The 144179-nt window shown below is 38.0% G+C and overlaps 13 protein-coding genes across 13 annotated transcripts in view; 8 read left to right on the top strand and 5 right to left on the bottom strand.

The window, feature by feature from the left end:
- Positions 1–4845: 4845 nt before the first annotated feature.
- ASCRUDRAFT_10606 (uncharacterized protein) lies at positions 4846–5278 on the top strand (the record flags this gene model as incomplete). The annotated part of the gene is made up of 2 exons (XM_020188637.1): positions 4846–4963; positions 5064–5278. The coding sequence occupies 2 exons, from the start codon at positions 4846–4848 to the stop codon at positions 5276–5278; spliced, it is 333 nt and encodes a 110-aa protein (XP_020044306.1).
- A 7323-nt stretch (positions 5279–12601) lies between these two features.
- Positions 12602–17603, top strand: ASCRUDRAFT_10607 (uncharacterized protein; the record flags this gene model as incomplete). The annotated part of the gene is made up of 2 exons (XM_020188638.1): positions 12602–12798; positions 17480–17603. 2 exons carry the CDS (start codon positions 12602–12604, stop codon positions 17601–17603), a joined length of 321 nt encoding a protein of 106 aa, XP_020044307.1.
- A 9457-nt stretch (positions 17604–27060) lies between these two features.
- ASCRUDRAFT_10608 (uncharacterized protein) lies at positions 27061–35859 on the bottom strand (the record flags this gene model as incomplete). Its single annotated transcript, XM_020188639.1, has 2 exons — positions 27061–27101; positions 35622–35859. 2 exons carry the CDS (start codon positions 35857–35859, stop codon positions 27061–27063), a joined length of 279 nt encoding a protein of 92 aa, XP_020044308.1.
- An 8562-nt stretch (positions 35860–44421) lies between these two features.
- On the bottom strand, positions 44422–48071 carry ASCRUDRAFT_10609 (uncharacterized protein; the record flags this gene model as incomplete). Its single annotated transcript, XM_020188641.1, has 4 exons — positions 44422–44516; positions 44563–44819; positions 47564–47624; positions 47966–48071. 4 exons carry the CDS (start codon positions 48069–48071, stop codon positions 44422–44424), a joined length of 519 nt encoding a protein of 172 aa, XP_020044309.1.
- Positions 48072–49243: 1172 nt separating this feature from the next.
- Positions 49244–50024, bottom strand: ASCRUDRAFT_72999 (uncharacterized protein; the record flags this gene model as incomplete). Its single annotated transcript, XM_020192141.1, has 4 exons — positions 49244–49485; positions 49551–49677; positions 49740–49965; positions 50011–50024. 4 exons carry the CDS (start codon positions 50022–50024, stop codon positions 49244–49246), a joined length of 609 nt encoding a protein of 202 aa, XP_020044310.1.
- A 4428-nt stretch (positions 50025–54452) lies between these two features.
- Positions 54453–55004, top strand: ASCRUDRAFT_10610 (uncharacterized protein; the record flags this gene model as incomplete). Its single annotated transcript, XM_020188642.1, has 2 exons — positions 54453–54618; positions 54724–55004. 2 exons carry the CDS (start codon positions 54453–54455, stop codon positions 55002–55004), a joined length of 447 nt encoding a protein of 148 aa, XP_020044311.1.
- Positions 55005–63655: 8651 nt separating this feature from the next.
- Positions 63656–63988, top strand: ASCRUDRAFT_73001 (uncharacterized protein; the record flags this gene model as incomplete). Its single annotated transcript, XM_020192142.1, has 1 exon — positions 63656–63988. The coding sequence occupies one exon, from the start codon at positions 63656–63658 to the stop codon at positions 63986–63988; it is 333 nt and encodes a 110-aa protein (XP_020044312.1).
- A 58-nt stretch (positions 63989–64046) lies between these two features.
- On the top strand, positions 64047–64757 carry ASCRUDRAFT_10611 (uncharacterized protein; the record flags this gene model as incomplete). The annotated part of the gene is made up of 3 exons (XM_020188643.1): positions 64047–64178; positions 64229–64319; positions 64606–64757. 3 exons carry the CDS (start codon positions 64047–64049, stop codon positions 64755–64757), a joined length of 375 nt encoding a protein of 124 aa, XP_020044313.1.
- A 26383-nt stretch (positions 64758–91140) lies between these two features.
- On the top strand, positions 91141–100493 carry ASCRUDRAFT_10613 (uncharacterized protein; the record flags this gene model as incomplete). The annotated part of the gene is made up of 2 exons (XM_020188644.1): positions 91141–91255; positions 100405–100493. The coding sequence occupies 2 exons, from the start codon at positions 91141–91143 to the stop codon at positions 100491–100493; spliced, it is 204 nt and encodes a 67-aa protein (XP_020044314.1).
- Positions 100494–104266: 3773 nt separating this feature from the next.
- ASCRUDRAFT_10614 (uncharacterized protein) lies at positions 104267–115800 on the top strand (the record flags this gene model as incomplete). Its single annotated transcript, XM_020188647.1, has 5 exons — positions 104267–104324; positions 104405–104456; positions 105325–105487; positions 106102–106139; positions 115542–115800. The coding sequence occupies 5 exons, from the start codon at positions 104267–104269 to the stop codon at positions 115798–115800; spliced, it is 570 nt and encodes a 189-aa protein (XP_020044315.1).
- A 10252-nt stretch (positions 115801–126052) lies between these two features.
- On the bottom strand, positions 126053–126693 carry ASCRUDRAFT_78241 (uncharacterized protein). The gene has a single exon (XM_020194181.1). The coding sequence runs from the start codon at positions 126648–126650 to the stop codon at positions 126336–126338; it is 315 nt and encodes a 104-aa protein (XP_020044316.1). The 5' UTR covers positions 126651–126693; the 3' UTR covers positions 126053–126335.
- Positions 126694–138808: 12115 nt separating this feature from the next.
- Positions 138809–140533, bottom strand: ASCRUDRAFT_10616 (uncharacterized protein; the record flags this gene model as incomplete). The annotated part of the gene is made up of 2 exons (XM_020188649.1): positions 138809–138930; positions 140383–140533. 2 exons carry the CDS (start codon positions 140531–140533, stop codon positions 138809–138811), a joined length of 273 nt encoding a protein of 90 aa, XP_020044317.1.
- Positions 140534–143658: 3125 nt separating this feature from the next.
- Positions 143659–144179, top strand: part of ASCRUDRAFT_165240 (uncharacterized protein) — a gene marked incomplete at both ends in the record, with an annotated part of 557 nt that continues 36 nt past the window's right edge. Inside the window, 2 exons of the mRNA XM_020189426.1 lie at positions 143659–144015; positions 144095–144179. The exon at positions 144095–144179 is cut by the window's right edge and continues 36 nt beyond it. Of these exons, the coding sequence (XP_020044318.1) occupies positions 143659–144015; positions 144095–144179 (442 nt within the window). The remainder of the gene's footprint in view (positions 144016–144094) is intronic.

Consider the following 144179-nt stretch of genomic DNA (forward strand, 5'->3'; position numbering starts at 1 on the left):
AATTGCAGTTTTGTTATTGATGTCATTAGCAGCCGTAGCTGATTACCTCCCATATCGGCAGCCCAATTAGTTAAATTCTATCCGCGGGTAAAAATGTTTGATCACTAGCAGTAAACGATGAATCCTTGAAAGGAAATTTGGTGTCATCAAATACTCAAGATGAACTAACGACAACTCAGATGGTGCTCCGAATGTAGATTCGGCGGGCCTTCCTACTCATGCTGTGGCCAAGACAAGCGGACAGCACTTTTGTGTCACCCATCATGGTTTGCCTGAGTTTGTAGTGGATCAAGGCATATAGAGCTCATCCTATCACCTTCACATCGCTCCTGTTCCAATTGTACGATAAGATATCCGAGCACAAAAACTGAACTGGCGCCGGGATTGATGGATGTTAAGTTCATCAAAACACTACTCACATTACAGCATCAGCTTGAAGTATTCAGTTACATTCACGTTATTTGCCATTCTCTTGGTCTTTGCTAAAATTGTTTTTCGCCAAATCTTAGGGACCCCAACTTGATAGGCCTCATAAGTAATTGAACGTTGATTGTTGACTTATTTTGTGTGACTAGGTCGGATGATCCTTTTGCATGCAAACTCGTTATCAGATGCGGCAGTATGAACCAATTTATCCAATAATCGTGAGGTACATAAAATATGCAATTCAAACAAGGCAATTGCTGATCGTAGTCCAGCATTCAACAAAACAACAGATTACCTTCAGTGATGATCATCAATCGCGAGAAAATATCCATTCATTTCTACATCAAGGAATGGATTGGGCCTAACGATAGCAACATGAAACAGACGAAACGCAAGTTTTGGCTGTCTTGTGGACTTCTTTTCAAACATTTTGATGACTGTTCCATTTAGAGACGGCCGACACTTGGAACCGCTAGCTGCAGACACTCCATAAAGTTTGGATATATCTTTAGCATGAGTCACAACTGAATCACTTTACGGTTGAGGCCAGTTTCCAGTAGTTTAAGCAACAGCATCTGGGACAAAGAAAAGTAAAATCCTCCCGATGCTGCTTTCTATTCTGTATTGTACTGATGAAATAAAGTCAATGACTTTGGTCAGACAACCCGGCACCTTTACTTGATTTAATTGAAACTGACATTTGATTTGCCCCATGGAGAGCCTAATGGACATGATATATGGATGCACTACTCAGCAGCTTATCAGTGCCACTACCTTTGTCATCATCGGTCGTATCTCCATTATCAGTAATAAGAGCACAAAACGATGTTATATCACAGAATCAATCAGCGTCAGCCCAGATATGTTGGAAACACCGAAATCCAAAAAGACCCTTTTAAAATTCAGCGTCAACTTAGTTGTTTCTTTCAACGACCAAGGAAGCACCCAGTGGTGATGGTCGGCCTACGCAGCGCAACTACAGCAGCAGCAACAGCTGGAATTGACGGTCGAGCAGGAGCTGGCCGTGGTGCAGAACACAGAGTGGATAACCTTCTGGTTGTGTGACATAGGTAGCATGGTACTTTCTTTTGTTTCGGCTTCTTGTGTGGATCTTTAAAAGAAAGAATGGCGTTGTTGAGCTTGACCTTCCCGCAATCGCATCACTTCCAAGATAATTGACCAAAACATTTCCATCAGTAAACATATACTTTGACAATCTCTATAATGTGGAAGCACTTTTTTGTGGTAGGTGGTGTCCAGAACAGAAGCAGCAATGAAATTGGCAGTAACTTGATCAGTCTTGTAGACGTTGAGAATATTGCATCAGAACAAATGAAAAGGTTAATTGTATTATTTTATACTGGATAATGCGTTTCCCCACTTCGCAGATAATGGTGAGCTACTCATAATAATATCTGCTTCAAAGCCAGTAGTTCCATATAGCTTCTAGATGTTAACCAATAGTTGACGGCCGTACCGCTCTTAGAGTAGGACCCTTGCAACATAGCAGGAACTGATCGGCCGGTAACTAACGTAGAGCAAATGCAATCAATCGCAACCTTCACTTTGTCTGATTCGACATTGTCAGCAAGGATAGCATTTTCTTTGGCAAAGGGTTAAACCAACTGACCATAATGTGCAGCTGTAAGGATTGCGACCGAAACCTCAAGCCTAGTAATAGCCGCATTCCGCAACTTCTCTAATATATGTTTTGCAACATCCACAATTGATCTCATTACCTGTTGAAGCCAATAAGTGATAAAATATTAAGCAAATGAAATATATAGCAAATGAAAACGTAAAAGAAATAGCCAGGACCCTAAGAAAACATTGGAATAGATCACAGCGTTTTACGAATGAAGACGGGTGACAATTTGCAAAGAATGGAAAGAAGAGACCCGGGTGAGTCACATCAATATCGAAAGTTCAAGCGATCTGCTTAATTTTGACGCTGATCTGGTGACGCAGCAATAAACCGTTCGAGCTGGCCGAGCGGCAAACAGGTGTGAGAGCGAATCACCCACTCCATGGATGGGCTTAAAAACTCAGTGAAGTGTGTCCGGATCCGCGTCAGGAACTTCTGGAAAATATCGTTTATGCGAGATAATAATAATTAAATTGCAAATTGCGGCATCTCCGTTGCAGTTGGAAGATACCTCCAGCCATTCAACAATGAAGCACGAAAAAGAATGTTGGTTTGGGCGTCATCATAGTAGAACAGCCTGTTCCGTTGATCGGGAGAACCATCTGTCTCAAAACACGTTTCAGGGTAGAATCGTACACTCTTTTATGAATTCAACCGCGAAATATAAATCAATGAGTACGAAAAAGCGATATTTAAGAGAACAAATTTAAATGGATGTCCTTAACAACTCCAGTGGGAGCCTCTCAATCCATTGTGTTTCGTGCCTCATTGACGGTCACCGACCTGCTCCCGTGAGTGTCTGTGATCTAATCTAAATTGTTATAAATGGGGCTGGCGAATTGGTTTACGTTTTTCTTTGAAGTATTCATTATTACGTGAGTGCATTGTCGTTTATTTGCTACAAAAAACTCAATCCAAAATAGCGAAAGCACAGTGGCAATAATCAGATGATCCGACGAATGCGGGTACCTTTATTAATGTGGTTCGCGTCTTAAATATCAAAAGAGCTCAGTGCGCTGCGTTGGCTCAAGTTTGCTTTAAAGAGGGTGTTACTATTGCAAAAGCATTGATGAAGAGAAAGTTAACGTTGCGGTTAATTCCATCTGGCTTTGGTTGGTCGCTGGCGGATTCGTTGCTGCGGTATTGAAAGAGATGCTATGCAATTGGTGATATGGCTATCAATACTTAGTGAGAATGGAAATGCTTTACGGTACATTTTGTCTATTAGAGGGTAAAATTTTGACTTGCTAACTTACGCCCGGTATGTAGCAAAATAGAAAAGCGAAAAAGAAGGACTTTCATAAAGTGTTCAATGAGTTTTTTGGCCGTATTTTCATGATCTACAATATCGACGAGGTTGCTGCGCATTTCTATTCTGCTTCTGTTTCAGCGCCGCTACGCTGAATCGGTTCATACCAATTTTACAGACCATCAAGAACTTAGATTTAGTCCAGGAATTCTTTTTGTCAATTATCTGTGTGGCGATGCGTTTGCTGGTTATTCAAGCAGCAAAGGGTAATTCTCCATCGGTAGAATCACATTGATGAAGCCGAAGGAAAGAAAACTGACGTCCTGTCGTTGCCACACAACCAGACATTATTTTGTCTGTGTTTTGCAACACCCTCTGTTCTTGCTGTATCATCTATTCTCGCTAATGTTTCTCTTGCTGCAGCTTACCTGGATACACGAAAGATGGTCGGAGGCTGCTTTTTAGTTTTTCAAAATTACATAGCAAGCTCATGTGCAACGGCCATCAGATCAATCTTGATTTTGGTGTGCCTCAACATATCTGTGCTGTCGCTAATTGATTCAGGGACGTAACTCTTGGTTCAGGTCTGATTGACGTTATTGAGGACCCTAACGTTGATATCAATGTCATTGGTGCTGTGACAGTTCTGAATGGTTGATCGTTACAATATGGTTTTATCCTGCTCTTTTTGCAAATATAGTCTTTTCTTCAGCCGCTTGAAGTAAAGGTGCTTAGTTTTCATTCAAAACTATCATCTTTTCTAGAATGGTGTTTTGGCTAGTAAAAGAGCTGCATCATAATTATATAAATGTGTCGTTGCCTCATAGGCAATTTCGTTAATTACTACAAACTGGCATCAACGATCAGGTCATCGATGTTAAGCCGCCCCAAAAGATATTGCAAAGTCGTAGGGCATTTCCGCTGCCAGCTCATAATGTTTGTCATCTCGCAAAGGAAAACGTGGAAGATTATTAATAATTTCTCTACATGACAGGCCAGAGCTAATTTTGGAATACTTCATGTTGATATTGTTAAGCAAAAAGTAAAAATTACTGTTAATGTGAGTCGTTATTCTGTCACCATTTCTGTTAGTTACTCATGAAAGGACATGTTGCTCTCATTGAAAACGATGATGAGCTACTGCCACATTTGTATATTATATCAAACTTATCAAATGATTACTGGGGAAGACGATCGATACTGTCCGTTCGGTTAGCAGGTTGGCTTGCAAGTAGTTCAAACGATTTTATTAAACTCAAAAAATGAACCAATTTAATGTCATTCTCATCTGACTCTCATCTATTTGGTGTCGGTGCACGTAGCCAAACAGTATCTTGACAATGGCCTAGACAATGTTAATGGAGAGTAATGTTCTTGATTAGTATTAGAACGATGGAGCGAGGTGTGCCGCGGGATGATAATTTAGGTTCCAGCCAACCGGAGCGCTCTCTTCACAGGGCGTCGTTGATTTTATTTCGGATAAGGTTCAGCTGCTACTTTGTTGAGGGGATTGGATGTGCTGCCTATGGCAAAATTCCCAATCAAACAGCAAATCAGGTACGACGATACAGTACTCTTCTGTGCTATTGTTGACTTGAACATGTTTCGCAGAACTAACAAAGTCCACAACACTCCAAGCAGCTGTCACTTTGTCTGCTCTTCGTGTTGCTTCTATGAAACCACATTTGTTTTCAAAGTCCATGGATTGTTCTCATTGAAAAGCGGTTCAAGTTTCCGTTGGAGTACGATCTAAGATCCCTATTGTTAAATGGAGGGATCAGTTAATTGCAAGGGGTGACGAAAATAACACAACTGCTAGAACCTCAAATATGTTGGCCACAAATGCAGTAAATCCATTCAACAATGACGACGAAAAGGATAATCGATATATTGACATCACTGCAGAAGATGAAACTACTGATCATTTCGGTGGCAACGATCTAAATTCAATAGAATGAGTTCCATTTACAGATGATAATAATGAACCTGGCCACAGTCACATTAGTGTTTGCTCAGATATCGACCAACGTTTCGGATCCAAAAACATTCGCCAAGAAGATCTTCATCAGATTCAACAGGTCCATCAAAGAATTGCAATTGATTCAACAAGTATAATTAAAGAGAGGGTCTTCTCGACATTTCTTGGCGATGCATTTGTCAACCCTAGTACAGTGGCACCAAATCGTGCAGATCCAATCGGAGAAATAGCTTGCCAATCAAATCTGCAGACGGTGCATAATGATAAAGCCCGCCAGTGGGGTCCTCTTTTTGTATGTTTAAGGGCTGTCGGCTGCCGTTGCGTGGTTCCGATGCTGTCACCGCTATCAGCTGAATGTCCAAATCCTACCCAAGTGACTCATCTTCTTGTTCTCTTCAACCTACTTCTTTAGCTGATCCAGTTAGTGCAGACACTTGGAATAAAGATGTGATACTCTCTCTTTGGATTGCAGCATCTGCGCCATTTTAAATTGAGCAATTGGATTTGAAAACAGTTTATCAGCATGGTTATATGGACGGAGAAATACAAAAATTGCTACCCCTCAAAATTGAAAATCTAGCGTGTGCTCTGAAAGGTTGCAGGGTATAGCAAATGAATAGTTAGCTCGAGCGACAATTACCATCTTGGTTAAAAGAAGTGCTAATAGGACTTGAGATAACTGTGATTTGAAGGCCCTCAGCTAAACAACTTGGTTTTGATCTTTCAAGGAACCGTCAGTCTCGCACTTTAAACATGTATATCCATTATTATATTATTGCGGGAATATCAAATGCCGTGATGAAACCGGTGAGATCATGCTTGTGTTCGATGATCAAAATGATGGATCATTGAGGGATCTTTTGTCGATCTCATTGACTTGATCCTAGTGACAGTACGGAATGTATTGATTGGCCTATGAAGACCGACATAACCCTGACGGTTCAACACCATAAAATCAGTGACTCTGATTTAGATGATACACCAAGAATGATAATCGAATAGAAGGAACTACTTGAAAGACATCGCTCTGATTGGGATGGTGAGCCGTAATCGATTTTGCAACCTATTGAAGGTTCAATGCTTTTGGCTGAAGATTGAGTACGGTATGATAGTGTTTATGCTGGTTGATTCCTAAAATGATAGTTCACGCAGCGTTCAAAATCAACTAACATTGTGTTAAATTCGTGTGGAAACTTTTCAACTCAAATTAATCAGCAGTTGATTGCAAACCCGCTTCTCTGTTTTAATCGGTTAAGTACTTTTGCAGTGATGTAGCCGGGGATATTGATTAATAGCAATCAGTTGGTGGCATTACGTTTCTGATTTAATCAATGAAGTTTATCGAACTTAAAGAGGAAGGCCTCTGAGCATTTGCTGACTTGCAAAACGCAGTATTTTTGACTGAGTCAGCCGGTCAAAATGCTGTCTTCCCAATTAAGTTTCAAAACAATAATGGTAGATGTGCTGCAACGCGGCATTATTCTCGGAAATAGCAATTTATGTCTCAATTTTGTTTACCACCCTACCCATCACATAAATTCTAGCGGCACGTGAAACCCTTTTTCAAGGGATGAAATGAGTAGGAAAGGGGGCTTGAGAGTTGCGAATATTGATACTGAACGTAATCAAGTGATATGTTATATAGGGCGTTTAGTGCAGAAGTGATTATGCATTTTCTGAACGTTTGAAATAAATGGGGTAATCAATGCTTGTCTACTTGTTGTCGACAACCTTTTGGCTTTATTTAGTTTTTATTACTTGTTGAATATCTTGTTGACATTGGTACCTTACTGATGCTCAGATGTTCTACGAACTGTAGTGCTAATATTTCTCCCTCTGTTGAAAGTTGATCCTATTATATTTCGTAGCGAATTCAACATAATATATTAATGTAACGAAACTGATGAGAAAGAAAACCGTAGAGGAGATCGCCAGCCGTTGTCATAAAAAAGTGGGTTTGCTCACAGAGGGTCAAAAGAGCTGACCGGTGGGAGACAGCGAAGTACTTAATGTAGACATCCGCAAGGCTCAGCACACTTTTGGGTGCCATCATTTTTACTAAACGATTAAGCGGGAATTAAATAATCGTTCTATTTGCTTTTAATCACTTGATATCTGTTATTTTGTATTATGTTTAGGCTTATGTAGCATTGGATTATATTGAGCAGTGAATATTTGTAGGGAGATAAATGGTTCGGACTATTTGGTGTTCTCCAATAAACAAAGACGCGAACGAACCGATAAACCAGGTAATGCTCTGCGGACACAAAGGAAACAAACTTGCCATTCCTCATCAGTTCAGAAGACAGAAGGCCTGTAAACTGTATTTCATGTTGCAGGTCTTGATATGGAGCAGTTTGTTTCACCCCAAAATGTTTTGATCAAAACGGCTGTGGCTGCGAGTCAATCCCACTTCACTGCTTTTGTCAGATGATTCTTGCAAAGAGCTGTACGCACTCACGGCTGGTAGGTTGTCGGCAAACGCCAGCGGTCACTCGTAGAAAAACAACAATATTTTACAACTTTGAGCGGATCATTTGTAGTTTCGTTACAGGGTTGCAGAAGCAGTTGTGCGCTATTCGGCTGGCGGGAGGCGGACACTGAGTCTTTGTCGCCGGCTCTTGTTGTTTACATATTTTAATTAATCCCAGCTTTCTATGAATCGGCTGCTGACTTCCAGCACGTTTGGTTTTATTATACACTATCAAACTTCACTATTTTATCGCGGAATCGATAGAGAAATAGAGAAAAGTTGCGAAGCTGTCGTTGAACTGCAAACCGTGATATGGAAACCCATTCAAATCTCAACTGTTTATTGTTAACACTGATCGTTTTGCCGGGGTTTTTCACCCCGATCAAATTGATATTTTCAGTTACAAGTTTGCTGGAGTCAAGGAATTGCTGGTGTGTTGAATCGGAATGGTGGATCATCATTTAACGTCTTTCATGCTACCGAATACGGATATTTAATTTGAATTGCAGCTTCTACAATTAAACAAGTATGGTTTTCATTGAAAAATGATTGTGTTAACCTAATTGAAGAATTGCCTTGGTAGAAGAGACTCCTCAGCATTTTATGATTGTGTGGTTGGCCCATCTAGTTCTGCGCTAGTTACTCCCAATAAGACTAATCGAATATGTCAAGCTGGTTAAATGAATGATAGAATTTTAACCTAGTTGTTTATCCTTTTTGCTGCTGCTGGTTCAAAGTGAAATTATTGACAAAAATGAAGAAGCACTTAAACTATTAATATATATTGTGCATGTCAGGACGCAGTTTCTGTTGCAATTTCCCGTTCACAATGTCACTTTGATGCCCCTGGTTGCTAATGATCCTAGTAGTCATCTTCTTAACGTCGATCGTTCTCACTGAAGGTCTCTCGTTGATGCCCCAAACACCACATGCCCGTCAGCAATTGGTTCGCTGGTTCATTATATTTGATTGATTACATTGTTTTAGGATTGAATAAAACAAAGAGTCTCTTCTGATACTGAAATTGCTTCAAATCTCTTAAAAGAGTTTCGTTACAGTAAAAAAAATATTCATCAAATTACAATTCCTTACACCACTCATTATAATTGGGTAGCTGTACGGCAAAATAAGTCATACACAACGACAGCCAAATCAATGTTCTTTGAACCTAATTTTCTTGATTTCATGGGGATGAACCTGTGAAGTTCGCGGTCATTCGAATCGATTGGGTCACCACCAAGGATGGTGGTTTTGCTTTCGCCATTCTTTGAATGAATTAAAATAGAAACTGACCTGGAGCATTGTGGAAAGCGTTTAATTGCGCGACTTAAGCGAAAGTCGCCAAGGAAATCAGCCGGATAGAAGAAGGTGGTATAAGTGCTTCTGGGTTTTCCTTGGTTGCTGCCTAAGTGGAAATGCATATTGAGTTCTCTTCACTAAGAGCGGCGCTGTTGTTGTTTGTTCTTCCAGTCAATTTGATCAAACTAAAATTTTTGAGGACGATCTACAATTTACCGCTATCCAGCCAACAGCTCTACCTGCATTCGAGTAAAAATTATTTCTGCTGGTGTTACGGAAAAAGATCCATCGACTGCTACGAACGTCAAATATATCTCAAGTCCAAATGGTTGAAAGTTATCGGGATTGGCTTCAAACTAAAAATCAAACATTAAGTCTAATGACAAACTATTATATTGTGATTCCTTGGATGATCATTCGAAATAAAGTGTTCATTGCAAGGACTTCCAGTTGAGAGACCAGTTGATTGCTTTGATGACGAACTAGCAGGTGGAGTAGACCCCGGTGATGCTCTTTGTAATATTGACGAGCAACCCCAGAGCTAAAATGCTGTCAAAAAGATCATGAAGACGCGGAAGAGCAAGATAATTGGTTCTCAATCCAATCAAGAGAGACAATAAATGAGAGATGGCTTCAGAAATATTTGGCTGCTGCCCTAAATGCGGTTACTTCCATCAGTTTATATATCTAAGTCGCAAAACAGAAAGTTTGTAGCCAATCAAATCTTGTAGCAATGTATGATTACAAAACTAATCTTTTTGCTAATCTTCCTTTTTTGATCAGTGTGGTTGGCTGTCGCTGGATCTTTAGAGTGCGCGCTTCTCCTCCTGCCAATTTGGAAGAAGCCAAACTGGTGTGTCAAACATTTACCACGCATGAAAGTATTAACTTTGCTAAAACATTCCGTGCTTCATTAAGGTATACCCGCTTGAGACGTTGGCTTGCTGCTGCGGAATCAATGTCATGCAAGCTTCATCAAATATAAATGACAAATGCTTTTCAGGATGACCGTTTCGACGCTGGGTTTAAGAAAATCTACCAATTTTGATTTCATATTGAGTAATATCAACTGAAAGCTTGAAAAATACAATAGTAGGATTACGGTGCCAAACAATGATTTCTGTCATGAGGCAGGAGAGCGCTGAATCCCTTTCTAATTATTCTTGCTTCGCAGCTTGTGAGCTGAAGAATCTTGGTTTCAATTCTCAAAGAACAAACACCACCGGACAATAAGTTGATTGCGTTGTCATATGATTTTTTGCGGAACTGACCGGCAAAAGTCAACTGGGTAACCAGTCTTTGTTGATTGTGGAAAATAAGAAACTTTGAACTATCTCGGCAGGCCATCTTGCTTTTTAATTTGCTCAGAGTAAGGGAGCCACTTCTGCGACTAAGAGATCTTACATCAAGCTGAAACATCAATAGTTGCAATTGGATAGGTCTCATTCACCGGCTACACCAATTACGACTAACCAATCATCCATGCAACTCACCAAAAATACGTCAGAAGGAGATGAAGAATCGTTGTCAATATTCCGAGTAATCAAAGCTGGTTATGTTTTGCATCAAATTGATGATAGGTTGATATTGCATTTCATGTCGAGCTCTAACCAAATAACTTGGAGGACCAAGGAAGATTCACTTTGGCTGTCCTAAAAGAATCCAGCGGTATTTGACCTCTAATTCAATATTTGTTAACAACAAAGGTCCCATTGCGGTTGAGTTAGTGGGATGCTCTGACAGTGATTGAATTGCAGTCAATGGAATTCACCACTCAGGCGGTCGCTCAACTTCTGATCTTCATTAGAATCAAGTTATGCCCAACTCAAAAAGCGGGCCCTCAGTTGCTAGCTGATTTCTAGAGATGAATAATTTTTACTAAATGAGGAGTCCGAACAAGTTGCATTGCTAAATAAAATTTTTGATCTGATGAGCAACTGCTGCAAAACCGATCAGTTGCAGCAATAGGAACTTTGCTTTCAAAGTTGCGAATCATTCTACCTGTTGCAGGAACGTCAAGCGTTCTTCGGTTTAGATCATATTTGAGAAACGGATCACCTATTGGGGGGCTTACCTTTGCAAAATCAAACACTAGGCGTATAGATCCAGATATGTCAAGTACGATCCGTTGTGAACAGGATTTACTTCTGTCAATGAATTTCTTCAATGCCTCTCCCATTAATGATGGTGGCGCTGCCGCTTAAGGTTTTTCCAATCGAGATATTATTTTTAATATTTTGCATATCTTGTTGATTTTCCATCATCCCTATCACACGCATGGTTCACTTTGTCCAATTTCATTAAAATTATTCGACCTCCAATGTGAATGAATTATTGATGTTTAATTTTCAATGGCGAATGTATTGAGTGGTATTAATAAATGGTTGAGTATATTTCCGATTTGCATATTGCTGTGTATCGTTATCGATCAATCTTCTGTTCGGTTTTCATTTAACATGGGATTCCATAAATGTGGCATAACCTGTGGTTTTGACAAATGGCTGTTCTTCGACGTGGAAACAGCAGAACAACCCAGCCAGGGTCATTTTAATTTTGACACCGACCAAAAGAATGGACGTCATTCCGCAATCTTTTCAGGATTTAGCATGACTTCATTGTAGAAATCGAAAGCCCCCCGTTCAGAATAACCTATTTTCGTGACTTATCAATTCTTTCTTTTAAATGGCAATGGCTTTGACATGGAGCCATTTCACTGCGTCCGTGACCAATTCTTTGGAACCAATGGATTTTACTCCACCTTAATTGCACTACCGCAAACGCAAACAGCTGTTTTCCGGTCAGTAAATCTCTCGAATAGATTAATCGGAACTTTTCAGTTCCGCATACAATATTATGAAGGGCTGTTGTAGGTCTGCTCAATATTGAGAATCCGATTTTAAGTAGCTGTTACCGGTGTGCTCCAGTGACGCTAAGAGAATTGAGCCACCTTTCTCTACGGCAACCAGCGGTCTGTTATTCATCTCTTTATTGTATGTAGCTATTCCGCTTCTATTTTTCTTGAAGGATCTCTAAGATCAATTACTTTTTGCTTTGAAATGGCGGAACTGGATCTTGCTGTTGCCAATGTGCTCCGCAATTAAGCAATCTCTCACGCAAATATGATTTGATGTGCAATGAAAGAAATTATCACTAGGATGTGCTATCAGTAACTAATTATGGCGAATAAGAATAATATAAACCCAACTAGTATTAGTTCCTAAATGGCGCAGCTTTAAAAAAGCAGGTCAGAGCGCAAATACTATTCATGACCGCATGGATTACATCCTCCTGATGTTGGCAGCCACCATTGCAAATTTGCCTAATAACCTGTCAAAACCAATACAGGATGTTATAACAGGTGAAAAATTCTTTAATATACCCACAAGCAAATTGAAGTCATCAGAGAGGCTCACATGATGATGAAGATAATAAAAAGTTACTAAATTAACGTTTTGACAAAGTCTCTTTGTCGTTTGTTTGAAATATTGTCAATTGCCTAACCAGCGTCATTAGTTACTGTGAGTGAGTGGGATGTCTGCCGACGATAATGTGCGAATTATGGATATTCGTTTCTGTGAAAATGTGGAAAGCCAATATGATTCCAATAAGTACAATTGCTATGCTAACGAATTGCGAACTGTTTTGTTTGAGAAATATATTGATGCACTACTTCAACACCATATCAATGAGGATTTGATGATCTTGTTAGATGCCAGCTTACAATTGCTGTATCAATTAAAGTCTCATTCTTGCGATTTTAGCCAAAAATTTGTATGAGCCAACGCATGAGCTCCGTTTAAATGATGAATCGCGTTAAGCATCAATGATTGAAAATGTTATCGTTCTGTTGGGTAATGATATTATAATTTCTTTAATTTCGGTGCTTAGAAAATCATTTGAGTTCTCTCAATGAGACTTTTAAAAAATGTGGCATCAATTAGCTTGGCTGAGAATAGTAATTGTAAACACCAGATTTAGAAATCACATATCTCTCATTGGAGATTCGCTTATCAGTAACGTCTTCGCTTTATGTGTATCATCGTCGTTTTACAAGCACTACAAATGTCATCATCATAAATGGTTATTAAACTACCTGAATTGAAAATGAAAGCTGGATCAAATAAGCTTTGAGTCTTGTCACTGCTACCATCATCGCCATTATTGATTGCATTGATCAAAATCTCTCATGCGAGTTTTAAGCCGTGCAATATACCTATTAATTTGCAAACATTTTCAACTGATCTTCATGGACAGCTGGAGGACCGAAATAAACGGGATAGTCAATTGATCCATTCACGAAGACCCTCTTGGCATTTAATTCGCATGATATTGCAGTGGAGTCGACAGCTAACAATTCCATTCCATTATATTCCATTTTTTGAAAGTGGATCATTCTCATCAGAATGGGATTTGCCAAGGTCGTGAAGCGGGCTTTTTCAACTAATCTTTGCGGAACTGCTCCGAACAACTTGCTTGACGATTCATATTGAATTGCCATCTTTTGTTGACTGTTGCAGCATTAAATGATGGTCGTGGAAATGATAAATAAACTTCATTCTACTCAATTGAACTCGCTTTGTTTGATAAAGCCGACAACCATCCTAAAAATTTTGGCCTGGTAACGCATCTTAGAATAGCGTTGGGAAACAATTTTTCGACGTTGATTCAAATCAATGCCCTTATGATCAACAAACGGAACCGTTTAGTTTAGCCAACCGCCTTCAACAAGTCCAGTTTCAACTGTGCACGATTCTGCTGGATGATCTTCAACTTGCTCAACTGTTGGAGGTGATATCATCGGAGTCAAGTTAACTTTATCTTTGCTGTTGAACAAATTATTGATTTGATGTTACATTTTTTCTTTTGGAGCGATGCTTCCAAGGTTGTTTGGTAGTTCTCATAGTTAGTCTGGGTTTCATCTAGGATTTGTTAGCATTATCACCTGGGTTCGCAGAAACCAAACGAATGATTAACTGTGATTCAACTATTGGTTTAGTAACAAGCTCATACCACATGTGTTCAGCAGTACGAACGGCAATCAGGCGTGTTCTTTCCATGGAGGTTGTAGGAACGGAATTACGATATCATTGTTTAACGGCTTATCTTTTTCAATATTTTTTTATTGAGAATGCTCTTGTCGGCTGAGCCAGACAGAGAAGCTTCAAATGAAAAAATCTGTCTGTTAGAAAACCAGTTGAATTAATCGTGGAACACCGTGCGGGTTCATTGATTTCAACTGGTATTGATTTATTTGACTAATAAGGATAAGTTTCATTGTTTGATCGCAACCACCTTGTTGTGAAAATTTTGTTTGAGTTCTTCGTAAACATGAAAGCGAAAACCGTTTGATAAATTAAGCCAAAAGGAAATATCAGTAATGTCCTTTCGCAAAATGGTTTGAGAGACATTATGATGGAAAGCTTAGATATGAGCACTGATTCAAGAATCGATTTTCACATTTTGTTTTCTTTGGCTAGTAATTTCATTTTAATGTTTATACTTATTTTTCTTTGCAATATAATTGTGCAAGACGATCAAATGTCCAAATGTAACGTTCACCATTTTCATTGTGAAAGCGTGAATGAGTTGGAGTGACGTATTGGATGGTTCCTGTCTCTCTGCAGAATCTTTAAAAGATATTTCTATTCAACTCATTTTCCTTTTTGGAACAACAAAATGATTTGTTTGTTAAAATCAGGAATGATTTGCATATTGATACTCAAATATGGGTTATTCAGCTACTGGGATTTGAACCAGCGAATTCACCAACAATAAAAATAAATATATTTTCCTCACTGATTATAGATTACGCACACTTAGTTGGGCCAACTCCATTTGAATAGAAATATTAACCAAAATTTTATTTGTTTAGTTGTAAAATTTTGCAATGTCGGTTTTGCTTAGAACCGTAAAAGATGCTTCTCATTCCTTATATGTACTATCAATATTGCTGGTAGTTCATCCATTTTGGGATATTAAACTCAATTGTTGGAAATCACAGTCATCGAGTTTCAGGTGAATTCGAAGGAAATTATATACTATGATGACAGCCAAATTATTTTGAATTATTTTGCATTTAGCAACAATAATAGAATGATTTTCTCAAACTTAGTAAAACTTGTACTATCTTTGTAATTCATTAGTTCGATCATCTGATATGATCATTGTAACCATTTTCCTGATATTGGACACCAATAATGTTTAGGTGAGTTTAGAATGATGTAGCAATGAAATAATTTTCAGCAACAAGCATTAACTTTTCCATTTTTTAAGCAAATATCTTCACTATTGACTCCTTTGATTAACGTGTTAGGGATCTTTTGAAGAGGTACCAGTTCAACATTGTTCACAACATACGTTGTTGCACCCCAACCGAGTTCTTGACAAGCAAGCGAATGGCCATCACTCAAATTAATATTGTCACGAGCTGATTTTGATGGATCTTGAATAAAAGATACTTAATGATGGCGTCAGTCAAATAATTGAATCATTTCTTAAAGTGAAATTGCATTGGTTTTCTGCCAACGCTGCTGTAATCATCAAACGACCGTATTTGAAGGACTTAATTTCCGTTCAAATGAAATTTCTCTTATCAAAGTCGTTGGCCAATCAAATTAAATCTGATGAGTTTCATAACCATTGGGTGTCATTAATTAATTAATGATTCCGATGATTTCAATAATTGATCTAAGCACCATTTCATTGGTAAAGTCGAATGTGCCGCCAGCTAAACTCTTGCTCTATAAATATTTCGCAATATCTTTGCTTTTTATTTCATGAAGACCAACATAAAGAGCAACAGATTTAATTCCTGGATAATGAGCTGAAACAATACCCTTTTGGATTTGAATTTTGTGGTTATTTAATTCAACAATTTTTGCTTATAATATAGGTTTAACGGTTCAAGTTCTTCAAAACACTTACAAACAAAGTTTTTCAGTTATCTTAATGAGGATCTCAAAGTGATTGCATTGAAAAAGTTTCTAATTGCTTTTGATTCAAAGGCGGCTTTCAATATCGATTGAACAGAACAAGGAAAGGTTTTTGGTGGTCGATTGGGATTGGTGGCTGCAAAGAGTCCTATTAGAATAACTTCATTGGTATAAAGAGAATTCGTGTTCCTGTGCGTGAAACAAGTTTTAAGCGACAGCAATAGAGCAGCGGTCCCAAAGAAATCAATCTTGATTTAGTGAACTCAATAACTGCATTTTAATTGTCATTGTTGCCAATGACGAAGCCTCCGCAACATTCAATCATTGTGAAAAGTGAAGATTGGAAAACTGTTAGGATTGGAACCTGAATATTGTAAATTATTTTAATGTAATTGATTACAATACTTTAATAAGTAATTCATTAATATATATTGTTATATATAAACTGTTTCCCTCTTGTTTCTACATATGTTTGTCTGTTATAACACTTTCGTTGGTTATGATAACCACTTTGAAAAATGTACAACTAGCTCCGACTTTCATATCGCAAATCTAAATTGGAGATGAAAATCAAAAAATATCTAGTCTGTTAGAAGTAAAATATCAAAAAATGAAAAGAAATCGGAAAATATAAAGGAACTAAACAAAAGAAGCTAGATTTTTAGGAGATCATAAATGAACATAATGGCTTTTCCTAGCCTTAACTGATGTACAAGTCATCTGAAAAAGTCGAATAATTTTACGATGAAGTCGATCAAGTCCAGATGATCAAAAGCAATATTTTCATGTAAAAATAGATACAGGCCAAATATAAAGTACAATAGCTGAAATAAATGGTAGATAGACGTAAAATATTGATAATAGTTAATGTTTCGATATATATGTCCATTGTTCAACTTTTGCAGTATTGCAATTGTAAAGATAGATGTTGAAGCACAATTGGAATTTGGAATGAAGGTGGAAAATAATTGGAAAGAAAACCTGTTGATGATTATGTTTGTTCTTCTTAGAAATGGTGCTCTTTCTTCTTGAAGACGCCAAAAAATTGGTATCAAAATAAATTTATATTATTCCAGTATGTTGCCCGCGTGCTTTAACAACCCGAGACAAATCAAATTCGTTATCAGCTACGGAAAAAAAGAACGAATTCAAATGATGAAGAAGTTATTTATTCATTAGCTCCACGAACAGCAGCTTTGGACAAAACAAACCACAGAAAATGTCTACTCCATGATAAACATGAATAAAATGGTTCCGAGAGCTTTAACACAAAACTAGTTGCAAAAGGATTGCTTGAAAGACTTGCCCATATTTAATATGAAAGTTCAGTCCCTACATAGAAAACAAAACACATTAAGATCGAAGGATTGATTAGCCGCCACTAACAGGAAGAAAATCTGCCAATTTGTCCCCTACACGGCCTTCATTTGACCAGTTCACAATCTCGTTTCTCATGATTTTGCAGCTAACCATCTAGGTCAAAGGAAGAAGTATCAAGATTTAAAAAAGGATTTAACTGGTTAAGTGAATCAACCCACATTTGGTTTAATACCGTTGAAAATCCTGTTGATGCGGCCAAGTACTATTCAAACTCATTGTAAAATCTATGGTTTTTCTACAATTGAACTGGTTTCAACACTATTTATGTTGATGATTATTTGATTTTTGCAAAAGCAAAATTTGGTATTGACGATACAAAGATGTTGCATATGAAGATTTTTTCAATGAATGATGAGAGTTCACCAAAACATTTCGTTGGAATTAGTATTGAGCGCACAAAAAATGAATAAAAGATTTCTTTGAACGACTTTTTTGAAAGAGTGCAATCAAATTTGCATGAGCAAAATGTAAAATAATTTCGACCGCTTTGAGCAAACAATGAGAAAATGATGATGAATTAACATTTATTGATGTTAATAATGATTCAAAATATACCTCAATTGTCGGTGGAATACAATTTACGGCAAATACTCTTTATTAAGATATTTCATTTGCTTCATTACTGCTAAACACAAAGTTAGTTCGTCGATGGACGAATCATCTTTCTGGTGCGTGTGGAGCGTCACAATATGTTCGAACAAAAAAAAAGTTGTCCACCTATTACGTTGATGAACATATTGAATAGAATTAACCCTTTTTTATACTTCTTGAAAAAACGAAATAATTAACAATAAAAAATGATCTTCTTGACCGCTCTCCCGAACCAAATATTGTAATGAAGAGTGATTCGGCTACTGACAAAATAAGAAGAAAAAATCGAAGTTGCATTTCGAAGTTAAATATGGAGGTTGAAAATAGTGAATCATTTGAATAGGGAGTCGATTAATATCCTTTGGTTTTGAATTTATTTCCATCGTCTATTCAATAATATAGTTATATTTTATATGATTCGTTACCTAGAAACACCAATTGGAACAATATAATTACTACTTGTCCCATTACTATCACAATTCAATAATAAATTTGAAAAAAATTTTATCATTAACGTAATGCATAAAATATCTAGATTCATTATCACCATCGATGAATTTGTGGGACCCAAGAAATGGATCATATCATTTTTTGATATCGACAAATATCGTAAATGCATAAAATTAACTAAAGTTGGAAGAAATTCAAGTGTAAAAATAAAAAAATTTTTGCTAAAAATAGATGCAGCGCAAACGCTAAAATAAAGTAACTATATCTTACAATAGATAACGTGCAAAATTAAAAATAAAATAATTTGAGTTGAAAATAGAGAAAGCTATATAGATGATATCAGTCAAAGTAGTGATAATTATATCAGTTGTTTACATTCTCCAATTTAAGAGTGGTAAAAAAAGATGATGTTGTACACGTGGTAAACGGAATGAATGTGAAAATCAAGTGAAAAGAAATGCTTTGATTGTAATTTAATTTTTTCTGCTTACTCATCTTGACAAACTTGAATTAACATATTAATTTGATAAATATAGATAAAATTAATCTAATAATTTGACAAATGTTTGAAATGCAGTTCTATCAATTAACTTGTGATGAAAGTCGCAGATGTTCTTTTTCGTATTGTCATATTCGAGTTGTATTTGCTTATTGAAACCATGTTCATCAATAAAGTGATACTTATTGCAAATATGCTTTGAACCATCGTCATAGGAAACTGAACATAATGTGGAAGGACAAACGTTTTTCTCGGTTTAGAGTAGAATATGCCACTGGTGTTTTATCCCCTTCTTCTTCGCTTTAAAGAAATAGTCCATTGTTTGTGAAAGAAACAAACTTAAATTTTTTCAAACCTTTTGTATACCAGATATTTCTCACATTGATTCCAATAAGCAAGTTTACAACATCATCTATATTTACAACCTCTACATTCAAAGATTTGAACACTTGCTATATTTCGCCAACATTTTCCTTCCATTATTTTGTTACCTATATCGATTATTGCTCAACGTTTTTCTACTATACCTTCACCTTCGGACTGCTTCACATGAAGATATTCAATTTGAACATTAGGAATGGATCCATGTTTTCTTAACGTGAGTCTATTTGTACCCATATACTCTGTTTAATTTTGGTTGAACTTACGCCACTTCCATTTTTTATTATATCGTAGAAAAATATATTTGTTACTTTAAATCTTTGAAACTCAAAGAATGATTCTTTGATTTGGCACTTTTCAAATTATACACTCTAGATGAGTTGGTTTTGATCGTTTAAATGTTCATTGGTGATATAAAAAGCGCAGCTAGTTGATAAATTTTCTATAGAGTTGTTATAATTAACGAAAGCTACGCACGGTACTCGTATTAATATAAACATCATTCAAATATTTCATTTTATGAAGTTCATCAATTAACTCATTTCTAAAATAATCTTAAATAAACAATCTCACGTTCTAGAGCAATTTCTATTCTTCACTTTGCACAATGCTTTTATTACCTCCAAATTTCCTTTTTGGCAACATTGGCTTTAAAAAAATTAGTATATCAATTCAACCAATCAAGAATCAAAGTTTGGGACTGGTGCTGAAAAAGGCCTGTTTGAAAATGGGGTATCCCATTGAATCACCAACCACATTGATACTGATGACCTTAACCAAATTGAATTCATTGCTAAAACTGATACCAATAAAACTTCGAAAAGACTTACTGATTCTGTTGTGGCATTCATCAAAGTTCTTTAATATGCACGGTTCTTAACAAATACGAAGAGAACAACGGTACTGACATGTTATTTAAATGGAATGTAAAATGTTAAATGTAGGGAATTGTCAAAAAGTCAATCTTGGAAAATCTGATTATCTCCATCGATTAATCTATTCAAAGACAAAACTTTGCAAAAGAAATCAGCTTGGTTGCACCTCATATGCCCTTTTTAAATTTATTACTCATTCTCATGCTCCTTTCTAGTTAAAAATCAAAGAACAACAAATATATATTTGAAACAATAAAATAGCTGGCAAGGCATTTGTAGTTACCCACAGAAAGTCACTTTAATCAATTAATGACGTCTTCAGAAACAACCATTGATTAGTGCAAGATGCAATGTTACCAAACTTATCATAGTCAATTAATATGACCAATGACATTGCAAATCCAGTATTCCGTTAATCTGATTTTGTATTTGGTGAAATATTGCGATAAGTAATTGAATCGTAAAACTTAATATATATTGTATTTTTATTGAGTTTCCATTAAAATGCTATTAATGTATAGCTTTCTAAACCTATGAGAATTATTTTAAAAAATAGAGAATTATCAGTGCCATTATAATCTCAGATCAAAAATAGATTTAAACAAACCTTGTTACCCAAAAGTAAATAGTGAAATAGCAACAACGAAAATAAGAACTTTGAATAAGAAGAATTAAAACGTAGAAGGAAACATTTATTTTGAGTTCGAAAAAGATTATTATTGAGTTACGTCCATTCAAGTTAGTTGAACATCAAGTGTTATCATTGAATAGCTTTCGATAGAAAAGGATTAACAAAATTAAAAGAAAAAATTTTCATCATGAGCATAGTAGAAAATATGATAAATATATCTATTGTTTCAATCGCACAATCAAGACCTTGTGAAAGTTGATGTTGTTGTAAACAAGTTGATTGGTATTAATCTGAAATATATTTGTGATGCAAAACATTTGAAGGAGATTAAATTTGTTGGTTTCACACCTCATCACAAAGTTTAATTTGCGTTCTGATTTCATCAAAATTATTGGAATTATTTTTATACTTAGAGGACTTTTTGAAATGGAGCTGTATCAAGTATCTTGGTAGAAATGTCAGTGATATTCGATTTTGTACTAATAAGAATGACTTTTTGTTCGCTGATTACATATATGAACAGCAATAAGATGAAATCTATTATTGGAAAACTTCCTTCAATTACCAGCATATCAAGAAGAAGAAATATTCGCCATCAATGATTACCACCATATAAATTGATAAAGTCCGCCGCGCTGTTCAGTTCAATTAATATGCTCTGAAAAACTAATCTACCTGATATTGCGGCAGGAAATAAAGAGTAATCAGACTCGGCAGATGACAAAAAAGCCAGTGCTTGTTTTCTTCAAGGCCTAGTAAGCAACATTCGTTGATCATTCTGAATAAGCCACTTTCATCTTTTCAAATCATTTTATCATTTCTCAAATGACGGCCACCCACATTAGTTGAATGAACTATTGTTTTAAGAAGATAATAGTTGTATGTTGCAAGTTATCGTTTTTCAAAGAGGGTAAAATCGGTTTATCCTAGTTGAATCATATTTGCCAAGTATTGAATGCAAGAGTAATTCATTTCACAAACGTATCGCAAAACCCTGAACGCCGCAAGATAGACGATCTCTTGATGGAGAAATTAAAGGGCTGCCATAAGGCGATGTTGGAAAAGAAACATCATATCTAACTGTTATTCCTAAACGGTAACGTCTTCACAATTCACTGATACTTTAAATGATAATAACATCAAAGTTTGTAGATCCATCTTGAAATTGAAGTTCCGCGGTTAGAAAATTTTTTCACTTTTTTTGATTTTTGCAGTTGCAAATGCGATTGAATCTTTTCAATAAAGTCATTTATATAAATGTGAAATCTTTTATCGCGCTGTTCAATCTTATAACCAAAAAGTTATATAGATGATCTCATAATGATCATTGCAAAGTCATTCTTGAATGATGCCTTTGTTTTAAGACTATCATTGTTTGGCTTTCTAACTACTAAAATGTCATCATGATAAGTGCATGAAAACCCACTTGAATGCAAAAACAAATTGGGTTGTCACAATCGTTAGGATTCGTTACCGCCAGTTTTAACAACACTTATCACTCTGATGAACCAAAAATGGGAGGATTGCTTTCAACCATACAATCCGGTTTTTAATTTCTAAAAATCATCGTTTGATGCAGACGTTTCAGCAGAAGATCAAAATAATCTGCATAGTCAATTGGTCCGTTTAAGAAAGATTTCTTGGCATGCAACTGAGACATATTGTTGCTTTTTATTGCTGCCAACGAATCTATTAATCAAAAATCTGTATTTATTCGTAACTGGAGGTCAAAACTGAACATGGATATGGCCAAGTTTTGAAGAGATCCTATAGATAATACTCATGCCTTTACTGTTCAGATCCATTTGTTGGCTGTTTGCAGTGAATGGTGATAGATTGTTGCTTATTGTGTCTTTAATTCATCATGGTTGAACTTAAAGATAATCATCAATCTGCTCAATTGAATTCATTTTCAATGCTAATGCAAATCATCATTTTAATTACGTGGCCGTCTTGAATCATTTGAGAAGGATTTTGAAATAATACGTTTTTATTTGGACACCAAATATTGGTGATCTTCATCAAGGATGAAAACCATTTGAGAGAAACTTAAATTGAATTACTTTCGAACTTTGTCCTTTCCATTTATTTCTGGCATTTTTTTCAAATACAATGTATTAAACTTCATCTATCACTACGACTTCAAAATAACTGGAATGAAACAAATAACTTATTTATCAAAACCCTATCCATTACTTACTTTGTGTGTTCACCGATTATTAGTTAAAGTTATTCTATTATTCTTTTACCCAATGGTTTCTTTCTGATAAACTAATTCCATTTTAACATTTTCAAATTATTTGATCTATCATCAAAATAATTTGTTTGCCCACTCAATTTTATTTTACTGTATTCAAAGAAATGAGATTGTGACCTTTCAGAATTGCTTTGAAGAATATTTCCTTGTATTTCCTTTCGTCATATTTGCCGATTAGTTATTTTTTCTCGATATTTTATTTTTTACATTCCAGATAGTATTTTACAGTCAACATTAATCTTATTTTGGATTGAAGGCCGCAAATAATTGAATACCATTTTAGATACTCTTTAATGCTAACGTAAGTTGTATAGGATCAAATTATTTTTGAAAACACGAAATAAGCACTTTATATATCAATCAATATTAATCAATTGCTAATGTCAATCATTTAAAATATTCATTAGAAATTTAAACTGATTTTCAATATTGACTGTCTTCAATGTTTGAATTTTCTTAAAATTTCGCCATTGCCCACAAAGACTTAAAAAATAAGGTTATTTTAATTCAACTTCTTATATTTGAAAAGTGCAGCATTGGCGCTGAATGGCCTTTGTTTATTACATTTTTATTGAGGTGATTCACTAATTAGCTTCATAGCCATGTGATCAACTTAATTGCTTTCGTTGCCGCTGCTGATCCTGATTGAACTGAAAATCAATTTAGTCCTAGTGTTCGATCATTAACGAAAACTGCTTTTTAGCTCAAATTATTGAAATTACGGTAAAGTCAATGGAATTGAGTTGTTCATCAAGGTAAATCCTGAGTGGCTGAGTGTAAGATATTTTGAAACCCTAAAATTTTGGAAGGCAAGTGAATGCATCAAATTATGAATGATGTGACAAAAACCTCAAAAGGAAAAATACGATCGGTCGAGCACGTTATCTAGCATTTAAATGTATTTCCCGTTTTGTTTCTCTTGCTGACGAAACACACAATGAAGACGAAGACTAATTAGAAAACAATAGTTTTGCTGGCAACCCCTTTTATTTTACCGAAAACATGAGATTCTTGTCAGTTCATGACTTCTTCACATATAGCGATAAACTGAAAGAACAATGCTTCCTCAGAAGTTTAGTGGATCAATTTAAGATGAGCAATGGATGTGGGACTACAAATATCATGCTAACTAAAATTAAATCCTTCAGCTGTGGTTCTTTCTGTCGACTCTGCTGAATTGGCAGTAATGAAAAAGAAACCGGAACCAATCGAAAAATTAAATTCACCCAGATCGTGGAAGGGTACAAAGTTCCTTGAAAAATGTTTTTAATTCCAATTGTGGTTAGTTGATTTGATTGATAACTGTTTCAATGTTCAATTTGTCTTTAGTTCAAATTTAAAATTCATGTTGAAGTTCCTGTCGAATTTTCAGCTGACCAAAACCTTTAAAGACATTACTGAACTCTGTCAATGATGAAAATATTTGTACGACAAAAAATACTTGTAACGTTTGATGGACAAATCTATGTGATAACAAGTCTATATGAAGCCCACCAAGAATATCATTTGTGTTGCAAAAGACTCTGAAAATGGTTGCAAAGATCACATCGCACGGCAGCAATCAATGAGAAGAAAAAGGTGACAATTCCTCACTGTGAGAGAATTAATAAATGATTTTTGGTAAATGCAAACTAACTTCAAAAGGAATTGGTTTTCAACACCAAAAGTAATCTGTCCACAGTCACAATGACGACTGTCATTCTTCTGGCAATAAAATATAGCCTGAAGCAACAAGAATTGGACTCCAGCCAAAATAATAATGGACGAAACAAATGTAAACGCTTTGCTTCGGTTTTAAGCAAAACAAAACTTTCAAAATATTACACCTCCAAAGAATTAATCATTGGGCAAAATATCCCTGCTGATTTGGTTGCCTATTTAACGTCTAAACTAGGTTTTGTGCACTGCAAATTACTTCAATAATTAATTTAATCGTACCAATAAGTGCTAAGTGTTTGTATCGTATTTCAAGAGATCGGTTCAATTATATGCATTTGATAGTTAGTACAGCTCTCCACAACTGTAGTGTACCATTTCTGCATATTGTATTACAAATAAAAGTAATTTTTCTAGATAGAATCCTTCTAGGAAATAAAAAATAAAATTTTTTGAATAAGACAATCGATCTGAGTATACAAATGTTTTAAAATTAGAATATATGTTGTATGGGAGCATAGAATATGGTGAAAGCGTGACTTTAAGTAAAGTTACTTGAAATGCAAACGTGAAACGAAAATATGCTTAACATTAAATTGATGTAGCATAACACCAAAATTGGCAATCGTTTAGAAGAAACTGGAAACCCTTCAGATTAAATCGCATAAAAGGTAAATTTAAAATAAAATAACTATCACTAATGATTGTTAAATCGTCAAAGCAATAAAAGTCAATTGGTCCTAAATATAAGAATTGTTTAAGCCGATCAATGTAACACCTGAAAAATGGAGTTGTTCCATATCTTTTACGGGAAAACAATTTGACAAATTGTCAATTATAAAAACTGAAAGTGATACTATTTGTTCGTTTTAGACCTTTTCGCAGATTGCAATAAGGACGCAAATTCATCAAACAAAATAACGTAAATCTAATAATTTGACAATTGTCGGAAATGTTGGGACGACTGCAAACTATTGAATGAATGGAATAACTTATAGCAGAAAAAATACTGCCGAGGAGATCGGCAATTCTTTTCGTAAAGGACCACCTTAGATGACTGCATGTTTCTGGAGCGGAGCAGTCACAGGCACCGAGGGACCAAATGTGGACATCAGCGAGCGTCGCAACAGACCCCTTTTTTGCAGTGAGGAGTACTCAAACGATGCTACCATTGCCGTAGCACATTTGAATGGTCCTGCAAAGTACTGTTTTGCGTTAGCCGAGCTCTCAGCAAGAGGGTGTGCCAATCCTCATTAGAAGAGTTCCCAGCACCGGCTCGGTGGAGTCCGTTACAAATATATACGGCGGCTTCTAAATGAAATGACCTTGACGAGAGAGAAATAGGTGTTTCTCAAAAACTGCTCTCTTCGTCCCACAAGCAAGGCTATCTTACTTCTTCAAATGAAGAGGATCCGAGAGGATCTTTGAGCTGTTCGTGAAAAGCACTACGAGCCCTGTTGCTTTGTTCCCAATCACACATGTCTCAGAACAGCAGTTCAGCCAAGAAAGATCGACTCCCATATTCATTCGACGGCCAATGTACCTTATGAAATTGGGAAAATTGCGAAATAAACCAATCAGATATGGACAGAGGTACATGATGATACTTCATGACTGGTTTTCCCACTGGAAAAAGAATCCCGTGATACCATCAAGTGGTATCCTTTCTTGAAACAATATCACCACAGCTCTTCAACGACATATGTAGCAATGCGGCGGCAAATTGGTCATTAAATGAGATTTGCAATCGTAAATGCTGCGTTGGCCAACTTTCTCATAAAATGATACTTCAATAAAATAAGGCCGGAGTTCGGTGATTGGCCCAGAGGCCTGCCAGGTTGATAATATGGATGATATCATTGTGCACGATTTATTTATGAACGTTTGCACCATGATTTTGGAAAACCTGCATTTTGAGCGGAGCTGCTTTTACTGCTGTGATGTAGTAATCCATTTAGATTGACAGGTCAGCAACACCATGGAAGCCTTCTTCTCCCTGTTTCATCCAACTGCGTTTTAATTATTGAGTAAAGTATATCCATTAATTCATGTTCGGTCACCAAGATCATCAACTTATGCCCTGTCGGATTATTCCAGAAACTGAACGGAATACGATTGTTTTTGGTAAAGAGTTAAAATAGGAAGAGGATGGAGTGATATTATTTTATTAGCATTTTTGGGCCCCTTGTTTGATATTGGGTGGTGTACTAAAATATCGTATGAATACCCAACATCAAAAGCAATTTGTCACAGCAATTAGTTTGGGGCAAAAGGCAACACTGGATCAAATGAACGGCTGTGTGACAGCTTTTCAGCATCAAAATGAAAGCCTTCTAATTTAAGTAGCTTTTAGTAACGAGTAATCATCATTTGTGTAACCTGCAATCGAGTGTCATGGATTTTAGCGTGTTAGATCATCAGTGAGAGGTGTGTCATCATAGAACCCGAGATGCCTTCCTCGCGTTGAGCATTATTCCGTCCAGTAAAAACACGGACCATTACTATCTGATTCTTTGTTCTAAACAATTCTCCCCATATCATTTGACCTGTGTGACCGTTACATCTATTGAGCGGGCAAAAAAAACATCGTGGAAATTCCACGCAAGCGTTCAGTGGTGATTTTTCTTGCAGAAATGAAACGGCCCATGCTCTGAGGAAACTTTTTACTCTTGTTGTACACCGGCAGCATCTCCGCATTTGGCATGTTGGTTTCGCTGACCCGTCTGCTTCCACGGCGCTAAGTCATGTGACGATACTCCCTATAACAATTTTTTCTACTGTTTTTCTCTCATTTAATCCATTACTTTAATATTTTCTTTTGGATTCTTTACAGCTGCGTCGAAGACTAATTTCGAATGTTAGCAGACGTAAATAAAAGGAAGCAATGGATGGTGCTGACTTCACTGATTGGGCTTCACTCCCAATTTTCAAACCTGCTCACTTTACTCCGTTGGGTGAAGGATCTATCAAAGGATGTGCTATTGGAGCCCCTGATGTTGATTCGCATGAAGTATCGGTAGCTTTAAATATCATTTGGCATACGGTTGTATTTGGCAGATGTGGTTTTGCACTATTGGAGTAGGTACTATACTATTGGTAGTATGGCCGCAAAACATTATCACATTTTTCGAAGCTTGATGGCTCTATTTTAATAGATGCTGCCATTCTCAGCACCAAGTCACTCCCTTATTACAAGTGGCGAAAGTCATTATCGAATTGATGAAATTAAATACAATCCCTTGGTGATTCGTATTGCAAGAATCACAACTCTACAGTACCGAATCACTTGCAGCGATTACCAAACTTCCTCCCGATTGGGACCCCACTGTTGCAAGAAATATTGTTACTCAATTCACATACCACCACAATATTTCATTTGCTAATGACAAAGTCTCCGCCCACCATTTTGATCTAGAAGCAGTTGCTAGTAGCTCTGGATCACATCCGTTAGCTTCTGACGGTATGGACCCATTAATGAAATGAAATCCGAGATGAATGACATGCTATTGTTGTCCAAATTGGCATACCCGGGTAGTGAGCGTTTGGCACGACAGCCAAATTCTGCGGATTCATTTTTTTGAGCCATAGCATCAACCGCGACAGCGTTCTAGATGTTTCGCAACGTAATCAGCTTGTGTTTCCTCAGCCAAGCAAGGAGCCCAGTAACCTCTCTTTAAAATCCAACCGCCTCTAGTATGACTTCAGTGCTTTCCGTAATAGTTGGCCTCACCTTGGTTCGTTCAACGGCTCAATTTTTCAATCGGGTCGGAGTCCTGCCATTGGCGACATAATCGATGAGCTCAAAAATATTGCTGATGAAAGATATCTGAGTTATAGATCATTGGTACTTGTTCATTACGCTCCTCACGGTGCAGGTGTAACTTCAAACCCATCGTTTACATAAAATGGGCATGGATTTAATTAGAGCTGGAGTTCCTTTTTTTGAATGGTGAATTAGCTGGAAATCCATCCGCTCCAGGATTATATGCATGCCTTGTTACCCCATCTACTGCTCGGTAATTTACTACCGATTGCCGTCAACGATTTGGTTTTGAAGGTGAGAATCGTTCATCAGATATAGTCCCAAATCTATCGCATTTCAGCAGCTGGATGATAATGTGTGATTCGTCACAAAGAAAAAGGCCCAAAAGTCATCGATAAGTGCCCCACATCTCCGACCAGCGCTTTTCTTGTTTTTCCCGCAATTGATATGACTGCTCCAATGGAATTTCCACCGTGGATGAGATTTGTTTTTTTTTCCGAAAGGTTGATGATTGCCGAAGATATTTTGTTGTTGTTTTAATTAGTAGCGAAATCTTGGCTGCCGGCAGGATGGTAGAAGGAGTGTAATTTCTCCATCCACGATTGATTAGAGCGGATCATGCTGATGGAAGTGTTAACAGACTCGCATCGCAGCAGTTCAAAAATTTGTTTTCGATTTCAAACAATCGAACATGGATTGTCTGTTCGTGCAGAGTGTTTTCAAAGTTGGCTTGTTGTACGTTCGCAAAAGACAATCGTGAGGAGACCCAGGAAAACGAGGATTGGTACTACTGCTCCCAATTAACTTTGGCATGATGCGGTGATGAGGGAGCGGTTTCCATGAACTGGATTTCCACCAAAGATGCACCTTTATCCAATTCACTTTTGAAATAATATCCGAGCAGAGCAGCAAGTCATGCAATGATAGAGGAGTATGCACTTGCAGTTTAAACCGTGATCGAACCACAGAACAGGCAAATGAGCTTGGTGAAACAAGTGACCCTGGTGCTTTTGTTGAGTAGCACAAGAATAGAACGGCGGACGCAGTTAACAGTCCGCATAACAGCTGTGGGGTTGTCAGTTTTTGTTGCAGTTGTACCTATTGCTGCTTGTGTTATGTCGGTTCGTCTCGCCCCCGCTAGAAATGAAAAAATAACTGATCAGTGATCGCTTCACTCGATACAACAATGAAATCCTTCAACGAGGGTGCAAAGTGTATTGACATCATCCAGAAGGGGAAAGGAAGCATAGTATAGAAGACAGTAATTCGCTTTTAAAGAAATCAGTTGCAACCACTGACGGTACTTATCAAGCTGTTGATCTTGTTGCTGGTGCTTATTTGGTTATTCAGCAGCTTCTTCAATCCAATAGAGTTCTTCAAAAGTCCTTGCTGAGGTTGAAAAATAGTATAATTAGTTGACGGATCATCGAAGCAATACCATTGGAGACCAGTCTAATCAGACTTCTTTCGCTCTGCCCTCATGGCTACTACTCTTGACAAAATGCATCAGAACGGAGCCATTTCATACTGTTGATTGTCAAACAAAGTTTCTTGGACCGTGTGAGAGCAACAAGTATCTTTTCGGTGATCTTCCAGCTGGAACAAAAGGATTTGGAATTGCTTGGGCGGTTTAAATGATTTCGGTACCAACTAGTGATCCTGCCGTAGCCGGAGTAGTCGCTCAACGATTGTCTCAGCGTATCAATATGATTAAACCGATCCATTTATTGCAGTGATTTCCCATAAAATTGTGAGAGTCACTCTTGTTCAACCAACTTCAATGCCATCTTTTGAAAATGAGGGAGATATGACAGCTGCCTTTTAGGATGCTGTTATCGACGCAAAAAGTTAGATGGAACACCCTGAGGAACTTCTTAATATCAGTATTCTGCAAAAGAAAGAAAGTTCAACAAATCAGTTTTTGAAGGAAAGCAATCTTCTCTTTCATGTCTAAGAAAAATCGTCATTCAGTCCAATTGTTTTGGTTACAGGAAGCTTCAGATCAATATGGAGTGTCATGGTGTTGAAAGACTAAGCACCACCGTTTGGTTGGAGTGTATGTGAATGGCTGTATCTGGTCAGGTATGGAACGCTAAATCCCAGCAACGGTTCAACAGCTGAAAATGGACAGGCCTCTTTTGCAGGCTACACCAGCAATCAATAACTTGTACATTATCCGTTTTGAAACAGAAGACTCGGTTTTCGATGGCGAACAATTAGCACTTATCTGTTTTTTTGTTGGACTGTTCGTTTTGCTTTGAATAATTTAACGCTTTATACTGCGTTTGCTATTGGGTTACTCATTCTATGTCACGGCGCACCATTCAAAATCAATTCAACTGGTGAAAAACCATGTTAGGCTAATTAAACTCAATCTCACTACCTATTCATTAGAAAGCAACTTCAGTAGCTAACTAATTTCGATACTGTGACGGTGATTCGCACAGAGTCAATTGTGATCGAAAATCTGTGGGTCGATATCCGTTTGTCACTAACCAAAAGTCTGTCACTTGGAGCACCATGAACCAGGATTTAGCGCGATTGCTCATTTGTCAAACTAAAGTCATTTCACTTACTGAAGCACTCAAAGACGCTGTGGTGCTGATGATGGTTTTCACATTTAGTGACGCAAATGGTGATAATTCAATCATCGCTTCTGATATCAATTTGCTATCAAGTCTCTTATCCATCCCTGCAATCACCGCTACTCAATGCATACTTCAATCGTGCATCACTTTTTGAGAACCGGGTCCAATCTTGCGATTTCCCTCGCAATAGATGATTTCTAAAAAAGCTGCTGGATTGTTGACCTAGGCGGTAAACAGATCGCCGTTGACATATCATAATGAATTGCTTCGATGATTGAATTAAAGTTAGTTTTAGCATTGTTGCTCGATACTGTGCTGAATTGTATGTCGTTTCTAATTTTCGTCAGATGATTGATGTTTGTCTGATGTTTGGATGGATATAGTTCTGACTTGATCAAGACTGGCTTCATCGACCAAAACTATAGTAATTCCAAAACAGTGACAACTGCGATATATCACGGATTGTGCGATTTCAGTTTCAAAATGATTAATTTTGATTTATGAGGTACTTCGTTTTTCATTTAATTTTTGACTTATTATATTTTTTTTCGGTTTATTCTTGGTTGGAGATTCATTGAACGTTAGACCCCATGAATGTGGCTTCATCAGTCATTCCCAAAAGAGGTGTGCGCAGTGAATGAAGCAGACCGACGGACCAGCTATCGTTCTAGACCAACATATCTGAAAGACGGCGCAGCCCTCACTGCTTGAGAGGTTAAAACGGGTTTTTTACAGCAAGCCGTTTGCAGATTGTCAAAACAAAATATTTTGCTTCCGCGAGGTTGCAGGTTTTCAAAAGACGAGGTTGGGGAACAAACCGATTGCACTCCGCACGTGATCAGTTTCCTGCGGACAGCGTTCCTTTTCGCTATCTGTTAACCGCTGGGGCAACAAAACCGAATGATCGGTTGTTTAATCAAATGGCTGACTACATCCACTCGCGGGTCTGAGGGCTCGCTGCGAGATTAAGTGGGCCTATTGTAAGGCTTCAGATCTCAACGCTCAGTTCCTCGGTGCCTGTCACCGCTGACATCGAACCGCGCTGTGTTACTTATCGCAGGTCCCTATAGATGAGCCTTGGGTTCGGATCTACGGATTGTTTCCAATCTTGGATGTTTCCCCCAATTTATTATTTTGGACTCGCTACATCACAATGAAATCAACTGCAGACCGTGAACCCTTTTTTTTGCCAACGAAAAAAAGACTGCTTCAGTGCATCTATCTGCCTCTGCAGCATCCAAACTTTCAAGGAAAATCCACATCTAATACATCAAAGTGGATTGTTCTTGCCCATATTAGCGTCTATATCAGCATAAAAAGAAGCAGCTGTCAGATTCACTTGACGATGCTCCAATCCATTTGAAGCTGCAACAGCAAAAGCTGCCTATCCCTTTCGTACTTGACTACCACACGAAATTACTGACGATGATCAATACCGCTAAGAAGAGAATTCCCTTGAGCACCTATGCTGGTTTTAGCATATTCGGCAGACGCCGTTGAATTCACTGCAATCGCCCAACGAAATCCTGTTGAGTTTTCTCCTATAAATAGAAAATCCAACAGGATAGTATTTTTGCGAACAATGCTTATAGCGATGATTGACTTGAGTTTTCCCGAATTGCGTCCCGCAGATGTCGTCTAGCTGTAGAAATGGCAAACACAGCAGCAGCAGATTAACTCAGAGGAGACCAGGTTTTAATTATAAGTCCTGAGTCATTTGTTAACTAATTCTATAGATTTTCAAGGTCATCATTTTTTTTTAGACGAACTCTTTCAATGGAGAGAGATGTTCAGCAGCTGATGGAACACCAGTCTCAGCATCAACAACTTGAGTGGTATAGTCAGTCGAAGGGTGAGGTTTCTATGATATTAATTCATTATCTTTGACCCCAAAATTTCATTCACCATCAAAGAGCCGTCTAAATAATATTCATTTTCATTGTGGAGTTGAAGATATGCTATATCAAGACAGGTGTTGTCGCCTGCTTGTCATTGATAGCAGTCGACTGATTTCTGCTATTTCACCAGCAACATATGCAATAGCTGAAACGGCAGTTGGAATTGGTGGTTCAGCGGCAGCGAATGATAGATTTTCAAATGACATTTGGTTTGCAGTTCGCGCCAAGAACAAACAACGTCACACCTGTTATGACGAATCGACAGTCTTTAACAGTGTCCAGCAATGACACAGCCAACAAAGTAACCGAAGAGACATCAAGCAAGCTAATTGGTTTGCATGATATGATTGGGGTTGATGGCTTAGGCCGCACTTCGAAACACCTTCAACAGAGGATCAGATTATCGCTTCGTACAAAAACGTAAAAGTAAACGTCAGGAGACCGCCGTCATTGATGGAAATCAAATACATCAAAATCAGTGCACACTTCTCAACATTATTTTAGAAATAATCAGGAAACTTTTCTACAATTATCACTCTTCTGGCCGTTGTGCTGATTGATCTTCTACGACATTCAGTGACCTCATTTCTGCATGACTGAAAGTGCACTGTCATCTCATGACGATTCTGTCCGATAGACGAAGTTCGGTCAACAACTTCATTGTATGCTCGTTATTTAATCGAGCAAAATGAGATGCTTCAAGCAATTATCATTTGGTAAATATAATATAATTTCGCGAGTTCGTCTCATTTAATTTCCCTGTGGCATTTGCAGCGACCGACATTTCATGAGAAACCCTCACAATAAATTGAAGAAAGGAACATTTTCCAGCAGCATCAACGGCCTTTGGAGCACGAATCTCAACATTGCGAAGTCCAACAGTAGCGCTAGCGTCTAACCAGGCAACTTTGTTAAAATTTTGGTTCCTTGTTCTTTCCAGCAACACCGACTTTCTCAACCAACAGCAGCAGAGATGCAGTTGATTTGGGCTCAACCCCTCCAATAGTTTGACGTCCATAGCATGCAGGTTAAAGTCAATTACCAACGATTAACGCTAGAGCAGCACCGGCAACGACATACTCGCATAATTGCTTTCCTGCAATCTTACAATCCAATGTTCCATCCAAATAATCAATATCATCTTTGAAGCACAACGGTGCTGTTCATTAGAATCAGCTGCATTGACATTAAACTTGCTTAATTGAGAGGCTAACAATATCCTTCTACCAATCCACCATTAACTGCATTTCTGTAAAAATAGATGGCAGATTAACGACTGCGTGGCAAGTACCATCTCTCTGACTTGAAAAACAAATTAATTGGCAAAAGCAGGGAGCTCCAGCGCCAGCCTTTTCGGAACCACTTGAATGGTAATGGACAAGTTTCGCATTTAACATCAGCATTCAAGATACTTTCATTGACAAGAACGAAAAGCTCGTCTGAGAATTTTTGGGGGCATTTTGATCTGGGACAGCAAGACAACCATTGAGTGGATCCAATAATTTAGCCGGTACTGGTCGTGGTGGCAAACTCATTCAAGGCAAATGATGGTTTTGTTACAGGCGGAGCATCTCAATCATGTTCCGGTTGCATTTCGGATGGTATCTCCCAAAAGAGATTGTCGAAGTGCAACCCGAGATTTCAGTAACTGCATCCTCACCAAGTTGACTAGCCAGAACTTTTACTTTAGTAACTAACGTTGTGCTGAGGTATATGCATGTTTTAAGAAGGACTTCGTTGTTAGTCGTGTCTGATTCAGAAGCAGCACATCAAATAGCGGCGTCTTACTCTGCATTGCACCTTTTGCGGAGATTGCAAAGATTGACCATCTTCCGCGAAACAATACCAGCTTAAACATTATTGGAATCATATAGTATTGTCAAGTTGAATAATGCTTCACAGTTTCCCCACCGATTCTATAGCATTTGATTTGATGGAGCCGCATCGAATCAGCCAGTAACCATCGTATGAGAAAAAAACTTCACAGAGAGGTTAACAATGTCTAACCGGACGTCATCTTCGGCGATGGGCACTTCGGTTGATATCCGGTTGAACCAACGGACCAAAATGAGCCGCTTGGTGATTTAAGACAAGAGCCCCAATAGTAATGATAGCAGCATGGATTACTTTCACTAATTTTCGGCGGGCATCTTTCGTGATATCCGTGATAATCCATTTAGGTCAATTGATCATACTATATTAAGGTAACGAATTGCATAAAAAAAATAAATGTGGAACTGATTGGCAGGCCCTTCCTTAAGGCACTCCGGAATTGCAAAGACCATTGCTGAGCTGACAGGTCAAAGACATCCGCAGATCAAATGTTGAGAAGCGGGAGGCTCACAATTGAAATTGTACTTGAATTAACTCACCGGATAAGAACATCGGCGACGTTGTCTTTTGTAATAATATAACGAATTTGTGTCACCTTATTTGAAAAATGTTCTTCAATAAAATGATATGGAATATCAATATGCTTCGATCGATTATTAGTATATGAAAGAAAACAAAGGTTGAAAATTGAATGAAATTTTCAAAGAAAATTAATAAAGGCTGCTGCTGTTATATGTTTATCCAAAAGAGTTCGATAGAGAAATTTTCTTTTCATTTCTCAGCCAATACTACATATTGAATTTTAGTCGATAGAAACCCAACCGATTGTTGGTTTTGGGTAGACCTTGAGAGGATGTTGCTATTCCAGATTGTAAATAAGCTACATCCGCTTTGCTTTTGATTTCGTCAGTTGGTAAGACGCTGCCACTAGCAGTTGTTAGCTGAAAAGATGCTTCCGCAATAAACTTTGCGATTGTTTCATATCCTCCTTTCCCAAGAAGACTCAGATCAGCTTGATACAATTGTTGGTTATTATTATTATAATGAATGGACATGGTTCTTGTTTGACAATGATATTGATAAACTCGGTAAACACCAGACAAATGTAGTGTTGATGGGCTTGATATATCTGCCGGAGGTGATGAAGCCAAAGAAATATCATTTCTAACATCAGCGTCCGTGATTACAAATGAAGCAAAAATTCATCTGCAATTTGAACGATCTTTTACTTCAATGATCTTCGATTCAACATGATCCTTAAATCTGTGGGCCAAAGATGTTGTTAATTTTCTTTATTTTTATACTTAGAAGTTCATTTCGGTTGTCTCAATTAAATTGATGATTGGACTAGTTTATATTAATTTGAAAAAGCGGATTCCATGATGTGTTATCATTTATGGCAAAGCCGCTGATAAGTAATCTTTCGGCTTCTTCATTATGGTCTGTCAGTTTTCCACAATTTCGATATCTTCACCACAAATATCGATATGAAGCAACTTCAACTAGAAAACAAAAATGAATCCAACACACTTTGAGAGAAGTTATTCTGAGCAATAAAAGAATCTTTGCTTCTGTAGAACCAAATGATTGGGGCTTGCTTCAAATCATGTAAACCCTTTTTCCATTTCCAGACATTGTAGTTTGGTTTTGATCATCTGGCAGGAAGCTCAAGCACGACAGGATAGTTATTCGGTTCCTTCAAACACACCTCCCGAAATCTAGTTGGCATTAATGCAGATGCTATTGGCGGCTATTCAGAGCATTATTTCAAAGGTATCACGAAACCAAACTTGAATATACTCATCAACATAGATACCGCCAACTACTTCAAGAAATTCTTTCACTATTGATTTCTCCTTAATCTTTCAAAGACATTTGTTGTTCGTCTATCAATAAATCCCAAATTTTCTTTGACACATTTGTCTGCGACCAAAGATTGTGGATGTATCCAATAACGACTATCGTCTTCAATTGAATTTTCTTTGATTGCCATAGCCACTAGCATTTTTGAACTTTGTTGATTTCTTGAAACAAGAGAGGTGAATCTTCCAACCATATATTTTGATGTTCACACCAACAAATGAGTTTCTTCGTCAGCAAAAGAGCCTATTTTCTTCTGTCAAGGGCCATCATTAATTTTGGAATCACTTGAGAAATCCTTTGTTGGTTGCAAAATAACGTTTTCTTGAATTGGAGATGATTTCCATAATTTCAAGTGATCATCATTTTAAATATTAGAAAAAATTATTCTTTGAAGATAGATTTTACCTGTTCGGACGCATTCGTCAGGTGGTTACCTGATGTTCATAGTTGATCTGTGTTTCATCATAGAGTTGATTTCAAGAATAGATAGCTTGGCGAAAAGCAAACAAATTATTAATGATGATTCAACTAGTCGATTAGTAACAAGTTTATTTGACGCATCTTAATGAATGGAACCACTAATAGAATCTTAGTATTTATTTGAAGTTGCCATAAAAAGTAATACCAATATAATTGCTCAGCGGCTGAGGCAAGTGAATATCATTCTCATTATTAATAGTTTTGTCTGTTGAGTGCGACAGAAAAGTTTGAAACAACGAGCAGTAAGTTGATAAAGAAACAGTATAATTATTTATAAAGCGCTTTGGAGCTTCAAGATTATCAACCACAATTGAATTACTTGATGTGAGTGAATAAATATGACTCCCTCTTTCAATTCCATTTCTTTCGAACTTTCTGCTCTAGTGCTTCTCAAAAATAAAATTAATTTTTGTTTGACGAAATAAAATGAAGAAATGTACCATTGTTGTTCTTGGCTAAAATTTTTTGTCTAACATTATGATTAGAAACATTCATTGGAGCACTAAATGCTTGATGGACATTTACATCCCTTTTGCATTGCTTAAGAATTTTGAGTGTAAACCAAATCAGTTAGTTCTACACATTCTACGATACAATTCCAGTCATTCGTTCAAAATACGGAATTGACAATGCTTCTCGGTTTTAGAACTTCGCCAATGCAGGATTTGATAAAATGTTAAACTTGTCATAACTTTAACTTCTTCAATAATCATTCTTTATCTATTTGAATATAATGATTTCGGTGTTTACATTTACTTTAGATTTACCTTTAGTTGTGGTTATCAACTTTTGGTTCAAGCTATTCTATTCCTACTCATGATCCATATCAATTTTCAGTTAAAACCTTTCATCATTTCATTTTGAGCTTCATTAAACTGTTTTTCATCCTAATCGATTAAGACATTTCATGATGCTACAGCATAATATGCTTCTCTCTTCCTCGTCTTCCATATTCTATGATTGTTTTTCTGAATGTTGAAATTTTATTTTTTGGATTCAAGACAAGCCATTTTCTTTGCTTAACGTCTTATTTGTGATAAGAAGAGATACGTAGCTTAGTATTTTTATAAATAGTGATTTTAAGGATCGAGCGAAACATCATAAATATATCACTAGAGCCGTCATATAACTAAGTTATATATTGAATTCTACTAATTAATTAGTAATACTAATCTAGGTTATTATTCTCATATTTCACAACTCACCGGGTATCTTGATGCGATTCGCATCCCGAGAAAAATTGGCAGGGGAGTTGAAGCAGCAATGAGCGCTGTTTGTCAATCTGAAGTAATTTGATATTACGAACTAGGTAATGGAATTCAGCTATTCATCATGAAGGCTTCAGAACCTGCTCAGTGAAGGCAATTTTGATGAAGCTAAATGATTTAGAGAGTGCAGAAATCCATCAAATATTGAAAAAAATATCAAAGAACTCAAATAGAAAAGTAACAACCTTATAGTGTATTATCCAGGATTTACTTCTATCGCTCATTGTGCTGCTGATGGTTCAACGGGAAGAAACGGTATTGCGAAGGATCTACGAATCGATGGTTTAGCTGAGAACGCATCGGTTATTACCAACTGAATGGCATTTATGAATTACTAACTTCGTCATAGAGATAATCAAGCAAAAAACAGATGCAAAGTAAACAAGAACATCAGCATCTTTTAAATTGAAGAAGCACTTGAAGGAAGAAATTAGTATGTCACCAAAAGGTAAATCCTTCAACTGTGGAGCTTTTGGTCATTGCAGCACAACGTACAGAATCAGAATCAGCTGCTAATGCAGTAAAAGAATTTAATTAGTTGAGTGTCTTAAAGACTTCAAAGTTGTTGTTGAAAGTTCATCAAAATGAAATTTTAAGAAAATTAATTCAATTGATCTTGACTCTCAGGACTGCTTTCCTTTCTATTTAGGTACAACTACTGATGTTCGAATCAGTGCTGATCTATTGTCTGATCTAAAACAGCAATAAAGACAGCTAAAATGTGCGAATGGTGATGATATTTGTGCAGCAGAATAACTTGCGCTTGTGCATTCTCTTTAATTTTCTGAAGGGCAGTCTGTTCCTAGCCGGCCAACAAGTATCGCTAGTTGGATGAAGCTGGAGATTATCGGTAAAATGGTCCAACTGAAGGAATCAAACTCAGAACTGCCAGAGTTCGTCTGAATATTGCTGAGGGAAGAGGATCAATTAACAATGCTTTCTAGGGGAAGAACAGCTGCAACATGATTTCATTCTGAGCATCCCAGATGATTTGCTTGAAGGTCACAAAATCCTCTGCGAGTGTTCTTAGGATCATTTGAATACATTCAACAGAAATCAATGCACTCCTTGTAATATTTATAGTGCAGTGAGGAAGTGTGGTAGTTCTTCTTTGGTTCCGAACAGAACACAGCTTTCAGAATTACAGAGCGACAACATTTATATTATTAGGGACCATACCACGGCTGCATTGGGTGTCCACTTAATAGTGGTTATTGATTTACATTTACCGAACATCCATTTAATTTCTTCGATGGTGAAATCTTTTTGTTCAAAAAAGAAACAACTCGATCGTTACTGGATCACGCTTATTTTTTAGAATACTACTCAGTTTACGAAACAAACCACCTTGTTTAATTAAACCAAATGAAGAACGGAATATCAACATGTTTCAACTTCTCCGCGGCCAAAGCAGCTCCGTCTATCAAAATACTGCAACTCCTTTATCTTACTAAGATCAAAACCTAGATATTTAAACATTCAATCCGAATAAAAAATACACCAATTAATGATTGACTGGAATGCTCCAAATCAATAGTGGACTTAGCGGTTCCTTTTCATTTTTTTCCGCACAATAATATGAGAACAGCTGTGATAGCGAATCTTCAAGTTAGACGTATGCACAAACAAAAACCACTGCTAAAGCAGATGCTCCATTTGGTGTCAACAAATTTGGTTTCAATCATGATGTCACGTAAAAAACTTCAATGAATGACATCAATGTCACAATTCATCCATTCAACTCATCGAACAAAATTGCATTCATTCTATGCCAGATCCGAAACAATGAATGTTGAACATGTTAATTCAGATCCGAAAATCTAAATTAATTGTCCAAGTCAAAAGATTCAATAGCAGTTGAATTCATTGGAAAAGCCAACGGTGTTGATAATGATTCAACGACATCTTGGTGATCTTACTAATCATCGATTGCAGCTTATCTGTCGATCTCAGCCAACGAAATCATTGATAATTAGAAACCATCTAATGAGTGATCCTTAGAAGTATATGGCTTGTATAATTGATTTGTTACATCATTGCATCACGAATCAGATTCGGTTGGTGGTGCTTTTGTTGTTGGATGGTATATATGAAAATGAGCGTTGCAAAATATTTTAATGAGAAGTCAATCAATTCAATTCAGTACATAATTCAAGTATCGCAGTTGTTAGGATATATATTTCGTCAATACACCTGTCAATCATCATAGAACATTCTTCCAGTGGAATAGAATTAGTTTTGCATATCATATCAGAATTATAATGTGAAGCTGAAAAAATCAATTTTTGAGGAACGACGATGGAACGCCACCTACTATAACGGAGGCAATGACAGATTAATGAGGATTCAAAAAAAGGAATATTTTTCTTTCCTTAGACAAGATAGGAGTGTAATCGCATAAGTTTAACTACACTTACCATTAATACAAATGTAAGAATAGCATATTTTTCGGTGCAAATCGATCAAGTGCAGATGCAAAATAGAATAGTTTGAAGTGAGGGTGACAAAGTATCAATGGAAAAGTGGAATGGCTTCACGGCGAACAGAGAGCATGATGAAGATCCATAGACTTGAAAATGCAACAAATATATCTCTTGATTAAATCCTGGTGATCTAGAAGCTTGAAAGGTAGTTATTATGGTACATTTGGTAATTGGAATGAGTCGCGCAAAAGTTCCAAAGTAAAATGTTTCATGTAGATAGATTTTGTCGGTTACCACATCGTCAAAAATGGTAGACAAAATTGAGAGATTTAAAGAACTTGAATAGAATTATTTTATCATCTTAAGATGAGCTTGGAAGTAGATGTAGCAACTTACCTGGCAATAATGCATCGTTATTGTACTTAGTTTTAATATAGTTGAGTTGCATTTCGTTGTTCTAAACAGGTTCTGCAATAAAATGATATCTAATTCCAATATGCTGGCGTTGATCGTTCAGTGTATAGATGAAACCAACGTTTGATGGATGATTGAGTACCACCATATTGCTTAATATTGGCCACTGACTGTTTAAGCTCAGTAAATATGGTTTTAGAGATTAGACCGCATTCCATTTCCTCAGTTAATGGGACATTGTCAGCGTCAGTAAAAGGCAGCGCATCAATTGATTGCATTTATGAATAACTTCGAGAGAAGTTCCCATTTAGCAATGTTGGATGTCAATTTCACTTTCGGTTGGGAAATAATCATTTGCCCATGCACTGTCACTACACCAATGATAGTTAGAGGGATCCTTCCAGAGGTTAATTTTCTATTGTTACATATTCTTCTTAGTCAGGAAGTCTAAGATTGGTATGAATATGTTTAATACTATTACTATGGTAATGAATGGAGAAGTCCGATGGTTAATAAGCAATTTGTGAATCTCTGAAAACACCAGATTGATGAAGCTTTGATTCACCACTTAGCTCTCCTCTTAATAGTGATGTAACAAATGGGATATCCCATTCATCTGTACTTGCCATAAATTATAATGTACCAGCAATTTAATTTGTTTCACAATTATTACTGGAGTTACGCACTGAAGACTTAAACGAGATTCGAAATTTTTGGTTAAGACCGTTTTGAATCTTTTTAAACTCGGCACTTGAAAATCCTAACGAATCATGTCAAACAAATTGATTGAAGAGTTTTTTGTAATCATTAACTGTCTGCTCAATGCGAATCTCCTGGAACGAATGTCAAGATCCCATAGCTTTTATTGCAATATGGTCATGTGAAAGGTCATTGGCTTCTCAAATTCGATTCTCCTTTTAGAGCAATTGTCAAATGAACAACACAAATGGATACTGATCATCTTGATTTCCAAATCCAACATCAATCAATGAACGTGTGACAATCGTTTTGAGTAGGTCAAAGATGATTTGGGATTGCCTTAAACCAAAAGCGTGCGGATTACATCAAAGGGGCAACCCGTTGTAGATTTTCTTTCCTTTTTCTTTGATATGAACTATCCAGCTGAGAAATCAAGATAATCAGCTCAATCAAATTGCTTTATTGAAAACGGCGGTCGTCGCATTAAATTAGCTGACATTGCAGTTTGTGATGGTAGCTAATGAAGCGAATAATGTCAACCGATCCAATTTCGTTTCAGCAGGATATCCATCATTAATGCATTGGCGAAGGATTTTAAGGCATCCCTTCCCAACATTTTCTGCGTCCGTCCGGTCAGCGGCATTTGTTTCTCGTTTACCTATCCATGCCTATGTTTCTTCCGCATTGTGTCTGCTAGTAATGATCAAGGAACTAATCACTACACATTAGTGTTGTGACTTGAAAATATTTCGTTTACTTACCAACTATGTATGTTGTTTCTTGTGGGGCTGTCACCACTTCTGATTGTAATCTACGAGCAGATGGTATGAATATGCGATCACTATAAGAAATCTTTCATCCACTGACCGTCAACAAGTCCTCTATTGTACTTGGGTGCCCTTTTGTCGGTTAAATCATCACCGCTTAATTAATTGGAGATGTTCTTAATTGATTCATGATCTATCTGATCCTGTTGATAAGAAGGGTCTGTACGTTGTTTGGTGATCATTTCTGTTGAGCCGATTTTCATTACGGATGTATTAGAAATATTACATTGTTTTCATAGAAGGATTCAACTAATTAAACAAGATGAAAAAATTAGATTACGGACAAACTCGTTCAAGATATCATACGCAATAGCATCGGTAATAAAATCCGATTTCTCTTTGGATGTAGCAGTGGATGAACAACAAATATGATCGTTCTACGGCTCACTCATTTCAAGATGCCTTTCATTACTACATTTGTAGGTTGATGTCCACAGATGAGCTTTAGACTAAAGATGGGTGGCTGCTCGAGAAGTAGTTGACTCAATCGTGAAGCGGCTTGCTGTGTCAATTGTTTTTGTCAGTATTAAATTCTTTCGTTAACCTAGTTAAAGCTAATTCGCTGGTCACATTCAACTTGTTCGCAATGGATTAATTGTGTTTTCCGCAAAATGAATGCAGTTTCTGTTGATGAATTACAGGCCAGAATATTCACCTTTGGTGTGAGTCATAACCATTTTTTCTTTGCCTTTTGGTTAGAAAAATACCTTTTGAAGACCAGACTGGGCAACCTGTTTAAATTTGTTTCAGTTAGTAGGAACACCTTCCCTGAAGTCTAATAGTAACTATTGACTGAATCACATTGTTCCGTAAAATAGAATCTCCAAATAGAATGTTCCAAAAGTGAGTTGGAACAGAAGATGCAATCATTGGTTGAATCACATTCTGTTGCCACTGCTTGTTTCTAATCTCAGTTATTCAATTTCGAACCGGCAATTGACTTGCAATGACTTCATCGATGTAACGCTTTTCTTTGGAAATCATTTCAAACATGATTGCGTGGAATTCATTACTTTATTTCATGATGAAAAGTGTTGTGTTTCTTAATTTCAGGAGACAAGTGTATAATGAAGCCAATTCAAGTAATGATGCCCATGTAACTGGTCTCAACCTGAGAATATCACGCACAATAATCTTTAATTGATAACCTGTATTAGTGAAAGAATAGGCCCGCTACAATTTGGACTAACTAACTCCGCAAGAGCATTCTTCCCAGTAATAAGCTCAGCATTGAGCTGCGAAATTCGGATAGCTGAGTTTTGTCAAAACTGAAAAACTCGCTTCGCAATTTAATTATGGCAGGTTCTATGTCTCAATGAGGTGGAGTCATTTGGTCTTAAAATATTTATTTGATTCGAGGAGCATTGACCGTCGTTCAAGTGATTTTAGTGCAAATCACATTCAGTGTGAGAACCTTATCGGCTTGCATTGTTCTTGCGGTTTAACAACAACAATCCATTGATTGTCTCTTCTACCGCGATAACCTCCTCATCGTGGTGAATTCATGGTTTGGCTCCGACAATCTGAACATTGATGCTGTTCTCGGCCATATTGCCCAAACCTATCTATTTTCTTGGTGAGTTGGGAGTGAGCTTGGGATCGGATAGAGTCAAAGAACGAACATTTACACCATTCTCTCATATTCAACTATTTTCACTATTGACCACGTTAAGTAATATATTTCGATCAACATCATAAAGTAATAGTTCAACATCGTCTACAGCAACAATTGCTTTACCTAAATCAAGAAAAATGTTTTACATTAAAGCGATCAGCAATCCAACGAACATGTTTCAAATCTAATTTTGATGAGTTTTCAATATTCATAATTGGACTCTTCGAAATACTGAATTTGTTAAATCGTCTCATCCGATTGATATTCCCAAGGCTGTTTGCAATTTCTGCTGCGGTAACCAAATCAACCACACTTGAAACATTTAACTTTAAGAAACGTAATATCGCCTTTCTCAAAACTATTGATGAACTTGATTCAGTCCCATCAATTTGTAGCATTTCTTCTATTTTAGAACTGTAACCGTTTCTGAAGTTGTCATTGATCGAAATGGATTCAATTTAATAAGTGACATCGAATCAGTTGCCGGTCGTCAAATGATTCTAAGATATTTTTCAGCATCGTTCAGTTTTCACTGAAGAAAAGCAGCTTTAGCAGCCTCGTCTTTATATCTATTGGAATTGGCTAAAGCAATCTTAACTATAGATTTCAGGTTTTTGTCAATCTATTCATTAATTGCTGAGTAGAGCACGTTTCGCAGAAGCTTAACTTTGAGAAAATTTCCAAGACTCAGAAGCTGTTGATAGATCATAATGATTGATTGAACACTTTTTACTTCATTGGAATTTCAAACTAACATTGATTCTGAACCGGGTTTGATTAACTGATCAACAGGTCTCACAAATTTTCTTGAGAAGTTGGATTGGCTTCAGCAGCAGCAATGATTTAAGTCAAGACTATCCTATCGGTATCAACGAAGTTCACAATTCTCTCACTGCAGCAAGTGCTCAAGCACAGTTATTCGCCACCAGTCACAATCTTATAATCTCGTTTGATTGACTTGCGAGAATGAACCCATCACTGTCATTGTAGCCGATGTGACATTTAGCATGGAATTCAGTGGACGACACTTCACCTTAAACTTTCTAAATTATTTTCGTATATTATTGCTTGATATAGTTCTGTAAATATATACTGCTAAATGAATTGCCGATAATTTTTGATATCGTAGAACATTCGATAAGAAACACAACTAACTCGAAAGATAAACAACTGTCTGTGCAACTACATAGCAAGTAAATAGCAGAGCTTAAAAAATGGTTGTATCTTGAATGAAATCAAGAAACGATCTCAATAGGAACGCCTCCTTTGAGTATGACAGTTTCAGATTGCCGAAGCTATTCGTTCCCGAAATCGTAACAAATCATAGATGCATATCATCTAAACTAAGGTTTCTGATAATGTTGAACCGCACCAATATGATATCTTCAATAGAAGGTAGATACGGCACTACTGTGAAAAAGGATTAGATTTAATATAAAACGAAAGAAGCGGTGACTTTAAAAGTATAATATTTTCACTAAGAATAGATGAAGGTATGATAATAATAGTAATCGAGGGCTACATCAGTAGCGCATTTGTTTATATCATGCGAAGAAGCTGTTGCAACAATTGATGTTCTTCCTAACTTGAAATTCGACTGTTCGTCACACATCATTGAAATGCAAAATATTTGGAGGTAAATAAATCTCTGCTGCTTTCATAAAGTGGATTGTTTATTTAAATATTGTCAAATGAACGGAAAACTTCTGTCGCCATTATTAATCAATATGAAAATATCTGATCCCCTATAGCAATTCTTTTCTTTATTATCGACACAATTGATTGTTACCGATTCATTTTTAATATCACGGTACTAGTCAGCTAATTTGGGATAAATCGATTCCACGCTTTTTAGTAGGTACAAACGGCAATTTGGATGACTTACTTTTGCTATAATAGTCAATTCAACGATGTTTCACTGTTTTGTAAAATCATTATATTAGATTGTTCTCCTTCATCTATTAGATTCAAAATTACAAAATGCTAGTAACTGCGACACGAACAGAATTATCTGCCGTCAAGCATCTTCTGATCCAATTATTTCATTGATTGATCCTCAACAGCCATGAGCTTCACATCATTCACATCTACCACCGCTACCATCGTGGATTTCAAAACTGCACTCAATGAACAAAACTTGAACTGGTATCTATTTCATAACATTATGAGGTGTTACCTAAAGTTATTGCATTTCTTTTTTGTTTCTAAATATGCTGATAAATGAGACTATTCTATTCTAACGTTGTCACTTTAGCTATTATAAAAGAAAGGCATTCTATTTTACAGCTGAACATTGTTGAAATTCCGGTAAACTACTCTAACTATAATTATCTGGGATCTCGTAAAGCCAGCTGATCATGTGTAAAACTGTCTCATTGACACAAATGGGTCCCTGATTCGGCATATATTTCATTTTACATCTTTTACAAACTCTTTCATTCAACTTTATCGCTGTTTGTGATAAAGGCGGCGGTGGTTACTCCGTATTCTGGCCAAATGATGTGATAACTATGGAAATGACTCTGATATAAATAGATCAATACATGGAAGACAGCAAAGAGCTCTCTGCTAAGTAATAATGTTCGATTACTTATTAATACAGCTTAAATGTACAAGTTCAAATTTCATCAAGAAGTCGCCACATTGACGTCATCTTGTAAACTGTTAACTTGCGGAATTACAGTCGGTGACAGCTCTTATTTGAAAGAATGGCCCAATATAAAAATATTTGAATGATCCATATTCTCATTTGTTGAGCTTTCTGGAATGCGTATAACTTGATCCAGTATTGCATTCTTCATACTCAATGGACTAGCCCGTTGCATGAAAATCGTAAAGCAAAACTCAAAAGGCACAAAACAGGTAATGTGCCGGGTGAAGAACTAAATTTCTGCCCCCAAGTGATGCAGCAAAAAACATAGCAGACCTAACAGTTTTTGCTATTAAAAGAGATGTAACAGCATTCGATCAATATTTTCAATGACCTCTAGGATCGTGAAATGTGGTCTGATCATCAGTGTCATATTTGGTTTGCTAAAGGTGCCTTTACTTCCTTCTGTTATTGCTTCTAATAGTTCGAAAGATCACTCTTGATCAAGTTTGGTAAGAAATCAAGTGTATCTTTTATTTTGCGCTAACGATGAAATCAAAAATAAAATGTTGGTAATGACCCCCCATTCTTTTGATCGTTGCTTTTAGGAAGTCCCATCGCGTCATCAATGTCATCTGTAACTTTTCTGGCAAGTAAGTCATCATCAACGGAATTCAACGTTAGACAACTATGTTAAAGTCGAATCAAGGTTGGGCCGTCAGTAGGAGTACGTTCTGCGCGCTTTCGCAAGATCTTGTGTATTGCTTTGACTCAATAGCATGAAGATGCTTAATTTTATGCAATCGCCCTTTCAATGTTTAGACGGTGTCCCTTGTTGCCGAAGTTGCAGTCGATCGATCAAAGCTATCCCGTTAAACAATTGGCCCAATTTAAAGTCATAACTTATTATCTAATTGGCGGTTAATGACGCTGATAAAGGCGGCGATCAACGGAATTAATGTTAATTATTGGGAATTCATACCTGAGCCATATTGATCAATAAACCAATGGCCATGTTCGCCGATGAATCTTTTTTCATCAATTGCTCCTTTCAATAGTTCAGGACCATTTGATTCAGGTTTAAGCATTGAATACCTTTTTCTCTTCTAGCAGTATGACTGTTGCTGATGGTCGTGGAACTAATAAATAATGATTTTTTTTAGTATTAAATTCAATTCCGTGGTTATAAGAGGATAAGCATTACCATTTTCCTGTCCTTGGTGAGCAATCTCAGGCGAATGAGTGAATGGATCCACTTTGACTTTGAATGGTCGAAATGCTGTGTTTCATCAATCAAGGAATCCATTGATTTGTGGAAGCGGCCTTGGCAACTTTGAATTTTCATGTTGGTAGCTCGGTTGAATGTTTTTAACTATTTCAGCAAGACCTGATAAGATGAGCAGATCGTGATTCCATCTCTTCTTGCTGACGTGACGATTCCTACCTCATTTGATGAGCTTCGTGGATCCGATGATCATGATCGGCGAATTGGTATCAGGCTCACCCAGTTGTGAGCAAAGAAGCTAGTCATGAATGTTGACTCAACTATTGAGTTAAAAGCAACTCAATTAGTGGTTTGTTTAACAGTGATCACAGAAATGCAATGAAATTTTTCCTATGGTGCTGTAGCTCAGGACATGCAACTATGATGGATTGACGGTTTACTCAGCAGAAAATTGGTTATCATAATAAGAGCAGTTCACTGCTCAGGTCGACAGTGGATTCACAGACAAAGAAAGATACGGTTCTGTACAAGTAGTTGAATCGTTAGAGAAGCCGCTTGCAGATTAAAAGCTTTCAAGTGCTATTGAACTAGCTAATTCCAATCGATAGTCTTAATGTATTGTTGGCAATAATCATGTTCGCAAAGCATTGCTTGTGAAGTTCCTTAAAACATTTGAATTTTCAATTGATGAATTAAAGCAACGTAATGTGCCACTGAAGTGATTCAGATAAATGTTCAGACTGATCATTTGATTAAAGAAGCCCCTTCGAACACCACATGGACACATTCGTTTTTAGCATTCTTGTTCAGTCATCAAAGGATTATCATGCAAATTGCTAGATATAGTATGTTAGACTGTTATTGTGCGATGAAATCAACTGTCAAATTGGAAGCTCCCAACAGTGATTTGCATCACTGAAATCACTCGCTAATCCCATCATCATTTTTTTGTGAGTTGATTGTTTCAATTAAGATGTTTTCTTTCTTGAAAAATAAATCAAGCGCAGCGACTTGATTGATGTAATCTGTTTGGATTCAGAATTGTGTCAAGATGCCTGCGATGAATTGATTATCTGTTTGATGAAGCAAGAAGATTTGCTTCGTAACCTGAGCGGGCCTCTCAAATAATAATGACTCATCAATTAGTAATTCAGATGCATCTGACTTGAACATGTGAATGTTACCAGCAATAATACCAATTCCATGTTTTGAGTCAATGAACCGGTCATCCTCAACAGTAGGCCGCACTGAATTAGTTGAGATATACTCCCCAAACACTACATTTTTGAGTGGCAGCATTTGCTTTGTTCTGCTTTGTTCAGAATGTGAAATGAAGCTTTACATTCGACTAATGATTTGTTAATACCACTATAGGTGCAACCATTGTTGGCTAAGATATTGATTCGATTAAAGAAGCAGTCACCGTTGGTTTTGTGAATTGCAAGCAACAAATATTTTGTGTTGAAAAGCTAATGACAGTGCACTCAACAACCTCAATTTGTCATTCTCCCACACTCAACAACAGCCACACCAATTTGAGCAACCGATAGTTCGTTTCCTTGGCTGTGTACGCAATGTAATCAGGTTTGGCCAATGTGACAAGACCAATGATCATCTTTCGCGTGATTGGAGTCATTTCGAAATTTAGTAGTTTTAAACAAGAATCACTAGCCGTTATTCCTACTGTGCAAGCATCGTCACCGTTCACACCTTTGCATAATGTGTTTGCTTCGTAGGAATGAGGCTTCAATTCCACACTGATATCAAAGTGAGCTACAGCATTAGAGTCAATGCCGTATTACTTCATGGCAGTCATCATTCATTAGATTGACTTCGGGAAAACCATAGCTTTTTCTGTTTCTAACGACAGTTTCGAAACCGTGACACAACATTGGATTGATTGAATCGTTTGATTTGTTTGAGACCTTTCTGTTATTCTGCAATTTCTGCTTCAACTGCCAGACCCCCAACTTATGAAACATCCAGTATTTGTCAATTTGGTATTTGCATTGCTAAAGCCATTTCGGAGTGATATTGATTTGGATAGATTTGTTGGCAGTCTCTTTCTTCTCACATCATTTCATTTTCGGATGATGCCGATCACTCATAGGAATCGCTAATTCGTTCGGCCGTATTGAGATCATTGCCAGCTGAACAATCGATTTTGAGATTGATTTCAACATCCTTTGTATCGATTTTCAACAGCACTCGAAACCCGCAGAATATCTTTATGCTGCTGAATGAAAGCTGAGACAGTTGTAATTTCAAATTTCAACGGTTTGCGATTGAATTCAAACGTTTGCGGCTTTAATGGAACTGTAAGCAACAACACTTTTTTAATAACGGGTAAGATCACAAAGTGTTGATTCATCTTAATCGCATCTCATTACCATCGGATCTAACCGAATATCTCACTACTTTGCATTAAAATGGGGCCTTGAGTGATGACTCAAGAATGGGAGCAGATTATCTTGGAGTTCCACAGGCATTGGTACAAGCGATTAGTTCGATTTTCGTAAACTGCATCAGTATTAATGCAACTGGTCTTTTTCGTTTGATCCAAGCTTCAAAAAGCCGCTGTGCCTTACCAGCTTCAAACGTTTCAATTGTCTTTGATGGAATTGACCGATAGTTGTTTTTACCGACTTTGTGGCCAACATCGAAATTGCGAGCAGATTTCACCATTGTATAATGAAAAAAAAGGAAATCTGTTGATATTTGAAAGATTTTGTACGACAAAACTATAAGTTGCAGTTCCTCAACATATTCTAGTATACAATTCATTTAAATCGTGTCTCCAATAATTTATTTCTGTGACAGTTCATTCGTGAACAAAAACAACGATCCTAAAATCAAACAATTATCAGCGATTTTCATACCACAAAACATAAGGTAATCATATGGATGGGTCACCCTGCGTTGTAAACAAAAAAGCATCTTGAGTTGGAAACATATCTTTGAACCTGGGTAATCCAGATGATTGATAAAGTTCAACCATCAAACTAGAAACCATCTTAATTAGATGACATTAACTAAAATCGGAGAATGGTCAAGAATTAAAATTGAATATATTTACCTATAGATAGATGTGGTGTAAGTGAGTAACCGGAATAATTATATGAGGCAATCGCTAAAGAGTATACCGAACAATGAGATGGTCAAAGAAGCAGGTTAAAATCGTAATGAACCTAATGTTAGATCAAGATTTGTTAACTATATTAGATGTTCAAATCTTGAGATGCACCAGATGTAAAAGAATATCTTGCAATAAACTGGGCTGTTGGAATGGAGGTGCGAGATAGTTATAAAGCAAAAGGATCGAAGGTAGTCAAATTGATTCATTACGCAACCGGATCTCATCCGAACTATTTCAAGGTGATATAATTTAACACTGATCAATATTTTGTCTCCTAGCAGCAATCTGATGTGGATCACAAATTAATAGTACAACTTAGACAAACAATGAGGGATAACAAAGAAAGTTAGACAGACCAAGGAAAAAGAACAACATATAGAAGCCCCTGAATAATGTGGTGTAAAGTTGAAATAGCGATGGTGTGAATGTGCTAAAACCCCTTGGAATTATTGAAGATATTGAGCAACAACTAAACGAATCGGACTCAGGAGAAATTATACTTATTGATGCAGCTACGCAAATCTCATTGATTCGGTTTGTCGCTGGTTATCCATAGTTATTTAAATTTAAATGAAGATAACTCAATCCAAAATGGAATCTAGATGCGCTAAAAACTTTGTAGCAATGAAAATTGTTCTCACTTATTGCAAACCAAAAGAGATCAGCTGAAAAGAAAGATGTTTATTCCCAATAGACCCAGGGGAATCAGACGAAGAGAAATAGCCAAAATACTTCAGATAATAAATATTATCCATGAAACAACTGCTTTTTAACCGATTAAGCTACAATTTTTTCAAAACGATCTCTTCAAGTGTATCGCAATAAGTACGTTGTTGCTTGTGCTCCCACCACTGAATTATCATTTATGAAAATTGGTAGTGTCCAGTGCCGCAGTTCACAACTTCAATAGTTGCCAAATAAGTCGCAACGCGGTATTTTAGCATGGACCAATGGTCTTTCCAGTTTCTGTTCAAGCTCCTGCCATGCTTATGGATCAAAACAAGATGTTTGAAATAATAAACGTGCTCCTATTGTTAGAAAACAGCCCCACTCATTGGCTTCACCACAGTCTTGAATGATCTTAAACCAAAGCATAACGATGGTCGAATGATGATATATCAAGGTTTGAGGCAGAACTCTAGTTGATCAATTTCGATAAAAGCCGCAGATAACTCCGTTGCTGCAGATCCAAGAGATCATGGTAATAAAGCAATGACCATCTCTTATCAACAACTTTGCAAAAAATCATATGGGATATATCCAAGATTCCTCGAATGAATCAATATTGGGCGGACAAAAAGTTGATAGAAGATTTCATTAAATCAATTAATTAGGACATCCAAATGATCTTTCAACTGCGGATAGTAGAAGAGATGAACGCACCTGCAGACAAACGATTTGAAAGAGGTGCTGACTCAGCACTCCCTGATGCTATTGATCAGACATATTATTGATCATTTGCTTGTGCAACAGTTTTATGGCCAATTCCGATGGATATGATATTTGATTTCCAACGTGGCCTCTAAAAAGACATTAAGTTTGTCCATCAAATTGCCATCTTTTTCGTGCTCTGAGACTGTTCTAATATGATTGTCAAACCATAAACTGGTTCATTGATTATTTTTATAATAATGTACAATTAGATCATACTGATTTCGGAAGATTTGATAAATAGGAATAGCCATGAGGTAATGAATATCCAGTGAAAAGTTCTTCGCAAATAGCAGTTGAAGGTATCCATGATGAGCCAAATAACGCAATGACGAAGGCAAGTCAACGTGGCTTCTTCACCATGTGTTACAGTAGCTTGCCTTGATGGACGTCAAACAGTCAGGCACGTCTTGAGTTGCGATCTACCGAGACAGATTTTCTTTTCATCAACGGAAATAATAAAAGGTTTTTGGTTCTCCCAGAACATAGTAAGTGAACCAGACAACCCTGCAGCGGTTAGCAAGCTCCTTGGAGAAGATCATTTGCTTTGTCATTTTCTCTTGATCCACCCACTCATAATCGAATCAGCCTTATTCAAACTAAGCATTATTTCACCAGTGACCGAACTTCCAAAGAGCAAAATAAACTTGGTTATAATCGCACGAAAGACAATGTCGCTGACTTCGTCAGAAATGTTGTTGATACAATTCGAGTTCACGGTCTCGCTAAGCAATTTAATTAATTTCTATTTTTTCCGTTAGTCTTGACTGTCAATTACAACTTGTGAAGAACAGTGAAAAATTTAAATTTAATCCCCCGTCAATGTGGTGCTTTCTGATCATTTCTCACATTAAACCCTGCTACCAAATTCGCAATAGCTTCTACTTTTAAATCTTCCACATTCCATGACACACGTGAATGAGATCATTATCAAAGCTGTATCAATAATTATCTTCATAATTTAGTAATTTTCACTTCTTGATAATTAATCATTACATGTTCGGCAGATCTATTTCTATGAGACGGAATCATAGTTTAACATCTTCACTTTTCGAGTTTTGCCAGACTGTTTCTCGGTAGAACATTGGCATTTTTTCTATTTTTGTTCTATATCGTCCTAGTTTTGCATTTCATCTTTTGGCAATTCTAGTAGAAATCACCGTATTTCGTTTTTTAAAGTTCCCATAAAAGTATAGGGTTTGTTCACTGTTGTTGATATTCCAAAGCTGGATTCCATAATTCACACATTTACTTTCCATATTCACGAAATTGTGTATGTTTCAACCAAATTGACTATTCGAGACATATACAGGCAGAATATCGTTCAAAATTTCAAATAGCATGTAGCTTTATCGAAAGACTTCAAATATCAATATGAGATTACAACCCTAATGACATAAGTTATTTGGAGAAATATAATATTCAAAGACCAATTGAAATTACTTTCCGTATCAAAACTCCAGTTTCAAGACTTCTATTTATCATTCCATTTGCCGCTCTTCCTCAGTTAAAGAAAAAGGATGTAGCAAAGTTTCTTAGCTCCAACTATTTTGCGGCCAACCAATTCGATGTTGGAGACCGAATCAGATATTATCAATTGTTGAGATCCCACAGTCATATCAGTATTACTGGAAGAATGATTGGTATCAATTTCGTCAAAGTCAATAACTCAGAAAAATGACTTTCAGGGACCAATTAATGGGTCAGCCGATGGAAAATGCTCCAACTATAGTGCTGTTGGCTTATCAGGGCGAGAATAGCAGTAAACCAACTGAAACTTTTTTATATGAAATGATTCACTTCATTGAGAGTCCTGATAGCTTCAAAACAGTATTTGCAAGTAGTTCGACATCAGATTGTGGGAAAGCGAATTGGGTTGAAAATTAGTCTGCAGATCTTGGTTACGTTGATTCGGGAGCAGCAACTCTCGTTGTGAACAACGTTTAAGTATTAATTGATCAAAATGATGCAAAAATTTCAATTAAAGCTGTTATTGGTGATGATATATGTGCAACAGAAGAATCTACTACTGACAGGGATTTAGGCTTATCAGGTCTCAAGGAAATTACGGACTCCTCGAAGGACTTCATTAGATTTTTCATGTTGAATGAAAATGGTGACTCTGCTCACCTTGAGGCTGACAACCTATCGATTCAGAAACCTGGGAAGATTATTGCGGTGGATGAAGAAATCAATAAAATTAAGTGCTTTAATGGTTGGTTACTTTGAAAAGGATCGGTTCTTAACTTTGAAAGAGATTTGCTTCAAAATGACAATGATCAAGATGTTTGTTATTACCATTAAGTGAAGTCCATAACGAAAAGTGAATGCACTTCCAGCAGTATTAATAGCGCGTTCAAGATGAGAAACATGATGTTTGGTTTTAAATACAAGGCAACAGTAATAATTACAGAACTGAACGGAATTTATTACTGGGCAGTTCATTTCCGCTAATGTATTCGGCCTAGTGAATCATGGATAAAAGAAAATCAATTCGGATTGCAAGTTAATCACTATAGCTGGTCCTTGGTTCATGTTTAAATGAACAGCAATGCATCGATTAAATGTTTCGCTACAAATTTTCAAAGAATATACAATGTAACAAACAGATCACATTGTTTAATCAAAACAGATAAAGCATCGAATTCAAATAACATTGAAAATTTCTGCATGAAGAAGAGAAAACATCCATTTAGTCCGTGCGGCTCATGCGTGGTTTTACAAACCATGAACGAGTAACATCAGCCGAGCACGGCCGAATGGAAATCAAAGAAATATTCGTTGACTCTAGTTTTCGAATAAAATTGTCCGCACCTTGGATTAGCAGACTTAACAATTTTGCACAACGATATTGCAATCAATAACTATTGCGACTTTCAAAAGAAAATGGATTGAAAAACCATAGAAATGACAATGTCGATGCTCGATTTCGTGTCCGAATGGCTGCATCCAATCATCGTGTCAGAAAATTGATTTTGAGGAAAGAAATCAATCATCCATTCTTTGGTTTATTTCAGCAAGCAAAACTGCATTTTGAATCAAGATCATCAAGTTACTCTCTAATGAAAGTCATTTGGACGAACGAATCAGATTTATCGGCCTAAATCAAATAGATAAATTGTAGCTGCAATTATTAACCGATCAAGCAACTGAAATAATAATAAATCTACCAGTCCAACAACCTTATATTTTTGGGTTGAAGCTAATCAGTCAAAATCGGCAGACAAAAGACTTAAGAAGAAAAATGATATTGAGATGACTGACCATTAATCAACGCAACTAGTAGTTCCACTACCTACCACGTCAATTGAGAAATCAAATTCAATTGGTATTTCTAGTGATGATGAAATGAGCAACAAACGAGTCATAAATTGTCTTTTTGAATCAACGTAAAGGAATTGGTAGCTGCCTGACAAGGGTTCTGAAATTGATAGCAAATGCTTGAAGAAACACAGAGCAGCTATGAAGTTCTACAAACTACCAAGTACCATCTCGAGAAAACAATATATAGCTTAACAGAATAAAGGAGTCCAATGGTGAGTAAAACAGTCGTTTCATTCTGTAAAAACAATCACGAACTGTTAAACAGAATAGAATTCAACCAAAAGAATTGTAGACCGGTAAAATTGCACATATTCAACCAGGATCCAAAATTTCAATAGGTTCACTTGTTGAAGAAGTAACGCATTTGATGGAATCAGATTCGACATATATCATTCCAGGTATTTTCAACGATTTATAAGTCTATTAGAATTTGAGATTGTATTTTGAGTATACAGTTAATAAATAATTGATTAATATGTTTCAATATTATCCTTCGTTGAATCGTCTTTGCAGTAACTTATTGCATAGTTTATAGCTTCTGATGATTATGAAATCTATCTAGAAAATTTGGTGGCGATCAGCTCGTTTTATGTCACAAATAAATAGTTAATGTGAAAGAAAGAACTTAGATCCAATGTAAGACTGAATTTGTTAAATTATAAAGCAATTTTAGATCATGAAGGAATTAGTCTTAGGAGAATAGAACACCATGTGATCATAAGAAGTCGTAGCTGCATATCGCTCACGAAGAGTGGATAACGCTCACGCCTGAAAAAACAATACACTTCTGCAGAACTTGAATATCATTAGGAAGAACTAGTCAAAGTGAATCATTTATAATTTCACTTTTAGCAGAAAACAGTTTAGGTTTCGAAGGAAACAATAGTTGAAGTATTGATCAATTAAAGCACTATCGAACTAAGGATTGAAGAAGTGGCATTAATACGTGTAGATGCAATCCGCTTAATGGGATTGCATTGAAGAATTTTTTGTGAAATGAAAGAATTGAGCGTCCTTGAATTTGTGCTTTTCATCGCCGTCTGAGATTGCCATTTTCGCTGCGGCGCTTTATGACGATAGTGCAATCTCCCAACGTCGTTCAAAAATAAAGTGCAATTTATCTTGCGGTCCCTGCTTGTGGGATCAATTGATTCAGGTGGTTGGCCGTTCGTAGATGTTCTTTCAGCAACACCAGCAGATCTCTGTGAATGGTGATGACAACTATATCAGCTGCAACTAGTGGCTTCCAAACAAACAAATTGTTCATCAATGTTTGACGCAAACAGCAACTGTCTATTAGACCGAAACATCCACTGTGCCGCGGTGAAGACAAGAGTGGGCGTCGCATGTGCTGCCGCTGCATCAAAGTCAACGTAGATTTATCAAATCGGTTTGCATTTGTTGTACATTACAGTGATAGTGGGACTCAAGTTGAGGCGCAACCCATATATCCATACGGTACTTCTCACTTTCCTCTAGAAGATTGGAAGGCATTAAGTAACTTCATCAATGTATAATTCCTTTTTTGGTCCGCATCAAAATGGAAACGGCTCCGCAACTATTTCCCAATAAATCAGCCGGAGCAGCACTAGGTGTGTTCCATACATCAACGGAGAAGCACCACTGTTGCTTATCAACACATGGCCATGTTCTAACTACGCTGGATCAGATGAAGCGCAAAGGAAGTTGGTGGGTTGGAATCAGAGATTATGGTGATATAAATCATGATTTTGAGAGATGCTCACCCAAATCATTTTTGATCACGATAGGTGCACAATGAAATTAATGCTGCTTCAATTAAAGTGTGAAGATATTCTATAAATAAAAAGTCAAAATGGGAACCGTTTCATTTATAGTCCACACCAGGATAAAGAAATGGGAAGCGATTCCAACGTGAAAAGAGACTTCAAGACGGCCGGCTAAGAGGCGATCACTTTGCAGGTATTCAGCTGGCCACAAGCATTGGAGATCAAATTTGTTGTGAAATCACTTTGTTGATTGAAATTTCTTCATGAAATGAGGGTTTGCACGCTCATCAATCATCCATGTCAGCTTCGCTACAACAGTCGGAGGACAATAAAAAGTAATACCAAAGCTACTCAATAGATAGGATCATCTTCGGTTGAGTTACTGAAATAGAAGGACTCCGAATACGCCGCGGAAATTGAAAATCTAAACTCAGTTGGAAGCTAAATATCCGTTATTTGTAGAACGGCGGAGCCACGAGACCCAAAACTGCATCACCAGTCGCTTTGCCAACCTGTTGTCTGCAGCTGGGTTTTCCAACCATGGGACTTTAGAAGAATTTCAGCTTGGCTGTTAAAATAAAGAAGTTGAACTGCTAAAGGACACTGTACCCACAGGTTGACTGCTTCGGCTTTTTCTTGTAATAGCATTTTTCTATCCACAGTCTCAATGTATAGCTAAATCAAATTTTTTATAAGAGGTGCTGGAAGCCATCTTTTAATGCGCTGCGACTCAATAGAATCGTTATAGTGCGAACGTTTCTGACATCAGCAATAGTGTTACTGACTGCAGCAATCTGACCAGAATAAAAAGTTAAGCCGCCAATTCGATCATCGCAAACGCAGATATAATAGGAAGCACCACAATGGAAGGAATACTGTTTGAAATTGATTATTTGCTTTATTGTTACTTCTATCGACTATGAAATTAGCGTCCGAACAACTTTGGATGCATCCCGATCAGTTACGGTACCAGAACAAGCAGCCGGAACTGGTGCTGCTTCAGTCGCTGACTCAGTGCACACAACTTAATAGACAAATGCCACCTTTTGTTAAAAAAATAGCTTGTTTCTCTTTTCTTCGTTTCGGTTGTTTAACTGTTTGTTATCAACAGGAACTATCGATTTGGAGCTGAGCCAGAATCAATCTCCTGATCGCCAATAGGACTCGGAACCTCTTTTGCGTTTGTGAAAGAAACACGGTGCAGGTCAGTGACTTAAAGAAATGCCTTTTTATTGTAGGTGGCCACCAAAACAAAAGCAGCTTACAAACGGCGTGACATTGATCAGCGGTGGAAACCTTGAACTTCTTGCAATTGATACGAGAAAAAACTTTTGAAATACAGTTCATTGAAGGATATGCTTAGAACTAGTCGAATGAGTCGTGGGGACAGTAGCAGCCGTTGGAATGCCGATTGTTCGGTAAAGCTTGTGGACGTTAAGCAATTCCCTCAGACGGTTCAACATATTGGATAGCTCCTCTTCAAAATGCAGCAGCCGCTAATCCGCCAGCAATTAACCTGCGACATATTGAATCCGAATCAAGTTAATGCAGTCTAAATCAACTTTATCAGTCGGAGTAACTGTATCTTTGATAAAAACTAAAACCCAAGAAGTTAACTCACATTGTTTGAGATTGAAGAATAAAGGCTAAATATCATAGCCTGCGAGATCTACCAGTTTTGGTGATGCTTGCCACTGATCATTCGCAATTTAGCTCGTGACATGCTGAAACCGACGCGTAATAGTTTACTTTGGCTCACTAGATAATAAGAAAAAATAGAACAAACGAAATCGCCATGCTCTCTGATATGGAGGTGCATCAGGTCTTCTAGCTTCCCTGAATCATTCCAGTGACAGCAGCTGCGGACCAAATTTTGGCTTCCGGGAGTCTTGGATCACATGACCCCCCGATTATTGATTTTCCATTGGCATTACTCCCCATTTAAGTAAAGTGGATTATTATTGTCTTAATTCCTGTTGACATAAGCACAGATAATGAAGCAATATATATGTCCAATCATCGGTGTATTGATACAGGTGCTGGTGGCCGAAGGGCAACTGGCTTGGTCTTTCTAGGTCGAGTACCAATAAAAATATCAATGAACGACTTGCGAATTGAATGATAATCACCATGGGCTGATTGGTAGATACTGAGCACAAAGTCAATTCTCGCCGTTTGATCCTGTTTAAGAAACAACACGATGATCATCGGCATATGTTTGTATCGAGTTTGAAGTTACAGGTTACGTTCCAGGATCATCGAAAGGGGTTGATTATGTGGCTGCTGCAGTTAAACATTGAAGTCGGATTGCAGTTTCATTCATAGGTTTAACTAGAAATTGGAGTGGGAGAGCTTGTGTCTGCGAGATTGCGGTTAGAATTTAATCAATTAGGTAAGGTGAAGGTTGTACATTGTGCATCATACAAAAATGCCCCTGGTTTTTAGCAGCTCTTAAATCGGATGCCAGCCCCGCGTCGTCAAATAAAATTGATTGGGATTCTTTGGTTCGTGATTCTTTGTAGTTCAATGGTGTTCTCAGCTGGAAGAGAACAGAATTAATACTCTATGAAATGGACTTTGCCAGATCTGCTTTTCCACTGTCAACACGGATTTCCCATCAACTAAAGGCACTGTCTTGTAAGACGATTCACAAAGAAATGAGAAATAATATAATTTGATTTCCTTCAAATCAACTATTTCGCATTGTTTTTTATGCATTCCAATAATCAAACTTGGAACAACTTGTACTGCGACAATTACACCATTGCTGATTTAAACCAATGATATTCTTGTCAATTCATTTTGCTACAGATACGGCCGTAGCTCAACTGTTTTTAGTTAAGGTGATTGTATCATCGCATTTGCTTGTGATCAATATATTCTGAATCTGATATGAGTGCTCCTGAGAGTCAATCCATTTAATACAATTCTTTTTCTCTTTTGAGTCAATGTTTTATTATTTTTACATTGGAACTTCATTTAATTTGAGCTATCCCAATGCAACAGTAACCCTTTACGATCTGAATTGAAATGCTGTTCCCTTGTTCACACTACCAATATTTCATGCGATTTCAAATATGCCAGAGATTATATTCTTTCAAAAGTAGTTCAAATCGTTCAATAAAGCTGCTCTATATTATTTGTATAGGTCTGAAGGATGTTTCATTTTCTCAAAAATAGGTTTGATAGTTACGCAAGGTTATGTATTAAAAATACATTAAGAGAAGGATGATTCAAATAAATTATATAATATATCAAAGTAATTACATTCTGATTAACGTAATTTTCAATGTACGATATGAACATTTAACCATTTTCTAATCTTTTCTTTTCCCAATGTTTGATTCTCTTCGCAATTTTGTTCTTGGTCGCAATGATTTTAAGGAAATGAATATGCCACTGAACTTACCCATTTTTGATAAATTTGGGACTGGCGGAGAATGCCCCCGGATTACAGCTTGCTTTACTAAGAGAATCCGCTATCACGTTAATAAAGGTGAGTTAATCGAAATAGCGTTAATTGCGGCCACTGATGTCAATCAAATTTCGAGAATACATGATGGAATGCTTCAAGGCTCAATGAAAGCTGTCTTAGAATGAAAATTAATTAGAAAATATAGGGACGAGAGTTCTCTTGAAATGTTCTTTAACATCAATCAAGAATTTCTGAAACTTCAAAACTTTGAAAAAATGGGCGTCTTAAAATCTTACAAAATTCATTCATTATTGAATTAAATCAAATCAATTCAAAAAGCAAACGTGCAACAATTCAGCTTGTTATCTTTGATTTCGTTCTATTAATCTGTACGATGCGGTTTTTTAAGATAAAGAACAAAGTTGGTGTATTTTCAAACAGAATCCGTGGTTTATCGTGCAACGCACTGAATTGAACCGATCGGATGTCATCTATATCAATTAATGACATGATGATACACATCGAAATGTTCAAGGGACAGGAGTCGTTAACTGACTGATGGGAATCCATTTATCTGAGACATGATTTGGATGAAGCAAAGTTTACTTTTGCTGCAATTAGGCGCTTCATCAGTGGTGGTTTCGCTCATTGCAGCCGAAGCAGAATAACACCAATGAAATTTTAAGCCTATCAAATATTCAATCAAGTGTGCCGATGATTACAATCCTGTCATTTAAGATGGAAGAAAATCAGTTTGAGTGATAACTATTATGATCATATCGTCAATCCATGCTTAATAGGATCATGATTCAGGTTTAACAGCTCCGGTTTAACAACGCAGGTTGTGATCACTTTTGAATCAATTATTGATCAAAAAATCGCAACCTGATTAACCAATGGTGTGGTTGGTGACCATGTTTTAACCACAGAACCAACTGTTAAAGTTGGTTGCTCAAATCAGTGTGATATGAAGCTGACTCCAAAAGCACGAGAGAACGTCATTAGTGTTGTCAACTTAGCTGAAAATCGTTATGATTCTGACACTGATAGGAACAACCTATTAGCCGAGAAGTAAGGGGAGGGTATTTGTAATTGTTAGAAAATCAATCAAATGTGGTTGATAAGTGTCAAGAAGGTTGAAAATAATGGGAATCACAGCTCTAAGTAAATTTTTTCTCGAAGTTCAGAAGATCGACCTTCGTTGTTCAATCAATCAAGAGAATACCTGCGGGAAAATTTAATACGTAAAGCAAAAATGAGTAGCTCACTGAAACTTCACTACCTTCAGCAAAAAAGCATTTATTCATATCGATATGAACACTGTATCAGCGAAATGTGAATAGGGGTTTTTAGTTTTCACTGAGACACAGCTTTGATAACTCCACAACTAAACAAAATCATTTATTGGTGAGAATATCCTTGAAGATATAGAATACCCAACTCCTGGAGGGTAGGCATTATTTAAAACTAAACATACATCTGATTTAACTATTTGTCTAATTTTTACCTTCAAGTCAAAAGCGTCTGCATTATTAATTAAATCGGTTTTGATATTTTAAAAATTGCTAAGGATGACTGACAAATCCACTCCCTTCATCAAAACAGACAAAGAGTTCACTACCAACTTTTCTAGCAAAAGTTGCAAGGAAACTTGAGAAATCCATCAACTCACTCAATTTTATATGAACTTTGAAAACAGGATATTGAAACTTCAAAGCAATTAATCGGATTGAAAATGAAACAAATGATGATTAACATGATTGTTTGAACTGAATATTTGATTTCTGCATTTAGATAGTGAATGGTTTTGATCAAGTATATTCAAATCCACATTAATTAAGATCCTGCATTGGAAATGCCCAGTCCAGCCAAAAGCAAAGCTGAAGTCGTTGCTCATATTGGTGTTCACTTCATTCCTTCCATTCTCACTGTCGGACATAACATTTTTAAAAAGACATCGGTTGAATTATTTAGGTTCCAACTGATCAAAGGATGTTAAACACTTGTCAGAAAAAACCTGAAACAAAAGTTTCACCACAACCTTTTTTTCAAACAACAATTCAACTTTATTTATTTAATCAAATTAATAACAACTAATTCAAAACATTGAAATTTGAAGATCAATAACAGATAATCAACTAACATTTAAACATCCGATCATTCTTTCTTTGATCAAGAACTGTGGGACACAAGCTACAAATATATTAATAATCAAAACGATATTGAGTTAAGTCAACCATTGAACAATCAAATGACTAATGCCTCCCTTAGAACACCAACTCAATAATCAGATTGCACTACTGTTCCTATTGGCGAGGATATCTCCAACGAAGGTGTTACAACTTTGCCAGTCGAATTAACATCAACCAATAATTTGGTCCCTAACAAACCATATGCAGTGGACAACGGATCTGCGGCGAAACTCAGACCAACCATCTGATATTGACAATCAATTAGTGATGAAACTCAGACCGACTAAGAAAATTACCAAACAGTCCCGGAAATCCTACTTACAATGGAAAGGATACATATTCATAAGTATCATTGTGTCTACTGGTGAGAATTACAACAGCTTGATTCTATCGAAATCATCAGCGATCGTTGAAGGACTTGAAGAACAACCAATAGAATTTTCCAAAGAAAAAGTTAAACTTGTTGAAATAGCATTGCAAAGCTCAACTGTTCCCTTTGTTGATGAAGAATGGCCTTCATTGACTTTAAAGTGAAATTGTACCGTTCAATCAATTGACCCAAATCATTTAACAAGCCCACAAAAATCAATAAATGCAATTGGTCTTGGCTGACCAACTAAATTTACCGGGAGAAAAGGATGATAATTTTTTAGTTGTAGGATCATCAGTTAAAGACAAACAATGCGACGAAAAATTGTTATTCAATGAGATACCTACACAAATTGTGATTAGCAGCTTAAGATTGGAGTGGTTGTTAAATTATTTCTTCTTTAGCGGGGCGACAGCTCCATTGATGCTTACACTTCAAGTACGAAATTCGATACGTTAAGAGTCATGGTTTTATTAGCCGCAATTCAGAACATCAGTATCCGCCAATTCAATGCCATGACAGCTCTCTGTAACTGACGAATTTTCAATCCAGTCCTCTTAATTGAGATGCCGGAACGCTAACATCAAAATAGATTTCTCAAATTGAAGTGGAGATTCTAATTGGTTGAACCAAACCCCATAGAATTGCTTCGAAAAAATGAAAGCAGTTCTCAAACCGAATAATAACTGCTCCCAAAGTTTTTAGGAATGGTCATTGCTCCACCATTCAAGCTGATTTGTATCAATTTATGTCGTTAAAATTTTAATTTTGGCGAAATTAGAAGAAGCCGTTGATAGAGAAAATGCATTATTAATGGACATCGGTGTTGCCAATGACATGGCATCTCAAAAATTATTTCTTGAATCTGTTATTGAGCGAACAAATAATGGATACTTCATTTCTTCAACCGACTTTATTGACCAAACTGAATAGCATATCCAAGTTCAAAAATCTGTAGAATTGACCACACCTGTGGCTAATAATTCAACATTTGATAGTGAATCAACAAGTCTTGATCAGAATGGTTATTCAAGTTTAAGATCAAAATTTTGTGCATTGCTGTCCATGGCTACTTCTGCTGGTTATGAAATGTCGTTTGCAGCATCAGTTCAAGATAAACATTTAGTTACTGCATCAAAGCATGATTATGATGGTGCTTTTGGGTCATCGCAGAAATTAAATAATATGATGTGAAAACATCACTACAAATAGCTTCTGTTAGTGACACTGGTTGGGAAAGTGATGAAATCACACGGATTAGTCAAAGAAATGATGTGACCATCAAAGCCGCTACGTTGAGGTCAATGGTCTTCGAAAGGTAATTCGTTTCTGAGTTGTCATCAACTGAAGTCGAACCAGTTTGCTTGACTCAATGAATGATAACTGGGTTATATTTTCAAGGAACATTTAACAAATGGAAATCACCAATCGTCTGCACTAATATATATGGATGTGATTCTTTTTTTTCGACATTATTGCTGATTGATATACTCACCTTCGATTCAACCCTATTTGCACTAGTCTAGATTTTATTAGTGAACATTTTGCAATAAGGAAATAATGCTTATTTTCTTTAATAGAAAAGTCAATTGGCGGACTCTCCTACGGAGACGGTTGAAACGACAACAATTCAAACTATTCTTAAATAATCGAATTTTTTCAACTTATTTTTGCCATACGACAAACGAAATTGGAATTGGTGAACAACTGTGAAAGAACCAAAATCAGTTGGTTTGCAGCCTATCACTTTGCAGTTCATCTCGTTCATGTCATTTTCCATGTTAGCTTCAACAACAACTCATGCCACCGTTGTATTTTAAAAACTAAAGCAATGATATATTTATTATCATTTTAAGATCTGTACATTCCTTAGTTTACCACGATTAGTGGAAGATACTCTATTACTTCATTTACTTTTGACCTTTTTTACTTAAAGATATTTTTGGTTCTGTTTAACATGTCCATTAATATTGTTTTAGGATAGCATTAATGAATCTGTTCGTTGGATTTAATTAGTCGCATTTTGGGATGGCTTCTGATGGTATACTTATTCTACTGTTTACACTCTAGATAGATTCTTTGTTTCAACTATCCATTTAATTGTGATATTTTCAAAAATCTAACTTCAATTCTCGCTGAGTTGTTTTTAGGATTCTCAAAAGGTAGATAAAATAAATCTATTCTACAAACCGCCTTCAAACGAATTATCTATTAAATCAGGTTGAACAATTAAATATTGAACTATTTTGGATTATAGGGTTTCAAATATAAACCAGATAGAGCTAATTAAGTAATTGCGTTTTCCGCATTTGGCGCTCGGTATTTCAAGCCGCTCTGCTCCACTGACGCTCCGCAATCTAACCCCCTTCTTTGCAAAAAGGGCTGCCGATCTCTTTTTTTTTCCTGTTTGTTTGATAGATCTTGACTTTGATTTGATATCTTAGATTGCCTACAAAGGCAAAAAGGCCAAATTGAGAATTGTCGGTGGTAAGAATTGGAAAAGCTGATTTGAAGTCGTTGAAATCAAATTTTGGGTTTGGACATCTAATCAGAGAGGTGGAGAGGTTGGGACCTTAGTTTAAAGCTCCATGGATTATTTTGCTAGTATTGGGGAAGATGTTATTTCAGACAAGGTTAAGATTGAGTCGGAATCTATGAGCGCTACCATTATTACTGGCGGATATGCTCCTGCTGTACTGCAAGGGGTGCAATGCAATCGGTTGAATGACCTTCATGGAATACTAACCTTGGAGTGGGTCGACCGTATCATTGGTGTCGAAGCAGCTGCCACAATGAGTAGCTAATTATCCTTTGGATAGTGGAGAAAAATATTATTTCATAAATCAATTTGTACAACTCATTAACCTGCTCCATTGAGAATACATTGAATTTCTAGGCCGCTCATCACGCTTTGGTACGAATCCAAAGAGTATGCGCGGATTTAGGCGCTTCCTATCAAATATGTTCTTTTGCCGATTGATTCAGCGACTAGACTAGTCAATCAGATCAGAATACCAGTCTTGGTGTCGCTTTCCTTGAACTCAGAGAAGTTGGTGCTGCGAACGATGTGATGTCGCTAAATTAGAAATGGATCGTGCTGCTATGCGTAACGCAAAATTGGTCACAGTTTCAGTTGCTCCAAGATAATGAGGCGGGCTCGCAATCAGAAATAATTGAGTCTATTAAAATTGTGATTGGCGGCTCGGACAGCTTTGGAATCATTCACGAATATGTTTTCCCCAGCTGCTGTTGCGGAAATTACATCAACGGGGCTTCACTCTGTACGTGGTTCAGACGAAGTTGTTGCAAATGATATATCCAAAATTAATTCGACTTTCGCTGCTTGCTGGTCAAAATGATCTTCGTGCGAGAATAGAAATGAAACCAAAACCCCGAATAAGTCCTCTACCAGCCAGGCCAACGCGGCTTTTGTTCAGCCTTTGTTTGATGGTCTTGGGCCGCTACAGGTTCACTGTTGATAAGACTAGTTATGTTTCACCATTGTTGGCCAATAGTAAAAATAAGGTGTGGGTGATTCATTTGCAACCCATTAGTTAGGTGCCACCTGATTGAGTAATATAATGGTTGTACCAAGCGATTTGTGGATAAAACGGATTATAGTCTCAAATTTTGATCGGGTTCGCATCCAAGGAAGTCAATGATTTCTCTCATACTGAAGCAATCAGAGTGGAAGTATTCGTTCTTTACGAGTCTGAATAGGATGGCGTTGCCAAATGTTGACAAAGAACAATCAACAGTATGCCCATCTTTATGTTATTTGAGCCAAAAGACGCTGTTTCCTTGAGGAAAGATGATGTGGGGTGTGCTCTCCTTTGAGTGAGTTTGATTCTCACTAATAACGTTGCTCGTTTGGCTTCTCCTTTTCAATGGGTTGATAATTAAGGAGAACCGCGACCATGGTGAAAAATTTGGAATCCGTTAATTCATCCACAACATTCACAGAAATCAGGCCAACCAAGTCAGGTGACGCAAGTGTGCTCTGGGCTCCTTGCTGGCTACGACATGAGTAGCAAGTTCTTCTGATCATTCAGCTTCGTAAGCGATGTGTCGTTGTTAGATTCTATTGCTGGCATGATGAGTCGAAACTTCAGTTTAAAAATCTTAATTTGCTGCTGGTAATCCGCCAATTAGATTGGACGTTCAAGTTACATCTACTGCAGTAGGTGCAATAGGTAAAAGCGGTGCACCGCATCAACTCCGAAATGTAACACAGCGGGAAATGTTTTAAGCGATATATGAAAAAAGAACATCAATGGGAATGCCGAATAAATTAGTGTCGGCTAAGATGATGCACTGGCACATGCTGTCACTGACAATGAGTTGAATGAAAGAACTGAATATCAACCATCATCATACGAATGAAGCTCCGAATGTGGGCTCTGGTGCCTATCATATTATTGACCAATTTGTTGAATCGAACAAAGTTTCTCAGCTTCATGAAGATAACTTTGGAAAAGTAGAGAACTGGTTAGCAAGTGATTTACAAGACACGAAACGAAACTGATGTTTGTCGTCTATTTGGGCGCTGAACTAATGCCGCGAAAACAAATAATCCAATTGCCGCCGCCCCAAATCGTAATGATCCTTGCTGTTTAGATGCTCGGCAATGCTGGAGTCCGATAGTAATCGATTGCTTGATCTTGTCTCTGGAGCAGCAAATCTTGATTGTCATTGTATGTTTTCATTCAGGTCTGCAATAGTTGCTTGTTATGCAATAGCCAGAGTTGTTGCTCAAACTTTCTTTCCATTTAAAGGGAAAGAAGATACCAAAGTAATTTAGTCCTGTGATGAGTTCAGATAATGTTAGCGTCTTACATGGTGTTGCAGCATCAAGGATGTTCGACGAATATCCAATGGATTTGACAAATTGATTTTGAAAGAGAGATCTTCGAAATGCTTTACATGATACATTGTTTTTCATAAGTTGATGATATGTATCTTTTGCACAATTGGATTCATCAAAAATTTTGGTACCCACTGAAAAAATTGGGTCCTTGTTAGTTAAAATAAAGTTATAGGGCGTCCAACCGTTTTGGTTTCACAAATGGGCTGGGGAACCTGATATGCATTATCACCGACTGAGCAACAGCGGAGCAGCCTCGATTTGTAGATAGATGATCCTATGGCTGCCTGATCATGTCATTCAACAGCCAAGCCGGGCAATCGCTAACTGTGTTCTTTGTTCATAATAATAAATTTCATATCATGTGTGGGTGCATTTCCACGTTTGATGTCGTACTTAGCAACGAAAGTATATCGGAATTGACGATGACCTAATGAACACCGATTGTTCAACCGAAAATTATTGATGTCTCTCTTTTGACGGCTACACCAATGATGATTAACCAATTCAAAGTGCTATTTCAAAGATATGACTTTTGGTTACACTATGATAAGTCACTACCTTGCACACCAATTGTTGAAAAGCTGCCTTTTGACGCAAAATGATTAATGTATGAAGTTGGTTTTACTGGTAGTCAATAAGTGGATATCCTGGTACACCATGCAGAAGCAATGCAAGATGTGCTCATTATTGCAAGGGTATTTGAACTTTGATCAATCAACTACTCATTACAAGGGTGCTCATCAGCCTAGTCAGTTAAAGTAACTTACTGTGTGTGGGGTGCAAATAGTGGTTATCAAAAAGGAGTTGGGGGATGTATGTCCCTCATTAGACAGAAGCCAGCTACTTGAACTCAAAGCAAACAGTCCGTATTGACAATGGACATTTCATTAGCTGAGCAGTTTTTCCTCACAAAAGCATCGAAAGAGGCTTTGCTTTACTACTGATCTTCAATTTGTTTGGTTGAATTGTTGAAAATGCAATCGTCGACTGTCATAAAAACTCCACTAATGTCTTAGCATGGCTTCGTACTAATGAGTGAAACAAAAAGAAAAGGTATATCACGTATCATTTATTAAAAGCGATCGCCAATGTGTTTTTACGCTAGAAATAGTAGACCCTGAAATACGTACTGTTGTTAGGCAGATTAAATCCCATTTTTGACCTCCTCTTAAAATTCTCAATGTACTCCTTTAATGATTCAACATTTCATGGTTGTGGCAGTGATTCTTTGTTGTTCCTCGAATAATTCCATTCTTATTGTTTGGTTCATTTCATCCTAATTATTCTACTTTAATACAATTCAGCTGCTTAGGTGTCACTGCTCAATTGTTTCCACGAAAGACACAATTTGATTGAATTAGTGGTTTAGCTATTGATTTGCGGAATGATTACGTTGAACACAAATAATACTTAACTTTAATTTTACTTTGTTTTTTTCTTCATTTACATAAAATTCCAGTATTGCTTGCAAGTGCTTCTATCCAGAAGTCCATGATTGTACCTTGAACAAGGGATCAAAAAAATGTGATTTTGTGAGCTGAGCATCAGTAATACTATCGAACCGAGCCGAGACGGAATTGAGGCGCAAAATAATAGGACTCATGATGGCTCAAATCGATAAGGCATATCGAATGATCTAGAATCCAAAACACTTGCAGTATCTCAAGGACACTATTTTTCTTCAGCGCAAGATGTTTCCTGTTGGAATTCGACGATTGGGATTCGATTTTAATTTACAGCGCTCGTGAGCAGATCTCCGGAGACAAAGTATTTCATTCTCACCTGAGATCCACTTGGCCACGGCGATCAATCGTTTGCAGCATTTCCACAATATCCCACTATATTGACCGTATCGTCCGAAGTCATCATAAAAAGCTAAACGGGGCTTTTATACGCAGCCACAAGCTTATATTATGCATTTTGGAGTCTATCAATTGGGGGCTCGCCCCACGATTTGTGATTAAGCGCAAATGTCTTTAAGGACCCCTGCCAATCGATTCTGGGTTGTTCTGTCTCTTATTGTTTTTTTCTATTATATATTTCTATACTGTCCCTAATACCGCAACTAAAGTCCATACCATGGCCGGGTGTTTGAAATGAATATCAGTGTTGGGAAAAGGGAGAGCAACTGAATTTAGCAATAACTGTTCGGGAGGAGGGGCCTCCGATGCTCAGTATCTTCCTCATTATGACAAGGTAAAGCAGACCATTGCTGCTGCTGCTAATATGAGCTGCCAACTTTCACTCTTGAGAATGGATACTAAAGCTATGTGGCTGCTGGCTGGATTGGAATAGAACGAATAGCGGTTGGCCATTGTGCGAATTAAATAAAACGTCATTTGAAAAAATTAACTGCAAAGGGCTAACAGCCACACACTCATGCTCGGATTTGCCACATTGATTAATGACCCTTGCCAGACAGCGAAAATCTATCCGAAAACGGCTATTATTTTGCGGTCTGATCAAAATCCGTTTTCTCAACTGTGTGGAATACCACTTGGAAGACACCACTGATCGAATGTCAATAATTTTTTTGTTCTTCATTACAGATTGAAGATGTTCATATCTGCAAACAAGTCATCTGGAATTGGAGTCGGGCCATATATCGTGCCGTCCGCTCTGGTGAATTTCAATTACTGTTTAGAACAAATTCAATCAATGCAGAATTCAAGATGATCTAATCATTATCTAATCTCTTGCATACAATGCTGGAACGCCACACGACGTTGGGAGTTACCGCTGATCTGACTGCATTTGTTCTTGATGACATCAGTAGCACGGATGCAGGTTGTTTCGAGCTCAAATCACGGGCGCTGTGCTCTCTTGCCCTTTCAGATTGGTTGACTATCTCTTTCCTTCTAAATTGGACAGATTAGTCTCGTGAACGCAGCTCCTGCATTTGCGGTTGGAGTCCCCTCAATGGGTGGTCTTCTAAAATGTAGAAATCTCGACACTCCTTACACTGGCCATAATGCAAGCAAGAAAATTGTACATATGGAACGGGAACTGTTTCCAAAATGAAATTAAAGAATAATACAAAACTGGAAAATGAGCTGAATGAAAGTTAAATTCAGTACGGAGCAGCAGGTCTTTTCAAGAACACCCAGTTGTACTCAACTGTATTTTGTTCAACGCCCAACGTCTAAGCCGCAGAAGGAGATGCTCACTGTTGAGTTCAATATGATATGAGGAGAATCGCAGGAACCAATCAAGTAGTAACTAGATATTGGTAGACAAAGCCACCAAACGGAAGTGGTCTTCTAATTCCTCAATGGAAAGTACAAAATCCTAACTGCCGTTGATATGCGGGGCCGCCGCACTCTCCTTTTGTAGTTTATTAAAAATTTCATTTTAACCAAGTCAGACGCGTCGCCTGCCAATCGGACTATTAGAGGATGGATGATACTCGCGCTTAGTGGTTTGTTGATTGTCCGTGGAGATCACTGTGTCCGCTGCAAGAAAAAGGTTTGGAAGAATGTCGCCGGCTGATTGAGATCTTGCCTAAACACCGCTTTCTCCCCATGATTTTCTCTTCATTTGACAAGGTAGTATTCAGTTGTTGGGCGCCGGTACAATGTAAATAAATTTAATAGTTCTTTCCGACGACGCAGAATTCACGTCCCTCAAAGATATTGAAGTGACTCTATCAATTGATTCCTTTCTTGGCTGTATAGAGGCCGCAATTTGAATTAGACACACTTCAAGAATATAGATTGGCCAATATTGTTTAAGAAATTGAAAGTCACTCAAACCATTTTGCTTTCTGAAAGTCGCCCGGCGTTGATGGAGCATACAGAAAAACCAGATATAGCACCTTTGAAATATAATTGGGACTACAGGTGCTGGTGTGTTTCAAATCTCATCCACCAACTATAAATACGTAGTAAGTTGACAAAGACATGCTGTAGCTCTGGCTGATGATGAGAAGACATCGATAAGGTGGTGAGATTTTCTTTCTGTTGATTCCACTTCGTCATTGACTAGGGTGTCAGTAGTCTGCTGTTGACTGACGTCTATTATTGGACGCCCGCCATTGGTCAGAAGCTTGCTGCGGTGAATCTCAGTTAGCGGACATGCTTGTATCTGGAATTGGCTGTCAGAAATAAGGGAATCTATTGAGTGGTGCAGTTTCTTTCGTTTGGGCATTTCCTTTGAAATTCACAGCTACTCAGTTCCTTCCACAGATATCATCGTATATCGAAGCCGATGTTTGCTTTGCTGATGAGCTGGATTTGCACTAGTTCATGGTACAACTGATTTGAGATCCGTCGGGCTAGGTACAAAAACTAATAACTGACACTGAAATGAATAAGCTGCTGTACAACAGGTGGATCCACTCAAATATATTAAGTATCATAGGGAATTTTTGTTTTGTCATTTAGTTCGAACTCGCTGCTGATAGGAGCAATCCAATGATTCCAGGGGTGTGGAACTACAAATTACCCATGGAAAGCCTTCAAAATGTTTCAGAAGAACTTCTATTGCAATAGTTTATTGTCTGAGTCGTGAACAAGTTGAGGGAATTGTCAATGCCGCTTCTGACTTGCAGAACACCCACGGTCTGTTGGGTCTGATTCAATTTACCTCTTTTAAATACAAATGTAATTGGAGATAAAGTTTTGTCTACTGACTTATGTGCCAACTCATAAGCCGGTTTTGCGGGTTCATCATGATCGGCCTCTGATTCTAAATTATCCTGTTAGGGGTTAAAACGAAAGTGCTTCAACATTTATGGTTGACGCAGAATGGAATACGGGCCACGTTCCTCCGGTGACTTCCGCCGGCCGGGGTGCACCAGAGCCACAGCCTATGCTACGGTAGTTGCAGCATCTGAGGGTCGTCCAAAATGTGATACTTTGCCGTTTCCTTTGGCGATGAAAGTAGCTGCCGCGCCGATTTTGGGCTGCAAGGAGCGTGATACAGATTCTGCTTTTCCTGATCTTATTTGAGGTGATGCAAGTTACTTATGCAACAAGAATTCTCAGTCAGGATAGAACACTGAAATTGGAAACACCTTTGTGAAAGTCCAAAAGCTACATCAGTGATTATTCTATGATGCAGATTTTCAGCAAATGTGATTATTTTGTTTGTAATCAATATCTCATGATATCTTCTTCACCATGGAATATCATTTGTTTGTCTTCTTTTAACGACGATTGAGTTTTCAAAATGGGATTTTGGCCTTTAAAAGTGCCGTTTCAACATTCTTTGAATGGTTGGTTGTGTCCTCTGCGGTTGAGTTAAATCCTTGAAAATTGCGGCAACAGCTACATCGTAGCGGAAAACGATTTGCTAGCCATGGAAGGAAGATCCACCTCATTTCGGCTTGTGATTGATCTAAATGCAACTTATTTCGCAAGCGCAAACACAAAAGATTGATAATTCTTCCTCGGAACACATGTCGGGTTTATTCGTAATCTTTTTCAATTTGATGATGTTGAGCCAAGAAAATTTGGAGCCGTTAGTGAGAGTCCATTTTGTATTTCCGTTGTTGATAAATACTCAGAATATGTTGTCGTTGCGCCGATTGTTGTACCAACACTGGTTAATTGGTGGTCGAACGACTCTACTTTGCTCAATCATCGGTTATTATTTATGGATCTTCAAACTATCACACAGGCTCATAGGTTTGACTTGCAGTTTGTCCATCATTCTTATCACACCGATTGATTGAAAACAATAACATGAGATCACTACCTGCCAGGGCACAAAAAAGACGGCTATGTGTTCGAACCGACCATTCTGAACGTAACGCCGCAGACATATTATTAGTGAGAAAGTTCATGATCACTTGAAGAAGAGAGAATTGGTATTTCAGGTCTGCAACGTAAATTCAATCGGTGCCAAGCATGGTGATCTGCATTTTTCAGTCATTGGATTAATCAATTAATAAAGCAGATTTCCTCCACTGTAAAAATTGCCCAATATGCTTGTATTTGAGACATTGCAGAGTGGACGATCAAAAGCAACTTAGCTGATGCCTCTGTCAGTTCTGTTTGGGCGTTTCAGCCAGACTGCAAGGGGATACGGAGTGTTCACCTCTCGCAATAGCCATGGGTTGGTCAGTCCTTCAATCTTCTGTGACGAACTGAAAACTATTTTGAAAGTCGGCACTTGCCCTCATTCAATCATTAGTTCCATTTTCAGTTCGAGTTAGTCGTACAGCTTATGGTGTGGAGAAGAAAGTCCGAGAATTGCTTATAAGGAAGTATAACACAACAATCTCATGTTTCTATGATTCTGTAAATTTTTATAAGATATTGCAAGAGAAATACATCAATTCTTGGTATTAACTGATATTTTGTTTGTTACTCGGAGAAGATGTTAATGATCCCCGACGAGTGGGGTTTAAAAAATGGCAGCGGCACTTGGGGCGTTTTTTCTTTCAAAAAGAATTTAGCAATGAATGTAAAGATTATATCTAGATGGAATTGGTATATCCTGAGCATCAACAGACCGGAAATAGTGGCCAAGGCAGATCTTGGTTGACTGCTTTCAGAAAACGATATTGCAGTAACTCCTGCTTGATTTCTTCGTCAGCACCTTAATCAGCATTGAAATGGTATTGATGTGTCAAAAATTGGTTGCGGGAGACAGATTATTGAAACGCTTAAGATTGAGGAGTCTTGAATTTAGTTCATTTGAAGCCGAGGTAACCGTATTGAAGTGCTATTTAAAACCAATTTGCTTGATTGAGTTGCCAACGAGTTGTCAACCAACCGATTACATGTTAGTTCGTTTCCTACTGCTGAAAACATTCACTGCACAATCTTGATGCTGCTGCGTGGATACCAAGTTAAGACTTTGGTGCAGAATGAAGGATCCACCTGAAGTTGGATGAAGAATCTTGATGAAGTTAAAACTCTGATTTTTTATCTGTTCACTAGAATACCTTGTTTTCGTTTAGTTTGTGGGTACGGTGACAACAATTCGGCTGGCAACTTTGGGGATCGACAATTGGTCGGTCTATAGAAAGCTTTAATGAGTCAAAAGACATTACATGGCACTTTATGAATCAGGCATCAGTCGCTTCCTTAATTTCTAAAATCAAGAAAATTAGAGCAAGCTGAGGTGGCCATCGCAGCACAGTTTCTGCGTTTGGTCTTGTCAACTCTGTTGCAAATTTTCCGACGCCCAATAAGAGTGGCAATAGCTGCTTTGCTATCCTGGTATCCTTCCACGCATCAGATTCTTTAAATTATTAAACAATTCAATGTGATTTGATTATACTCGAAGGTAATCCAATGCCGGATTGGTTACGCAAAATCCGATGCTAGCAGTATCATTCCTGATGCGAGAACTAAGCTGGTTTGCGGAACTGGCTCTTAATATATATTTTACGTTTTTAAACATTTTAATATTCATTAATGGGGTTCTGATTGATACCCTCTATTGGTTACTTACCTATAGTATGAACTGCTCCATAGTTTCTTGATGCCGCCACAAGATATTGGTACAGTTGAATGAGCATATTAACTATAGAATCCTCAGCCATTCGCACCATATAAACGTACTACTTGAACATTTAGACATGTGAGGATGATGAGATCACGGTTGTCAAACAGTTGTATTTATGTTTCATTTGAATTTAATTTAATAAGACTTTCAATTATTCTGGTTTACTTTGATGTTCGTACGCTGTCTCCGGTTGTACCATCGGCAGACGTTGAGACAAATGAGTCTCCGCGATCATCCGAGACGGCAAATATCAATCAGCCAGACAAACCTCTTCACGCGAATAGAATATCGATTATTCGTATCTTATTGTTTGAAGAGGTAGATGATCCTTGATACTGCAACGAAAAATCCACCAGAATCAAGACACTGATCATTGGCGCCGCGAAGCTAGTTTGATCAAAAGGTCATGCTTCCGAGTGAGATAATCTGCACTCCCCCGTGGGCTCATCTTTGGGGGTGATGTTTAGCACTCGGTCTTTGAAAGCGCTTGGACAACACAAAATATCTTTTGCGGAATTTGAAACGTGATCAACTAGATTGACCTAATAAGAAAAGGTGTTACTTTAAGAAAAAGGTGCCGGCAGGCATCTCACCAAATACATGGGCTGATTCCAACAGCCTCTCTTAGGTGTGTTTCTGCGACGCGGGGTGAATTGCTTGTCGTTTTTTAAAAGGACATCCGATACCTTAAAAACTGCCCAGCGATACCTTTTTCTTCTTTTTTCAATTTAATCTAGTCTCATTAGTGCTTTATCGAGGATTATTTGCAAGATAGTTTTCGGTCAATTTAGCGCGGATGTCTACTCATAGACAATTGAATTGATTGACGTTTCAACAAACTGTTGGAACTCCCCAACCGCAAAATTACTTAAAATTCATTCCTTTTATTTTCAGCCATCACCAGCAACAGCAACAAATGGACCGTGCTCATTGATTCAGATTGATTTCATATACATGCCGAAGAGGCATCACCACGTATATTAATTGCTGGCTCTTCATTTTTGTTTCAGCCTAAATCAATATGAACTGATTTTTCCTTTTTGATAGTGAGCACTTAAGACAGTAAATAATTACTGATTTGTTGCGTTTCAGCTTGACAAGTCCTTGATTTCTTACACAGTAACCTTTCAAATCATTCTTACTCTCTTTTAACTTCCGCCGAGAATGTACTTCTCTTGCACAGTAATCGAGGGAGAAATATCAGTGACCTTAAAATAGTTGGTAGCAATATTATAGTTATATATGATGAATAAGTTGGAATGGGCGGATTAAAGCATGCCAGTTATCTTTCGGTGAGTTGAAATGATGAGTACATTTGTCTTATTGAAGCGGTGAGATGCCGGGTTCTTAGTTCCTGCCAATTGATATACTGGTCAAAATGCTGCAGGAGAATAATAATCGAAGCTCTTTCAATTCCTCAGTCATTTTCTTAATGGCTCCAGAAGTAACAGTAGCGGCTGACATCATTCAAAAAGAAAATAGTTCATATAATATATTTTAGATGGAGATTTCATTGTTCAAAGGGGTGATGGGCAATCGGCAGTTGGAGAGATGTTTTCTAAGGCGCTTAATACACCAGCTTTTAATTGCCTAATGGCAGTACAAAATTTAAAATTTTTGACAGTAGAAACTTTGCGCGTTACCTCAGTCTGAATATATGGGATAATTGTTAAGTTTGCGGTTTGTTTCTAACTAGCAAATAAACTGGTCAACTTTGAGCAACCAACTTTAACCCATGATATTGCCTTAAAGTATTGACTTTTACTGTTCTGTTGATGGCTTTTTTCATGTATATAACCATTACGCCGCACTCCGTCTATATTCGTATTGGCCTTTTTTTCATCTCCATCACCTTAGATAGTATCGGCAATCAATTCAGATACTAAGTTGAAAATGCCGACAATGGAAGTTGGCTGCACTCATTTTCAGCGGAAGTGCTGATTGAGAGCAAGACAACAAGTGAACTGGTTGATCCTCTGGTATCATTGCTGTGCACCAAAAAAATAAACAGCCGGTCATTGGTTTTTTGAAGAACGAAATCGCAGAACCCAACACAGCGCAAAATACTGTCAATTGGCACCGCTGATTCATTAACGCCAAATTGTTCTATTTGACGGGCAGTTGATAGATTTGAACACACAGCTCCTCTTCATTAAAGAACACCTTAGAGACGTTCTTTGGCGCTGATACTTGGTTAGCGGTCGGCCAGCCCAAACGGCTGTTTCGCCATCTCAATTATGCCCAAATTGATTGGCTAAGCTGCAGAGGACAGCTTGCTGATTGACACTGCCGTTGTGATCTTCTCAGGTGTTTGCTGTGGTTCTCATTGTCCGTTGCTGTTCTGGTTACGTCACAATGTGTATGTTATTCTACATTGGTACTAACGGGGTTGGATTTCTTCCAAGTTTTTCTCCTCTTTATGAATTTTTACTGTAATGAATTAATATAGGTTTTTGCTTCATCAATCTGTCATTCATGGAAATATATTGTCATTTTAAGCCGAACCACCGCTATGACGAAGGTTTCGGGTCTGGTGAGTTCAATTAAATGCTCACACCCGATGAAAGCCGCAATTGCGCGCTGACTAAAAAAATAAAATTTTTTTTCAAAGTCACTTCTGGAAAGAAGAAAAATAGAATTGCTCTATAACTCAAATCAGACTAATCTAAAAGCTCAAACGGATTCAAAGTCAAATAAAATGAGAACACACAACTTAAATAGTCTGCTGACTAAACCCTTAATATGTCGTTGGATCATGGGAAATACGCCCAACTAGATTTTAATGCGATTGACTGTTAATTCACGTGACCCAAAAAATCGGCATCGGTTGGCATAGCCGTCAAACTACGAAGTCCCTCAATTCAAGAAAGAGACTGAATTGACTCCAACTGTTGGACATAAATTGTGGTTCAAGTATTAAAATACAGTTCCAGGGTGTTCAACTACCAACTTCATTATCCTGGTCAACCTTTAATCGGAAGGGAGAAATTTGACAAGCAACAGGTGAATACTGCGGATGGTAATTGATTATGGTGTAAACAAAAAAAGAAGTATCTTTTGACTTTTGGAAAACTTGTGATACATCCTCATTATCACGAAGAGAAGCGATATAATGGATTAATTATTTGCAAAATGAGAGATCCAAGGAAGTTGATGCCGCACGAAATAAACAGATAATTGCGCAAAATAAAAGTTTGAGATGACGAATTTGCGCTGCATCGTTGAAATAGATGAAGTATTGACTTTATTGATATTCAGCAGCTGTTTCACCAATACCATCATTGTGACCACATCGAAGGATTAACCTACTTCAATGATCGCTGATACCTTCGTTTGGGCAGCCGCAGTTATCAAGTTCCCGCAGTAACAATTCATCAATAACCTCCGAGTATGTTGCTATCACCCACCCAGTACTGAGGGTTTGTTTGTCTTCGATTTGGGAGATGCCTCATCAGGTGAAGCAAAAGTTGCAAAAACTGTTACCGCGGGTATGGGCGGTGCTCCTCCTCCACTTGCTTGTCCATGATTAGTAATTGCTAAAGAACCATATGCAATATTTTTTGTCAGTCGTTTGAGGAGAGAAATGATGAAAAAAAAATTTTTCGGCTCATAGCGATATGCTACTATTAAATTATTCTCCACAATAGTTAATCAAAAATTACTATCATTAATAATAGTGTTTCCCAAAACTATAATTTGACATAGCAAACTTCAACAAAAGTCTCAATGAGAATTGAGCTGCCAAGAGTATTGTAACATATTTGTCAGGGTAACAGCGAGCAAATGCTTTCATGAATTTCTTCAACAATATTTTTAAATTTATTTGATTGGCGGATCTTTTTGGGTTCTGACTATAAATGTGTCTGTTGTTTATAAAATTATCCTCTTCCAGAGGAATCTTTCCATAAGCAGTTCAAAGTTAACAAATGGCTGACCGCCCTCCCGCATATGCTAAATATGTTCTCAAATGACAGCGCAGTGATTCCTCTAAAATGATCAGATTGAATTGTAGTCAAACGTAACTTTCACCGTGGCCTTCTGCGATCATCATGCAGAATGCTCTTGTTTTGATAACTATCGTTGCTTTCTGACCCGATAATGAACGATTAGGAATATAGATGCGCGGTTCAATACTGCACCAGATGAAAGCCACTTCAATACCCGATTCACTCGATGAGAAGGACAAACCAGGTCTTTCTCTTTCCCCACATTTCATCAGCCAGAGATAGCAATATTAAAGCTATACATTGGAGCTTAGAAAATCGATATTAAGATCAATTTGATAACACGCTGCTTTATCTCACATAAATGTAAATGAAGTACCGAATCTATTGATGCAGCTAGGCCGCCTATTGGAACCTCGCTTCCGCAGCGAAATTTCTCATGGCACTTAGCCGGAGCTTTGCGCTGAAACAGCTATGTGAATAGTTCTAGACTGCTATAGACAGCACTTTTGGTTGTGTTATCGCAGAATGGAGAGCAGCGGTGATACTATTGAAAGGAAAACCGGCTGACCAGATAAGCTGCGGCATGCGATTTTTGAGCCACGGCCTGCTATCAGATCTCACATAGCGAAGTTAAAAGACGTTTTCTGAACGAGTGGAATAGCCGTGACACTGAAGAGAGGTTGATTCATCCTTTAACAATAGGGCTTCAGTGTTGGGGTTTTCATTGGAATTGAAAATCTACTTATGATATCTGTGGGTTTGGTTTATTCAATTTTTGCGTTTTGGCTGCTTTCTGAATTGCTGTTTCAGGGTTTCAATGGGGAATGTGATATTATCAAATCAGCATGAAAAACCCATCTACTAATTTTCGTCATTATTGTTGCTCTACATTTCAAAGACGAACAATCTGACATATCGTAAGCTAATCACCAAGTAGTTTAAATTCTTACAAATAATTCATCAGTATAAGAGGTTAAAATCACAACAATACCAATTTGGTTTGCAACCGAGACAACTCATATTACACATGAAGATCCTGATGTTATGCAGAGATCAAGCAACCCTCACAAGTAAATGGACGAAATAACAAAAGAAAAGTAAAGCATATCTCTGCGGAAATGCTCCACTAGATCGATTAGACAAAAACCCCGAAAAAGCATCAATATAGGATATCCATCGATATTGTTCTTCTTTCGCTCAAATTAGTCAACGTGCCTCTTACAGAAAACTGTCTAACAACATGATATTGGCCTGACAACGGGGCGTATTATTTGTAACTCCTCAGATACTTAGCAAAGAGACAAAACGATTTGTCGACTGATATGGCATGGGCTCTCTAGGACACTCAGGGATATATTTGAATTGGGAAAAAGGTTGTATAATCCGCATTACTGATACTGTAACTGAAGTATTAAAGCTTTTACAAGCGTGCACACTGGCTGACTCAGTTTTATGTCGTTACAATTGACTGGGTTGCCACTGATGTGGCTCACAAAAAAAACCCTGCTTTTCCCTGGCCGAAATTAGCAGCACACTTAATGATTCAATTCGTCGGCAGGAGGGCAAAGAGCATCTTTCTAGCAAACACTCAAGATAGAAGGACTTGAATTAGCCTCGAAATTATTGGTTAACCTAATTGGATTCCGCTTGTGACAGCAGTTTGTCTCGTGCTCAACGCAACAAATAATGCAAGAAAGACACTACTACAACTATGAATGATGGTCAATTTGAATTGATGCATGCGCGGTCAGCGGCGTATTCAGGTGATTCTATCGGTCAATGATAATCTGAGAAGGCTGGCCAGTGCTTGGTGAAGCTTTCGTGATGCTTACATGATTGATGTCTGTTTTTGAGAAGCCGCTGGAAGCTGATTAAAATGATTCTACTCACCTTTGCAGCCATCATTGGTTTGAGGAGAGAGTAGTGGGGCGATGCATCATATATATTGGAAAGGAGTTTTGGATTACAGCAATGAATTTTTATATCACTGGCGCTTCTTAAAGCCCGCATCTGAAATGTTATCAAAACAAATATCATCCTTTCGAAGTTCTTATATCAAGCATTGTTTTGTCCTTCAAAATAAAAATGGTTCATACTGAGCAAATGCCATTGCAGCTGAAACATTTCTCATCCTTCTTTGCTGATGGAGTTCTAACAAGGAAAGGCCACCTTGATTTCATCTTTTGGTTGGCGGAAATAATATGCTTGTCATCCATGACTCGGATCATCACACGGCAAAACTGTTTGAAGTGATTCAGTAGCAGAATTCATGAAGGAAAACAATGTTGCAAGAATGTTAGATGGAGGGATCCTTATTTCAGTTAAAAAAAAGTGAAGAAAGATGTAAACTATTTCATTTGTAATTTCTTCAGTCACGATATCTCATCAATGAGGCAGATGCAGCTTAGCGACGTGGGGCACCAAGTGCTCTGATGTGGCAAACAAAAGGAATTTGAATTTGAGGAATGCAAGGAAGCGACGCTGTTGTTGAGCAAAATAATTTATCCCGGCGGACCACACTTTAAAACTTATCAGAAACCATCTTCACTTATCAGGTGGTTCGGCGCTGAAAAACAACCCACAATTCATAACTTCCATAGAACCATCAATTTGGAACAAAATGTTAGACGTTGGGTTGGAAGCAATGGTTTCCTTGTCCCTTCCGCAATAGATGGAAAAAATTCTGATATTGGAGGTTCTCGATCTATATCGTTTTCGTTGGCAATTCGGGAAGTTTTGTTTAATATCTTTCTCTCCAGTTTGATGTAGTGGCCAATTTTTGCACTCAGCAAATGTTCAATCAAATGAGGTACATCGGATGCAGCACCTCAATTAGCCCACATTAATTGACTTTTCTGAGTCCAAATTTAATGGGAATGAGAATGGTCACAATTCGATATTTGGCGTTTGCCGTCATCATCAAAACTAAAAGTCTTAAACAAACTCTGTTTTATAAACATTGAATAGTTTCAGTCTGCTAAAATTCAATGTTCTCCATGAGCAGGAACGGCTGATATAGCAATTGCAAGAAGATATATTTTTGTAGACAAGAGTAGAACAAAGTTGAATGAAAAAGTGACCTGCTGCCCACTCAATTTGGTCGTTGCTTGAAATAAACAATCGATTCAGAGCACCCGGTGACAATTACAGACGGATAAAGTAAGTCCATTCTTCCGTCTGACCACCGAATTGCGTGACGAAGCTAATCCTTCAGTGCTTGCGATCTTCTCGGAATACATTATCGGCAATGATAATAGTGCCGAGAAGAGATGATGATAGACCCCGGAAGAGATGATGATAGACCCCAGAGGAGTTGATTTGCCGATCATGAGTGAACCACTGCCGGCATTCATTAATGGAAATTGAAGGTGTTAAATCTTCGTTGGAAACTCACTTCAAGATTTTCCTATGGTGCATAGAATGAGCTTCATGCCTTTTATTTTCGGTAGTATTTATCAACGATGTCCACAAGATTTTCATGTATTAACAATGCTTACCAATTGTGATTGACATATGGAGGCGACAAGGGCAACGACAAAATCAGTTAATTTAGGTGGAATCTTCATCATTTGAAATATTTGATCAAAGCTTCTTTTGGAATGAGGGTGGAAATGTGGCAAACCTTCCCGATCTCAGCTTATGGTTGCATGGTGTCAGTTTCCTGTCTGGATCCTTCTCGGACTGTCTTCAAGTGCTGTTTACTAAAGAAAACTAGCCATTGACACCTCAATCTTATTCTCAAGGATGAACAAACGCACTAGTATTTTTCCATGAATGTACTACAGTAGGATATGCGCCAAGTAGCCAATGTGCCATCATCCGGTCGCGGAATAAAAATGGGGAGATGTAAAGAAGGGCTTAAAAAAACGGAACCCACATGAAACTCTCAGTCCTCGTTATGGATAACTGCATTTCAACATAGATCGTCACGGTGGCACTCCACTGTCAAATGCCGAAAGGCCATATTTAGATAGCGTAGAGGAAGAAAACAGGGGTCGTTAACCCAGTATCCGGACTTCAAACAGTATGTCCTTTGTACGTTTAGAGTTCAAAGATACTACCAAACACCGTTTTCGTTGCTGAGCAATTACTACGTCTAAGTTCCAAACAATGTTTTCAGAGATCTGGTCAGGACTCCAAAGAAGTTGCTGCAATCCATCACGACGGCCATCCATGTAAGTGTTCTTCACATCACGAACATGTGCAATTTTAAAGTATTGGATTGTGCGTCTTTTTAGGAATGTTCTTTCGACACTCAAGCAAATGAGAATTTCAGAGCTCCTTTGGATTGGGCGTCAACATCGTTACTTGGCCTGATCGTTAGTTTGCTTCATTGTTGGTGGGTGAACTCTGATTTTTTCGAAGCAGTGATCATCCCTCAAATACGAAATAGAAAATTGAAGCGATCGCTAATCATGAATGGAAAAATATTAAAATGAATGAATAAACAAATAAAATGAAATGCATATACTTTATAGGAACACTTTGCCAATGTTCTACATAAATAGAAAATAAGTAATTCAATCCAATCGCACCCGTTCTATTAATAGCAGCACCCCTGTCAGTGAAATAATTTAATTAGCTAAACTACAACATATTTAACAACAAATAATACTTGTAACCGCAATGAGATTGAACGAAAAAGTCGTAAATAACTTAGTTTCATCAATTATCAATAGAGTTATTAAAAGAATTTGTTTACAATTCTGATCACTTAAGCCCTAAGCCTCTTAGTAAGAATGTAAGCGGCATTACTTGTGGGATCGACGGTTGCAAAAGAAATATGCGCTTTCACAACCTTCATCGTAATATCTACTTCATTGAAATATTTTTGACTCTGTGTAATTAATGCGATTGATTGCAATTAAGAAGGAGAACAGTTATGAAAATGAATGACGGGGATTCAATGTTTGTAAAACTATGAGTGACGCCTTGCACTAGCAATTGCGCTATGTAGACTGCTTCAACTAATGAGATCAACTCTTCTTCAAAAGTCACCAAGGTCTTTTAGAGATTGTTTCATCAGTTTGACATAACTGGAATTTGAGTTATGAATAACATATATTCAACAATTGATTTTCTTCACCAATGGCTTCATCCAAGTACTTGTCGAAGTGTTCAACTAACTGAACTGATAAGGTAACATTGTAATGAACCGTAAATCGCATTCAGTTTTAATACTTTCGTACAATCTAAGCTCAACTTGATTGATTTTGGGTGGTGCGCCACAATATCGACCGACAAACACCAAAGCAAAAGCAGTATGATACCGGAAGCAATTACAAGCAAAATACAACAATCCCAACGTTGAACGGTGAACTGATGCATCATCACTATCGAGCCTAGGCCTATCAGTTTCAATTGGGTTTGGTATAAGATATTGCTCTTGGGCTTAGCCGGAACACAATTCTATTCAATTTTAATATTGGGAACTGATATTCTGACAAAAGTCATCATGGATTCAAAAATGCCATTGTTACGTTGAGCCGCATCAAGTCGAAGAAAACAATGCAAAATCTCTCCAAGATGGATCATTCTGAAGATACAACTGAATTAAGATTTGACCGCTTGACCGTTTAGATCTGATGGACCGGCATGATTGACACCATCCACCAGTAATTTTATCATGTAGTGGTGCTTGTTGCTTGAGAAACGGAAGACAGGATGATCAACTGCAGTGGCTCCAATTGCAAACGATTGAGAACCATTTGGGTCTTTGTCGAACAAAAAATGACGATTTTTAGACCTCCTAATTCGATTTGATAATGATCCCATTTATCAAATATTTCTCAGCAAAACCAATTCGAGGAGGGAGTTTTCGCCATAATTCCCCCACACTATCGCATAATCACTGGCAGTTGTCAGATCGGTCTGATGAAGCTCCATTGACTTTGACGGAACAGCCGCAGGAAACACTATTCAACTGTTAAGCCCCATCAGTTAGCTAAATCTTTTGGTATGTTCAGTACCACTAAAATGAGGACTTCTTGAAGCAACTTGAGGGGCTGTTTGAACATCAGCAGTTGCTGCAGTTCAGATTGATAGCACTGAACGACAGCCCGCAAGTCTTTTGCCAGAAGGAACCTTAGGGGATTGCCACGGACAGCTTGCAAGCGTTGCCTGAAGCACTTGTTCACAATCCACTTTGCCGATTGGGTTCGCACTGTTTTGTTCAACAGTCGTAGCGGCAATATGTGTAACAGCAAACAATATCAGAGGAGACTTTTGTTTCATGATAATCGATAAATCAGTTGTAAACAATTTATATACATTTGCAATCTGACTATGATTTTCTTGATGAACTGCCTTTGTTGCTGCAAGTTTGCGGAAGTCTGAATTAGCAGCAGTATTCGCACAGAAACTTGATCAGTATTATCGGTCGAGGCGAGTGATTATTTGCATTCTAATTTTTGTCATTATCCGATTGGGCGAGTTCTTCATTAACCCCTATCTCACTAAATTCAATTTGATCTTTAATCATATCGTTTCATTTGATTTCCGATGGAATTGCCATCATGTTACGTTCTTCATTGGTAGCAGTGGACAGACACCTCTCCATCAATCCAGCAGCAACGGGTGCAATTCCAAAGGGATTGGAATTCTTACTGTAACGGCAGCTAAGGGTTAACTAGTAAAAGAGAATTTCGTTTCACTATTTGGTGAAGAAAAAGCTGGCAGCAACCCAGCTCCTATGTCTAGCGAAAGCCTGGATGTTCTCTTTAGTCAAGTGGTGGCCACGTTGAACACAAAAGTGAGGTGCTTCTGGGAACCAGGTTTGCTTCTACCGTTTAGGAATTGAGGCATTAAAAGCGCATCCTAGCTTCTTCACCGGAGCGGCTGGCATTTCTTTCCTATATACCAGTTTTATGACACTGGTCAACAGTGGTCACAGATTGATCAATATCGAATCGGTTAAATCAAATGCGCATGTCCCCGCCTTGTTCTACACGAAATCAGCAACATTTTGCTCCGACTTCATTGTCCTCGCTTTTGTTATCAATTTTCTTTGCCATCCATCAGCAGCACAAATGATCTCCAATTGACAAGTAACTGACGTATTGCGTCAAATTGTCTGCGAATGGCATAGCACGACGAAGAACTAGAAAGCAATTGTGATGTTAGATCGGAATGTAATGACCGTCCTATACAATAATCACTCAGAATGTCCATGAAAATCACTAGGGTGGCCACAGCGAATGAATCTCCTTCATTCGGAACAGCATGTTTATATATTAAGTAATCATCAAGACAGCAGAGGAACATCTGACGTTGATAAACAGAGTCAAATGGCAATGGCCAAACACCATCAGCATGAGATAGACCAATAGCAGGAGTCGCCTTTCTTGTGGACTATCTATTAATAGCTTTGTTGGGGATCCTTTGTGACAAATCTCGCATTTTAGTCTAGCAGCAGCAAAAGTCATATTGATGGTGACTATATTTCTTTCCGTTTGTCTCACTTGCGTGAGCAGTTGATGATGGAATATTGTAGTGATTGTCGCGGCAGTAGATTCCGCAAACGATGCATTTAAATAACGCCAAAGCTGCTCACCTTCAACTAAATGCACTATTGAACGAAACACAATCATCTTTGAATGAAAATCAGGCCGCTTCATATACTGAAAAAGAGATTGAGATAAAAGCTGCTCTAATACGAGCAACAATGTTATTTTTCCGATAAACCACTATTCAGAAGCATCTCACTTTTAACCATTTGACATCTACAATGGCATTACAAATACCAGCGAAAGATCCTCTGTTTTGAGTTAAGTCGCAGAACTGATTCAGGCTGCCAATAATATATTATCAGCCACTATATCCAAAAAGAAAAACGTTGTAGAGCTACTTCCACTTGCTAGCGACTTTCAACGACTAAACAACCAGGGTCCGATCAACTGTGAGTGATTGCCGAACGGGAATAGCAGCGGATGCACCTGCGGGAACGGGTAATAGCGACGAAACTGACTTTGTGAGAACCTCATTATGGCCAAAACTACCTATTTCTAAAACCGATAACTTGTCATTGGTAGTTGTCAAGTCGTTTCGAGTTGTGTTTGAGAATCAGAGACAAACTAGGTTCAACTAGAGCTGCCTTGATAAGCGTCTTCACGAAGATGGTTGACCAAGATCTTAGCATCACTTTATACTTTACACTGAAAGTCAGCAAATCGGGTAACTATCTTTTCAGCGTAGGTGATGACCAACACTCATTGACCATAAAATCCAGCAGCAAATAAGTGAGGTATTTATAGCTATAAATTATTGCATTAGAATTGATTTATCCATATCTTCTAATTCTTTCTAATTGAGAACGAGTTTTGTCAGTAACCATAAATGAGTGATGTGGTCAAAGTGATTAGACCTCGCAAACCAAATGTAACGTAAGACCTCCATAAAATAACTGGTAATTAAAAGCCGTAACACCCATTATAAACCACATTCATCACTATAGCCGGATCAAATCCGGCAGTAGCCATGGCAGAGAGACTTGAATTGATTGGACCGTTATCTTTGTTAAACTCAACTTATTCGGTAAAATTATCTCTTATTTTAATAAAGCGTCGCCCCAGCAATTGAATCTGAGCAGTTCGATACTCAAGACAGAACCCAAAATTGTTAGCATCACAGCATTGATTACAATCTGTGATTTTTGCCGGCGATCATTCAGAATTTGGCCCAAATCCTGTTGAAGCGTACGGTTCATATTATCTCATTGTGATGAAAAATATGAAAAGACTAACCTAAAATGATCTACAGCCCCTACTACTAAATTCTGTGTTAGCTGGTGCAGCGCCACTAGAGCTGACCAGCGACCGACAGGGAGGCTCACATCATTCCGTGCCAGAATCTAAGCAGCCTACCAAATTAAGTTAACACAGTTGAGAGACGTGTCCAAAGTGGCAAACCCGATTATCTACCTCCGGTTCGTCAGAATCAGCCTCCCGTTTTCCTCCCGGATAGTATGTTTCTTGAGCTAATCCAGAAAAGGCAGCTTAGTCAATCGCTTCTACATATTTGCTGTAGATTTATTGTGATATGATGTTATTGTTTCATTTCAATGGGTTTTGAGACCAACTTGCGAAACTTCACTTGCGATATCTCACTTGCGAGAACCACAGAAATAAATGGATGCAGTGAGTACTACATTGTGGCTCTGCCTTCAGATTATGGTACTTGCTCATCTTGGTCTATTCCTGTATGACATTCTCCAAGAAAATGATATTCTTGCTGATGAAGTTGATTTCGGTAAAGTTTAGATTGTTGTGGGCTTCATTTGACATACGTTGGCCACAGTCAACTTACTTTCAGGTGCACTGGAGTTGGTGGTATAATAATGATGATACTCCAGTGTAGCATAGACGATTTTGCAAAAGTTGTCAGCTAAACCGAGGGTTGAAACTGCTATTATTATCGCTAGTTGACCTATTTTTGGTACGTGGCGCAATCAAAAATTCAATACACATGAGTACAATAACTTCATTAATGATCTGCGACGACGAATTTTCATGGCCTCCATTCTGAATACTCGCTGCCGTCGTCTATTTCTGTTTTGCTTCTCACTCCATCTACCCTGAATGAGTTGTTCCTCACTTTCTCGACAGCATCAAGTTACTCTTATTATTGCAAAAGCTTGAAGCAATCATTAAGATGATGGTGCGTCGGCTGCTGACTCAAGCTCAACACCGTTGGTCTCCACAAATTGGTCATTGATCAAAAAGGCTTAAAGACAACAATGCCATCCCATCCTTGAATCACAAAGATAGTACTGCAACTGACTGTTTGGGACCTCGGCAAAATCGTGCTTCAGAATCAATCCCATCTGCTGCTTCTCCGACCCTCGGTAATTTCGGAGCCGCCAAGGTTCCTGAGTCCTTCTTTCAAAACCCGCTTAATATTGCACGCATGGCATGCTCAAAGCAAACCGCATGTGTTTGGATCTTCCTGCTTGCTCACCAAATGAAGTTCCCGCTAAACAGTTGAACGACCTAACTTCCCATTTGAGTGATGGTCTGCAATTGGCAAACAATAATTGACATCAATGGCACCGGCACCAAATTGCTCCCCTATGGAGATTCATTTGATATTGATCATCTCTCAGATCAAATAGCAAAATTAGGAAAAAAATGACCTACTTCAAGGAAGCCTCTTCGCTGCCGTTCAAGGGTTCTTGTGTTTAATTAAATGGCCAATTGGCGTTTGTCAGACTCGCATAAGGATTAAATGATGAATCTGCTTCTTTTTGCGGTGCTGCTCTAGAGACAGCCAAATGGATTCAACTGGTTGCTCATGCTGGTAATGCAGGTTATCGACTAATAGCCAAAGAGCTAGGGATTGATCAAAGTGATGAGTTGAGATGATAGTTATTTCAATGAACACATAAACAGAAGAATATTAATCAGTCATTTACACACAGGCCAGCGCTGTTCTTGGCCTACTTCAAGTTGAGATTGTTGGGCAACGCCAGTTGCCGTCGTTGATGAAGGCCAACTTAGCTTTCGCAATTCTTTTCATTGCATCTCAAATGCTGTTTCTGTCAAATTATGCGTAATCATAGACCAGTGACTTGTTCGGGTATATATTTAATTCACGTAACTAAAGTTTGTCAATGCTGTTCGAAATGTTTAATTTGATAATGAATATACTCCGGGGTTTCGCTACAGATTTGTCCATTCTGACGAAATACAAGATGAGATTTAATGTTTTCTGCAATCTGATCAAAATTGGCTTGCCGAAGATTCTCAATGATCTGTGACAGCCAACGCATGAACAGGAGTACTCTAGCAATAGCTCTTTATTCCTAAAGTACTCCTTGTTCCATTTTGGCAGAATTTGGTCAAAGCGATCAGTTACAGCAAGTATGGGATTCAGTTGACTATTCATTTGTAAGTAATTGAAAGAAACAACTTAAGTGTGGGTGTTTATAATTTATTTATAAGTCCTGCCAACGCGACAATTGATAGATAGATCAGCCAAACCAATCTAGCGATTTATAAGAGTCATGTGTGTGTTTGACCATTAACGGTCGAGTGGAGAATCGCTGACTATGCTCAACGATCCCAGAAGCTGCGAATTCTTTAGACTTTCCTGTTTTGAATCAATTAACAGTCTTGATGATACTGGTATTGCTCCCATTGATTCGACACTTCGTATTCATACAAGTTAGACCAGTTGCGGCAGGTGTAATTGGGATATGGGTCATCTGACAAAAACGAAAGATTGAACACCTCTACAAGTGCTACAATTCTTGCACTACCAGTTTATGCAAACAAATCTGATATTCCTGCTGATGATGGCAACCGCTAGAACATTATTAGCTGAGTTACCGACGATTAGTAGGTACAATCTAACATTAATTGAATACCTGTGACTAGCAAACCAGCACAATTGAGATAGATGGTATTTTCGGTGACCAGAATGCGGCTCTATCATGTAGTACTCAAACCTTGACATTAATTACGTGTGCAAGAATATCGCCATCCCAGCAGAAAGCCACTAAAATGCCTTTGCAAGAAGGCTGTTGCCAGAGGTGATTAATCTAGCTATATATTAGTTGTCATATCAGAGACTTAAAGGCACTGTAAGCAATCAACATTGTCCTTAGTGGTGTCAATAATTATCAAAGACCGCAACCTCCGCTTCTTCTTCCACGAATAAACCGTCTGTGGTTCGCAAAAGACATATCACAACTGGTTTTTCATGTTTTGATACTGATTCTAAAATGGAAACGCATAGCAATTTTCATTTGTTGACGTTTTGCAACGCTTAGAATGATGGAAAAGGCCAACCTCAATCAGTGTGGTCGTTGAAACTTTTAATTAATCAAAAGCCCATCTCAAGACGGTCAGCAATCGTTTTAGTTTTATCAATCATCGGTCCCACACCATTTACCTAATTTTTCAAATTTCAACGACCACAGTAATATAGCTATAGTTAATGGAAATTTTACTGTTCCCATTTTATTTGAAATAAGGGCAAGTCCCTTCGGGTTTTACTTCAGAACGCAGTTCATACTGAAATCATTCTTGTTTTTTGCTTCTTATCTAAAGATTTGATGCCGCGCAGCGAACCGCAGGTATTGGTGAAGCCTTCAGCGGCTACGTGAATATGATAGATTAGTAGTTCAATAAAAATCGATCAGATTTGCTCCCTAGACCTATCAAGGTCTCCAATCGCTTTTCCATTCCGCAGCGGATCTTGGGAATCAGATGCTGCAGACTTCTCAGCCTACAGATCCAGAATTTGCTTGTTGATTTTTCCTGCCAGCTGATAGAGATATGTTAATGCTATGCATGGTAGGTTGTGAATTATATTCCTTATTGCACGATGATTTGACTTTTTAGCTTCACGAAAACTGTTTCCAATATTGGTCGTTCATTTAATTATCTGATTCGCGTAACCCTTCTTTTTACCCAAATGTCCGAGGTATTGACTGACGTAGCGCTTGAGTGATTAACGAATCAAAAAGAAGTGGTAAATACACGTGTTAATTAAGTGAATGGCCGGCTCGTATGTACTTAAAAACATGTTGTCAGCGGCTTTGGAAACCATTGATGCTCCATACTTTTGACAAGATGTGGCAAAAAGGAAGCGCTGCTCATAGTTCAAAGCTGAAATATATTAGTTCTAATGCCTAAAACCGTAATCATTCCTGCGATGCCAAATTGCTATTATTCTCGCTGATCATCCTACCTTTGGCATGATCTCTACGATTAATTTCAAGTCATCTCATTGATACGCAGGATTCCTAAATGTTGGGGGGTTTCTTCAAACTTTTACACTGATTCCAATGTCAGTTTGTTCTTTCGCAAAAGGATTAGAATTCCTTTGTTTTTATACTCCAGTGTTTCACATTAATAGTTTTATTGGTAATAATTGTCGGTCTGATCTTTTGATGGATTTGGCGGAATTTCATTACCGCCTCATCGTTGAATCTTTCAAGCCCTTGCGACAGTTTTTCAACTGACCTATTATAACACATGTGTTGCGATGATTTAAGAAATAATGAACGACAACTTCCACTAATGGTGATCTCTACCAGTTGATAAATACCAGCATTGAGGCTGCGTAATTTTTTGGTTCAAATCAAATTTGTGTCTGTTGCAATTACTGAATTCTATTCAATTTTCAAGTTTTCACTCAATTGAGTATGCAATAATGTACCCGCAGCATTGGCTGATTTTCATATATTTTACAAATCAAATGGGCCGAGGAAATGAGGAACAGGCCGGATACCGTTCTTGACGCACGTACCAAAAGATTTCTACATTCCCCAATAGTTGAGGACTTGGACGTAGTTCTCTAAAGCACCACACAAACAGCTATTGCAAACTGGTCAATTATATTAGGGGATGGAAGCAACTTTGGAAATCAGTGGTCGAGATTTAATTTAGCTCCTGTGCCATGCGAATTGAATCTTTGGGGACAAAGTACTGCTTTGAAACGTTGTCACCCTGCGGATAACGCTGACGGTCTTCTGAAGGATCTCTGTATTGTGTGGAACCTCGAAGTGAACACTCTGCATCGTGGTATCCCGGAGAAGACCGCTTTTATGAAGCAGGTGACTCAAATCCAGCTACCTAAGAAATGCCGCTGCCGATCTCACGTACGTCAGCTCTGCTATATATATCATTTGTTGAAGTAGGTTTTCATCAAAGTTCAGAATGTTTTCTTGCTGGAATGAGAAATCCCTACCGATGCTCCAATTGCAAAATTGAGTGGTTCATGGTGTGTCTTTTTGCCGCTCTGTTTGTTTTATTGGTTGAAGCCTTTATGTTACAACATGCTGGTGATGCTGATGATGATCATTCACATAAAAATTAATGATCTTTTAAAGTCCAATAGCACTGGTTTGCATAGTGGCGGATTGGTTTCAGTAGTATTGCAACAGGTGTATGACATCAGTTGGTATGCCACTGATCTGTTGCTGAGCTTTAGAAATATCGACGGTGCTTTTGAGGATGATGCTTTTCTCATTATGCCCCGCTGATTGCTTCGACGAAAACGCAAAATTGATTTTCAAGTAACTCAATGGGAAATCATTTCTTCAAGGAGAGATATTACAAGATTCTCAAAGAGGTCAATGGCAATTCAATGGATGGGATGGCCGCTACTGCTCCATTTTCGCGCATCGATGGGGCCAAAAAACTCTAATAGAATTTACTGAAACAGCAGATCTCTCTCATAAAACTGCAAGCTAACTCTCATTTCGATTATGATGTTTCTGCTAGTAGTTCACCTTTAGCACCTGCTTTCCCCGTTGCTGTTGAATCAAAATGCACCCCTCAACAAAGGACAATGAGTTCGCTCCGTTGTGACATACCGAGACATCCTGCAGATTCCTGGATGACTTGACTGACAGTTGCTGACTACAGTCGGTCCAATCAGATGGGTCTGCTGCCATTTCTGTTTGGCCGGGTGCAACAGTTGATTGGTTGTGGTTGACTTGGTGGGTGAAAACAAAAAGGTTGCTGATATTGATGTTCAATTGAAGGTATTTTGTTTATTGAACCTTGCCCAATATTTTTGGTAACACTATTTGATGAGGGTTTTTTTGAACGCAGCGCAGAATTCTCCTTTCGGGGTCACTTCATCTGATGTTAACGGTAGTTCTACTCTGATAAATTTAAATGCCGATCATGGGAATATGATTTTTAGACGGCCACGGTAAACCTTAGCTCTCAATTTCTGCTGCTGTGATGAAGGTCCTATGTTTTTAATCTATGATGATCGGCTTTCGTTTAAATTTGTTGGGGTCCGTAAAAGAGCAGAAGCAAATTTATATTATCAATTTGATGAGCCATCAGCTGTTGGGTTAATCACTTGAGATTCACTAGGCAACTTGCTCATTCTGGTGAAATTGTGTCCAGTGATATATCACTGATAAATTTTGGTTGTCCTAGTGTTGGATCAAGGGCTGACTTATGTGAAATAGAGGATTGACTGCTGTCATGAACATGTACTGTGCAAACCAAACCACCGCTGTTACTTATTCACATATTGTTGATATTGATATGGAAGTGCCAGTTTTTGCTGTTTATGAGAGACGTTATTTTCTCACCGTTGTTGTTCAATACTCCAGCAACGGTAGTGCTACCTTAATTGCAGAAGCTCATTAGCTGTTGAACTTGTAGTATGGTATATGAAGGTCACCCAATTAGCCTTACCCAACACCGCTCATAAGTCTGTTCGCAAAAGCTGTGTGATTCACTCCAATTCCATGAATTTCCACAATAAAGGAATGAAACATGTAATATCATTTGAACAGATCTTTCATCATTGAATGAACCAAAAGCAATAACAAATCAAAAAATAAGAAAAGCGAGGCCACTGCTAATTGGAGCTGTCATCCCTGACAGTTTGGGGAGTGATCTTAAGATGTGAACACCGATTTTGATTATTTTGATGGCTAGCAAGGTTCATCTATTGTTCTCCAGACCATGAAAATTCTCTTAGCAAAAAAAATCAACTGCAGCTTCCATGAAAGTTATTCAAAGGTTGCATAAGCCGTTATTGCGCAAAATATCAAGCAAACCACCTGACGTCATTGAAATCCATCGCGCATTTTTTGTCGTTCAAGAATAGTACGAGTCAATGTACATTTATCTTCAGTCGTATCAGCCCTGCTCATTTCAGTTCGGCATGTTGCTTTGTTCAAACTGGATTCTCTTTCTATCATCTCACCCAGCTTCAAATAATAAAACAAGTCTCTTGCAGCTAAAGTTACTTGCATTGCCAATGGGGCGAGAAGACAAGCTCCGTCAACTGGTTTTGATGACACCGATTAAAGCCTCAAATATTGCTTATGCTACAGCTAAAATATTGTTAGCTGAAAGCCGATAAAAAATCATTGAAGGAATAAAATATATAGGCATGGATTTGGGGGCTAAGACTCAGCGAGCCTCCTGTGAGGATACCTGAAACTTCAGTAAATGACTACTGTTTCCACAAGAATTAGATGCAGATGGTCATGCTCTCACGGTCACTACGTGAGATATCGACCAAACTTGTGGTAGTAGGATTTTTTGTCATGAAGATCTTTATGACGCAGACAAAAGACGATTGCTGCTCACAAATTATTCAAAATTAACTGTTGAACACGGATCTTCTTTAAATGGTTTGCGCCGGCGCACATCGCCGTTATTAACGTTGATCCAACTACTTCAGTCGATATCCGGCTGATTGCTACTCAAATAGCAATTCAGCCAATTGTTGATTCCATGCCAATCAGCTGGGCATGTGTCCCTCAGGTATCAAAGAAGTTTGCTGTCGAGTGGTAATCAGATCGAACCCTGCTCCAACAAGTAGTTTTGCAACAGCAGCACCAGTTGTGCAGAATTTCACGTTGTTTAAACTGATTGAGTAAAAAGAAGATGTTAGTCCAGTGATTAACCAAGAAATTGTCAAAAACATCCGTGCGAACGCCTCATCAAAGCCATTATAGGATGAGCAAATTCATCTGACAATTGATGCTCTCTTTGTCGACAGCTGCTGTGAGATCCTCAGAAGCAACCATATCAATTTGTTAAAGATAAAACCTTTTTGACGCTGCAGATGTTACAACAAGGGATGAATGGTGTTGCAAAGCGTCCTTTTTGCTTGCGCAAGTCGATTTTATTCACTGTTGCCAAACAAGCCTTTGAATTAGGATCATTTCACCATGGTGCATCACATCCGTGAAACAACCAACTTGATTAACTTATTCGGATATAGGAGAATCAGCAAATCACGCAGCACCAACAGTGGATTGGATGAGGTTGGCAAAGCCGTTGCTTAGTTTGCTGATCAAAATGAATCATTTGTGAGTTATCCTCGGTGGGGGTTTTGGAGCTGACTATTTCATGATAAACGAAGCGACTGCCGTTCGTACGAGGGTACACCTCAGCACATCGATAAGCTGAGTAAGATTGATTGCTGTTGTGGTGAAGTAACAGAAACAGTCATCAACCCTCTATAGATTTTAATTAAATGAGAGGACACAGAGTTGCATTTCGATGAATCATTATTGTTACAAATCGGCTATTTGCTCGTTTACTGTTGAGCCAAAATCGATTCTGCATGAAACGGATGGTGCGGTAGGGCCACTTAGCAGATCTCTTGTGGCACCGTCTGAGATGCACATATGCTGGTCAAGAAATCTCTTAAAATATTCGAAATGTTACCTATAGAAACTTCGATGCTAACTGCATAAAGATGAGTAGAACGGACTCTGCTGGCGATCTTGTTGAAGACATTGGGAACGGAAATTCAATTATGGGGTTCTCGTGGTGATTATTGACTTACCGTATAGCTGGAACTCAATCAAAAGCCTGTCCGTTTTCTTAGTGAGTTGCGTTAGGCATGTTCATTCTACTTGCCGAGGCCCACAGTCAAAGTCTGGGGCAGTTCAATATTGTAGTTATATTTTTAGAGGTATTGATAAGAACTTTTACAAAGACAGCACGCTTCCGCTAGTGAATGGTAAATCATTACTCTGATTACAGAACCACCCAATCAAGTATCGATGACACACCTTCCGATGAAATGGGTATCGGGTAAATATTTTTCAATTGAAAACTGGTGACAAATTGTAATGTTGCTCAAAATTTAACTACGAGGGTTAGGGCGCATTTGGTAAATTCACTGAATGATTCACTTTCTTGATACAGTTAATCATGGTTCTTGCTGTGCTGTGCACGTTGTTTCCAGTTCATTTGATGATTATTGCATCTTGGGTTTGCTATTGAGTCGGTTTTGTAATTGTTAAATACTTGATTTTGCTACTGTACATTGGTTCTCTCTACTGCCGATGCAATTAGAGTGCACTATTGCTTTTGATTTAAAGTCAGTAAATACATATATTGGATTTGTTAAACATCGAATAGATATGTTACTGTTGTGCTCTTTCAATTGAGGTACGCATTCATTCGGTGAATCTTCTCAATGTTTTATAACACTGCTTGGCTGACTCTATAACAATTGTCCCGAAGTGTCAGTGTCTGCAAACAAAGAATCAATCTAATTAAGGAACAGGCCGCGTACCCTTCCAAAAACCACAATCCACATCATCTTTCAATAGTTTCTTTGCTGGAATTGAGTGAGGAGCCTTATTGTTGCAACGCCGTTAGTGGTAATTATTCGACATCCGATGATCCTTTGTTCAGACCTTTTATATTAGAAAGACTTCGTTGGGTTTCCCATGCACATCATTACGACCGGCAGATGTTTTCGCCAATCCACATAATATATCATTGTCAAGAACTTGAAACGTAAAACAAAAGTCGAATGGATTGGGACCAATTTTTATAACGACAATGGATTGGTCTCTAATCGTCACGGCAACCGACCACTGAGTTGCTTTGAGTGACCGAAAGAAGGGATCCCTCAGGTTCATAGCAGCCGCCCTAAACACTGTTAACTGATCTCAAATAGTCGGGAGACGTAATTAGACATTACAAACGGCGGAAACGACCGTTTACGTCTGGGAGCCCTCATCCGATGTGACTCCCTCACATGATCTGTCGAGATGGGCTCACAGGTTCAGTGAAGTGAGCTCAAAGTCGGATCACCGTCCTCTAAGACCAAATCGTTTAGGTGATGTAATTCAGGGAGTTTAGAATAGATTCTTGCCAGTTGCGCTAAAATGGTTTTCTCAACAAAGCATCAGGAGTGCTTTGGCTTTATCAGGTGAACTTGTTCCCTGTCTTATTCCTTTTATAACTAATTGATTGGTCGTGAAGATCCATTTTTTTGAACGTCTCGTTGTGGCACACCCCTTCCACCCCAAAATAATTAATGAAGCTGCAAATGAATGAATCACTGAAAAACTGAAATGAGTAAAAATTTAATGTAGTGTCATGGATACTATAATAGCCGTGATATAATTTAACATATCTGAAAGCTTCTTAACGGTCGATCCAATTAGTAACACCAGTAGAATTAATTGACGTGCTTTTGGAGAATCAAATAATTGAAAGTACTGAAGCACAATCAACTGCAAACCAAGCATGTAATAATGATTGATTGAATCGCAAAGACGTAGAAACGAAAATGACAAACACCATCATTGAATTATTCTCATACTTTACTGAGATATTTACACTAAGGCCAATTTAATATTTTTCATGGTTTTCAACAACATCATTTATTAGTCTTGTGCTGCAATCAATAAATAATTGTTTACTTAAAACTGCGATTGAAAGATGTCTAATTAATGTATTTGTTCAGGTCGTGTAACTCGGTATTTGTCAGCCAAATCCATAAGCGAATCGTTAAAGCAGTAAGTATTCGGTTTCGCACCATCTGTGCAAATGTATTTAAACGGAGGAATGTGTGCTGCACGTCCTTCATCCCCCTGAGTTAGTATAATGTACTCAGAGTCACCGCTGCCCAAAAAAAATATGAGGAACATTTTTCACCTTCAATTTATCCCCTGTTTAGTTATTTAGTAGAATACAATTGCAAAAAAATTGTTGGCTCACAGTATGCCTTTGCTCATCGGTGATAGAATAATCCATTAACTCAATCCAAAATCAGACATTGTAATGATCAGGTAATAGGTTGTGGTGCAAATATTTTGAATCTTTTCCGCTAAAGGTAAAAATAACTTGAACCTGCTACGATAGTATCAGCCCGAAAGCCAACAGCTTTATCAATATCTTGGCGTAAACAATTTGATCCGTAAAGCGACTATGCGATAATTTATCAGTAAAATAATGTTTGATTAGCATCTAAGTCGGACCTCACTGCTTGGAGTACCTATTTCTATGTGGTTTACAACATTGCCGTTGGCTGTGCTTAAGATTCATTTATTATTAACTGTTGAATAGCGGTCCCGAAAAAGGTTGTAATAGATATTTGAATTTTTTTGCTGTTCTGAAGTTTTTGAAGTCCATAAAGTTTTTCCGTAAATTCTCCAAGATATTTTACGATCGTCAAATGAATTGGGTATAGGTTTGACAGTATGACCACAGCTTATCGTGATCTTCCAAAGGTAAGATCATCCACATAAGAACTTACCTTGCAGTGCTCTTTGATCCCAAAAAGGTAAAGCAAAGCATATTGCCTTGAGACACTTTGAAACGCAATAAACGAGGAAGATCTAGAAGTTCATGCTTGCAATAGATTTGTGACTAACTAAAACCGTGATTTGATGCTAGTAACTTCAAATGATTGAATTGACGAAATGTGTTAACCAGTAGAGGAGGTCGATTGATATGAATTCCACAGACGATTCCACATTAAAAACATTCAGTTTCCAGGTGACTTTGACGATCCGTGTTAGAATTGGAATCATCAACAGCTGAGATTTGTTTCTCACTTTGACACGTAGTTACTGGTCCACCATGTCACTATAACCAAATCCTCAACCTCAGTAAAACCGCAAGAAGATACTATCGTAGTTCTCAAATCAGCAGTTAGTTATGATAGTGTTGTGAGCTCCGTGCGGAATAAAACAAGCTGTTTACCTTGATACAAGTCAAGCAACAAGTTTGTATGGATGTCACAGCTTAGTTAATGTTCTGCTTAGCAAGGAACATTCCGGACGCCGACTGACAGACTTCGTGCAGCAGTAATGGCAGCAATACGGTCAGCAGCCTTGAATCTCGTAGCCGATGTGGATTGTACACAATCACTCGCATCATTTCTAAAGTAATTCCACAGCTGCTCAATCAGTTAAAAAATGTGTCTAGGAATTTATGGCTAGTTGATATTCCAGTGACATGGAATCCTACACTGGTGTGAGCATCACCAATTGTATGACTATCATCTGTGCGTGGATGATATTTTTGTGATTAGAAGGTTGTTTGATTCAATGGATATTTTGATTGATAAAAGTTACTCAGGAACAAACCTGCACTGTTTGACTTTGTGTGATTGATTTGATTGCTCGCGGTTGACGGACGTAGCTGATAATCACTCTCGCTATATCTTTTTCTCCATCAGCACAAAGAGTTTTTGTGTAAAAGCAGCAAACTGTTGATCTCTAAAACGAAATTTTAATACATTAATGTTATATGAAGGGCCAACATCAATACAGGTGATTCAGCGACTATCCACTCTATAAGATGTCTACTCAATCGCAACCGACAAATTCAGAGCGGACTCCTTGCTGTTTGATTTGGTTTGCCGCATCCTTTCAGAAATTGAAGGATAAGAGGCACATTCACTGTCATTAAACGTAGCAGCAGCTCATTCTATTTTAATGAATCGTTTGAATAAAGTCCTCAACGGATCTACTTCATAACTGAACATTAAAAACAAATAGAACCTTGAGAACTCTACAGCTTCTTTTTAAAACTAATTCTGAGAAGTATCATCACAATCCGTTGTCTTGCCCTTTCTCATCATTGCTTTTGTCATTGTTCCAAACAAAAATTTTATTAGCGGCCTGAAGGAACTGCCGTACCATGTTTCTGTGCATCAATTTGCCAAAATTGTTTGAACGGCTTCAATGTATAACCGTTCCAGATCTTTCACTTTGATGTATATCAGACCAATTTTTTGAGCCTAATTGATTCAATGTCTCAACCTGCCAAAATCCAATAATCTTGCGAGTGTTCGCCCAGTAATAACATATCTTGAGGATTCATCATAAACTGTAGGAAGTCAACAATTTCTATCAGCAGCAACACTAAGCTCTTGCCCAAGCGACCTATCATGGCGTTGACGGGGAACTGCAAATTGAAGTCTCCAGCAATCCATTGAATGTAAGTAGCATTTTTGCCTTGATGAAGATTTTAGATATTCAAGAACCTCCAGTTGAGTAGCGAAAGGCACCACTTATATTTTTAACAACTGTATAGACTCTTTGACAAAGTGGTTGTTTCAAATGTGTGGTGATAACACTACAGCTGACTGAAAACGTGCCAATTATGTAATCCTGACCAAGTGTTCCCAGCAGACAATACTCAATTCATAAAACTTCAGCGATCATTGGATGAAGACCAATCCGCGTAATACGATGAAAGCAAATTGAGGCTAGCTTGACACCTTTGGGAGCATAAAGAACAGTATCAAATGGTCACATTAAAATCCATCGAACAATTAACACCATTTGAAAGATTTATTACAAAGGATCTTCCAGTGATGCCTCGGCAACATCAAATAAGTTTCTCATTCAATAAAGTTTTACGGAAATATGGTGGGTGGCAACAGAATCTTAAAGTAACTCTTTGCCGCTCATCGTCAGCTCGGCTGTTAGTGTTTGCCAGCAGCCAAGCACCGCCTCATGATGAACGGGGACATTCGTCACGGCATTTACATCAGACGGATTACCTTGGAGTGAATGTCCTGCTGAAAATGGCGACTCGTCCAACGGTTACATCCAAAGTTTTTCTTTGTGACTACCAAAAAATGAAAGTTTTTTCGGTTTCGTCCGCGAAAATGATTCATTTCCAAGTCAGAGGAACGTTTTTGAGTCTGGTTTAGCTGCTATATAATCGTAACCGAAATGAATCGCGAAAAGATTTGCATTGGTAGCAGAAATCCACTGGAATCAGCAAACTGGGTGGAAACTCTTCTTACCTAAGATGTGATCAAACGAGAAGCAGCGTCGAAAAAGCAAGAACTTGATCAGCATTGCAGACGTTGAGAGTTGTCCCATGAAGCAAATTAAGTAATTAAATTTATTTACTTTTATTTGAGCACGTTCTTTCGCCACTTTGCAGATTCAAATTTGCTGGTAATACTCAAAGCTGCTTGAACGCTGTTTCTTCCATTCGCTGTTTCCAACATAACTAATAATTCACAGTGATACCAACGGTTAAGAACAACTTCTTCCAATAAAGCGAGTACTATTCGATCTGTAACCAATGTAGGAATGATGGTATCCAAGCGAACCATAACTTTCTGTCGTTCAACATCATCAACACATTGACACCTTCATTGATAAAGACATCAAACAAAGGATTCAAGTTAGTCGCTTTGTCATTCTAGAACCAAGCCCGATTAGTAATTTTAGCCCCGTTCACCATAATTTCTGACTGATTGCATGGAACTTCGGCTATTAAGCTCCGAATTTGCTGTTGCCTCTTCATCATACTTCATTAAAAATAAGATATGTCAACAGACCAAAAACGTCGAACAGATCCTCACGCCTTGTAATACTGATGTGTGTCACTTGGGTATCTAGATTGGATCCCTTGGAATCAGTGACCGCAGTGCGTTCTTGACGGTCTGTGATCTAACCCTGGTGCCATTAAATGAGGGAGTCAATAGTCTCTGCGGTCATTTATTTTATAGAGATTATTACTATTGTATATTACCATGAGTTGCAGTAGCAACTATAGAGGCCAATTACGGATGATCGGTTCAAGAACCTCAGAAACCGGTGTATCCTGCAAATGATCCTGTTTGGGCTTCTTTGTTGAATCTCAAAGCTTCTCAGATAGGTCGATTGTTCAAGACGATACCACATACGGGGTTATTCTTGATGGTGATGTTGAATGTCAGAAATATAAAATTGCATTGCTAATCATTTGACGTACGTTAAATACTCATAAATCTGTTTCTGCTGTTTAGGAAGAAGTGTGTCACAATGGCTGGTATGGCCTTCAAGTTTTGATTGACTTCAAGAAGCTTTATAATAGTATTGGTATTATAGCTGCTATTAGCATGACCAGATCTTTGATTTCAACTAACGGAACAAATTCATTATCCAATGGGAGGGATTAATGTAGAATAATTCATGAATTGCAGTGCAATATTCTAAACATCAACAATCCAGATGAAGTTGCAGCTATTTTTTCAGCTGCTTCTGCTTTTCACCCAACCTACAATGAGATTGCTCATACTCAAATTTGACATTTTCCCATTATTACATTTATGATGCGAAAATTTTCCCCACTCATTTGGGTGATGACTGATTTGTTGGTGGCCCATCTTTACCAGCCCTATGGTTTTTAAGCGCAAAACAATTCACAAGCCACAGCGATCAGAAGAACACGCTTTTCTTAACTCAAAAGAGGGCACATGCCTAGTAAGTGCTTGTCGCCGCAGGTTCCTTCTGCTGGATCATCACGTAAAGAAAATTGATCTGCAGCTGTGGCAGCTCAAGACGCTCACTATTGTGATCAGTTAATGTTTGCTCATTTGTTGCAAGTAACTGGCCAGGGATGTTGAGTTTCAAACGAGTCCTTTTTTATACTGGTGAATCCCAAAATATTTGTGACCTCAGATAAAGCATCAGCAATATGACTTCTGATTCAAATCAAAATGCTGCTATAGCTGACACTACAGTTCATGCCAATAGTAAGGGTACACCGCTGCTTTTATATCATTGAGCGTCGGAAAAAGTCCTTTAAGGTTTTATGGTTTGACTTTAACTAAAGTCACTAATGGTTCAATGAATGGGTCCTCCTTCTTCTACGAAGGTGATTGGGAGTCTATGAATGGGCCGATGGCTGGTAGGAGAGCAGCTTATGGGTTTCACGAATCAACCGATGCCCGATCTGCTGTTCCGCTCATTTCCGCATATTTTTATAAACATTTATGTATTTTCGTGCGCTGGGTGCCACAGCTATACCCCAAATCTAATATAGTCTTGCTGCTGGTGGAGCAGTGTATCACTGTTGTCGGATCGTAATAGCCACGAAAGATGTCAATAAGTACTGTCGACTCCAGGCCACCGCTGTTATATTTTTATCTACTGTTATTAAATTTGGGCCAATCGCAAAATTTACTGAGACTGAGTGAGACTGCTCTCCCAATCTTGCTGTCAATTGAACATGATCAGTTGTTTCTGCAAATGCTACACCCTTTTAAGCTGCTGCCAGCTTGCTATTTCTTCTAAGATTCACAGCAGTGTTATAATAAGACCGTTCTTGCTCTCCGCTCTGCCAAAGAAATTGCGTCCAAGCGGTTTGAACATATATGTCGAAGTGCTGGAGTTAAGCATAAGAAGTCATTTCTCTATGAAAATCAATTAAATTGAGGTCTGTGATCCTAACCAAAAATCGTTCATGACGAAGGCCAGCACAACGGTAGGTAGAGCTGCTGTTTCTGATTAGTGGTGAGATGACGGAATGCTGTGGTCAGTGATACTAATTGATCTGATTCCGACCGAAGAAGGCCATTCACTGGCGACCGCTTTCCTACGATTTATTGGAAGGAAATCAACTTCTGCTGTGTTGAACCTGTTTGGATATGCAAGTTATGCGATGAATCCTAAGGAAATCACTCAAGCCAAAACTGGTGATTCAACTATTTTGTGGTTTTCTTTTGTTTTCCACTTTACTAAACACTGCCACAGAGTGTATGATCCTCATAGCAACTTGGTGTTGGTCTGTTTTTCTTGGGGCATTGAAGAAAATAAATTTATGCTTAAAGATCTATCATTTGCTGCCAATAAGCCAACAATTCAATCTGCCATTGTGCTTACATCTACTGCTCCCGGTGTTATTGAGGGGATATCAGTCCACCGCTATCATTGACAAAAATTACCCAACAGCATTTTTGTGCACAATACATCTAGTGATAACTCCAATGAAATTGATGAATTAATTAAGATCAGCTGTGATGATAAATAGAAAAAGGTATGAAGGAGAATGAGTGTGTTTGAAATAATTAAGTTCCATCAACTCATTGCAATGATGAACTTCATTCCGCCAGAACTGGGGCCGCATCTGATAAGGACAATCTTACTAAAACCAAAAACAATTATCAGCTGGAAATCGATGCCGTTGAAAATGTCTTTAAATACTTTACAAATAAACTAAGGGGACTACTAAAGGAAGGAATCGACTGACTTATACACTCTGCGTTCGTATGACGTTTACCACTGTGAAACCAAATGCAGCGAATCCAATTTGGAGAACTTCTTCTAAGTCTAGAGTTCCACCAATGATTGAGTACAATCTGTACTAGTTGACTGATGCTTCTTCTGGAACAAGATTTGTTGGCTGTCGTTAGGTGTTTGGGACGATGTGTGGGCGGACAAGTGATTTTGCCAAGGAAAGTAGTTGCTAGACAAGACTTTCAACTAGAAGATATTGATTGAACCGAACCATCTATCCATTCAATTTATTAGGAAAATGTTCCAGTTGTTCCAGTCTTAGCTACCTCGAAGTCATTCAAATCTCGGCCAAAGGATGTTATAGCTTGCTTTCTTTTTCGCTATGTCAACTCTGAAATCTCCGTCAAATTACGTAGTAAATATTTTAACACCGATCATCCACGGCAAATTGTGGAGACTTCACAAATCAATTCCGCACTAATACAATCTCCGTTTTAATCAAAGAAAGAAATACTAGATGTTGGTGAATCTTCTTTTGTTACAAAAAGCTTCATGAAATGATCAAGCGTATTATCTCTGTACAAGGAGCCGTAGTCCATGCTAGGAATATATGGACATCATCTCATCATTACCGCATCTTCAAACTCAATGATCAATCTGGTGAAATCCAATCTCACTTGATTGATCAATATATCAGAACGTCCAGCAATTTTTGGTCGTTCTGTTGGACTTGATGCGGCTCAAAAATCCCACGGCTTTTCTGTATACATATTGACCACGTGGAGATTGATGGTTTAAAATCATAGAAGGATGTGATTCATTCTGAGGTTCTTCACAATGATGACGCGTAAAAAGTGCTACTTGAAACAGATGGCGCTGAAATAGATGCAAAATACTTATTACGATAGAGAGCTATTGTTCGATTACTGGTTTTGCTGCAAAATATTCACCGACTGATATTCCGAATTCTTTCAGGATACTAAGCTATTTTGTTGGTCCACCATGCAAGACTCATTTAAAAAGTCCCGAAAAGGTCGCATGATATATGAACTGATATCCATCGGTCGTTCCTTGCAAAGCTGCTTTTTCGGTTGAGGCAGTTGAATTATTTGACAGTGATTGGCCTGGAAACAGTGTTGATGAGAATCAGCTGCTGGTTATATGTTTCTCATTGGCAAAAAGCCACGTACTTTGACCCCAAAAAACGAAACCTCACTGCCTCCGGTAAATTGTGAAGCAGAACCCCTTTTCCTGACTGCAGCACTCAACAAGGCTTTAAAAAATTTTGATTTCTAAGTACGATGGTACGACTGCTGAAAAACCAATGACATATTGCGATAACATTTCTCCACTCAACTTCGCTGCGTTTCCTAGCAATCTAAATAGCCAGCAACCACATTTCAACTGGGTATCAGTTTATTCGAGGGTAGTGAATCGTTTCCTTTATCATTTCAAAATTTGATACAATATTGTTGCTGCAGTAATTTTGACTAAAAGGCTTGGCGGCCTTGTTTTTAAATGACTCAATTATTTGTTTTAATGAGTTTACTGCCCATGGTTGCGGTTAAGTCGCTTTTTTTTTCAGGTGTTTCTTTGATGATAACTGTTTCGTTGGTTTATTGTTGATTTTGCGACAGCGCTGTCATACGGAAGTTTGCTCACCATGGCGATGTATTTTTGATCACTGTTTTTGTTTGATTCCTTCATTCATTTTGGCTTCAGTTACAAAATGATATCGTTAGGATTGAATTGTAGTTTTGCTTACATTTCATTTCTTTAATATTTCACTCCATTATTATCATACCACTGTTTGGATCTTGCTGTTATATAATAGTTCAAGATTGTTCTATAGCAGCGGTTAAAAGCTAAGAGGGTTCTCAAACAAGTTTGCAAGGAATCTGTCATGGTGGCCGCGTATCGGGGTTTTCCACCTAAGAAGGAGGACTCCCGATGCCCCATTGGTTGAGAAGTTTGATGGGCCTTGCAATTCGAACACACAGACAAGTCTTTCAAAACCACACATTTTTCACACATCAAGATGGATATCTTCAGAAGACCTCTGTGTGATTTGAACCCTTTGCACGGCCCCTGTGAGCGGATCAGCGGAACAGATTCTTAGTTGCCACACGCGATTACTGATCGACCAAGGCGGGGGTCCTTGGTAAAGATTCTAAAATGTTCGACTTGACTGAGCCGGTCGTCTTACTTCTGGTTACTGATGTAACGCGGTTATTTTGATTCGCCCGCAGATCCATATTTGGTTCTTCGATTTCAGGAACCAGGTTGGGGCTCCTGCCTTTCCGCAATCTTGTCCTGTTCTGAATAGCGGAGGCTGGTGATCTATTGCAACTTTTTCGTTCGATAAAGCATCTCCCCATATTACATCACTAGGGATTGACTACAAGTCTAATCTCACACCCATCATACTTATCATTATTAAGTATTATCTATAGATCGTTTTTGTCATTTAGCTTTTAATCTTGCTACATTTTTTACAGAAAGTAATGGTGCTCATAAAATAACTAAAGTTTTAGTGAATCAATGTCACCTTTCTGAACGAATTTCATTTTGATTATATTATGGATTATCGTGGTTTAGTTCTTCATTTGTTTTTGGTTTCTTCGGATGATTATATCTCTGTTGATTTCCTGTTGCCTTTTCTACAGTGTTGCTACTGATCTCTTTTATTTACTGTCTTAATATCATTTGTACTAATCTTTCTGTCGCACTCCTACCTGTTATTTCACTACTCAAATCAAAACAATCAACTTTGAATCAAAGCCAACTCCTTTATTTAAAGCATCTAGGTTATAATTAACCGCTCGGCAGGGGCTGCATGATTCACATTCTCTAATGATCCACTAATTGCAAGGATATCCGTGCCAATGTTTTTGCCATCAACGATGGTGTCACCAATACCAGCAATGCGGTTGATGAGGAGTTAAGTCTCTGAACCAGTTTCCGTTAGCACAAACATTTTTGGAAGAACCAAAATTAACGGTGAACTGCTTGGAGTTCAACATCATCTTCATACGTGCTTTGAACCGCCAAGCCACCAGCGAGTGGTTCTCTTAAGGTGACGCAGTACAGCGACAGTAGCACAAACTTAAAGTGCAACAGATGATCCAGAGGGGATCGGTCGTGGGCCCGTCCTCTCAATACCCAGGTCTCCGGTTTTTTGGCGGCCATACCCTCTTACTGCTTTTTGGTTTTCCTAATTGGAAGGTTCATTCCTAACAGAGCCCAACGCTGTTGAGCCTCAGAACCCACCATGCACATCATCATCAAGGACATTGTGTATAATTTATCAATCAGTTGCTGCGATTTTCTCAGAAACTGTAAATTTAGTAAGAACTTATTCAGGGAAGGCGGGGTCCAACAGTGAAGCAGCGCAGAAGATGGCAGCAACTTGATCACCATGGTAGGTTTCAGAATATTGCATTGGAATTTATTCAAATTTTTATTGCAATTTCTCTTGCCGAATAGTATGATTGTCACTTACCGGAACAAGTTGACAGTGTCATGAAGATTGCTGGCTCATCGGGAATTGCACCATAAAGAATGCAGATGTTAAGAAGTAGTTCGCGGACATGGCGCCCATAATATAGCACATTATCCAGTTGTGGAGGAGCTAATTCACCACTGTCAAGTGTATGACCTTGCATTTCACTTGTCATAGCTTCGTTTGTGCTGGTTAGTTTCTGCTGTATTGGCAGAGGTGGTTTACAATCGGTGCTATGGCGGTCAAGTGTTAGCTAACATGAACGTGCATTATCGTACAATAGGAGTTGAGACTGTTAATATTCTGACCAGCACACGTACATGTGATCTGTGGCGAGATGCTTTATCTACATAAATGAAGTATAATAATTTTTACAACAAATTCCTTTTTAATGCTCCAAAGACCCACATTCCCGATCATGCTGCAGCAATTTCTTACGCATCATCTGTCTCCGACCTGCCAAGCGTGATTCGCACTTTGCTGATTCTACCAACCATCCCAAAGTTTGATTTGCTGAACAGATGTTTCCCACAATTATTTTCTTAATGATGCACCCACTGCTGGTTCACGTTTAACAGACTTTCTCTCGGGTGCTTGCACTTTATTCCTGAAACCACAAGGACAGAATCACATGAAATCGTTGTCGCAAAAGTCATATTTTTGCTAGTGAACGTTTTGCAGAACTGCCAGATTCTGCTGCATCAAATGAAGCCGAGCACGAGATAATCAGTATAAGTGGAGAGGTATGAAAAAGTAAAACGCAATGAACAGACCGCGACTCACTGTTAAAGAAGGTTTCGTTGCATCGCCAGGCGTCACGGTCGATGACTCCTGGCAAATATTGAAGGACCAAAATACGACATGCGGGACGGCTCCGGGAGGCGTCATCACTCATCAACGTCACTTCAGAGCATGTGCTCATCGTGATCGAAACTGCTTGAGTCCCTGCATCCAAGCAGTCCAATTTGCCGAGCGGACAGCATGAGTAAGTGCGAATAATCGACTCCAGGGCTCTGCCCTACGGCGCAGTGGAATCAGCTCAAATCCCAAATTCTGCTTGCTATTGCAGAGCAATTTGAGGGGACTAAAAAGGTTGCGTTTATAATTCCGGGTGGTTGGTTGCACGACCAATGTTCTTTAGCCCATCAAGAATTGATGCATGGAGTGTTCAATTGCTTTCTGCAAAAATTGATAGCCCGCAACTTCCTCTCCTTCTCTGTTTGCTGGTTTGCAATTACCAATTTGTCTTAGCCATGGCTCGGTCTACAATTGTGGACCCCGACACAACGTCAACAGCTTAAAAAAAGTGGAAAAGAAAAAAAATGAAAAAATAAACTAATCAAACACAAAATCAATATCTTTATACTACCCGCATAAAAAATTTTGAAATCTGATGGGAAGGAAGCATTGCAATCACATTTTATCCGTTTTAGAACAATATTACCTGAAGCTATCAAACATACTTCTAATGATAGAGAATCGCAATTAACAAAAGATAAAACAAACGATAATAATCAGGTAAAATCAAAACCGCAAATGCAGCAATGCCAGATCCATCGACAATTGAAGTGTTGAAGGAATTCATTTAGATAATTGAGCTTTAGAGCACTAAGCGCCTTGGTGATCCTCTTTGCCTCGTTACATTAATATCAAGTCGCGCAGAAATAACTGCACAAACCGCAATCTTTTTGCAAACTGACGCCTGATTGAAATATTCTTGGAGTGTTTGAGCATGGTCGGATTGATAGTGGGGACCATAGCAAATCTGTGAACAACTTAGCGAATTGGTTTCTGAGCGATTCTAACAATATATATTAAAACTTGCGTTAGGAACACCGCTTGCGTCACTGCTATATCCAGTCTGATCCGTTCAACTCCACAAGTCAGCCAAGATGGAGAAACCTGCTTTTTGCTGTTTTAAGCGACTGGTTGTTGATTACTCAGGACCATATCTCCACTAACTGATTTTTGTTTACCAGTGTTTCCAGGACAATCTCGTTCAGGTTATCCAACACCGTGAACAACAACCTGGTCTTTGCGATAAACAGTTCAGGGATTTTTGCTTTAATATTCCCGCCCCCTACTTGCGCAACTTCTATGCATCTGACAAATTGCAGCACAATAAGACAGAGTAACCCAACCGCCAAGCCAATATCATACCGTGAACAACTTGGGGCGAAACTAACGATCTAACTGTTGATCTGTCAAGGGATGACTCTTCAGCTTGTAAATCAATTAAATCAAATTGAAGTAGCGCTTTGTACTGTTTATCCATTATTTGTGCAGAAGCAAAGTCCGGGTCATTTATTTAAAAATCGTCTTTTAAAAGTGTGTCGTCGGTTTTCATTCGTTCAAAAATTCCATCGTTACTTTCAGTAACAAGAAATCACATAAATCGGTCGTGCATTAATTTTGCTTTTCATTTGTCAAGATTGAACATACGTGATAGTTGACGAGCTTGACTATAGCATCTGATGATAAGGCAATAATAATATCATTCACGTTTAATCGAAGGATACAGTCTTGTTTGTCCTTTGAAAGATAAAACACACCATGTTAAGCCCAAACTGATCGATACTGAAAAGGATTGCATAGCATTAAGAATGGCTATGTTAAAACAAAAAAGCGATTGTCAGAGTCCATGAATTAATTGTTGTTAGTTCCAAACTTTCGCCGAATATTGAGCATTATTAAATCCCTGAGGTTGACTAATGTGACGTAGGTGGTCCGTGTCACCATCAAAAATATTGATTTGCCAATTCACTTGATGAAGGTTGAATGAGCCGCAGCTGCATCACTAAATCGGAACTTGCACTGTCATACCTAATTGCAGTGCTGATTGTATTTGTATAATAAATAGCCTTAAGCAGAGCAAAACCCTTAATATCATATCTTGCGTTTGCAAACTTACCAGTCCGGGCTGATATTTTTTTGAACGGCGAACAACAGTGGATATGTTTTTTTTAACTGGTCGACCGGGCAACAAGTAGCTATTGTTTTCAACGAGTTCGTAAAACACTTATTGACAATCTGTTTTACCGATTGAATGGACCATCTGCTTTTGCTCTACTAGAGACATTAACGGCAGCTGGCAATTATGTCAGAAGTGGCTTGTCGTTATTGTTATCTTTTAACTTAGTTTTAAACCACATATGTACTCTTTCGATGTCTTCAAGATAATAGAGACGAAAGCTTTGGTTGCTACAAGTAGGTCCTGATCAAATTCAGCAGCGGTATTAGCATCAACGACAATATCAGCTTGATTTGTGGCTGCAAATGATTCGATTCAATTTCATTTATGGTTGTTGAAACCATCAACATCTTCATCATTTCAGCTGATCTGAACATGCTCATCAACCACATTATTGTTACCAATTGAATTAATACCTCAAGCAGATGCATTTCTGTTATTTTTGTCATTGGTAGCAGTCGACTTTTTATCCCACCTCCGATAACACTAACAGCAATACTTGAGACTCAACAGCAGAAGGAATTGGGTGTTTAATGGCAGAAAAAGTAGGATCTATAAAGAAAATTTGAGTATATTAAGCGGCATCAACGGCGGGCACCACCACAGCTGCTACGAAAAATGATCATGCTGTTGCTCTTTCTACTCATGTGGTAGCGAATACAAACAAAAATAACAATTCCATCACGTAACTGGGATTGGATGATTTGTTTGTGATCATTGGGAAAGAAAGAAGTTGGAAGCTCCGTCAGATACTACACTTCATTTTTATTTATAAACTCATTCAAACAGAGCAGTCAACTAAGATCTATGTTTCAAGGGAATACAATTCATCAGCGCCGCTGCACGCTCGAAGACCTTCTACCACACAAAATCAGGAACATCATCTTAAATTAACTTTTTTTTTGCAACGGCATGCTTGCTGATTTTCAACGCTCAGCATCCCTATTTTGATACGACTTTTAAAGAACTGACTTATTGCGTTTGCTTTTGGTTGATTGAGGAAATATTTTGAATATCCTGAATCAAAAGTGGTTATCATATTTCACAAAATAAGCCGTCTATTCAATTTTGGCAAAGGAAATTCAATATGATATAGAAACATGGGAACTGCTAATGATCGTTTAGCAATTGGAGTGAAAACTACATATTTTAACTGATCATAATCAATGGAGAGAAAATAAGTACTCACAACAACGGCAAGATCTGTCATTTTCCTGAAAATAATAGCCCGAAATTAACCAATGATAGGTGATAATTTTTCTGTAGTGGTGTCATTAATGTTTTGGGTTGGTATTCCTAGGTGAAAAACCTCAGATATTGAAGCAGCAGCAGCAGATAATCTATTGATTTTGTTGATATTTATTCCAACCGTTTGACCTCTTTTTCCTAAAAATTCGAACCACGAGGTGATAAAAAACGAATCAGCAGAAGGGCAAGAAAGCATTGCAATAATTGAAAAGCTGCTTACTTACTTCCCAATACACCTTTGAAAAATACAGCATCATGTTTAAATGAATGCCGGGCCACTTTACTTTAGCCAGTTGAAATCGAAATTACAGTTCAACGATGAGGAGCTTAAAAAATTTTCTTTATTGATGCACTATGAAACTGCAATCACGCTGCTCCTACTTTATACATCAACGATAATGTCACCAATACCAGCAGTCTCACCCTGAGAGGATTTAAACTGCTGAACAAATCTGGTTTAGCACAATTAATTAGGGATGCACAAAAAGCAACAAAGAACAAGTTTGAATGTAACATCACTTTTGCAAGTTCCGTTTGAAGATCAAGGAAACCGCGACTGACTAACTGGGGGGTTTTTAGAACAGCTAGAGAAGAAGAAGCATCGGCAAAAGCTGCTCAACCAGTTCGAGCTGGTAGTGCAGCTAAACCCCTACATGAGACAACTCCGGATCTGTGACATGGACGGCATGTCATTCTTTTTTGTTTTGGCTTCCTGCATTGATTCATACCAACAGTAACGACCGTACTTGAACTTCAGCCACCACCAAAAGCATCACCTTCAAGATGATTGGGCACACTCATTTCATCGCTAAGTCTATTGTTGTGACCGTCACCCAATTCAGTAAAGCCGCATCCCGTAGGAAAAACAGGAATGGAACCACTGTAAAGGTTAGCCGTTAATTGATTGCCACTGTAGCAATTTCCAATGGTCCAACAATATTATTTGAACAATGTGCTCTATTCTGGGTAAGTGGAGAATATACTTTGGCACCTTGCAGTAGTAAGTAACCACGTCATAATAAAAGCCGAATGAACCCCAATAGAGCGACAGAGCTTCTATATGTGACTAATACTCCACTGCTGTTTCACTCGTTGAAGAACACCACCTCCAATAAAAAAGGAACCAGTTCGGTGCAAAGCAAGATATCGCAAATGAATTCCCAACCATCCCAGGCTTTATCTTAATTGTCCTCATCAGCAAGAATAAGCCCTTTTTGCCAATGGATTGAACCAATGTACCAAACTGAATTGCTTTGAGATTGAAGACGGAAGCCCAAAGAGTAATGTTAGCAGCATCCGTTAGTTTCTTTCATTCTTGCGTGATAATATTCAAGATTTGGCTCATATGTGGCTTTTGGGAGTCAACCAATATATTAAGGCAATCAAATATATCAAAAAAATCAACTGAAAAGAGACCGCCAGCCACATTGACAGGGAATTGGATTGATGATAACGCGCCGCGGGAGCAGAAGGGTGACAGACACCGAGGGATCCAATGTATAAGTCCTGCAGGCTCTCAAATGTTCTTCAGATTCAGCGGATGCTTCTGTTCATGTAGCCGTTGCTGATGGCCCCACAGTTGTTGCGTCACTGTTTGGTTGGTCTTCGAGTGTGACTGACATGCGGCTGTTGAATTCCAGCAAGTTTAATTTTCATCCTCGTTCTTTGCAGCTTACGTAGGCTAACGCGGACTGCTTTGCTCACCAAGTTCTGGAATCAGCTCTGGATGCAGGTATTGGTAATACCATCGATGATGACTGAAAAGTTGGTACTGTCATTCTTGCGAACGGTGGATCACTGATGAATGTTTTATATGCCCCCAACGACCCTCCTCAATGACAATCTCTGCTGCTTCAATTGATGGGAGCTTTTTTAATTCCATGATGTTTGCGAATATTTGAATATTCCATGGGCCGGTCAATAAGCGGCTTCAGGATTATAAGGATGTCCCTTGGACCTATTGCCTGGTGGGTTGAGGGGCGAAGGACTTCATGAACCATAATGACATTCAAGTGGGACTATTGCAAAAGATAAAGCTAACATCTACATCATATCTGCTGTTTGGAGATCGAAATATGAGATTTCTCAAAGTGGGAAACTAAACAAAATTAGTAGCACGTCGTCCAAAGACCAGACCGTTATTGCTTATGGTGCTTTTCATGTTGATAATGTTGGGCGTTTGCCATTTGGGTTTTACGAAAGCCGTCGCTACTTTGTCACCAATGACGATGATTACTCGAAATCAGTTGATGTTGTTCCTATTCCAACTTGATTACTGGCTTTAAGCAAATTTCAAGATTATTTTTAATTGAGTTATCAGTTTTTCGCAAAAGAAGAGAATTCTATCTGATTTGATAGTCTGTTAGCGTGCAAGCAGTCAAAAGAAAATTGAGAAATTTAAAGAAATTTACATAAGATGTCAGTCACCTAGAATGGTGATGGAGATGGGGCCGCTGACATTTCTCAAACATCAAAAATGACAAAGGCCAGCACTAGGGTCGTAAAAATTAACGTTGCTGACAAGTTGAGGATTGATGTTCAGACGTGCAGCAGTTTTGAATAATTTGATTTCTACCAAACGTAGCGCTCTGCTCACTACTGCTTTTGAGCTGCTTCATGGAAGCGGAACAACTACCGCCAACATTGAATAGCTTGGATGAGCTCATAATTATATATTTTTCAAACTAATCACCCAAACCACGTTCAGTGAATGAAGTGTTCTTTGTGTGGTGGTTATTTACGAAACAACAAGAAAGACCTGCCACGCGTTCTCCCTTCATAACAGCTATGTCGTTCTCAGATCATTTGCTTGTGTCAAACGCAGCAATCTCTATTTTAAAGAAATATTTATTGGTGCTATTAATTGATCAGGTGCTTCGACAATTGAGGTTATCTTTCCTGCCCCCGCCTTAACAGAAACAAATTAGTCTACTAATAGCAATGAAAAGTGTATCACAACTGATTTGAATCAGCTCACTGATGAGTGGATAACCGCGGTGAAAATGATTATTAAACTGATAGCAGCTGCGATGATGCATCCGAAGCCGGTGGGCAAGCGAATCATTTGATTTCGAAAGGCTCTTTTGCATCCACAGATGACAGAGATCAAGTTCCTGATGCTAGCGCCGGTAATGAAATTGATATTATCCATCATGCTAAAGGTTAAAGAGCTCGTCAAGCAGATCCTGAGGACTCTCACAATGTACCAAAATGATTCAAAATTGATTCCAGCGATTTCATAGAAGCCAAGTCTGTTCTGACCCGTTTGAGCGCTTCGTTGACTGCCGCATCTACAATTGGATCAAAACGTGCACATCAAATTTCATAAGTTGGTTGTCGCTCACAGCATCTGCCATTGCTCCACAGCAATATTTACCCGCTGTTTGATCATCGTTCCGCAAACAGTCCTGTAAGATGTAGTTGGGGGTTGCCAAAGAAATCGGCGGCTACTTGACTTTCTTCTAATGGCAGACTGGCTGTTTAAAGTTACTCACTAATGGAAGGAATTTACCACACTGAATCAATTAGCTCTGTTTTGGGGAATAGAAGTGACTCAGTCTATGTTGCCCCTCTAGCATCAAACTCGTTGAAGGCCCTTAAAACAAATGAGATCACGGCTTCTGGTAATGGTGATAGCTACGCTGATATTTCCATAGCACCATCTGCTAGATGTGCAGATCATAGACATCCTTAGAAGCAATGGATGTCTCACCTTCAATTGAAGGTGCGAACCAACCACTCTTTTTCTACTACAAAAACATAATAAACCCTCTCCAAATGTTTTGGTTTGATGCAGCTTGAAATAAAAATGGGCGCTCAGTTCCTTCGTAAAGCTTGACCACCGAACTCAAAGAATATCAGATGACCATCTAGATATTGCCGATGTATTAAACGCAATGGTGAAAGCGGTCAAATGATCGTACTATCCTTTGTTCGAAATGAAAGTCCTTTGATTTACCCTAGGTGAAATCCATAGACTTAAGCATGTTGACAGTAGCAATGGAATTGCTGTCTACTTTGACCTAGGTCAAGATGATGCCTCGCCAGATTGATGCGGATGAGAGTCTGTCGAGGGTTACAGAAGTAAAGATTATCCTATAAATAGACCACTTGACACAGAAAGATGTGGGTCGGATGCCGACGAGTCATGACTTCATCTATCAACTAGAGGATGGTTCATTTTTGCTAAAACTAATATACCCCATCATATTGCTTTAGCTACTTGGTTCGTCAGTCGTTCGTTTGGAGCACCATGCATCTTCCTGCGAAGGTGTGCTGAAAGAGTGCTAAGAGATTTGAACTGACATCCATTAACTCCTCATAACAAAGGCCCGTCTTCAGTTGGGCTTGGTGAGCTATCTGAAAGTGAATGGGCTGCCGACATGGGTGATGAAAAAACGGTTGCTGCTTGTCATTTCTTTGCAAGTCGTAAAGGCGTACGATGGAAATGCACGAGCCAGAGAGCAGTAGCATCGCTGACCTTTGACACGGATTGCATTTCACTCGCCGAGCAGACAAAAGAGATTTGTTCTCAATGGTGCTCCTCAAAATCATTGGTACAAATGTTGAAAACCCAACACTATATTTTGAAGAAGCATTTTGTAACAGAAAGCATAACCATTTTCTCAATTGCGGAAATCCCAAGTAAGATATAGTTGGGTATCATCTGAATTGAAAGATGTGCCAAGTGGATTGCCCTCTGGCCAGATTTGATAGGAAATGTATTGTTGTGGCGTGCTGGCTAAGAGCCTTAGTGGACCTGTGTTGTCGAAACACTTAATGAACAGCTTCTATAATTCCACTATTGAGTGTTGTTTGTTTGTAATATACTTCATTTTGGCGTTATCTGCTTATTATCAGTTATTTGATTTTGTGCGGCTTTCAGTTTTGTATTGTTAAACATTTCGTTGACTGATCCTCATAATACAATTGTTCAACCACGACAATTTGTCTTAAAATTGCTATCAATTTCATGTGCAAATGGTTTAGGTTTGTAATATAAAGTTCTGGCGTATTCACTTTGTTTTTTAGTATTTTCATGTGTTATTTCTTTTATACTAGGGTCTGAGTTGATTTTATATAAGCGTCGACGGATGTATCTGAATTGTGAAACAATGAAATGGGTGTTAAAATCCAAACGACAAAGCAATCTGACGAACTGGCCCGGGACGTTTTACCGTGACGAAGCAATATAAGTTCCTTTCAATTTTGATAGAACTGAATAAAATGACTTGGCGGAGCAACCCACATGCCCGTGATTTAAAGAAGACCTACTTTGGTTCTCCCAAAGTTGTTTTTGTCCGGAAGGCCTTGGTTGAGATTTGAACCCAATTCCTTGTGTTTGTGAACAAGTCTCTAAAAACTATCTATCTCACTCCCACCAGGCAACTGTTTGGCCAACCGACTCGATTGTTTGCAGATTCACATAAATGTTCGATTTCAAAAGCCCAATCAAGTGAAGACTGGCTACCGATTTGAAGGGTCATGTAGGATTCTCGCAGATTTCTATATTTGGATTGTCCCGGTCTATGAATCGGCTGCTCCCGTGGCTTTCGGTGATCGAAGCCAGTTCTTGCTTATGAAGACTGGTGTTCCACTGTACGTTCTTTTTTCTCATATACTTCTTTACTCTAATATATCATCCCGCATTCGCTACATCACGGTCGTATGGCACTTCAGTACAGGTGCTTTTCCAGAACGCATATGGTGAACGTGATAATGAAACTGCAACTCTCAACGCCAGACCACTCCATTCCAATTATTTGTGAAACACATTTTGGCAAAACAAGCATTACAACAACGGTTTTGAGGAAATCTATCGCAATATTTAAAAGGACTATATTGATGATGAAACTGCTGAGGTTTACTATTTTCCTTTGGCTTCAATTAATAGGTTGTTTGAATAGCCTGTTAATCAAATTACGGAGAAGAACATCAGCAGCTTTAGCAATGGAAAAGTTTTTGCCACTGCTCTTGCTGATGACGCACTCACCTGCTAAATTTGCATCAAGACCGTGGGGTCTGTTGGAATGTCTTCAGAATGCCAGATAATTGAGAATTAAAAAAAAACCCTTTCTGTGATTCTCGACTGTTGAAACTGAATCCATTCCACTCATCAAACCGGTCAGCAAAATTTTGTTTCTTGTAGAGACTTGCAAATTGATTAGTCGAAATCTTGAAAAATCCATTATAAACAGGGATATCAATTGATCTCCAAACCTGGGCGCTCAACCTACATAGCGCAGAACTTCAAAACTCATTGCGACCACGTTTCACTTTATGAGAGTTGTTCAATGTTCATGTTATTGATGCAAAAGTCAATACTAAAAGTATTCATGCTGATAGACTGCCGAAGTCACTTAGTCCTCCAATTTTCAAATATTTCAATAACATTCTTTGTTAATTCAATTGTTGATATTATTGTTATTGATACTTACGACTTTTTACCTTTAAAAATTCATTGCTGGTTCTATAATTTTTTGCTAGTAACGCTACAGAGATGTTATACATTTTACACACTCACTGAGATGATGTTCTTTCTACCACAGTTACAAAGTTCAAGCATTGCTGGGGTTTCTTTTCATTTGCAAAATCTCTACTTTACTATTATCAAAAATTGCATTTCCATGTGATTTGTTTAATCCTCTTATCTCGTACTCGCTTGGTCCTGTTTATAGTTTTACTTTCTATAGGAGTCCATAAGTGAAGCATAAGCAATATTTTAGACAAAAGGGTGTTTGCGAAAATATAGACCGGCCGCTCAACGTTCGCGTCTCCTAAAACGAAACCACTTTCCATCTCTCAATGCTTGAGAATCCATAAAGTCTTTCTTTGTGCAACGCAGAGTCCAGGATTTCAAGTTCACCCAATTTTCGTACCCGAGAACGGTACATTATTCAACGGCGTAATGACTACTAGAACCAACCTCACTGCGCCGGGCAGTAGATTCTTGGGGACACTGTATCGCTGTTGCACCTAGTAGCAGCTCGCCCAAACTCAACGCTTGGCAGCTGAGCCTCTACAGTGTTTGACTACATTAAGCCGATCTTTGGGGTCTTGTTACAATGGTAGAAGTGGCTGCGATGTGCACTCCACTGTCAAAATTGCGCCATCGGTGTGTTCACCTAGTCTGCTCCTGGGAGGCGGTAGGATCTAGCTGAATATCCCATACCTAGGGCTGGCAGTCACTTCCAAGGTTTTAGAATCAAACTTGTTTAGTTGTGTAAAATCGTATACTTCTACCAAGAGGATATAAACCAAATTGCGAATCTTGGCAGGAAAAAGTTTTAGAAACGAATGGATGGGGCCAGTGTTATTTTAAGGACTTCGGTCTTTTCTCATAGCTGCGCAGGTTGGTGAGGTGGTTGAAGACTTAATGAAAGGAGGTACTACTTCTGCGAATGTTGATTTGGACACAGGTACGGTTCCTTTCTGTCAAATTTGCCATACGTCAGTTACAGGCAGATTATGCTTTGCTGAATTAGATGTCGTGAACAACAATTGACTGTAAAGCCGTCAAGAATTACGTAACTAGACATTGGTTTAACTTTCTATAGATTCTGAGGTTCCAATTATTATGATCCGGTCACTCATTTTTGCACGTGGCGTAGAATATTATCCAATAACACCGATTACGATATACATTTCAATCAATTGTTTTGCAATATATATCAAAGGTCCGCGCAGGTGATCGAGCTGCCGCAAATTTCTGCGCTTCTTCTAATTCCTACACCTCCTACCCTCAAAGGGCTCTTACTCAACTTACAGCCCCTCCCAAAAGGGCATTTGCTGATGGCACCGATCTGGAACGTTATGTTGGTGATGATGCTTTTGAGCGGCGGCTGGTTAGAAAATGTTGTTTATGCTCTGCATGGAGCCAATTTAAAGCGAAACACAGCTGCCAAGTATAAAGAGGCCTGGTTTTCATTCAAACATTAATGAGCTTACTTGATTCGTGCGTTACTGCTAAATGAAATGGTTCATCGATTTATGAATGTCTGGAAGCGCCATCTCCATTTGAGTTCAGTACAACCAATTGAGAAAAACGTTAAGCAAACAATAGAGAAACTGCTACAAGTGATCTCGCCAATAACAATCTGATTTCAGCTACTGGTGAGTCAAGATGGAAGTATTGTATCAACAGAAGACGGATCACAACTATTGATTAGTCGGGTAGAAGAGGGGCGTCCGCAGCTTTTAGACATCTTCAAGTTGGTACTGCAGTGCTAATAACCGTTGATGCAGCTGATGAGAGTTCCAATTTCACACCATTATTGATGACTACTCAAGCCACTCTATTGTAGTTCCAAACAGTACGGAATAATTTGCTGATGCCTGCTTGGTATGATTTACTAAATCTGCTCAACGATTACTATATAGGACAGTTTATTATACATAAGATGATAGCGAGTTCGCAATAAAACTGTTTAAAGGATTTTGCCACCCTGAAGGAATCAAATACCGAATGTCAGCATTTGATCAATAATAAAAATGTGGTCGCTGAAGGTTGGCGCAGAACAAACCCAACAAGAGCCATGAAATAATTAATGAAAGGGAATGCTTGTGAATAACTAAGGAATGAACTTCAGATGAGTCCAGTCCAAATGATTAGCTCGATTACTACCAAACAAGGTGCTCGGCGGACGACTCCAATTCAGTAGTTTTTTAAAAGAAAATCAACTGCCGCCATGTTCAAGGTTCGTGGATGCGCTTGAAATGCGACGACTTCCAGCCACATCGGGCAAGCAAGAATTGGTGATGGATTTGTCTCCGGTGTTATCGATGGAACAACATTAGTAGAATGCCCGACAGAGTGCACATTCATCTTTAATGCCCTGTTCTTGTCGTTTCTGGCTGTTGCGTTGATGAAAACCCACTTTTTTGGAAATCAATTGTTTGTTGCCATGAATCAAACAACTTGGTCTCCGGTTAAAGTCACACAAATGCAACTGTTATCATGCTGGAAAATGTGTCCACTGCTGTCAATGAAAAAAATAACACTACTTCAATTGCTTCAGACGATACACCAAATAATATCTCCATTGAAGAAAATGAATATATGAACATCAACTCAGATGTCCAAGAGAAAGGTAGGGTCGATGACAATCAATTGCGCTCGAAGCAAACTGTTGCATTCACTAATAATAATTATATAGATGCTGATACTAGCAGTGGTTTTGAACTCAATAAGAATACACTTGCGGCAATCAAATGAGTTTGTCAAGAGGATCATGATGAGATTGAAAATTTTCTTAAATTCTGCAAAAGAGATTTCTGAGATACAATTCAAGACCTATCTCCTCTGACATGCTTTGCTGCTGCATTTAATGCTGCAACTACCGCTGAGCTAGATCTTGCAGAGACAATCTCCAACGATGATTGTCAATCAGAGCTTCAGGCAATGATTAAGTACGACACTCACCTGCAAAAACATATTCTTTCTGGGAAATCATCAATTGGCTGTCGATAAATTTTGACGATCATCATAAATCCATGTGGTGATAGTCCTGAATTCATACTAGTTGCTCAAAAGCTTTTCAGCTTAACGAAATACATTATACCAATTAGTTTGGTCCTGCAATTCGGTACTATTGGAACGAGTCATTCTTGCTGTTGCAGCAATAGAACGACTCATAGTTCATGAAATTGATGTGAAAACAGCATTTTCTCATCGTGATGTCGACGCTAAAATTTGCATCATACATATATCTGGCTTTGATATTACTCAGTATCATCTGAAAGGTTGTACGTAGCACAAATCATTCTTTGGACTTTACTAATTTGGGTTTCATTGCCACAAAAAAATTCATTAGGCTCTGCACTGTTTTGGGTTCCAAAGACTGTTAGCTAATCAAGGTGTGTTTTGTTTCACCAATACCATCAGCAATACAAGCTTCGACCATATGTGGATGACATTTAGTTTGCCGCATCATCTGATTTAATAGTCAAACTGATCAAATGTTATTTCATTTTGTTACTCAAAGTGATGGATCATGTTGTCATTCTGGGTCGCTGAGTTAGAGGTGGTGTTGATTCGAGTAACGACGATATTTCAGTTTCTATGGACAAAGATTAGAATATAGTTACTCTACGGTTTGGAAAAACCAAGTCCAATTCGCTGGCTGCGTTGAGGAAGAGTCAGTCATAGGAAGTATTTTCGAAAGAAGTGGATTACAATTAACTGGTGACGAATCATCAATCAAAAAACCAATCGTTGGATGGTTGCTTCTTTCAGTAGATTGTTTATGGTGCAATATATTTTTTACCTTCCAGAGACTCAGTGAGTATCTTGGTGCACCATGCAACATCGATTATTGTTGTGCTAAGGGGGTGTCAAGATATTTACGCTCAAACCGGTTAACTGATGATTACCAAGCTGCTTCATCAGTTGAGTTGGTTGGATAGTCTCAGATTGATTGCGCCGCAGAGACTGAAGATCGAAAGACAGTTGGAGGTCTCACGTACTTTAATATTCAGAATGCGGTTTCTTGAAACTCCAAGAGGTAGCCTTCTGCGGTCCAGCTGACTTGTGAAGCTGAATAGATTTCACTCAGTAAAGCAGTCAAAGTATCAAAGCTCCTATTGCCGCCGTCTAAATATATTCGTTTCACAGTTTTCACCCCAATTATCCACCGTGATTACAATCCTGCTGTTAACTTCCGTTTCAATTTCACCAAATGTTAGGCCTCTAAGCGTATCTCAATTTCGTATCACTTAATAACCGAGTCGTGCAACGACCCATATAGTATTGCAGAAGTTGATAGTAATTGTAACGTTGCAGATATGTTATCAAGTGCGCTAAGCGCTCCAGTGTGCAAAGTCTCTCTACAAATTGCATTGAATTTGTCTTGTGGTTCGCTTTGTCTTTTGCCGTATGCGCCGTTCGTTTTTCAGCGGATCATTATCACATTCTTAATTTCCTGTTGGTTATACTACGGTCTTGTTTTACGTTGCTTTTACTGACAAGTGGTTTACTATTTTTACGACGATCACAATTTCACTAAATTAAGCGTTTTCTTTCAATTTACAACATTTTTTCGTTCGAATTAAAATGTAATGTCATTTGCGCTTCATTTGTTTAATTTTAGATTTTTGTATCTTTTTCTTCCTTTTAGCTTTGGATATAATGCAATAGTCAAACTTCGGAGCATCATCAGTAGTTCAAAAAAATGAGTGTTCCTGAACAAACTAAGTGACGAAATTGCCGGGTAACGTTCTTGAGGGACAACGCAATAGAGCAAGTCATGACTCGTTCCTTCAACGGTTAAAGGGTCCCAGTTAGTGCAACGCATTTGACTGTATGTCAATGATAGGCAATCTTCTCACCCCACGATGATTTGAGTTAGACGGGTGATGTTGCTATTCAATCGCTCTTCACTGCGCCCGTGAGGGAATCTGTGAAAACCATGTGATCTTGTCGCACAGGCTATCCGCTCGGCGAAAACCAACGGACGTTTGACGCTCTCTGGATTGTTCCACTACTTTAACCCGGGTATCTCCTGTCTGAATACGTTCTAGCGAATCCAAGAAGAGATAATAATATTAAGAAATATATAAAAAGAAAAGACGTTGATGAGATGACCAGCGCCCTTAACGGAGTTCTCAGATAAATCACGGACCGTCGAAAAAGCAGAACGGTGACAGACACCGTGGGCAAATATGTGGATATCCGGAGTTCTCACAAAACTCCCCTTAACGCTGTATCCAGAGCTCAAACGATGCAGTCGATGTATCCAAGCATTTTCGAGAGCCTGCATACGACACTTCTCATTGGTCGAGCAGTTACAGGTGTGAGTAGAAATCATGGTGAGCCGGGTTCTGCTCACTGGGGCAGGGAAGAGGGATCCAATTTTAACGACCCCCATACAAACGAAAATCTATTGAGAGAGCAGAAATGAATAGTTTTGAAATACTGGCTTGTCGGTTGCACCGAAAAGGTTTTCCAATTTTTCAATCAATGAGCCACGAAGTCGTTCTTTGGTACTGCCGTCAAACACGTTCGGCGGCCTGGCCCTTCAGTTGTTTGCTTGAAAACGCCCATCTCCTTAAGCAAATGGTCACGCTATGATAATCGAGTGTTACATAAATCCAATCACAAACCAAAGAAAATTGAATAGACGAATCAATGATTCGACAAATACATTTTTATAGCAAGCACTTCGTAAAATCAACAGAAGCGTCTTGTATTAAAACCGTAACCCACCAATACATACATTTATAAAGCATGAAGAAGTAACAATACTACCGCCAGTCAAACCAGAGTATATCAACAATGAAGCATAACTATATCAAATCAAGCAAAGATAATATTCAGATAGAAATTCAGCAACGTCCACAACCAAAACCAAAGCTAACAACAATTGATTCGTTGATGGAATTTATTAAGATATTGGACGAACGCAGCCCTTATGATTTGGTCAAGCGATCAGCAACCTCACTTTTACTATTCAATCCTGGAAAAGTAAGAGCAACATTGCTCCACCTTTTCATAAGCTCAAAACTCATCCAAATATGCTTGGTGGTTGCAAAATTGGAGAGATGGTTAGCCATCTTAATATCAGAATTGATATGACAATTAATATTTGGATTAGCAACAGTGATACCGATATATTCAAAATTCTGCATTGGGACCACAGCGTTTTTGACTACTTGAGTGTGTGAAATGTATCTTGCTTCACTAGTCAGCAAGGGCACTGGATGTTACTTGCTAAATGTTGAAAGTAACCGGCTTTTGATAAACGAGGAACACATACCCACCAATCGACATTCAATCACCAGAGTCTCCAGCCCAATTGATGTCTGTGTATGCTAGTAAATGAACTGATGAAACAGCTTTGAGTTCAAATAACTCAACCCCTTTTTAGGCCAGCTTAAATCAAATGTGAATGTTGAACTAGGATATTGATATGGTAACCCAACAGGAAAAAATGTATCAATCCCTAAGCAATTCGCAGAGGAGACCATCCATCCCAAAATTGATCTGCAAAGTGATGATTCATCATCAACTACTTCAAAAACATATATTTCTAGCGTCTTGTGAGAAGTCATCATCACCGTTGTAGCCTGTAAATCAGTCTCATCCATTAATGAATGTTGAACTGATTCAGTGTCGTAGGTCTCCATGGAGAGCCAAATTCCGTCGTTACTTTCAGCGCCAATATGGCTAGGACATCCACTCATAATTACTCCAAGATATTTCACTTTGAACAATGAAGACAAATATGATTTAACCTGCTTGAGCAGTGCAAATGAGATCCGGTAATAATGAAGTCTTCTCCATATACACCAGGCATGCAGTGGGGTTTGTTTTTCGAAGGAATAACACTCCATGATCTGCTGCACTTCTTTGCCACCCAAACCATTGGCGAGTATGAATCATCTTGTTGTGTCAACACGAAGGAATATCTCTCAGTCAATAGAATGATATGTGACAGTTCCAAACCTTCAGAAGCCACTCAGCAATAATATCTGCAGAAGATTTTTTCTTGTATACTTCACCGTCGGTATCACTATGAAGAGAACAGTTGTCACATCCATTAATTAATTCTTGAATGATTGTGTTTCATCAACAACAAAAGAGTCTGCAACACTAGCATACGAAATTACAGGTCAAATGATTGAGAATGATCAATACTTTCAACCTGAAAATTGCATTGAGAGACTAGTCCGGTTTTATCTTCAATAATAGTTAAAGCCACCCTTTTTGTACACAATCAGTGACACCAAACCAGTGATTCAGCAGGAAATGTATCACTCAAGAAATGAAAACGGTTGTCAAGCACTGCCAAAATCTTTGATTGACACCCATATTCGCAGACTGTGTCTGCAGGCGTTTGATTAGCAGTAGAAACTGCAATGAGAGCAGTCGTCAAATATTGTTGGAGAAGACCTGTTTTCAACGTTATTTATCGAGTCATTTGCAAAGTATTTGAGCACCGTTTCAAAGTTATCAAAATTTTCTCAACAAACTGCTTTTGGCTCCAGGATCCTCTACTTTACAGGATTCAGCACCAGTTTTATCATTAGCAACTTGATCATTATCATCAGTGAAAGTAACTGATTCTTTTGAACTCTAACTAATGTTTTCTTCCCAAATACGCACTTGATCATCCTAGCTGATGCTAAGATATTAATTTACTTTTTGGCAGTATTATTGATATAACGTTTCAAACAAACGCAGTTGTGTTTTTATTTTCATTAATGGCAGTACAGTTATCCTCTTCCTATCACCAGCATCAATAGGTGTAACTTCATTGGTCGATGGAATTGCTGCTCTAGTTAGACAAGAAAAAAGATTTTAAACAGAGACTGCGTTTATTTAAAGCGACAAGATCAACTCCCAACAACACCACGGTTAAACAGAATCGCACTCTGCATCTATTTCTACTAGTTTCGTAGCCAACAAAAACAGAGGGAAGACAGGCATCACCTGACTTGTGTCCCCTGACTCTTTTGGACTTCTTGGATTGAACAGCGCATCCCAACATCTTCCACATGGCAGAAGTTAATTATCGTCCGTGTAATATTGATAAAGCTGTAGAGAGCCGAGTGCCAAGTCTGATGGAAATGAAGCTCATCAACGCCACTTCACGCATCACAGCATGAATACACAAGCAATCACCAACATAAACTCTAACTTTCATTGTGCTGGCAGTTGACCCGATCGTTCTTTTCAATGTTCAACGACTATACACTGATGCGACTCATAAGGACCTGACATTAATTTCTTGAATTCATTTGATTACGAAAGTTCTCACACCGCATTCGATGCAAACTCGTTACGGCGTAAGACAGCATCAGCTGCTAAATCCAATAATCGGCAATACAATTTAATATAATATATCAACGTGGGAACCGCAAACGATTTAGTGGCAATTGCTGCAACATCCAGCTATTTGTTGTAGTTATCAACAACTGAGTGAACATAACGACTTCTATCAGCACCAACAACTGGCATTGAGCCAGCAATATCTGGAAAATGATTACCAAGAGCAGCGGTGGCCAATTTTATGGACGACGAATCAAAATTGTTGGCCCATTTCTTTTGTGAGACGACTCACAAAATGAAGTACCAGCAACAGAACTCCAGTAGATTATGGTTCTATCGCGTTAAACTGAGTTAGCCGCATGACTGAATCGGTTAGACTAATTTGTTGTCATTAACGGCTGACCAGTTCGCCAACTGGACATTGAAATAATCGTGAAACTGCACTCTCGCCAGCGAATGCTCCTTTAACACTCCAGAAATATCTTCAAATCAGATCCGGGCATTCTTAGATCTAGCAGATGAGATGTCAATCAAATTTGAGCCATGAAGAGAGTGACGTACAGTTTCCAATGATCAACCATTCAGAAGCATCTCAGATGCAATACAATTTACATAAACTGATTTGCCACCATCATCAGCAATCTGACCTCATTGAGGAGTTGAGTCGCTGCACCAATCAATGATACCACAAATCTGTTGGGAAGCCCCAGAAGCAAAATATTACCGTTTGGAATTCGACAATCACTTGCCGATTGTTGCAACTTTTGGCAACAAAAGCTTCTAATTCGATTTTACTTTGGCTTTTGATCTGTTGCGTACCAACAGAGACTGGCGCCGTTGAGCCGGAACTACTAGTAAACTCCCTATCATCATATTTACTGCCAAAACCATTCCATTAATAAATATAATGTTGTGCGTACCGCAAACTGACAAAGTACAGTGTCAGCGAAGGGAGTGTCCCACGCGGACGCAGCAGAGAAGATCGCAGCAACTCGATCGGTATTGTACACCTTCACAATTTTGAAATGGAATCAATAGAACAGATTCGTGTAAGTCTCGCTCTTCGCGGAAGGCAATGACTTCGTGATAGTCATTGCAGCGTCACCACCAATTGTATTGTGAATCGGCTGCATGTTGAGAAATACTTCGCGGGGATACCACTCATTGTTCAGCACTTTCTTTGACTCACCAGGCGCAGTTTACCAGTAACCGACGATTGGCAGAATGCATCTAATGGGCATTACTTTCTTTGAGTCAACTTCTCTGCAAGAATCACTAACTCATGGACTTCACCTGAAACTTCCGGACCACGTTGATCAGCTTCGAAATTCACAATCGACGCTTGTGGTAACTTTCACGGACGTCTACAAATGCCCTTCGGTGGCTGTCACCAGTCAGCTTCCTTGACCTACTGTAATCCAGCCCACCTCTCAATTAAAGGTCTGGTGACGTTCTTTTTCTTTTTTTGTTCAATACCGTTTGGCACCGAAGCTAATTATTATGCATTATCAACAACAAGATACCAGCAAAATGGTAGGTGTACGGTGGCAAGAATTACAGAAACTAATCCATGCTCCAATCGGTTTTATCTCAGCTTCGGTCATAATTTTGATAGCTGTAAGACTTGGGAACTTGGTTAATGACATCATCAATGGCATTGATACTCCTGCTCATGATGGTGATTCACACAAAGAAAATAATGGCTTTGATTCGATTTGCCAGTTGTTCGATAAAGCCAAATTGCTTTCCACCTTGCGGGAAGAAGTCCTAAAGAGTGGAAGTATGGCCTTCAAGCCCAAATTGTTTTGGAGAGCCATTCTGATGCCACTAGTGATGACCCTGCTATTACTGTTACTAGGACACTTATTCCTGCTGAGTGGCGATATACATTGGCGCATAAATGTGACATCAATACTGTCTTAACAATTTATGTGTAGTATTCTCAGGATTGACATCGGTTATCCAGTTGAGCCTACTTTCTACGCTGCTTGAGATTTGACCACCACCCTCGTTGCAAATAATCTCACACAACTAACAGTCCCTCATAAATATGCAATTACTGATAAAACGGATTTGGCCAATCATTATGCGGATAATGCATTTGCTAGCTGCTCTGATTGAACAGCATCAATTTTTTTTGGCAAGAAGTAATTCAAAATGACAAACAAAGAAGTAACGCATGCTATCGTTGAGCCGAGAATGTCTTTTGATTGCTGAGTACTTGTCGTCACCACCAGATTCGGTAGATCATTGGATTCTGCCAACTTTTCTGCTGCTGTCGCAGATCAGGACGACTTCAATTATTATCAACCACCGGTTTTCTTAGCCGTTTAATATGTCGCTCATGGACATGTTCAGTTCCAAACAACTGATTCTCGACTTTGATGGGTTCTATTATTTTTGTGCCAACGCAGAATGGTTGACGATCGAAGTTCTCAGATACGGCTGATTGGGGCCTTGGATGAGCTATCTGGAATGTAAGAAGGATCGGCACTGTGATTCCCGTTCATGAACGACAGTCAGAAAGTAGTGATTATGCTCCCCATTGTAAGACGTTAATTTTGATTGAAGCTGCAACACTTAACGGCGACGGGTATTCCGTTAAGGATGATTCAGTTCACTTCAATGAAAGATTAGCTACTAAAAGAGGAACTTCAAAACTATATGAAAGTCTTGTCGCAGAATCTCCTGCCGCCTTAAGTACTATTAATTGGCATGAACGATTCGGTGATTGAGGTGAATCCGTCGTAGTAAAGGAAGCCAATATCTAAGGCATTTCCACCTGCTGCAGAGATAAGATATGTTTTTTGTCACAAAAGACAGTCGACCAAAATTATAAATATATTGATTTGATAGCAGGCCTCCGCTGCTCGTAGGTGATTTCATAATGAATTTGCTGGGGCAATTCCAGTTGACCCCGCAAATAAATTAATTAGATTTTCATCAGTGATGATAGACACCGAATCCATGTCGGTGTCGCTCTAATTACAACACCATCGTCCGCTGTTGCCAAGGTGGTTCGGTAAATTAGTGGGAGCTATTGGAAATAGTGTAGCACGGCATATCCTGATCGAGTTGTTGACCATTGTGCATGCAGGCTGTTCAAACCGTGTTGACAAGTTGAAGCGACCGACAGTCGAATGTAGGAACTAGTGAGTCCCATCACAGTTAGGCTTCGCAACAATGGCAAAAAGGATTCGAAGTGCGTGGTACGACATTGTCAATCGATGACCATTTTGTTGACGATTTCCGGAAAATGGCAGTGAAATATGCAATGGCTTTCATCAACGTGAATCTCCTTGATTTAAAGTATGATTTCACAACATTGTACTTGTCATTTTATGGAAAGAAATCAAGTGCTTCTACGATGCATCAGCGTTCATGTGCTGCAACAGCAATCAATTCTGAAGCGGCGAGGCAAAATAGGCTTGGTTATTGAAGTCTATTTTTCGATTCTGTGTTCAACGTCCTGAGCCGAACGCAGTACAAATTGCACTACTTACATGACAGCCGTTGTTTTGGCGGTTCCTAGTGTCAGCTGAAAAGAGCCCAATTTCCGTTAAAAGTTTGAACTTGAGCTGCATCATACGGACATTGCTACTCGCCGCAGAAGTAGCTTATACTGCCGCTGGCCTTTCTAAGAGTAACATGTCGGCTGCTACCAACTGCTGCGACACGGCCGGCACAGTTGCCCTAGACAATATTTCAAAGGGCTACTCTTCAAAAAATGATAATAAAAATATTGTTCTATTAACAGCAAATTCATTCCAAAAAATCAGTTGTACTATTGATAGTATAAGTGATGCCACAAATTTCAACGCTTGCTTTTACTCTGATTTTAGTCAATATGCCGCAATTAAAGCGATAGAACACGATTAACTTGAATTCATCGCCAATGGATCTCAACGGTGCGCATCCAGTTAAGAAATTGGTACTATCAGACGACCGCTATGAGATATATGCCCTCGGACATGAATGCCGCTACTACGGTTAATCGGAAACATGCGACACATTAAACAAAATGCGATCTCAACCAAAATCGTTTGAATGGACTAAGAAATGCTAAAACAGATGGTTGAACTGCTGTCTTGTAAAGCAGTTAACGGGTTCTTGTTGACTGATCCAGCTTTCTTCAGCAGCAGCCGTGGTGGTTGAGCGTAAGTAGTTGGTCAATGATTAATTGACTTAATCCTACTAATCATAATTGACCATTTGAGGCCGAAAGTAGATCAAAAATTGCAAGACAACCTATTGGATCGTGCGGCATCACAATCCATTATCATGATTAACTGTAAAGCTACCATGCATCATTTGATGGATTTTGACGCTGCGCCTCACAGGATTGAAATGGCTGTACTTGCTGACTGTGAAAAATGGAAAATCGGAACAAGCTCTCTTAATGATTTTAAAGATTCAAACTGTTCACTTCTATTTCGCAACATGTGCATATTAGCAGGTTTAAGCATTTGCCTTTGATTTTCGTCGCCTGATGAGTTTGCTTATCATCCTGTTAGTCCAGCAATCAGCTGTGCTCCTAAACGATATAGGTTTAATAATTTTTTTGGCGAATCCTCTCATTCTGAAATGTAGTTGAACACACTGCACATTAGCTGATTGCTCACATTGCAACATCACTGCTGATGAATAAGTAGTTCTCCTCAATATGATGTATTTTGCTGTAGCTAAAGCAGTAGAATCAGTCAGGATCTATGAGTGGATAGTGGATCTACAGTTGGAAGACAATCATCGAGCGCTTCAAGTTAAGCAAAAAATGATTAACCTATTCATGCTTTGTCCTATATCTCAGTAATCTTGCAGAGGCGCTACTCACTATTTGAATCGTATCTCATTAGAGTGAGAGCTGCTTCTTCGTGGAAATCGATAACGTGGACATCTTGTTTCGGTGACTGGATTCACTCGATGTCCTGCAGCGCCATGCAAGAGCCCCTTAGCTTCTTCTAATTGAATTGAAGCGTTCGTCAGCTCAAAGTGATGTTTTGCTTCATAGTGACCGCCGTTATCATTTCAATGAGCACAAAAGCTGGCGTTCATCTGGAGCAAGCCGTTCACAAGCGCAACCCAATTGGTCATAACATGGTTTTCAGTACTCCAGTCTTAGATACGTGGGCCTGCAAGACGCTGCCGTCAGTGGTCCGAGTATTTGTGAAACTGACTATTTTGAACAGCGTTTCCCGGTCAGCAGCGATGTGATTCAAATGCAGGATATCAAATCAAATAGTGAAATCTTTGAAATACCAGCTACTTATTGACATAGGGACTGTGCTATCTGCAACGCTAACCAATGCCGTAGTTGCCGAACCTCAACCATATTTCAATCAGGCATATTTCTTAACATGGTAAGGTTTCGTTAGTTTAACTGTTGGAAAAATTGATACTAAAAGAAATGTTACTGACAAGCTGACAGAAACGCTGAGCGATCCAGTGATGAAATTTCTCAATGAATTGCTTCAATGATCGAGTTGTTTACATTTTTGGTTTTGTTGTTCGTGTTAGTTTTGATGTTTACCTTGTTTTCGAATTTGTCTGCTTATTTTGGGTTGTTTCCTTTTTTCCTTGTTACAGTTGTTGCGAATCCTTGAAACAATATTGGGGTGAAGAGGTATAGATGATAGAAGAACGTAGAGGAGTTGGCCAGCCCCTTGTAATGGAAACTGGGTTTGATTTCGGACTGTGCTGAGAGGTATCAAGTATAATAAACCATGTGATGGTATGTAGATATTCCGATGGGTAGGAGGAACTTAAAAAACCAGTGATGCTTTTCAGGTTTCATTTCATTTCATATATTGTTTACTCGACATTTAATCTTGGAAACAGCAGAGCATCTTCATGGTTTTGCAGCAGCAGAAGCAACTCAGATGAAATTTTACCATGTTTTGGTGTTCAACACGATTTGCATACGTAAGGGACGTTCCTCAGTGTCTTCTAATTCAGTAGTTAAATTCAACTGCTTCACCACCCTCCATTTGGGAAGCGGGAATCATTTTCAGCATGGTTTTATGTATTCCCCTACTATCAATTGTGCTATCTTTGAATATTCGGTCGTGTTTTTTTCAAAGCGTATCAGTTTGACAATTGCGAAGGATCGTCGTGGGCAGGTTGACACCAACGATTGTTTTGCTTGTGTTCTGCATTCAAATTTCGGTTTTCTCAAGTAAGGTTGTAGAATCCTAGTTTAGAAATCGCATTTGTAGCATTGGAGGAAATTCATGTTTTTTAATTAGGTTAGCAAAAACGTTACTTTAGGTTTTTTTTCGTACGTTGCTTTTTAACTGATAGATAATCGGTGGAGCGATACAGTGAATCAAAATTATGTGTGACATATTTATTTTATCACCTGTGGTTGGTATTTCCGTAAGCAGAATTGGGCATTCGCCCTATCAGAAGAATTCCATTTTTATTCTCTGTCAAAAACTTTTCTTGACAAATTTCTGTGTAGTAGTTGATCGTAGTTGGTCTTAAAGTCTAGATTGACAACTAGTTAGCATCGCATTTCAATTACCAGCAAATCCGCATTTTCAAAGGACTGTCTTGAAGGAATGAATGGCATTGCTGGTGGACATCGAAGAGACGGTGAAAAAAAACCGGTTGTTCTTGAAACCTAAATTTGAAAGCAGCCAATTGTCGTCCAGTTGGTTGTGCTAAACTTAAAGATATCTATATGGAAAGCTTCCGTTTAGAATAAAGAATTGATAGTTCTGGACAGGTTCATAACTGTGGTAGACATGTTTCATGAGATAAAATGTTATAAATTTTTAATGGTAGTGGGCAATGAAGAGGTTCTGCATTGTTCACAACATACTCTCTTTTTTAATGATTGCAACTAAAAGCATTTAAAATATGGGAAGTCCATGAGTTAAAGCAGTTCAATTGACCAAATTTGTTAATGATGTAAATATGACAAATGATTATAGAAAAGCACCCCGATTAGCAGATTGAAAATTCATTGGACATTTATTGAATTTATTTAAATGAATTTTGCTGATTCATGTTTCTTAACCCTCTAAATATATCGTAAATACCTAATGGTTTGTCACTTCCTGATGTGAGCGCTCTTATTATTAAGCTTTTATTGAAGTTAGTGATATTGGTTTAATTGGCTTACCTAGATTATTTTTTCCAAAGTATAAAACTGATTGCTTTTCAGAAAATTTGAAGCTCTTCTTTCACTAATTCTATTGGAAAATTATGCAGTAACTGATCCAGCTTTTGAATTCCGTTATTTTTAATTCTCGTTAGAATTTGACACATCGTTCCCGATGTAGAATATTTTCTTGGTAGAAGTAAAGGTTTGAGTACATTGGTTGAATATTGTGCTATAATCGAACAAAGGACTTCAGTATTAGAAAATGGTGTTTATTTCAGAAATTCATGGAAATAACAAAGGATAGATTGCCACATCTACAGCATTGACATCCAGTGCCTAAAAGTTCTATGCAACACAAACGTAATTTCATTACACCAATTACAAATGAATATTAATTCATGAAAAAGAATCTTTAGTAATGCTGATGGTAATTCCAAAGCCGTAATATTGGTTTTAAAATCGGCAAATGCTTCGATGGTTTTGACCACAAAGGTCTTGTCCATTAAAGTCTAACCCACAATTTCTAACAGTAAATTTGATGGAAGCTTTAATGCACCGTCCGCCATCCCTGGTCATGGTAAACAAGGTGAGGTGCCTCCACTAATTGACAGAACATAAGCCGCCAGATTAACCCTTGCTGCTGTTCAATCTATTGAAAACAAAACAGATCTCTTGTCGGTTCTAAGAGTTAATATTGATTTATATTAATTCATTGCAATATTTCTTGTTTACAGATTAAATTTTAATCGTCTAACATTTCAATTATTCTTTTAAAAATAATTATTTTCCTTTTCTGACCATTGTCTGTACTTGAAATGATGGTTTTGTTAATGACAACAGTTTAATTTGCCAAATACTTGTCTCCTACTTATCGCAGCTTCTTAACAAATTGACAGTTTGAATTTTCTCAGGAAAGTCAATGATTTGATGGCTCGAATTCTTTCACTACCCATAACAATGTGAATAATTTATCTTCATTTTCGATTGATGTTACTAGACGTTTTGCTTAAAACAGATTGAAAAAAGTTAAGTTCCTTTGTGCCTACCAACTGGCAATGGTATTTTCTATTGGTCCCAAAACAAAAACCAAAAACCACCTGTGATTTGGGTAGAACAAAAAGACAAAAATCTGCTCCAGAAAGATTTAATCGTTTTCCGGTGAATCTGGATTATACCCATATCAATTACCCAAGGGTTGTGCCCAAAAATTGGTGATAATTTACGAACCCCCTGGATGCTCATTTTGAACAAGTTTGTGAATATTGCTGATTGCATTGTGAAGAACCAGTGAAACAATGTTTATTTCAACAATGATGATTGAACAATAGATCAACAAAAAGACGTTACATGGCTTGCATATTTGCAGGAAGTGATTAAACTGATGTCTGCTGTTTTTGAACTTTGTCTTGAAAATTTAATTATCACCTGCCCCACTATATGATATAATTTCCGTCGAATTCTCACTTTTGAAAATGTTCTGCAAAATTGATGATTCGAACAAGGGGGCTTATTCCATAAATGGTAGTAAAAGCAGGCCAGATTATATAACTGCAAAAGCCTTGTAATCTAATGATTTAACTAGATTACATCCAATTGAGTGGTTGCCGCATTTTGAAAAATTGTTTTGTTAATTCATCAAGTTAGGATGTGATAAAATGTATAAAAAGTTTTGCAGCAGGATATTTAAAGATTATGTCATACAAATAGTTTGGGACATCAAACCACCGCCTTTGCAAATTCATTCATAAATCGGAAGGATTATTATTTGACTGGGCAAAAAGATCAACACAAGAAACTACCATATTTTCAATCAACCATTACAGAGAGTTATTGTCGATTTGGATTCTCTTCCTAGATTTAGTTACCTAATTATTACCCATCGAATACTCTACTGTCCTGCCCTTTGGAATTGCAAAAAATGATTTTTAAATTTGTTAAAATGGGAATTGCTTTTTAGTCTCATAGGTTCCGAATTATTTGAAATCGTTGTTCAAAGAAGTCCACAAAGATATTTCAGATATTTTGGTACCATCTAATTTAACCAGGGAGAATTCATTTATTTTAAAACATAAGGATAACCAAATATTTGTTAGTCATTCATCAAAAGTCTTTCCTTAGGATATGCAGATCAATTGAGTCCAAGAATAATCAGGATTTTCTAGATGTCCTGGTTGCCAGCGTTGGAGCTTTGTGGATTGGCACATTATTCAAATTGAATAATTCATCCCCATTAACAAGTCGTTTGACACATCCATAAATTAATCAAATTATATTTGAGTCCATTCAAAAGTCAAAAAAATTGATGGAGATGCTGAAGGTGTTAACTCACGAGAGCGATTCAATTGAACAACAACAACCGTCGCAATTGTGCCCAAATTTGAAGCAAATAATGCCTGCCGTTAAATTGATCCAATTCCAAAGACCGCAAGATCAATTCTGATTAAGTCAAATTGAGTTCTCGGTAAATCAGTCAATATCAATTGGCCAAACATTGAAACCCATAAATTTAAATTAAATCAATGACACAAGCTATTGTTTTCAGAAAAAAGCTTATTTTCACGTCAATTCGCACTCACAGGAAAAACCCAGTTACTAAGATGTTGAATTTCAGTGCCATATATTAAGGAAAGATTATAGAATCGTTTTAACGCCGGCACCTCTTATGCTGACATTCCATTTGTGGATGATGATGAACAGCTAATGGGTTAGGAGGGGATGTATATGATACTCAATTTTATGTTGATGCGATGTATCTCTCATTACCTAGGCTTAAATAATTCAAAGCGATCGCTGGCGAAATACTTCGTATTAGTAAAAATTTGATTAGCATACTCCTTAACCGAAATTTTTTCAGAGGCAGGGCGGACAACACAAAATTGGTTTATCACACTAATGAAAAATTTGATTGAAGTGAATTGTGGCAGAAAACATTGATTGGTAACTGGTGCTTGAAACCATCGAATCTCAACTCTATTGTTTTTTTTCCCTTTATTTACTCCCATGTATTTCTACGTACGATCAGAAATATGCGGTTAGGTGATTATATAATTTATTTACTTTTCATTGGTTCTTGTGTGTACAAGGTTATTCCCAGAGTTAGTGTCCCCTTTTCATTTTATCAGATCGAAAAATTAGACTACTTTGGGGAGGTTTTCTCTGTCAATCTGGTGGGATCAACTCTCTTGATTATCATTGGTCAACCAATGATTCGCAACGCATTCCGGGTAATGTTATCAGTTGAAATATTCAACATTTGTTTGAACTGCCCATCGAAGCAGTAAATCTCTTTGTAGATGGTCAAGTTCATTATTTAAGCTAGGTTGGTCGTTATGGTTCTAAATCAACTGCCACAGAACGTTTGGCAATATTAAAACATGGCTTCTATAATTCAAGAAACAAAATTTGGAATTAGTTTAGCACTCTCAAGAGTATTTTTGTGAAGGATTCCAAATTCACGTCATGACTATTTTCCCCATTCCCGCTTAACCACTCCGAGTGTTTGATTTCAATTAATGTGGATATAGTGCCAACTGTGACAAGGTCGAAGAGGACCTTGATTTTCTACCAAGGTTCTTAGCACCTACATCAACATTATAGATTCAAGATCACTAGAAATATTTCCTAATATTAATATTGAAAACCCTCAAACCACTTACATGATTTAGATAAGTTACAAGACTCAACAAATATGTACACTCTTAGGTTTGAAGGGAAAAACCTACAAAGTGCCCATGTTGGACCTATGAGAATGATGCCCAATCAAAATCTTTCATGATAGTGATCATTCACTGTAGAAACGAAGCTTTGATGCATTGATATTAATGGTTGACTCATTAGTCTTCACTCGAAATAACCTAAGATTTTGAATTTCATATTAATCTCTGAGAAGCTGGTATTTGGATAGGCTGACTGAACATCATTTTACGTGTTCTTTCATGGTGTTGCACTATATTCATCCAAAAATGGTTTTTGTTTCCTGCAATTCTTGCATCTTAGAAGTCCAATTAATCCGCTCTTTAGATTCTTAGACCAAGCTGAGAATTGTACTATTAAAGGTTCCTTCACGGAAAATAATATTGAAGCCAATTGGAGGTGCTGGTGATTAAATTGTCAGTTATACTGAACTAATTAGGAACTGTAATTCTTGGTGTTCATTGTTTATTCAGTTCTCAATGTTAAATTACACTCATGCATTTGGAGAGAAAAATCTGTCGGTGGAGTTACTTGAAGAAAATCTGAATTAATTATGAATAGCATATTCCATAGATCTTTTAAAAGAACCAGGTTGTGCTGTATTTTCCTTTAATTTTGTTGCTGACACTCGTTCTCCCATAAAACATCTTTTTCCTCCTAATTCATATAGCTCATCCAAAATTATTCATAGTACCTTTTTCTTTTTAAGAACGCTCACACAATACTACCAAATGAAATTATGGAATTTGGTTGCAGCAGAAATTGCTTTAAACATTCTTGCAGACTTGCCGATACTACCACTTTTTGCTAGTTGAGCTAAAGAATTATCCTTATTCTGATAACACTTTGGAAGAAAATCACGATAATTCTCCAGAATTACATCAAATATTATTTGGAATTGAGTTTTTCGGCACGTATTGCATCATTATTACCTTTTTTTGCGTTTGGAGACTTTGCTGAGTTCCCTCTGGTTTTTTTCTTTTCTTATATATGCCAATTATACTCTCCAATAGCGCATGTAGGGAAATTAATTATCAATCAAACAATCAAAATGCAATAAATATCTTTTGAAGAGCTTTGGGCCTGCCATTTTTTTTCAACAAATTACTCGATGGCCATGAGTCAGACAGTAATATGGGTTCGGATGGAATACAGGTTTATCAAATTACCTAGGTTAGTGATTATTGGTATTAGCTCTGGAAGTCAGCTCGTTCCCATTTCAGTTTTCTGAAATAGTACAGATTGTTTTGCATTTAGTTTGTGTGTCCAATTCATTATCAACTTCACACATTGGATGGCCGAATTCAAGGTTCTATAACCAAAGTCATAAACCGCTCTTTCAATTATTCTAAGAAAGCCTCTTTCAAACATATTTCCAAGTGAAATATATAGAGTCAATTCTATTTCATCATTTTCTTTATTTAGGTTTACTTCACCCATTTTGAATAATAGATTATCATTATACTAAATTATTATCATTATTTACATTTTCCCCTTAATTATTCAGTACAGTTTCTTTTTCGATTTTAAATGGGTACTATTTTTTCCTTCTTAGGAATTCCTTGAGAGTTTTCCAAAACAGCAGTTTACTACTTCAATTTGTTTTCAAGTGTTTTGTGTGTGAAGTAGAACTAATCAATTAAATACTTACCTGAGACAAGAGTTATGTTTGAATTCTGTCCAAACTAGTTTGGCAGGTCTGAATTTTTCTTGTGGTTTCATCTGTTTAGTTTCCCTCATTCATCAAATTGCATTCACCATAAATTCTTACCATATTATAGAAATCTTCCCGTTTTGTTTTGTTTTCATTCTGTCTTTAGATCTTGGTGGTCCCTCGCCCGTTTTCAATGCCCAACTGGTATGAAAAACTCAGTCAGTAAACAAAACCACCGTTTTAAAGTAAATTTAGTAATTAACCAGAAAATGATTGCTAACTTACTATAATGCTAAAAGTGGGGATACATATTCTTTAAAACATTGTAGCTGGAGAATTCATATGTAGTAGGGCTGGATGGAATATTGTAGTGGATAATTTATTAAATTGTTAATAATAAAGATTCTGTGATCTATGAAGTAAAATGGAGAAAGCGTGAAAGAAGACACATTTGATGTACTTTATTTCGCCAAGTTAATAGTGATTTAACCAAATCTTTTTATATTTATTTTGAATACTTTTTTCTTTTGAATAACACTACCCAAAACACCGTTCTATGAATCCAGGGAATGCGGTTGAGTCCGAATTTGTGTTGTCTAGCTACTAAAAATGCTCCATTGTGCAGTAAGATTTGGCTCTTGCCATATCTTTTAAAAACTATGTCATTTCAACAATAAGGAGATAGACTTATGAGATGCACAAGTACATCACTGTTCAACTGGTGGAAAAATAACCATCAGGAATCTGTGGTATGTGTTTGTGCAAAATTTATCACAATAAAACTAAGCACTCCATTTGCACCTCAGACCACAGAAACCTTAATGCACGATTTTATTTAGTGATAGGTGCCTCCCAAACTATTCAATCATCTTAGCAACCGCCATCAAAATGACTAATTTTGCCCCCAAAACCAGCCAAATAATTTGCTGATATGTTCTGATCCCCCACCGGAAAACCTTGTGAGTCGCACAGAAAACTCATTTCTTTATTCCATTTTGAGCTACCACTATAATTAGTAATTTCTTCAACTGCCCAAACCGTGGCTCACTAATTAAATCCTGTTATCCTATACTGCTTATGAAAGTCCCGTGCCATTTATACGACTCTTTCTTTTCTACCAAATTTAATCTCATCTCCCTTTCTTTCCGTCAATTCCATTTTTCAATCTAACTATCTCTTTCAACCGCCTCCACTCACTCACCTATTCACCGTATTTTCACTCCTTTCACTTACAACGTTTCTTTTCCAACTTGGTGTTATCCTTTTCTTCCACCAATCTTCGCCAATTCAATTCCATTTCAATTCCAATCCTCCTCCATCATTCTCTTCAATATCTTTGCAAATTCTTCCAATCCGTTCTTTACACTCTTTACACTCGCTATCCACAATTACTACTTCTTAATTTTTTCCTCCCATTCACTTCACACTTGTAATTCTTCTTCAATTTCACTGATTCTCTTTATTATTTTTGCTAATAATATTACATCACAATCACAATTTTTGCCTTTCCATCACTTTTCCCACCCTCTTCCTTGATATTTACTCAACCTTTACGGAAATTTTTTCCCTTTGCAAAATTTCTCTTTCTTCTACTGTATATCTCATCTATCGTCCACTTAATCTCCATTCATACAACTAACAACCTTAATATCTCCACCACCATTTTCACACTCTTTTCAATTTTCTTACTTGCTGTTCAATTTTCTCTATTTTCTTTTTGTATTTCAATTTATCTTTCCACCGTTCATTCCTTTAACAATCAACTTTTTCTCTCTTTAACCAAATTTTTACTTTTAGCTGCAAAAATTTCCATTTTTTTTTTTCTTCACATATACATCTACTATGCTGAATCTGCATCCCATTTTGCTTCCACTCCTCTCTTCATCTGCTTTACTTTTTCACTTTTTATTTCAATTCTACCCAACATCTTGAGCGCTCAACTGTTTATACTTTTCAATCCATCAATCAACCTTTTATGCTCCCCTGTTACAATTATCGATTCATTTATGATCGCCGTTCTTCCACCATCAATTTCACTACTTTTCTAAATCACCGTACAGTTAACATTTTACCACATCTTCATCTTCTTTCTATCACCTTTTTAATTTTCTTTTTCCCATTCTCCATTTTCTATTTTCCTACAATACTGTTCACTTATCCCTCTAACCCTTTCACCATTTTCACTTTACTGCATCTTTGTCTCGTTTCACTAATAATCCGTAGTTCAAGTTCAATATATCTTTTCATCCCCTTACGTTTCATTCATTCGTTCATTCATTCCGTTCTCCTGCTTTTCTTTCCAAAATTTATCTCCTCCTCCTTTATGCTTTCATCCCTCTCTCTCTCCTTTAAAATGTTTTTCATCTTTCATCTTTTCTTTATTACCACCCACTTTTACTATTTTATTTCAATCTCACAAATCCCACGCTCCATCAATTCTTTATTCTCATGCTAGCAATCCCTACTCTATCACAACATTCATTCTACTCTTGCTTTTCAGAATCAAAAATCTTCCTGTTACAACTGAAAAATGTCTACTTGCATCCTGCTTATCCACTCTGTCCCTTAATCATCACATACCTGACGGACCATCTCGCCCCCCGCACAACAATATTTTCATAATATCTGATACATCTCCATGTCCTATTCCACATCATGCTTCCAAATCAATCCGGGTAAATTTCCGTTATCCAATTCTTCGTTTTTGTTTCTTTCCACAATATATTTCATATTGTCAACATCTATGGCTATTCACCTTTAACACCCTCGCCCATCAACTGTTGTCCCTTTTTGCTATTTTTTGTTCGCCTTATATTCTCCAATTCATTTTCATTTTCATTTTCATTTCTTTTGTTTGTCTGACTGCACAACCTCATTTATATATTGTGGTTCGCTCTCACATATCAGAAAAATGGCAGACCAACTCCTACATGAAAATAACTTGGAACACCTTCTATTGTATCAACACCATTTGTCTCTTCAACTTCAAAGCAATATTGCGCGTCAATCACTTTCTCAACAGTACTTAGATTCCATATCCATTTCTTTAGAAAACATTGAATCAATAGCCGCCAAAATATTGTCTGACAATCAATCTCATTCAATACTTTTCATCCCCACTTCTAGCACCCTAGATGATGATTCTGACGCCCTTGATCACTCTGACTTATCCCTTGAAGTTCATCCAACGAACTGCCCTCACCGGCTTCCCAAAGCATATCATCTTTTAATGCTGTTTTTCCAAACCAAATATAAAGCAGCAGTCCAGGTATGTTTCCACTACTAATCAAATATTCTCTTACCGTCTTCTGATATTCCTACTAACTACAGATACTTCTTTTACACAGTGCTCTACAATTCGCACACATACTTCATCCACAACCTTGAACGTCTCCCCTTTGGCCGATGTCCGGTCAATGATTTTAGCAAACC

Source organism: Ascoidea rubescens (genome assembly GCF_001661345.1).
Source record: "Ascoidea rubescens DSM 1968 unplaced genomic scaffold ASCRUscaffold_22, whole genome shotgun sequence".
Classification (NCBI taxonomy): domain Eukaryota; kingdom Fungi; phylum Ascomycota; class Saccharomycetes; order Ascoideales; family Ascoideaceae; genus Ascoidea; species Ascoidea rubescens.

Bases quoted from the DNA above. Each gene is read 5' to 3' on its own strand.
- ASCRUDRAFT_78241 (XM_020194181.1), bottom strand. From the start codon at position 126,650: ATGGAGACCTACGACACTGAATCAGTTCAACATTCATTAATGGATGAG.